A 101,796-nucleotide genomic window follows, 5' to 3' on the forward strand; every position below is an offset into this window, starting at 1 on the left:
GTTTGCGTTTGGCTTTTTCCGGCATATAGTTACCCCTGGGTCTATGAGGCGCAGCCAATGTTAAGTATGGCCTTCGTTCCAGCAACAAAATTTTAATTTTTAACGTCGTTTGCGTAAGTCGTTCGCGAATACGGCTGGACGTAATTTACGTTCACGACGAAAGCATGACGAGTTGCCGACGTCATTTGGAGCATGCGCACTGGGATTCAGTCGCGGCCGGCGCATGCGCAGTTCGTTCGGCGCGGGGACGTGCATCATTTAAATGATACACGCCCCCTACCCGCCGAATTTGAATTCCGCCGGGTAATTTACGCTACGCCGCTGCAACTTTACAGGCAAGTGCTTTGGGAATACAGCACTTGCCTGAAAAACTTGCCGCGGCGTAACGTAAATTAGTTACGTTACGCCAGCAGAAAGATCCGCTGATCTTTCTGAATCTGGCCCTTTCCCTTTACCAGTAGAGGAAGTGTGCTGTTGAAAATACTTTACAATCCCAGGAAATCTTTATTGCAGTACTACCTCAATTTGCATTGAAGTAGTACTGCCACTCGTCTTATTCACAGTGCTAAAAAAGAGAACTACCGTTAGTGTGTGTACCTTGGCCTTCAGAGCTACTCATCTGCTTTGGTAACCACGTCAGACGTTGTACATATTGTCCAGTCTATGAGTGTATGGGCAGTGCATCTGTAACGTATTCACAAAGCTTCACTTTTTTTTACACATTTTGTTATGTTACAGCCTTATTCCAAAATGGATTAAATTCATTATTTTCCTAAAAATTCTACAAACAATACTCCATAATGACAATGTGAAAGCAGTTTGTTTGAAATCTTTGCAAACGTCTAAAAAAAAAAAAAAAAAAGTACAGAAGTATTCACAGCCTTTGTTCAATATTTTGTTGAAGCATCTTTGGCACCAATTACAGCCTCAAGTCTTTTTGAGTATGATGATACAAGCTTGGCACACCTAATTTTGTGCAGTTTCTCTGATTCTTCTTTGCAGGACGTCTCAAGCTCCATCAGGTTGGATGGAGAGCGTCAGTGCACAGCCATTTTTAGATCTCTCCAGAGATGTTCCACCGGGTTCAAATATGAGCTCTGGCTGGCCACTCAAGGATATTCACAGAGTTGTCCCGTAGCCACTCCTTTGTGATGTTGGCTTAGGGTCGTTGTCCTGTTGGAAGATAAACCTTCGCCCCATTTTGAGGTTCAGAGCGCTCTGGAGCAGGTTTTCATCAAGGATGTCTCTGTACATTGATGTATCCATCCTTCCCTCGATCCTGACTAGTCTTTCAGTTCCTGCCTTTTAAAAACATCCCCACGGCATGATGCTACCACCACCATGCTTTACTGTAGGGGTGGTATTCACCAGGTGATGAGCGGTGCCTGGTTTCCTCCAGACATGAAGCTCGCCATTCAGGCCAAAAATTTCAATCTTTGTTTCATCAGACCAGAGAATTTTGCTTCTCATGGTCTGAGAGTCCTTCAGGTGCCTTTTGGCAAACTCCAGGTAGGTTGTCATGTGCCTTTTACTGAGGAGTAGCTTCCGTCTGTCCACTCTACCATACAGGCCTGATTGATGGAGTGCTGCAGAGATGGTGGTTCCTCTGGAAGGTTCTCCTCTCTTCACAGAGAAGCGCTGGATTGACCATCAGGTTCTTGGTCACCAACCTGACTAAGGCCCTTCTCCCCCGATCACTCAGTTTGGCCGGGGCAGCCCGCACTAGGAAGAGTCCTGCTGGTCCCAAACCTCTTCCATTTACAGATGATGAAGGCCACTGTGCTCCTTGGGACCTTTGAAGCTGTCAACATTTTTCTGTATTCTTCCCCAGATCTGTCCCTCCATACAATCCTGTCTCGGATGTCTACAGACAATTCCTTGGACTTCATGGCTTGATTTGTGCTCTGACATACACTGTTAACTGTGGGACCTTCAGACAGGTGTGTGCCTTTCCAAATCATGTCCAATCAACTGAATTTACAACAGGTGGGCTCCAATCAATTTGAAGAAAAATCTCAAGGATGATCATTGGAAACAGGATGCACCTGAGCTCAATTTTGAGTGTCATGGCAAAAGCTGAGAATATTTATGTACATGGGATTTTCTTTTGTTTTTGTTTTTTTTAATAAATTTGCAAAGATTAAAAAAAAACTTCTTTCACATTGTCATTATGAGGTATTGTTTGTAGAATTTTGAGGAAAATAATGAATTGAGCCCTGGTTCACACTGGGCTGCGGGAGTGAAGCCGTGCGATTTCAGCTGAACTTGCACGATTTCACTCCCGCCGACAGTCCCGATTTCGGCCTCGATTTAAGAGACATCTGTGCAGGTTTCTGCACAGATGTCTATGTAAATCGCGGCCCGAAATCGCAAAAAGTAGTACAGGAACTACTTTTTGAAATCGGTGCAGCGCCGCAGATGCGGCGTCGCACCGATTAGGACAGTGTCATTGCCGACAATTGGCGGCAAATGCCGCCGTTTTGAGATCTCAAATCGAAGGAAATCGTACCCAGTGTGAACCTGGGCTGAATCCATTTTGGAATAAGGCTGTAACATAACAAAATGTGGAAAAAGTGAAGCGCTGTGAATACTTTGCAGAGGCACTGTATATTTGTATTGTGTGTTTTGATTACCTTGAGTTACAAAAAAAAGACATGGAAAAGGTTGGATCTCTAGTCTATGTATAGATTTTGGGCCAGATCCACATAGAAATAGATCGGCGCAGCGTATCAGAGATACGCTACGCCGCCGTACCTTACCTGGCGTAATTTCGAATCCTTAAAGATTTCACGCCGTAAGTTACGGCGGCGTAGTGTATCTCTGGTGGCGGAATTCAAATCGGAGATTAGGGGGTGTGTTTCATTTAAATGAAGCGCGTCCCCGCACCGAATGATCTGCGCATGCTCCGTTTCTAAATTTCCCGCCGTGCATTGCGCTAAATGACGTCGCAACAACGTAATTTTTTTAACTTAGACGTGATTCACGGACGACTTACGCAAAAAAAATAAAAAATTTCGACGCGGGAACGACGGCCATACTTAACATGGCAAGTCTAACTATACGCCGCAAAATACCAGCTTTAACTATACGCCGGAAAAAGCCAGCTAGAGACGCCGTAAAAAAATGCGCCGGCCGCTCGTAGGTTCGTGGATGGACGGAAATAGCTAATTTGCATACCCGACGCGGAAAACTACGTGAAGGCTACCCAGCGGACACCAAAGTATTGCATCTTAGATCCGAAAGGCTACGAGGACGTATACCTGTGGGATCTAACCCAGATGCCGTCGTGTCTTGGTTTGAGGATTCAAACCAAAGATACGACGCGGGTAATTTGAAAGTACGCCGGCATATCAGTAGATGTCCTTTATCTACAAAAGATTTCTTCTGTATCTCTAACACTGTGGGAATTGTAACCTATTGTCACCATAGCAAGCTCAATGGGTGTGCGAGGGCACGCCTGGGGAAGGTATGGTGGCTTACTATCTACATAAGAGTACACCTCCTGTTCTATGGATCTGATTGCTCTATAAAATGTTCTGAGAGACATGCGGATATAATACTGTTAATCTATTTTCAAGCATGACGAATTGGTAATATTGACGATTTAGAGATTAATGTTTTTTTTAATTAAAATGTCTTTAACGTTGAAGAACCACCCATGTATTGTTTGATGCTGTGTCAATATGTTTATATAGTGAAAGGGGAGCAGCAGGAATTTTTTTTGCATACAACACACCAACAATTAAATACTACATAATATTTTTATATTTATTTTACTCTATTTCAGAATTATCTATCTATCTATCTATCTATCTATCTATCTATCTATCTATCTATCTATCTATCTATCTATCTATCTATCTATCTATCTATGATAAAATATTGTATATAAATATTTATCCAGTCTTGTATCCAGCCAGCAGTTTAGGGTCCTTTGCACACGTTGTTTTTGTATTTTTTTGCAAATCTTGGCAGCTAATGTTACATACATTTGTGCTCATAAGTTTACATACCCTGGCAGAATTTATGATTTTTTGGCCATTTTTCACAGAATATGAATGATAACACAAAAACATTCCTTTCGCTCATGGTTAGTGTTTGGCTGAAGCCATTTATTATCAATCAACTTTTTACTCTTTTTAAATCATAATGGCAACAGAAACTACCCAAATGACCCTGATCAAAAGTTTACATACCCTGGTGATTTTGGCCTGATAACACGCACACAAGTTGACACAAAGGGGTTTGAGTGGCTATTAAAGGTAACCCTCCTCACCTGTGATCTGTTTGCTTGTAATTATTGTGTGTGTATGTACGGCCAATGGGTTTTTGGACTCCTGACAGACCCGTGCATCTTTCATCCAGTGCTGCACTGACGTTTCTGGATTCTGAGTCATGGGGAAAGCAAAATGATTGTCAAAGGATCTGCGGGAAAAAGTAGTTGAACTGTATAAAATAGGAAAGGGATATAAAAAGATATCCAAGGAATTGAGAATGCCAATCAGCAGTGTTCAAACTGTAATCCAGAAGTGGAAAATGAGGGTTCTGTTGAAACCAAACCACGGTCAGGTAGACAAACTAAAATTTCAGCCACAACTGGCAGGAAAATTGTTCGGCATGCAAAGAAAACCCACTTCAGGGGAAATACAGGACTCTCTGAAAACATGTGGTGTGGCTGTTTCAAGATGCACAATAAGGAGGCACTTGAAGAAAGATGGGCTGTGTGGTCGAGTCACCAGAAGAAAGCCATTACTACGCAAATCCCACAAAGTATCCCGCTTACAATATACAGCACAGAGACGAGCCTCAAACCTTCTGGCATTTGGAGTAATGAGACCAAAAGTGAGCTTTTTGGCCACAACCATAAATGCTACATTTGGAGAGGAGTTAACAAAGCCTATGATGTGAGCCTGAAGGCAGGCTTCTACTGCTTTAGCTAACCCATAGTTTTCAAAGAATCCTTTGTCATGCAATAAAAGTATGTTTATAAAACAAAGACTGTATACAAAAAATATATCAACTGTTAGTTTAAAACATTGGCCATAAAGTATAATACTAAAATAATACTGGCCCAAAACAATTATTGTATCTATTAAAAGGGAATTTTTAAAGACATGGATGAACGAGTTTGGGAGTGGAGGAACTTGACTGGCCTGCACAGAGTCCTGACCTCAACCCGATAGAAAACTATTGGGACTAATTAGAGCAGAGACTGCAAACCAGACCTTCTCGTCCACATCAGTGCCTGACCTCACAAATGCGCTTCTGGAAGAATGGTCAAACCTTCCCATAGACACACTCCTAAACCTTGTGGACAGCCTCCCCAGAAGAGTTGAAACTGTTATAGCTGCAAAGGGTGGGCCAATTCAGTATTGAACCCTATGGACTAAGACTGGGATGCCATTAAATGTCATGTGCGTGTAAAGGCAGGCGTCACAATACGTTTGGTAATATAGTGTATGTCCCCTCCTCACTGACAGTTTTAATGCTTTAAATGCTGCACCTCTGTGAATTGCATGCATTTGAAGGAATGCTGCAGAGTTAAATGCAATTTTTTATTTTTGCTAGCAGGCAATGTCTCTTCTGCAATAATAGAAACGCCGGAGCCGAACAGTGACGTTCGGAAATGGCCAGGAAGGCCAGAGAACATTTCGGCTGACCTTGGCAAACCTAGGAAAGGCTTTTAGAGGTTTGCCGAGGTCAGCCGAACTGTCCTCTGGCCTTTCCGGCCGTTTGCGAGGCTCTCCGGCGCCCCCTGCCTCTGGACGCATGCAGTATTGAAGTCAATGCGGAACAAATTATTTGAGTTTCCATTGACTTCAATGGGGAAACTTGCTTTGATATACGAGTACTTTGGATTACAAGCATTTTCCTGGAACGGATTATGCTCGTAACCCAAGGTTCCACTGTACATCGTTTTAGTAAATCTAACGAAGGTCGCACAGAGGTGTATTGTTGTATTATTGGACTGTGATGTGAATGACCAGCCTTACAAAAATGAAATATCACTTCTAGGCAGGGATTAAAAAAAAAAAAAATAGGTGCAGGAACTCCCCCCTTCTGAGTTGCCCTTCGTTTCTGCTCCCTACCCACCTCTGAGTGTTGTCCCTTGGTTCCATTCCCAGTACCAACCCTTCTAGAGAATACAGAACCATGTATCATCTTATGCTACTAAGTGATTTGCACTGAATTTGTTAATGATAAAATAGATCCCTCAGCAACAATAGACCTCACCCCAGCAACAATAGATCCCCCCAGCAACCATTGGCCCCCCCGCAACAAAATACCATCCCAGCAACAATAAACCCCCAGCAGCCAGCAACAATAGACTCTCCAGGAGCCAGCAACAATAGACCTATCCCTCAAGAGTAGATCCCTCCCAGCAACAATTAACCCCCCCCCCCCCCAGAAAATTAACACCTCCAATCAGCAACAATAAACCTACCCAGCAACAATAGACCTCCATACAAAAATAGATTCCTCAGCAGCCAGCATCAATAGACCCTCCAGTACATCCCAGTACTCCAGCACTCCTTGATATTACATACAATTATTGCTGGAGGTACAGGACCTGCGTTTCCCTGTGTTCCCCCTGAAAAAAAGCCCTGCTTCTAGGTAGGTCAACTTTTTGACAGAACAGCACAGTGCCCCTCTTGTTTTAAGGTTGCTCTTTCTCATTGCGTAAGAAGAATGCAAAAGAAACACTTGTCTATTGAGAAAGGTATAGCATGTCAAAACTCTTATAAACTAAAGCGGTAGTAAACCCTCCGATACTAACATGATACTTACTATATTCATAAAGACAAGGTATTTATAAATCGATTGATCGCTTTTTATATATATATATATATATATATATATATATATATATATATATATATATATATATATATATATATATATATATATATATATATATACAGGGCCATTTGAAGGAATTTGGGGGCCCCAAGCAAAATGGACATGGAGGCCATCCAACCACCCCTCCCCCCACACGCAAAGCCCCCCTCCCTATGTTCTTTTTACTCCCCCCCCCCGGCCCTCCCCTCCCTACCGGGTCCGTATCCCGGCAGGAGATTCAGTTTCCTGTTCCCGGGCGGACGGACAGGAAGTGAGCACTCAGTGTGCACTTCCTGTCAGTCCGGCCGGAGTCTGGACTGACAGGAGGAAGGAAGAGGAGCTCGGCCACGCTACAGCGAAGGGGAAATGAAGACTCGAGGCAGCAGTGCTGCAGGCTCTCTATAGAGCGCTCAGGCGGCTGCAGCATATAGGAAGCTTAGCGCGGCAAAGGCCCTGCTTGGGGCCCCAGGCTAGCTCGGGGCCCCAAGCAATTGCTTGGTTTGCCTGCCTTGTAGCGACGGGCCTGTATATATATATATATATATATATGAATCATTTTTCTTACCGTATATAATCTTGATCTTGTAAAGCGTTATTCAGCCCGTGCCATCTCCACTGTGGTCTTCCGCGTCTGAATCTATTTTTATTTCTGCTGCCGGGTGGGTCCTCCTTGTCTTCGTAGTCCCGCGTAAATGCGCACTACGATCAAAATATTCAAGCCTCTTCTTAAGTCACATGTTAACCATGCTGCTCTTAGGGAGAAATCTTGACGAAGCACCGCGGGATGTCGGGGGTGACATCTACAACAGGAAATGATGCAGCCCCGACATAAACAATGAATTTTTCTGGCAGTCTCGGCTTGCCGGAATTAACGAGTTTACGGCGCATTTGCATTACACGTCTTCACTCTTCAAAATATCGCTAACTAGAAAAGGAAACAGGTATAGAAAAAATGACTACTGGCAATCGGTTTGTAATACAGTAATATGCAAAAAGACATGCAAAGTGAAAATTTTGAGTACACAACCGCTTTAAGTTCCTGAGATGAGAAATTCTATAAAATATAGTTTGGTACATTCCGTTTCAGAACTCTATGACATCTATTGGGAAATAGGGTGTAATATACTGTAACTAAGAGCTGGAGGGAAGGTTTGGCACCACCCTGCTTGGTGGTCTTTATCTGTGTATGTTGGGCCTTCATGGATGAAGCGGGGGGGAAGTGGGGTAGGGGGCATATACCTCAGGCGTTGCATTGAGATGGGTGCTGCCGGGGGGGGGGGGCATCATCCAGGGAAAGGTCCCATCTTTGTCCCATCTACAGCAGAGCCTGCCATGGGGGGCACCATGATCGTGGCCATAGAGAAGAAGAGTGCGGGTATTGGGGGCGGAGACCAGATGTCATTTATCTTCTCCCTTCATTACCCCAGCTCACCTGCATCGCCCCTCCGGCCATCACTAAGGCAGCAGTGGGAGGCCAATAAATGGTGTCATTGATTTGATTGGCAGGAACAAATATCCAAATCTTTCTGTTGAGAAATATTCTGAAAATAAAGAACAAATGTGAGTCTTTTTAAAATTTACTTTAAGATAAACTTGACAATAACAATTTCAAATGTATGGTCACTAAAAATATAGGGGCAGATCCACAGAGAGAGTACGCCGGCGTATCTACTGATACGCCGGCGTACTTTCAAATTTCCTGCGTCGTATCTTTAGTTTGAATCCTCAAACCAAGATACGACGGCATCTGGGTTCGATCCGACAGGCGTACGGCTTCGTATGCCTTTGGATCGTAGATGCAATACTTCGGCGTCCGCTGGGTGGAGTTCTCGTTGTTTTCCGTGTCGGGTATGCAAATTAGCTATTTCCGACGATCCACGAACGTACGCGCGGCCGTCGCATTCTCTTACGTCGTCTGCAGTCGGCTTTTTCCGGCGTATAGTTAAAGCTGGTATTTTGCGGCGTATAGTTAGACTTGCCATGTTAAGTATGGCTGTCGTTCCCGCGTTTAATTTGAATTTTTTTATTCTTTTGCGTAAGTCATCCGTGAATCGGGATGGACGTAACTCACGTCTAAGTTAAAAAAAATTACGTCCTAGCGACGTCATTTAGCGCAATGCACGACGGGAAATTTCGGGACGACGCATGCGCAGTTCATTCGGCGCGGGGACGCGCTTCATTTAAATGAAACACGCCCCCGATTTGAATTCCGCCGCCAGAGATAGACTACGCCGCCGTAACTTACAGCACAAAATGTTCCTGGATTCGAACTAAAGCCAGGTAAGGTACGGCGGCGTAGCGTATCTCTGATACGCTGTGCGGGTGCAGATCTCTGTGGATCTGCCCCATATTATACAGTGGACCCTTAGATTACAAGCATAATCCGTTCCAGAAAAATGCTCGTAATCCAAAGCACTCGCATATCAAAATGAGTTTCCCCATAGAATTCAATGGAAACTAAAATGATTCATTCCACATTGTCTTCTATGGCATGCAATACCACATGTGGCAAGAGGTTCGGCTTGGAAACACTCGGGAACGGAGTATTTCCGATTGTTTCCAAAGTATTTACGAACGGTTCTGATCGGCTCAGGTGCCCCCGCACCTCTGGCCAAATGCGGTACTGCACACAGCAGAGGCTTGAATCCTGCTCGTTTTGCGAGACAACAGTGACAAACCGAGTCAAGAGTTAAAAAAAAATATTGCTCGTATTGTGAAACGCTCGTTAACCGCGTTACTCACAATCTGCAGATGAGACCATTACAAGTCTGATTCAGCACCATGGAGAGAGAATATTACATTCCAGTACAGTCTTTATTTTAGGCTGTGTTTTAAAGTATAACTAAGGGCAAAACTTTTTTTGTTTTAGTTTTGGATAGAGTGGAGATGGATTAGAACCCCTGCCAGTAATTATTGCTGTCCATCCCTCCCCCTCTCTATATGTCCTGTTTACCATTATGATTGAAAGGGAAAGTCAAAGAAAATCCCACATTTTGTGTTGTCCCCAGGAAAGTAATAGATGGGAAATCTTCCAATGAGGACACTAGTTCTGGTGACCTGGGGGGCCCCAAGGAATGCCCTTAATTTCTAGCATTTTACTCTCACTTTGGCCCAGATTCACAAAGGAGATATGACGGAGTATCTCAGATACTCCGTCGTATCTCAGATACTCCGTCGTATCTCAGATACTCCGTCGTATCTCTCAGAGTATCTATGCGACTGATTCATAGAATCAGTTACGCATAGATATCCCTAAGATCCGACAGGTGCAATTGTTTTACACTGTCGGATCTTAGGATGCAGTACCGCGGCCGCCGTTGGGGGGAGTTCACGTCGTAAACCAGCGTCGGGTATGCAAATTATGAGTTGCGGCGATCCACAACGGTTTTTCGCGTTCGCTACGTCGCCGCTAGTCTAGTTTCCCGTCGCAAAGTTAGTTGTCGTTTTGGGTGCCTTAAATTTAGACAGCAAACTTATTGCTGTCTAAAGTATGGCCGTCGTTCCCGCGTCGAAATTTAAAATTTCACGTCGTTTGCGTAAGACGTCCGGGAATACGGAAGTACGCTACTCACATTGCCGATCGCAAAAATGAGCGCAAAGCACGGCGGGAATTTCGAAACGGAGCATGCGCAGTAGGTCCGGCGCGGGAGCGCGCCTAATTTTAATTGTACCCGCCCATTCGATTCGGACCGCCTTGCGCCGGACGTATTTACGATACACTGCCGCAAGTTTCCAGGTAAGTGCTTTGTGGATCGGGCACTAAAACTGAAAACTTGTGGAGGTGTAACGTAAACGGCTTACATTACACAGGCGCAATTGTACCTGAATCTGGCCCTTTGTTTTTGGCTATTGGACAGGAAGTGTAGGGAAATCTCTGCAGTGGGACACAGGTTGCGGAAAGAAAAAATCTGTCCCTCCCGTGGTTCCATACCAGGCACATTTACCCCCCTCCTTTTATTTCTGTTACACAATTTTTCAAATAAATAATTGTTCTTCATAAATTTAGCCCAAGATATATTCTGCTAAATTTCTTTGGTGCAAATAACCCAAATCAGTGTATATTATTTAGTCTGTGTGAAAGTTACACAAGTACACAAACTATGGTATATGTATTTAAAAATTGATCATTCCTGATGTACTGACTCATTTCTTGAGGCCCTAAATGCCAGGACAAGAGGAAATACCCCCAAATGACCCATTTTTGGAAAGTAGACAGACCAATGTATTTAGTAAGAGGCATGGCAGGTTTTTTAAGGTTGTAATTTTTTTAAACATTCTGAAATAAAAAAATATCATTTTTTTTTTTTTTTACATACTGTCACCAATGTTATCATACAAATGGTGTGGCAGTGATCAGTGACACTGACAGGTGACAGTACAAAAAAAGTTATAATTTTTTTTAAAAAACATTTTTTTTCTTTTTTTTATGATTTTTTTTTAACACACTGTTACCAGAGCAATATAATGTTATTATAGTAACATTGTACTACTCTTGGGAAGTGATTTCTTTTATTTTTTTACACATTATGTTTGCTTATAGCAATGTATTACAATTTTTTTTGTTAATTCAGATTTATTCGGATTAACGAATCTGAAATTTGAAAATATGAAAATACGGAAATCTGAAATTCGAAAATCTGAAAATTCAAAAGAACAAAAATCCGAAAACAAGAACGAAAATTTGAAATTCGAAAATCTGGAAACAGGGAGTGAGAAATTCAGACAAAGAAAAAAACATTTAGAAGGGAAATGGAAGGAAAAGGTAAGTGAACCAGCAATGCACTAGCTTAAAAAAACCTATTTAGAAAATAAAAATGTAACCTTTACAACCCCTTTAAAGTGTTACTAAACCCACAACAGTAATATCAGTCTGCATATGCAGTAAAACATGCTTGTTATACTCACTTTGGAACCTAAGGGGTTAATCCTCTGCATTGTGCAAAAATGCTGTTGGATCCTGTCTTCTCTGATCCTCCCCTTCTTTCACTGTCCCCAATCAGTCTCCTGATAAGACAGAACCTTTGGAGTTACTTAGCACATGCTTAGTTTGGTGTGTATTGCAAGAGGGTTTTTTTTCTTTCTTTTTTTTTCTTTTTCTTTAGGAGGTGTTTGGAGACCCTGAAATGTGTAGCCATGCCCTTGTGACTGACATCATCCTGCTTCCAGTCCTGGATATTTGATGTCATCCAACTATTTGGCCAAGTACACACGAGAGGATCGATCCGCGGAAACGGTCCGGAGGTCCGTTTCCGCGGATAAATCCTCTGGCGGATTTTGATCTCATGGTTGTACTAACCATGAGATCAAAATCCCCGCGGAATTCCCTCCGCGGTGACGTGTCGCGCCGTCGCCGCGTCATCATCGCGGCGACGGCGCGACACGTCACCGCGGAGGGAATTTTACACACAGATCCCGGTTCTCTCAGGGAAGAGGAGACTGATCGTGTGTTCATACTAAGTATGAACAACCGATCGCACTCTCTCTCTCTCCTCCTAGTCAGTCTCATCCCCCCCTCACAGTTAGAACACACATTGGGAACAAAGGTAACCCCTTGATCGCCCCCTAGTGTTAACCCCTTCCCTGCCAGTGACATTTATACAGTAATCAGTGCATTTTTATAGCATTGATCGCTCTCCTTACAATTCATACCAGACCTAAGGGCCTAGTAAGGGGGAACCCATGCCGTTTTTTTATTTAAAATTTGGCGTGGAGTTCCCCCTCATGATTAATACCAAACGCCGTGGCTAGAATTGGCGGGAATCCAAGTCGGATCCCCGTCGCTTCTATGACGCGCTCGCTGGAATGTGCTTTTTTTCTATTCTAGCGAGTGTGAGATGTCGGCACCATGTCACGAGAATCAGCGCGATGCCGTCGTGCTAGAAACACATTCTCGGCGACAGGTACTGTAGACACAGAATTTTTCCGGCAGAGGCTCTTCTTGCCGGAATGAACGGGGATCCGGCGCATGCGCGGTACACGTCCCCACTCGTGAATGCAACTGTAACTTTACAAGTAAACAGGAAAGAATAAAAAGGCTAATAGCAATCGGTTTAAAATGATGACATGGACAATTATATTGAAAGTGAAAATTTTGACTATACAACCGCTTTAACCACTACTGTGGATCCAAACACATAGGGATTGTAACTCAAAATTTCTCAGAAGTACATGAAGGTCTAAATCACTGAGGGCCCATTCAAACTGAACTGACAGAATTGTTTTCTGTGTGTCCTTGTAGTGATGTATACCGCAGTAAAATGTCGGTCACCGCATGTAGAGCGAATTGGCCTTCAATGTATTGGCGATCAGCCCTGCAGTGTAAAGTACAAGGAATGTCTCCAAAAAGTTACATATGTTACATGAGTAGTTTTTGCTAACCCCCTGCCTGGCTGACATGCTGATTCTCAGATTTCAACATTTTAGCAAATCACTGACCTGGACCATGTACACAGAAAATGTCATAAGAGAGAAGTCAAACGCTTAAGGACCGAGCCTCTTTCTGAGATTTTTTTGTTTACAAGTTAAAAACATTTTTTTTGCTAGAAAATTACTTAAAACCCCCAAACATTATACCTTTTTTATTTAACACCCTAGTGAATAAAATGGCGGTCGTTGCAATACTTTGTCACACCGTATTTGCGCAGCGGTCTGACAAGCACACATTTTTTTGGAATTTTTTTTTTATTAAAACATTTAAAACAGTAAAGTTAGCACAAATTTTTTTTATATTGTGAAAGATAATGTTACACCGAGTAAATTGATACCCAACATGTCACGCTTCAAAATTGCGCGTGCTCGTGGAATGGCGACAAACGTTTAGCCTTAAAAATCTCCATGGGCGACGTTTAAAAAATTCTACAGGTTGCATGTTTTGAGTTACAGAGTAGGCCTAGGACTAGAATTATTGCTCTCGCTCTACCAATCGTGGCAATACCTCACATGTGTGGTTTCAACACCGTTTTCATACGTGAGCGCTGCTCACTTATGCATTTACTTCTGCACGCAAGCTCAGCGGGACGGGGCGCTTTTAAAAATGTATTTATTTTTTTCTTATTTATTTTACCTTTTATTTTTATTTTTTACACCAAAATTGTGTCACTTTTATTCCTACTACAAGGAATGTAAACATCCGTTGTAATAGAAAAAAAGCATGACAGGAACTCTTAGGCCGCGTACACACGGTCGGACAAAACCGATGAGAATGGACCGAGGTTCAGTTTCATCGGTCCAAACCTACCGTGTGTATAGCCCATCGGTCTGTTGTCCTTCGATCCAAAATTTTAAAACATGCTTTAAAATCGAACCGATGGCCCGCTGCCCGATCGGTCCAAACCGATAGTACAGAAAGCATCGGTTCAAAACCCGCGCATGCTCAGAATCAAGTCGACGCATGCTTGGAAGCATTGAACTTCGTTTTATTCAGCACGTCGTGTGTTTGACGTCACCACGTTCTGACCCGATCGGTTTTTGGAACGATGGTGTGTACGCACATCAGACCATCAGGCCACTTCAGCGGTGAACCGATGGAAATGGCCCGTCGGACCATTCTCATCGGTTTGGAACGACCGTGTGTACGCGGCCTTAGGGCTTTTTCACCCGTTCAGGTCCGCCTGCCAGTTTTTTTGGCGGACCTGAACGGGCGCTCCGTGCTCCACTATGGAGCCGCGGATGTCAGCGGTGGCATGCCTGCTGAAATCCGACCCGCTCAGATCCGCCAAAGTCTGACGGAGGAAAAACCAAATTTTCCATCCGTCTGGCGGAACGGATCGGGTGAACACGGACAGACGGTCCATGTTCATCCGATCCCCCCATAGGGGAGAGCGAAAAAAAGTGTGCGGGGACCGCCCTGTCACCCGCCGGCTCAGCGGGGATCAACGGAGCGATCCCCGCTGAGCAAGCGGAGGTTCACGGGGCGGACCATTACTGATCCGCCCCGTGTGAAAGGGGCCTTAAATATGAGATCTGAGGTCAAAAAGACCTCAAATCTCATATTTACACTAAAATGCAATAAAAATAAAAGGTAAAAATAATTTTTCATATGAAAAAAAAAATGCCCCTTTAAGAGCTATGGGCGGTGGTGACGTTTTGATGCCACTTCTGCCCTGGTATGGAGACGGGTGGGGCCCATCTTCCCCTCACTCGTCTCCATAACCAACCATCAGAAGGACCCGATCGCCTCCGCCGGGGCCCCTCTCCAGCGCTGAAAGCTGAAAAATGGCTTGGGCAGGAAGGGGGTAAAAGTGCCCGGTATTGACGTGGTTAAAGTCATTGGATCAGCATGACTGCCAGGAAAGAAGCATTCTCAGAAGGAAAGGTCTGCAATGGCAATCCACATATTCTTCTCCTTTAAGATGAGGCACCTGCTCCTTCTCTCTCACTGTGCAGGGTAATTATTTTCCTTTACTTTATACAGCAGTCAGCAACGCCTTGGACAGTGATTTCTAATTCATATAATTTGGGTTTATACCTAATCAGTCATGGTTCTCCCACACAAATTAATTAAATTTCACTCTGCTCTGCGAAGAAAAAATTCCTTTGTAATCTGTTTATTGTTATGTAAAGTGGTATAACATATCAGAGTACACACATAGACTGCATCTAATATGTGTCTAGGGCCATGTAAAGGTAACCTGGAATGAATGAAACATGGAGGCTACTATTGTTGACCTCTCTTTCTGGAAATGCTAAATGTCTGGTTATTATGCTGACACTCTTACTTTAACCTCTTGTCGACCGCGCTATAGCAAAAATACTGCTACAGCGTGGTCAAGTTATTCTAGGAGGATGTCCCTGGGACTACCCATCAGTGCCCCTACAGTACCCATCTGTGCCATCAGTGCCACTATAGTACCCACCAGTGCCACTATAGTACCCACCAGTGCCCATCAGTGCCACCTCTGCCACTTCAGTGCCCATCGGTGCCGCTAGTGTCCGTCAGTGCTCCATCAGTGCCGCACCAGTGCCACTACAGTGCTCATCAGTGCCGCCAGTGTCTGTCAGTGCTCTATCAGTGCCACACCAGTGCCACTACCGTGCCCAGTGCCACTACAGTGCTCATCTGTGCCGCCAGTGTCCGTCAGTGCTCTATCAGTGCCACACCAGTGCCACTACCGTGCCCAGTGCCACTACAGTGCTCATCTGTGCCGCCAGTGTCCGTCAGTGCTCCATCAGTGCCACACCAGTGACCAGTGCCACTACAGTGCTCATCGGTTCCACCAGTGCCCATCGGTGCCACCAGTGTCTGTCAGTGCACCATCAATGCCACACCAGTGCCACAACAGCGCCCATCTGTGCCGCCAGTGTCTGTCAGTACTCCATCAATGCCACTAAACATTTATGAAGAAAAATTACTTATTTGCAAAATTTTATAATAGAAATTAAGAAAAATTCATTTTTTTTATAACATTTTAAGTCTTTTTTCATTTATAGCACAAAAAATAAAAAACCCAGAGGTGATCAAATAACACACAAAAAAAGCTTTGTTTGTGGGAAAAAAAAGGACGAAAATTTCATATGGGTACAGTGTTGCATGACTGAGTAATTGTCATTCAAAATGTGAGAGCACCGAAAGCTGAAAATTCGTCTGGTTAGGAAGGGGGTTTAAGTGCCCAGTGGTCAAGAGGTTAATACTTTGGAAAGTTTGAATTTTCCTCCAACTTTCCTTATCTTTTATTTAAGTGAGGGGGTTTGCATAACACTAATGCCGGGTACACACGATCAGGCTTTTGCCCGGCCAAATCACATCGGAATTCCATTGGCGAAAAGTAGAACATGTTCTATATCTAAACTCCGATCGATGGAATTCATCTGAATTTCTTACTTTTTCCATCGGAAATTCCGATGGTGTGTACAAGGAATTAGACAACGAATATTTTCAGGGGGAGAGTGATGGCAGCCCTATATTTGTCTTAGGTATGGTTTACGCCCCTGGAAATAATACTCAGCCCAGTAATATAACATCTAACACAATTATAATTTATTCTTTGAAGAACTAATCTAATGATAAAGGGTCAAAAGGACATTTGCCCCGTGCCCTTCAAAACTGGGGGTCTACCAAGAGATTAGCAAATAATGAATTCTGAATTACATGCCAAAAGACTCTTGTCTTATATAGAAAAAACACAAGGCAACAGCGCTCAGAAAAAAACAAATGACAACAGTCAGTTAGCAAGGGTTAATAATACGAGATACAATGACAGCAGCAATTATAAAATCAATAATTAAAAGTTCATGAATAAAAGTTCAAATAAAAGAATACAATCAGTCCATATATAAGAGCTGTATTCTCAAGGTGAATTCTAATAGGTGACCAAGGGCTGCTCTCCAGGAGTGAAGTCAACTCAGGTATACATGAAAAAAAGAGAAAAACAGGAAAAAAGCGCCTCTAGGTCATCTGGTTTATTTACATAGATGGGAATAAGTATCCAACACTTACATGTAAAATTGTAGAAACAGGGGTGCAAGTGAGGATGTGTGATGTGGAGATGGCTCGTGTCTCAATCCTGTTGATGGACGAGCAGATCAGCTGGAGGGGAGGCAGGAGCTGATGGCTGTGTGGGAGCGGTGCTGGAGCTCAGTGCTCAATCCATTCGAGTTAGCCGGACGGGTGCCGATATGGGCCAACACAGGATAATACAAATTACAGAATAAAGCAGGTGCACGGCTCTCGTTCAGGAGGCGGTGACGTCAGCGGGACGGTGGCCGACAGGGGCCAATGTAACACACAACGCGTTATCTTATGTCTTATATAGAGGTCATTACACCGTTCAGCTAATAAGATCAATATCATTCTAAATATTCCTGATGAATTTGAAAAAATACAAAAAAAATAAAGGTTAACCCTTATCTTGTCTGATATTTATGTTAAGATGGGTATTCCATTTCTTTCTAACACTCCTGCATGTAAGACTCCAGAGCAGGAACCACATTCTGAGGTCCATATAGCTAATTGCTTGTCCAGGAACACAAGGAGGTCCTTTGCTGAGAAGTCTTTAACCACTTCAATACCGGGCACTTATACACCTTTCTACCCAGACCAATTTTCAGCTTTCAGTGCTGTTGCATTTTGAATGACAATTGCGCAGTCATGCTACGCTGTATCCAAACAAAATTTTTATCATTTTGTTCCCACAAATACAGCTTTCTTTTGGTGGTATTTGATCACCTCTGCGATTTTTATTTTCTGCCCAAAAAAATAAAAAAGACTGAAAATTTTGAAAAACAAATGTTTTTTTTTGTTTCTGTTACAAAACGTTGTAAATAAGTACGTTTTCTCCTTCACTGATGGGCACTGATGGGCACCGATGAGGTGGCACTGATGAGGTGGAATTGATGGGCACTGATGATGGGCACTATTATGCAGCACTGATGGGGCACTGATAGACGGCACCGATGGGCACTGATAGGTGGCACTGATATGCAGCACGGATGGGCACTGATAGGCGGCACGGATGGGCACAGATAAGCGGCACGGATGGGCACAGAGAGGCAGCATGGATGGGCACTGATAGGTGGCACGAATGGGCATGGATGGGCAATGATAGGTGGCATAGATGGGCACTGATAGGTGGCATGGATGTACTGTAATATATTGTACTGATGGATGCCAATCAGTGCCAGACAATAATGCCTGCCAATCAGTGATGCCCATTGTGGGCATTGATTGGCATTCATTGTGGGCACTGATTGGCATCCCTGGTAGTCTAGGGTGGCATACCTGGTGGTGGGCATCTCTGGTGGTCTGGTGGCATCCCTGGTGGTCTAGTGTGGGCACCTTCGGGGGGGCTGCACTGATAATCGATCAGCACAGACCCCCCTGTCAGAGGAGCAGCCGATCAGCTCTCCTCTACTCGTGTCTGACAGACGCGAGTGAGGAAAAGCCGATCACCGGCTCTTCTTGTTTACATCGTGATCAGCCGGGATTGGACATGACTGATCACGTGGTAAAGAGTCTCCATCAGAGAATCTTTACCTAGATCAGTGTTGCGGGGTGTCAGACTGACACACCACAACAATGATCACCGCGATGCGCGCCCCCGGGGGCACGCATCGGCTCAATATCCTGAAGATGTCATATGACGTTGGGTCAGGATATTGAAACCACTTTGTCGCCATCATTTTGTAATAGGGCAGGTGGCAAGTGGTTAAAAGTATATTGAAGGCTTAGTCCAGTGTTTCATAACCTTTTTTCAGTCAAGGAATAGGGTTGCCACCTCATCCCTTTAAAACAGAACACATATGAATTACACAGGTTCTGAGGCTAATTTAATGCAGGTAAGGCACCAAATGAGTCTAATTACCACCTTAATTAGCCACAGAACCTGTGTAATTAATATGTGTTCTGTTTTAAAGGGATGAGGTGGCAACCCTATCAAGGAACCCTTTAAAATTATGAACAATTTCAAGGTACCCTTTAAAATTATGAAAAGACTCAAGGCACCCCATTCTAAAATGTTAAAAAAAATATTCTCATAGTTTTACATAATGTGGAAGAATCTACACACTTAGGACACCCAACATTTATTTTTCCACAGCAAATATACTTGTCCACACTAGTAGGCTTAGTCCAGTGTTTCTTAACCTTTTTTCAGTCAAGGAACACTTTAATATTATGGACAATCTCAAGGTAACCTTTAAAATGATGGAAAGTCTCAAGACACCTCATTCTAAAATGTAAAAAAAAAACAATTCTAATAATTTTACATAGGACACCCAATATTTATTCTTCCACAGCAAATACCCTTTTCCACATTAGTACCGACTAGTATTCCATATTTTTTCTTCTCCATCACTCAGCTAATGTGACCCCAGTGTTGATGGGTCAAACAAGGATGCTCTGCAGGCGATCACCACCCTTCTTATTAACACTGATGACATCCATGGTTAGGACACTGGTCACTGGAAGGTTGAGATGGTGCATGGTGTGTAACCAAAAGGCAGGTTTGATCCACATGCCGGCTTGTATACATTTTTGAGCAATTTTTAGGCATTTTGCCAAGGCACCGATGAAGAAACCTAAAAGCACCCTGGTTGAAAAAGGCTCGCTTAGTTCTTAAACCTAAAATAATAAAGAGTATTCGGCGCTGGAAAATAAAATAAATAAATAAATAAAATAACCTAATAAATATGCAAGCCAGCACTAAGGAAAAATTCATAAAAAATTCCCAATGAGCTATATATTATAAACAGTGCAGCGCAACAGTGAAAATAGAACAATAATTAAATAAATAAATATATGATCACAAGCTTAAACGTATGAAATATATATATATATATATATATATATATATATATATATATATATATATATATATATATATATATAATGTGTCTAAGTGAGTAAAAGTCCATATAAATAAATCCAAACGATCCAATCTTAAAGGAATCCAAGATAGTAAGTGAAGAGATGACACCATATAAAATCCACCACCAGTGCAGGATGGCCTCTCACCTCACAGCTTCGACCCTGCTGGGTCACAAAGCATATCTGTAAAGCCAAGGATCAGCTGAAAACCTCCATAGGAAATGAATGATTTAGGATAACACCACGGATCCAAATCCGGTCACTTTCCAGCAATAATACCACCATAAAGTAGGGAAGAAAGAGGAAAATCTAGTGCTCTCTGATAGAACTTCATTTATTAAAACGGAATAAAAATGGTCCACTCACATGTAAAAACACTCAGTAAGCCGAGTGTGAGCTGTAACAGCATGTATGCATAACAGTCAGCATTCTGCAGCGTTCGTAGGTGATGTCCTGCATGGCTCCTTCCCTTTGTACGCGTTACGTCCCCCCTGTACCCATTATCCCACGCTGAAGAAGTCCCGACCACGGCGATCAAGGGGTTAAAAATGTTCCCTTATTGTGTTCTAACTGAAGGGGGGGGTGGGACTGACTTGGGGAAATGACAGATCGCTGTTCATTTCTCCCGGTTCTCACTCTGTAACGAGCGATCGTGGGTGCCTGGGGCACTCGCATCGGCACCAGGGGCGAGCAGAGGCGCGCGCATGACCCTAGTGGCCGCAGTGCAAAATCATGTAATATTACGTGATTTTGCGCAGCCGAGCCAACCTCCTGCCGTAAAACTACGGTGGGCAGTCGGCAAGTGGTTAAATGTAGCCATATTGCTACACTTAGAGGCTCCTCTCTTCTCTTTTATTCTTAGTTGTGATATGACGCTACTCTTATATCAAGACATCGCTTGTATATTAAGGCAAAATTTATTAAAACATTTTGCTCTTCTTGCAAAACGCTCTCAAACCAAGGTTTTACTGTAATTTAATTTCCTGTTTGATATCAGCATACCAGTTTAACCTCATTATTAGGGCACACCTCTGTTTTAGTGAAACATATGAACATTATAGGAGTTTTCTAATTGCAACCGTGACTAATTATTAATACCAGTGATTTTGAGATTAATCTAGTACGTACTTAGTCACATTCTAACATCTTTAACATTAATAAATACACCCAGCTGAATGTGACTAATTACTGCTGGCTATGTCATGACTTGGGTAAGAACCTTCATATCATATAAAATATATTTAAAAGTGAAGACCCACCATTTAATTGTGCACATAGTTATAGGTAGGACCTAAGTTAGGTACCTTCAATGGAAGTAACCACTTGTACACTTTGTATAATGCACAGTAACCTTTATATGAGTCCTTACAAATGCGCTGAACAAGCACCCCCTAAGGAGCCACAAGTAGAATGGGATCCTCCACCCTGCACAGCCAGGCACACCAAATTTTCACAGGCACTCAGAGTCAGAGAACAATCCGTGACTTTATTTTGTTTGTTTTATTGAGGGATATGAACTTGGATAGGGATTGGAAATTATGGGATGCCCATGTCAAACAAACTTCAGTGACAACTTCTCCTATATGCAACTCCTATTCTTCCTTTAGCACTCACTTTCTTTCAGAAACTCAGCTGTCACCTTGTTGCAATTTGGTAGCAAAGGCCCATTACAGACAGGAACTCGCAGCCCCCCTTGAAGATAAGGTGACACAGCTCACACTTTCTCAGCACTACCTCTCTGTGGTCACTGATGCCAGCACCACCTCTTCAGGCACTGCCAACTCACCTGGCTGCAGCTGCCCCCTTCACTAGCCCTCCTGGCTAACTTATCTACAGTCCTCTACACCAGTGGTCTTCTAACTCCGGCCCTGGGGCCAGATGTGGCCCTTTGCCTGCCTTTATCTGGCCCTTGGAGTACTATTCTTCTTACTGTGATGAGACTGCCCATTGGATGCCCAACTGACACCCAACAGCGGGACATAATTTCTCCCCCTGACACCAATAATAGGGCATTATTCCTCCCAATGATACCAACGATGGGACACTATTCCTTCCCCTAATTCCAAATATAGTAAAGTTTATGCACACTGATGCCTGGAAAATTTCCACTACTATGGCCACAGTCCGACCCCCCTAAAGTCTGAAGAACAATAAACTGGCCCTTTGTTTATAAAGTTTGGAGACCCTTGCTCTAGACTGAACACCCACCAGCACACTCGGCTGACTTCTCATGAGAAAACGTACATATTCGCCAGCACACCAAGGATTGTCAAACTACATCCAAAAAAGTTTTAATAGCAAAAAATCACATCACATAGGTGCAACGTTTCAGAGTCGCGCAGGACCCCTTCGTCAGGCCTGTGCGCGACTCCGAAATGTTGCACCTTTGTGATGTAATTTCATGTTATTAAAACTTTTTTAGGCATAGTTTGACGATCCCTGGTGTTCTGGCGAATATGTACATTTGCTTGATGTTTCCAGGTCCCAACTGGTATTCGTTGCAGCACCCACCATTTTTATGAGCCATTTCTACCAGGAACGTGTGCGATAGGAATATTGATCTGACTTCTCAGGAGTTCTCCTGGACATGCTGACCTGCTCCTGCTGTCCTCTGACTTGCTTCCATGCCTCCAGAAAGGGTTTCCTCCATGTATTGTGGGGGATCCTTCCAGCACCCTCCACCCAAGACTAGGGGGCATCCTGCAAGGGCCTCCAACAGCCTCCTTAGCACTCCATCCCCATCTTTCACCTGACACGTCTATTTATGAGGTGAGTCTGCCCCCTGCCAGCCCATTTGCTGAGGATTGGCCATGGTCCTCATAAATATGCACGACATCCCCTCCTTACTCCCATCCTCCAGTTCTGAACATTTTCTATAAAATTTCCATACCAGGGGGAAGTGTCAGAGAGAGCTTCCAGATGAGTCATCCATCCTCCCTGAGTCACTAAACCCTGACCCAAATTCAGCCCAACCCTGGCTCTCAGCCAAGCCAATTTGCCTGCTCTAACAACTAACCTATCTACACTAGCACCCTAGCTAGTGGGTGCTATACAAGTAAAACAGTCTTTGGCACAGAAATATAAATATATGCACAACAATGCAGAATTGTAGAATCCAGAGGATGGCTTCAACTAGAAGGGGTAACGTCAATGAGAATAAAATACCAAAGAGAGAGAGAAAATAACTATATGATTAAGTATACAGTATATACATTTTGTATGAATCATATAGCACATTTGAAATGATTATTTTAACCATAGGGGTGTCCACAAAGGAAACGTACACTAGCTCAGCAGGCAATACATCATATAGTCAAAATCCTCAGGAGGGCAAACATTGTATATTGGTCCTTAATAATCAGACAAGATTAGTAGCTTTATATTACTGTTATTTACATATTAAATGTGACACATTTCCCTGCCTTATCAAATTTGCCCTATGGTTATAACTAGGGCACACAGGTAAAATTACCATGGAAAAAGGTATTACATGGCGATCTGATGCAGGATTTTAGCTGGAAATTTAACACTTGAACAATGTAGTAATGCTTGTGAGTTCATAATGTATAGGTACTGATTGGGAGCTAATTGTAAAATATCAAATCAGTAAAGAGCAGAAAGAGAACTTTTGAAGAAAAATAAATGCTAAAACCACAGTTGCCTAGTGCCTATAATTTCTAAACAAAGAACAATTGAAAATAATTGTATTCGTTGTATTCTAATGTTCTAGCTAAAGACCTTCAAGTTACGCCTCGTATTTTCAACGAGGAACCAGACACATTTTGTAAGGCCGTGGTATATTTCCCAATCCACTGCTTTCTGGAGTGATATCAATGTCCTTTGGGTCCACTAGAGGCTTTGGAGTGAGGTTTTGGAGGATGGTGGTAAAGAAAATGAATAACTCCATTTGGGCCAGACCCTCTCCAAGGCAGATCCGCTTTCCTAGAGGAATGTTTAAAAACCATTGTGAAAAAAAGCTTAAAAAGTACACAATATACATTCTGCATAGCCAAAAACATGTTTCAATTTAAAACAAGACAGCAGATGGTAGCTTCATTGGTTCAGACTAGGGATGAGCCGAACACCCCCCCCCCCCCCCCCCCCCGGTTCGGTTTGCAGCAGAACATGTGAACAGGCGAACACCGTTAAAGTCTATGGGACATGAACATGAAAAATCAAATGTGCTAATTTTAAAGGGTAATATGCAAGTTGTTGTCATAAAAAGTGTTTGGGGACCTGGGTCCTGCCCCAGGGGACCTCTATCAATGCAAAAAAAAAAACATTTTAAAAACTGATGTTTTTTCGGGAGCAGTGATTTTAATAATGCTTAAAGTGAAACAATAAAAGCAAAATATTCCTTTAAATTTCATACCTGGGGGTGTCTATAGTATGCCTGTAAAGTAGCGCATGTTTCCCGTGTTTAGAACTGTCCCTGCACAAAATGACATTTCTAAAGGAAAAAGGGTCATTTAAAACTGATCGCGGCTATGATGAATTGTCGGGTTCCGGCAATACAGATAAAAGTAATTGAAAAAAAAAACATGGGTTTCCCCCTTAGTCCCTTACCAGGCCATTTGGGTCTGAAATACTATAGACACCCCCCAGGTACGAAAATTAAAGGAATATTTCACTTTTATTGTTTCACTTTAAGCATTATTAAAATCACTGCTCCCGAAAAAAATTCTATTTTTAAAAAGTTTTTTTTTTTGCATTGATACATGTCCCCTGGGGCAGGACCTGGGTCCCCAAACACTTTTTATGACAGTAACTTGCATATTAACCTTTAAAATTAGCACTTTTGATTTCTCCCATAGACTTTTAAAGGGTGTTCCGCGGCATTCAAATTTGCCGCCAACACCCTAAATTGTTCGCTGTTCTGTTCGACTCCAACAGATAGCCCATCCCTAGTACAGACTGTGACCAGCCCAAGTTTGGGTCAAACTCATGATAGACCCAAACCCAAAGCTTATTCTTTGTGAGTGAATTATTGAACTGGAATAAATGAAACAGAATGAAACAGATTTAAAATAAAATAAAGTCCATAACATAAATCAAAAGGTCCATAAATTGGTGCATGTGGAAAGCGCACAAATAAATTGGTGCAGTGAAGAGCAGAACGTTTAAAACTGGTGATAGTGATCCCTCCACCACAGGTATATTGGCCTCTCACCTCATATACTCAACCTGCAAACAGGTCACAAACCAGTAAAGCCCACACTCAGGATAGAGATCGCAATTCAGCTTTTGATGAACTCAGATAAACTCCACAACATATGTAAAAAGCAGAGGAAGACAATCTAGTGCTCTCCGTAAGGATTTTTAATGAATAAAAGGTAAGAAAACTGCTTACAATATACAGCACTCAAACTGAGTGCAGGCATACAGGTGTCTAATCATTTCAAACCAAAAAGATGGCCGCGGGTGACGTGGCCCCCTCTATCTACGCCCCCCACATCCTAATTAATGCTCTATGATGCACATGCCGCTACCCCTTTTGATGCATCCGGCCCCTTTAGGAAGCCAGGTGCATGAATTACAGCAGTAGGGGGGTTTATTTTGAAACCCCCGATTAGATCCAGAGGCTCTAATATGCTTCAAAATAAGGTGGGCTCGGGTCGCAGAGCATTGCGCCATGGGACCACCCAGGTGTTACAACGGCAAATAATTATTTGCTGTTGCAACACTGATCCTACTTCCGAATAAATTGGTAAGCGGGTCTGATACCCCTCACCCAATTGGCTGAAAGGACAGGTGATCCTATTGGATGCCTAGGAGGAGGAGACGCACGACGGAAGCAAGGACACAGGAGCCGTGCCCCGATCTCTGCCGATGCCCGATGTGTCCGCCGATGCCCCGACCCCTGCCACTGCCCGATGTGCCTGCCAATGCCTAAACCCCACCACCTAGATGGGGTAAGTGCCGGTAGACTGCCAGACAGCGAGGGGGGGGGGGCTCCCCCAAACAGAAAACCACCAGCTGCCACTGCTTTTAATACGGTCATAACTGCATATTCTTCCAAAAATTGAGTTTGTATGTTGCTGGTTGTTAACCAAGTTATTTATCCTGGTTTGTTCTGCTTCCATAAGCTGCATTAAAACCCAGCTTCCAAAGGTTCGTTGGGCTTTAAAGGGAGACTTAAAAATGATGCTGCACCCACACTGAAAGGGTTATCTGCTTTAGATGTAGAAGATTTACTTATCCGATCCTCTACTCCTCAGTGCTGCTAGAACAGTCTGCGCAACAGCTTCTCCATACTCCAGTTGTCTAAGTTCCAGACATCATCAAGACCAAAGCAGTGTCCATAGCCCTGGATTTGATGATGCATAGGGACAGTCTACCGCAGAGCATTTTACTCTCCCCTAGACCTACCCCTAGAGCAGTTAACACTTGCAGTGCTAACACAGCCCCACCACAAGAAAGAACTTTCATATTTCCCAGAGTTGGGCTTTAAGCTCCAACTTCCTCCTACTATGAGAAAGTAATGATATATTTTGGTAGAAACTAGACAAAATAAGGTCAATATTTTTTGCTACTGTATAGAACAATGGACATTTTCTGTTGTTTAATTTTAATTTGGCAATAAAAAGTCATTAGATACCTGCTGAAAATGCCATGAATGCCTCATTTTTCTTGAAGAGTCCATTTGTATCCAGGAAGTGTGTTGGGTCAAAAGAGTGTGGATTCTTAAACTTTGTAGAGTCATACTGGGATGTGCAAATCAAGGGCATGATGTTGAGACCCTGTAAATAAAACATATAATTTATTACCTTTATTAAGGTAAAAAAAAACTTTCAAAATTGCTCACCCAGCCTAGTCTTGATCCAGAGCTGTGTCTGTCTGCAGGAGCTCGTCTTCCCTCTATCCTTTCTCACAGGAGACACGGCAGCAGTGGGTGCCATTGGCTCCAGCAACTGTTAGTCAACTCTGCATGGAGGGAGAGGGGAGAAGGACTTGCTATGGGGGCACTCATGCGGGATCGAGCTCTCATGAGTGCCCCCATAGCCATTGGCTTGCTATGGGGGCACTCATGCGGGATCGAGCTCTCATGAGTGCCCCCATAGCCATTGGCTTGCTATGGGGGTGCTCCGAGAGGAGGAGCCAAGATTGCCAGCAGGCGAATTACGGGGCTGCTCTGTGAAAACCAATGCACAGAGCAGATAAGTATAACATGTTTGTTATTAAAAATAAAAAATAACCTTTACAGTCTTAAGGTTATTTTTTACTAAACCCACAACAGTAAAATCAGTCTGTATATACAGTAAAGCATGCTTGTTATACTCTCTGTGGAATCTAAGGAGTTAATCCTCCACATTGTGTAAAAAGGCTGTTTGAGCCTGTCGTCTCTGATCCTCCCCTTCTTCCACTGTCATCTATTCATCTGGCGCTAGGACACACTGCACATTCTCAGTTTGGTGTGTATTGCTAGAGAGGTTTTTTTTTTCTTGGAAAGGTGCATGTGATCTGCACAGGGCCAATCAGCACTGTCCAGACAGAGTCAGGGGTCATGCAGCCTCAAAGGGCAGTTAGATGAGAACGAAAACCTCTCCTACAAGCTTTAACCAGTGCTCAGCAGGACACTGACAGAATTCTCATAACTGCTATATACTGCTGATGAGAAAAGGAATTGAGCAATTTATATTTACTAAAATAATTGCATTTCCATGTTCTATGTACTGTGGGAGACCAGATATAGTGAATGTAAGGCTCCTGGGTTTAGTAAAACACTTTGGGCCAGATTCACGTATAGCGGCGTATCTTTTGGCCGGCGTAGCGCACTACGCCGACGTAACATAGTGAGGCAAGGCCAGTATTCACAAAGCACTTGCTCCCTAAGTTACGTCAGCGTAGCGAAAATGGGCCGCCGTAAGCCCGCCTAATTCAAATTAGGCAGGTTGTGGGCGTGCTACATGTAAAATAACCGTGACCCCATGTAAATGAATGGCCGTTGGTACGGCGCATGCTCAGAATCACGTCGCAAATACTCCCTACGATACGACGGCTCAATGCGTACGACGTGAACCTAACTTACGCCCAGCCCCATTCACGCACGACTTACGCAAACAACGTAAAATCTGACGGCAGTTCCGATGTCCATACCTTGCATGGGCTGCGCCACCTAGAGAGGTGTTTTATCTTTACGCCGGCGTATGTCTTACGTAAATGGCGTAGCTTACTGCGACGGGCGTACGTACGTTCGTGAATTGGCGTATCTTGCTCATTTACATTTTCGACGCGTAAATCAACGTAAACGCCCCTAGCGGCCAGCGTAAATATGCAGCCAAGATACGACGGCGTAGGAGACTTACGTCGGTCGTATCTTGGCAACAGTGAGGCGTATCTCATTTTAAGAATGCGCGCAAAGATAGGACGGCGCTCATTCGGACTTACGACGGCATATCCACTGATACGCCGTCGTAAGTCTCTCTGAATCTGGCCCATTGAGTAAGCACACCACATACCAGAATGCATTTACTATTGCATTGCATTTAGCTTACAAGCACTGTTATACAATAGCTAAAAATATCCAGGTATGCCACGTCACATCAAGCATAACACTGAAAATATATTTTCAACATTTTTATGCCACATACAATGATCGGAAATTCCGACAAGAAAACCGTGGATTTTTTTTCAGACGGAATGTTGTCTCAAACTTGTGTTGCATACACACGGTCACACAAAATTCAAGAACGCGGTGACGTACAACACTACAACGGGCCGAGAAAAATTAAGTTCAATGATTCCGAGCATGCGTCGAATTGATTCCGAGCATGCGTGTTTTTTGTGCGTCGGAATTGCATACAGAAGATCGGAATTTCCGACAAGAACTTTTCGTTTCGGAAAAATTGAGAACCAGCTCTCAAATTTTTGCCGTCGGAAATTCCGACAGAAAAAGTCAGATGGAGCCTACACACAGTCGGAATTTCAGACCAAAAGATCACATTGAACTTGAGATGATAGGAAAAAATAAATCATTTACAAAAATGTTGTTAAAAGATTTAAGTAATGGTATACAAGGAAGGGTGAAGGGAACAATGGCAATGTTGAAAAAGAACATGGTATGTGTTCTTGGTCTAGTGAGATGGAAGATTAGGTGTGGTGTGGTATATTTTAGTAGTTGACTGTCACATGGGTGACTCAGACTCTGTGGAAACGGAAAGAAGTTGTTGTACATACTAGGCAATCTTACTGTAAGGTCAGGTATTCATTAGCAATATATATTTATCAGATAGTAAAAAAAAAATTATGGAATCATGATGTTGATTCATTGGCCATCGCCAATGTCTTCCCCCCCAAATAACCTACTTTTTTTTAGATATCGATTGGTATTAACAATATAGAAAATACCATTGCTATATTATGTGTGATGTGAATTTTCGCTTTGTACCAATTGTATAATAGTTCTTATATGCTGAATACAACTTTATAGTAAAAATACACTTGGTATGTGGTGTGCTTACAAAAAAACGTAAAGGTGATCTAACACCTTACACCCTCCCCATTTCTAGACATGTGCATTCGTTTTTATCCAAATGTATTTTCGTCCAAATTTCTGGTATTTTCGTTATCTTTTTAACAAACGAAAACGAACGCGCAGAATCCGAAATCCGAAAGATCCGACATAAAAAATGTTTTGTTTTCGTTGCTACAACAGTTCACTATAGATAGGAGATTTGACATGACGCTGACAATAACAATCTGTGTCTATTGAATCTGCGGTCGAATGTGCCTAACCTATCTCTATTAGTCCAAGATTCTATTAGTCCGTCGAATCTGTCATTGAAGGCTTATGGTGTTTGTCGAAAGTTCTAAGAGATTCGACAAGCAGCTAAACTGTAAGTCCCTGTACACACGATCAGACATGTGCGATGAAAACGGTCCGTGGACCGTTTTCATCGGACATGTCTGCTGGGAGCTTTTGGTCTGATGTGTGTACACACCATCAGACCAAATTCCCCGCGGACAGAAAACGCGGTGACGTGGCGGCGACGTGGCGGCGACGATGACGCGGTGACGTGCGCAAACCAGGAAGTTTAATGCTTCCACGCATGCGTCGAATCACTTTGACGCATGCTTGGGATTTCGGTCCGATGGTTAGGTGTACTAACCATCGGACATGTCCGACGGACAGGTTTCCACCGTACAAGCTAAGAAACTTTTGTCCGCTGGAAACCTGTCCGCTAGGCCGGAAAACTGTCCGCTAGGCCCTACACACGGTCGGACATGTCCGCGGAAACTGGTCCGCGGACCAGTTTCAGCGGACATGTTCGGTCGTGTGTACAAGGCCTAAGACTCCGCAATCGTACATTTCCGGTCAAATGCTTGGCCCATAGGTTATAGAAGAATTCTAATATTGGTTGACTAGTAATAATAATTCATAAATATAATTATTACTCGTGTCATACAACATTAGAATTCTTCTATAGCTTGTAGGCGGAAACATTCAACCGGAAATGTACGATTGCGTCGTCGTACAGTTTAGCTGCTCCGTCGAATCTTCTTAGAACATTCGACAGGCACCATAAGCCTTCAATTGACAGATTCAACCTTAATTAATTCGGATTTTTGGACAAATGCATTTTTTAACGAAACAAAATAAATAAAAATGAATTTCGGGAGTAACTAAATAAATACATTTTTCGGATGAAAATGAAATTCCGAAACAAAATATTTCAGTGTGCACATGTCTACCCATTACTCCCTGGTCCCAGAAGTACTTACCTCCATTGATCCTGACTGAGCTGTCAGGGCTTTCACAGCCGGTCCAGGGATCTGAACTTTGCTCTTCTCTCTCTTCTCTGCGTAGTACTTCTTGGATGTACCAGATTGATTCTGATCTGGTCTGTCCCGGAAGCCCTGCACTGAAAAGAGGATCAGCTCAGGATCACCGGAGGAAAGTACAGCGAGGGCCAGGGGGTATGGGAAGGGTGCATGGTGTTAGTTCACCTTTAAATTTTTTATGCAAACGTGAACCAACCCTTTAAACTTTCTATCAAAAGTAGTGCAGATAATAGTGGTATGCGGACGTTTATTACAAATCCTTTGTGTTAAAGTCTAATTTTCCCATAACCTAACTTCCTAAGCTTCCCATGGTAATATGCCTAAATATACTGTACAATTTCCTATGCACACTCTAAATTGTTATTATTGAATGTTTAGTACCTACCTTTTCTTGTTATTTTTATAGCATTATATTACTTACTACTGAGTTACTGGTGTGTTTTTCTCTGTCCCTTGTTGGTCCCCATCTGTCCCTTTGTACTATTTTTCCTTTTGTTATGTATTTAGTGGAATATGAATTGCCAGCATTAAGTTCTCACTTTCTCTTAAGTTCCTGAACACCAATCTTCTTTTAGGATAAGTTATATGATACATACTATACCCTAACACCTAGTAGAATCAGATTTCTTCTTATATAATTATTATGAGGATCTTGTGAGCAAACCACAGTGGTGTCAAATTGAAAACTGGAATTAGTTTAGCACCTGTAAGGTTATTCAGTCTTGGGGCCGGATTCACACTAGTGCGGTGCGAATTTCAGCTCTGTTATCTTTTCAGAGAGATAAGAGAACTGTTCAGCAGATCATCTCCGTTTTAGCTGCGAATTTGGAGACCTGGGAGAGGGGAGGGGGATGGGGGAAGTGTATTGAGCTGAATGAGACAAATCCTGAAGAGAAATGAACACATGTGCGAATAGGGTGACCACATTTCCAAACTGCCATTCAGGGACACACACACTCTCTCACCTTCCCCAAAAAAAGATGAGGGTGGGGAATGTAGTCTCGGGGTTGATGGGGAATTTGGCGGCGGGTCATTTGTCAGGTGAATGTGCCACTTGCCACCAGATACAGTGCTGCTGTCACTCCCTCTGCATGAGCCACGTGCATTGAAGGAAAGGAGTGGAGTCACTATCTGGAGAGTGAAGATCACACCAGTCCATGCTGCTTGCCACTTGGTGCCGGAGAAGGAGGAGGTGCCGAGGTGGGTGGGGACAGCAGCCCTGCACTAGGCACAGGCCTCACTCCCGGTCTCACTGTCTGAGAGTAAATTGTCACTGGTTGCAAGACGCCAGGCAGTGCCGGCCCTAGCAACCAGTTTCAGAAATGTAGTTACTAGTTAGTAGGGGGTGGTTGTGTCATCTATTTCATTCCGGGACACTGTATTGTCCCGGAATGAAGGTGCCCGGGACCCGGGACAGACATGTCAATTGCGGGACAGTCCCGGGCAATCCGGGACACGTGGGCACCCTATGTGCGAATCAGATGCATGCCCATAGAAGATAATGGACCTGAATTTGCACCTGAGCCCCACCGCAATGCCTAGAAAACGCACACGTTTTTTCGGCAATGCGCAGTGCGAATGCATCGCACATATGTGAACAAGCCTCATTGAAATCAATGTATTTTATAATGTTATGCGAATTGGATGCGTTTTAAGCCGCAACCAATTCGCATAGGTGTGAACCAGGCCTTAGAGTTCTATACTGCTATTAAATGAAGCGCTTGCTTAGCAGTAGTCCCTTATAAATTTGCAGAATCAAACGCTACTTTTGTCATGGTGTGGCCAGCTAATGACTAGCTGATGGCCCCCAAATGGGAGCCATTTGGTTTCTGCCCCTTTGTGGTAAACAGTATTTGGAACGGACTCTATTCTCTGAATGTCAAATCATCAAGTGCTTTGCATTGTTAATAGTCAAGGCTAGGTCCACCTTTTTTCAGAATAAATTCACATATGTTTAAAAAAAAAGTGCTTTTGTTATTTTTTGCAACGAACCAGCAAAGCATTGCAACCATGATCAGTGGATGGCAGATGCAATGCCAGGCTCCAGAATACTCTTCCTCCAGCTCTATGTCTGTATGGGGCAATGGAATTTAAAGGGGTTGTAAAGGTACCATTTCCCCCCCTAAATAGCTTCCTTTACCTTAGTGCAGTCCTCCTTCACTTACCTCATCCTTCCATTTTGCTTTTAAATGTCCTTATTTCTTCTGAGAAATCCTCACTTCCTGTTCTTCTGTCTGTAACTCCACACAGTAATGCGAGGCTTTCTCCCTGGTGTGGAGTGTCATGCTCACCCCCTCCCTTGGACTACAGGAGAGTCAGGACACTCTCTACGTTGCAGATAGAAAAAGTAGCTGTGTGTTAGTGGGCGTCCTGACTCTCCTGTAGTTCAAGGGAGGGGGCGAGCACGACACTCCACACCAGGGAGAAAGCAAGACAGGTATATTTTCACCCACTTCTGGGCATAGACTCCCCCCCTCTGTCTTCTGGGAAACACACTGGTCCCAGGAGAGAGCGGGGACCAGTGAGAGTGCGCCACACTACTCGCGCATGCGCAGTAGGGAACGGGGCAGTGAAGCCGCAATGCTTAACTTTCTGGTTCCCTCACCGAGGATGGCGGCGGGGGCAGCCGAGAGATGAGCGATTGCTCGGCCTTGGCTGCCGACATCGTGGGCGCACTGGACAGGTAAGTATTTGTAGCTGCTGGCTTTTAAAAAAAAAAAAATTTGGGTGGACCTCCGCTTTAAGGCAGTTCTGAAGGGGGTCTAACCCGGTACTATGGTACACCTATTAAAGTGGCCGGTTAATGAATACTTTCCCTTTTAAAAGTTGTTTATCCAAAACCTTGCAGCTCACTGCTGACAGAGAGATTTATATAGTAATCTCACAAACCTGCCATATGCATTTAATGCATTTTAATTGAAACCATGTGAAAGGTTTTTATCTGACAGGTGGAAAAATCGCATTACAAGTGTTCATGACAGCGCAGGGTGTGCTTGTAAACAATATATGAAGTACAGACTGTTCTAATCCTTACAGGGAAGTTTGTATGCCAAAGGTTTCTCATGATTTGGCACGAGATGCAAACGTGAGTACTTTTAAGTTGTTAAAAGTTTGCACAGTAATGTCCCAATGTCAGTATGGGAAATATGTGCAAACAAATCACAATTATCCACTTCAGCCCCAGAAGGATTTTTCTCTTTCCTGACCAGGCATTTTTTTGCAATAAAGCACTGCGTCGCTTTAACTGACAATTGCGTAGTCGTGTGACACTGTACTCAAACAAAATGTACGTCCTTTTTTTCCCACAAATAGAGCTTTCTTTTGGTGGTGTTTGATCACCTCTGCGGTTTTAATTTTTTGCGCTATAAACAAAAAAAAGCGACAATTTTGAAAAATAACACAATATTTTGTACTTTTTGCTATAATAAATATCCCGATTAAAAAAAAAGCAAAAAAAACAAATTTCTTCATCAGTGTAGGCCGATACGTATTTTTCTACATATTTTTGGTAAAAAAAAAAAAACGCAATAAGTGTATATTGATCGGTTTGCGCAAAATTTATAGCGTCTACAAAATAGGGGATTGATTTATGGCATTTTTATATATTTTTTTACTAGTAATGGCGGCGATCTGCGATTTTTATCGGAACTGAGATATTGCGGAGGACAAATTGAACACTTTTTTGGGACCATTGACATTTATACAGCGATCAGTGCTATAAATAGCCACTGATTACTGTATAAATGTCACTGGCAGGGAAGGTGTTAACACTAGGAGGAGGAGAGAGATTGTTGTCCCTACTTGATAGGAACACACGATCTGACAATAACAATCTGTGTCTATTGAACCTGTGGTCGAATGTGCCTAACCTTAACTCTATTAGTCCAAGATTATTCGACATAGAGAGAAAAGATTTGACATTATATAGACAGTGTTGGGGTAGACCATTCGACATGAAAGACGAAGATTCTACGAAGTAGTGAAAAACATACAAACGTCGAATCTGTCATTGAAGGCTTATGGTGTCTGTCGAAAGCTCTAAGAAGATTCGACAAGCAGCTAAACTGTACGACGCCGCAATCCTACATTTCCAGTCAAATGCTCGGCCCATAGGCTATAGAAGAATTCTAATGTTGGTTGACTAGTAATAATAATTCATAAATATAATTATTACTAGTGTCATACAACATTAGAATTCTACTATAGCTTGTAGGCGGAACATTCAACCGGAAATGTATTGCGGCGTCGTACAGTTTAGCTGCTCTGTCGAATCTTCTTAGAACATTCAACAGACACCATAAGCCTTCAATTGACACATTCAACCTTAATTCAGATTTTCGGACGAATGTATTTTTTAACAAAACAAAATAAATAAAAATGAATTTCAGGAGTAAATAAATGTATTTATTTTTCGGATGAAAACGAAATTCCGAAACAAAATATTTCAGTGTGCACATGTCTAGCCATTACTCCCTGGTCCCAGAAGTACTTACCTTCATTGATCCTGAGCTGTCAGGGCTTTCACAGCCGGTCCAGGGATCTGAACTTTGCTCTTCTCTCTCTTGCATTAGGGTGTGCACCCCCAAAGCTCAAACACGCATGCGCAGTAGAGCAGTGGACAGTGTCAGTAGGGATGAGATTGGTGTCAATAGTTTTTTCATTTTTATTATTTTATTTTGTTGTAATTTAAAAAAAAAAAATGATAATATTATTATTTTTTTTATTATTTTTTATAATTGGTTAGGAGCCCCATTGAGGGGCTTTGGTGAAATAGAAGAGAAAGGGACTGAGGACATAGATTCCCCAGTCCTTTTCTCTGTAGCCTTACCTGCCACAGGGGGGTAGGGGTGTTCGGCAGGGGAAATCTGAATCGCACAGGGTGATTAGAGTGTGCCCAGTCACACCCAGCACACCCTGTGCGCACACCTATGCTAATTAACCTGTATGGAAAAGGAAGAGATGTTGGCAGGAAGTATGGAGAGGGAACAAAGGACTTGAACACATTCATGTGCTGAACACAAATGTAATAGTTTTTTTTAGGACTCCAAAAAGCAAGGAGCAGTCTAGAGAGATGACCCCATCACCAAGAACAGCCAAATTAAGTAACTGTTTAGTGTATACCTATTGCATACATTGTCCATGCTCATTAGCTATGGAGGGTAGATAGCTTGTGCATGTGTATATTGTATGCATATGTTGTAATACTTTATATGTCTTGTTGTCAGGGAAATGGCCGTGGAAGTACTGGCAATCTTGCCAGTAGAAGAAATGGCCAAAGGCTGTGTCAGGGAAATGGCTGTGGAAGTACTGGCAATCTTGCCAGTAGAAGAAATGGCCGCCAGAGGCACATCATGTGACAGGTGGATCCCCCTGCTGGCCTATAAAAGGCTGCCACTGTCTGACCCAAATTGCTGGATTGTCGTCAGCTTCCTGTGTTCCTGTGTCTGTTTACCTTGTGACTCCTGGCTTGACCTCTACTTTTGGCTTGACCTGTGATCCCGATTATCTTCTCGCTCTGACCTTGGCTTGGCTGACTATTCTTCGATCCACTGCCCACTGTTTATGACCTGGCTTGCTCCTGTGAGGGGAGCGCTGCACTTAGCCGCAAGGGGCGCACTCTCTGCTACTCGGCCTCACATCAGAGACTTGACACTTGTATTGTTTTCCTAAAATTGTACATAGTTTGTAGGTACTTCATTTTTGCTTGGTAAAGCAAAGCACATTAAAGTGGTTGTAAACTCTGTACTACCACTTTTGCCTAAATGTGGATACCGTGAGTATCTCATAAACTTGCACCATTTAGAAGATATTCACTGTATTTGCATGTGCTGACGTTATCGGCACATGCACACTGAAGAAATGGTTCACTCATGACATTTCTTCAGTTGCTGTGCCGTGATCAGCGTCATCGTGGCTCCAGCCAATCACAGGGCCGTAGCCCGAAAACCCCGGAAATAACTCATGGAGACATGTAGCAGGTCACAGATGCATACTGGCTCATTATGCCTTTGCCTTGCCGATTGCTTTATTTTTTTTTTTGAGTGACAGTTTGCAACTACTTCAATACACTACAGAGGTTTTAATGCTTCCTTGCTTTTACTGCAAAGTAACCCTAAAAGACAAAGCAAGACAAAGCAAAACAACAAATACCTCAGGCAGGTCGTAGCCACGGAATGTGATGTCCCGGGTGACAGTATGAGGAACACTCATGGGCACTATGTCTGCATATCTCTGGATTTCATAAATTACTGCTTCAGTGTAGGGCATCTTGCTGCGATCATCTATGCATGGACCTCTATCTCGACCAATCACACGGTCTATTTCCTCTTGAACTTTCTCTGATGAGAAAATTGATTGCTGAAATTATAAACCATTCTTTGGAAATGTATCCCACGTGAGTATTGGAATAAAAGTCAGAGCATCTCTATAATATCTTCCACATAGGACAGGCCAGACAAGTGGCTAAATGACTTGACAGGGTTTGTGCGCACATTCCTGTAAACTGACCAAGGTTAACTGAGCATATGCTGGACAAAACCAAAAGTGTTAATTCTCCGTTACAGAACTAACAGTGTACAGTCCCCCTGGTCACTGCTGTACTTACCTCAAGGGATGAAGTCCAGGGATTTGAAATTCACGCTCTTCCTCCTCTTCTTTGTGCAGCGCTTCCGGGACGTGCCAGAGTGATTGTAATTGTTCAGCACCTGCTCAGTGAACCGCTCTCGACCATCCTGGAAGGGCTGCACAGAGAAGAGGAAGAAGAGCTGGGATTTCAGATCCTCAGACCGTTGGAGCAGCTTGGGCACTGACAGGGCAGCTTTCCTGGAGGTACGTACATAGAGTGACCACATTTCCAAACTACCATTCAGGGACACCCTCCCTTCCCAAAAATCAACATGTGCTATAACGAATCACAGCACAGTGATTGGACACAAGAGGCGGGATTTATAATTTCTCCAATCACAAGCAGGGGCGGGATTGTTCTCCTCCAGGCATTCCCGGCCAGGACAAGTACTGTCAGTGAGTAAGGCGGTGATGTGGCAGCCTTTTTTGGAGGCATCAGATTGGCCCGAGGCGGGAGGGGGGGGGGTGGCTGTGTCAGTTTCATTCCAGGACACTGTATTGTCCTGGAATGAATGTGCCCGGGACAGACCTGCAAAATGTGGGACTGTCCCGGGCAATCCGGGACACGTGGTCACCCTATACGTACAGCACCTAGTACAGCCCCTAAGAGGGGCTATGATATTGCTTGTTCAGACTGCCATTCCCATATGTTCTTGCAGATATCCAGCTACCAGTGGGAGACTGTTCCAGGAAGATGACAAAGCAGACACTCTGTGTAGTGTAATGGTATCAGCCAAGTGATCAGACCAGCGGTGATATGCAATTTCTACTTTACTAAACAATGAAGGTCAACAAAACAGTGCATGGGGAAACAGGAACAAAATAAATGAGAACACTTTTACAAATAGCCACTAGATGGCAGTAGAGTTCCTGAGTTCAGAAAATAAGATAATGTGGGTTATTTACGAAAGGCAACTCCACTTTGCACTACTTGGAAGTGCAGTTGCTTTAAATCTGAGGGGTAGATCTGAAATGAGGGGAAGCTCTGCTGATTTCATTATCCAATCATGTGCAAAGTAGTATTTGCCTTTAGTAAATAACCCCCAATGTCTCACATGTCCACCTTATGAGGGAAGGTTCTGGAAAGCTCATGGTTTGGTGCATCGACAGGTGGCACAGGCTTCACACTGGCACTGCTGTTGTCTTCGGTCAGGAGGTTCTGGTGGATGAAGATAGGGCCACTCTACTGCATGGACAGCTTCTCCACATGGACCTTAGCAAAGTCCTCTCCAGTGACTGGGGTTAGATAGATAGATGCATGCTCTTGTGCTCACTGCTGGTGGCCCACACAGACTTAATGGGGGAGAACCCAACACCTGGTGACAGCTCACTTGCCCAATTAATGCTGTCCCATCAGGCAGGGTTTCTCTGAGCACAGGAAGCAGGGAGGAGCCGGAATTTGTATCCCCTGGGAGTGACCAAGAGCTCAGGGGATGCTGGGAACCCAGAAGATTGTGGGAGTTTGGATTAAAGGGATTGCACTTGACTGTGTATAAAGGGGCACTCTGCCACATCTGTAATGATAAACCTTCTTCCCCTCCTCAACAAGTATGTATGATGGATGACTGTACGAATGATGCAGTATCCTACTGTTTTTAGAATCCTTAGTCAAGATGGCTGACCAAATCTTGAGGGACTTCAGAACCCAATAGGATTGCAGACCTCCCAGTGATGGCTGGCTGGAGCCCATAGCAGGAGGCAATTAGTCTTAAAAATAGGCTCCTACCAGCCTGAAGAAATGGCACAGTGCCATCTTCAGGCTGGAGGATATACTGAAGCCTCCACCTGCCTACAAGTTTAAATCAGATAAATACCTTTTAAATGCATAAAACAAAAGGTGTCCAAAGTCTTAGTTTGTTATTTAAAAAAAAAACAGTCATAGCCAAAGTAGAAAAAGCCTGTCTCCTACCAGAAAACTGCAGAGAAGGATTATTTCTCTCTTAATAGAAGCAGCCGTTGCTTTGCAGAGGTCTGGCACGCCCACTGCTAAGTTAGACAGACCCATAGAACTTCAAACAGCAAAGATCATGCTCCCTACTCATTCGAATGACAACTTAGCAGGGGTGTGTGTCATACCTGGTCAAAGAGCCCACTGCTTTTACACAGACTGATGGTCATTCTCTGCAGCATGCCTCTTTTAGTCATGCTGTGGCTGCCTTCCAGAGAATTTTTCTGCCACCATGGGCATATTTTAAAGTCCTATACCAGATTCATAAAAGTAGTTTCATAAATTCCAAATACCACCATATTGGTGATGAGAAAAGTGTAGGTACCTAAGACCTTATTAGTGTTGGAGTAATTGTACCCCAGACAAAATTCTGAGACCTTTTGCAACACATTCATATATGCCTTACCGACACTTACATGAATCTTTACAAAATTGCTCTATTTGTTGCACGGACAGTAGGTAGATTTCCAAAGAATGTCTATGACAAGCTATGAATTCCAGGGCTTTTGTTTTGATACACCTTCAAAGTATTTAGCTAATTAGTTTTGATGCATCTGCATTGTATTTAGTTAATTCAAACTAAAAGTTCAGTTGGGTTTAAAAATAAATGTATTTACACCTGCCTTGCTTCATTGCAAGAACTATTTGCATCTGTCTAAAGCCTTATACACACAATCGGACTTCCATCGGCCGTGAACTTGTTCTGCACACACGGTAGGACTTTTTCAGCCAACTTTCACCAAATCACATGTTTTTTCAGCTCTTTACCGCCACCCTGTGTGCAACTTCTGCTATTGTTGTCTGATCTTTAGCATGGGTTCGGAGCATGCGTGTTTGTACTTTGGACTTTAGTCCGATGGACTTGTGTACACACGATCGGATTAGCCGTCGTAGGAGATTTGTTGACGGAAAGTTTGTCTGTTTGCACAGCGAACATTTTTCCAATTAAAAAAAACAAAAAGTTTGTCCGATGGAGCGTACACATGGTCGGATTGTCTGATCAAACAGGTTCATCGGACATTTGTTGTCAAAAAGTCTGATCGTGTGTATCGGCCTTTAGACTACAAAAAGAGCAATTTGTAATGTTTGTTTGGATACTACCAGGGCTCAAGTGCTGCGGGAATGCGTGGTAACGGAGTCCCTGCACTTTTTTCACAGCAGGAACTCAGTTCCCTTTGCAGGACTAGAGCAGCCGAGAGAAGCCGAGCCGCCCGAGCCAATCCTTCACTAAGCGGCGATGCCCAGCTCGAGTCACTGTCAGGAGCAGGCGAACCATAGTAATCCTTTATGTTACTAGCCGCTTCCTGTATATGGATTCATCGGGTAGTGTGCGGGTATTCCGTCACTTCCTCGATGCCGCAATGTCTCCTGGGAGCTTTTGTCATTTTTCCCAGGAGGCATTGCGTAGGTCTGCCGCGAGTTATCGCGGGATTTAGAAAGAACTTGCTTCTTTCTAAATCCCGCGATGGGGGGAGTGGGGAAGTGGATCTTGGGTGGGAGTTCCCACACTTTTTTCCACAGGACTTGACCCCTGGATACTACAATTACAGTACAATTACCTCTCACTTCTGGGTGCTTCAGCATGATCAGAAAACCATATCTCAAGGTAGACCCCACTGTTTCTGTACCAGCAAAGAACACATTCACTGTAGTTTTCAACATTGTCTCATAGTTGAAATGACTATTTGGGTTTTTCTTTTCCTAAAGAAAAAAAAAAAAAAGAATAACTAGACCAAAAAAAGTATAACTGTAGGCATTTTTTAAAGTTTTCAAATATAGAAGAGTTAAAACTCCTGTGAGTTTTTGGTGCCGTCTATAGTGTGTAGAAATGAGCTCAGGCCCGTTTGGATGCTCCTCCAAACTCTCAAGACTGAGCCCAAAAGGAAGCTGCCACCTGTAATAGACAAATCGTCTTTATTTGAGACATTCCCTGCCCCACAGTCCCTTGTATATGTGTGGGGTGGGGAATACCCCAGCCACAGATTTGGGCTACAGCTTCCTGGAGGGCTCAGCCACATAGGTCCAGAAGAGTATTCAACCACGCCCAAGTTCATCACTAATAGTATGTGCCTTTGGGTAGACTTATTCTCGCCTCCTGTTTTAAATACACAACAGGAAGTCAGAAGGAATATCTCCAAAGTAAGTGGACATAACCTAGTGTAAGGTGACCAGATTTTTAAAATGAAATCCGGGGACATTTTTTTTTTTTACTAGTAATGGCAGCAATCAGCGACTCTCTGACTGTCGCAGCCCGCCTCACAACCTCTCAAGTCCCTTCTCCCCGCGGACCCCGGCTACTACTGGATGGGGTGCGGAGGAAGATCACTTTGCCAGGGAAGGCAAGGAGATAAGCAGGCAGGCGGCTGGCCGGGACTTGAACCAAGGCAGAAGAACTGAATGGGCATGCACCCAAAACTGAAGAAATATTCCCTCCGCTCCAACCAGCACATGATCATCAGAAAGGGGCACAGATAATGGAAACAAAATACACCCCCTAAGTTAGTAGGTGCGCTGACTGTAGGGGTGCAACGGATAAAAAGGAGTCACGGATCGGATCATTTTCGGATCAGTAAAAAAAAAAAAAAAAACACAAGACAAACAAAAGTTTTGTCTTTTTACATTTTTATTAATATTTTTTTTTTTACTACCAATAGCGGCGATCAGTGATTTTTTTCATGACCGTGACATTATGGCGGACACATCGGACAATTTTGACACATTTTTGGGACCATTACAGTGGGAAAAATGGCAATTACAGTGTTACTGTTTTACTAGTGTGGGGGCAATATTAAAAGTCATAGCCAACATTGCCCCCACACTAGTAAACAGTAACACTGTGTGTATAGCCATTTTCCCCCTGTAATAGCCATTAGCCAACTCACTGTACTGATGTACTCGGTCCGTCTCACTGTACTCAGGTTGCATGCAGAGTCAGCGCGCTCTTGTAGAATAGAAAAGATCCACGAGCAGAGGGAGGGGTGATGACGTCAGCACGCACTGCCGCCGAGTGTACCAAGATGGCCGACCGCTCCGGAGCTAGGCCGAAGCCGCGGTCTTTCCTAAGGCCGCGGTGCGTTCCGCGGATCGCATACTGTGCCGATCCGAACAGGTTGACCCGTTCGGATCGCGGATCGGGCACGATCCGTTGCACCCCTAACTGACTGTCTTTGAAATTGCCCCAGCCCCTGTTCAAATCCAATCCGGGGACAAAACTGGGGACAGACTTGGTTCGGGGACAGTATCCTCAATCCAGGGACTGTCCCCTGAAATCGGGGATGTCTGGTCACCCTAACCTAGTGTCCCCATTGGATGACTTCCCTTAACCACTTGTTTCGGTCACAAGGACAAACAAAGAGGATGAATGTCTACAGTGGGGATACAGACAACAATAAATACCTTCCCCACGCTAAACTACAAAATTACGTTTTGTCTTCAGATATACTTAGAGCATAGTAAGCATCTTGTTTAAATTGAAATATTAATCACATGTCAGGACATGTTGATCCAGGGAATATCCGATTGCCTCTCAGGGGATCAGGAAGGATTTTTGTTCCCCTGCTGTAGCCAATTGGTTCATGCTGTGCTGGGGATTTTGCCTTCCAACTGTGGGTAAAGGACTGTGTATATAAAATTGACATTCAGCAAGAACATTGTATTGTAAACCAAACTAAAAGGTCTAAATACACACCTGTTCAATCTTTATGAGAAAGCAGTCTACAAAATCACGTAGATTGTTTGGGTCCAGCGTCTCCTTGTTCATCCGAAGTCTCTTGGCCACAAAGGCTCCAAGCTTTACATAGTTTTTGTAAATCTTTTTGTGTGGGCCTGGAATATACCCCATGATTTTTGGAAACACGAAAAGTAGCTATAAGAAGAATGTAAGGATGAATGAGAAGGGGCATAAAAAAACGCATATTTCTTTATCAAGGAACTGTTAATATGTCACATGGGAATGCTTTTCATAACAGTGATTTAGAGAAAGACGTTGGTGCTGCACCTATCACCCAATCAGATAAAATTTATGTCATGGTAGAAAAAGACAGCTATCAGTTTATTGGATGAAACTGTCACTCCGTGTACAAACAAGCATTCCCTAAGCATTTCAAAAGCTTAGTTAAAAACTAGCGGTTTTTAGCTGCCTGGACTGTTTTTGCTTTTTTTTTTTGCACAGATGCTTAAAAAAAAATTTTTGGCCTGAAGATTACATAAACTCCCCAAAACATTATATATTTTCTGAAAGCAGACACCCTAGAGAATAAAATAGTGGTAGTTCAATTTTTTATGTCACACGATATTACCGAAAAGGTATAGGAAATTCAAAATTTGGGTAAAAAGTACACTAAACTTGTGTGTTTTTAAAAATATAAGAGATGAGGTTGCACCAAGTAAATAGATACCCAACATGTCAAACCTTAAATGTGTGTGTGCCTGTGGAATGGCGTCATTCTTTAGTACCCTATATTTTCCATAGGCAACACTTTAAAAGCCCTCTATAGGTCATTAGTTTAGTGTTACGGAGAAGATCTGGTGCTAGAAATAATACTCTCACTGCGGAGTACAATATCAAACACGTGTATTGCAATCAGTGTTTTAATGCATATGTGAGTATATGTGGGGGTCGGGGGCATCACGGGGGGGGGGGGGGGGCGACTTATGTGCTTGGGTGTAACTTTAATTTTTTACAATTAAAATAAATTAATTACTTAAAGGAGTTGTAAAGGAAAACAATTTTTTGCTGAAATGACTGTTTACAGGGCATAGAGACATAATAGTTAACTGATTCCTTTTAAAAATGATTAAAAATAGATAAAAATCAATCATATAATGTACCTACAGTTTCAGTTTCGTTTTTGCATGCTGTTTCCTGCTCTGTGATGTACAGAGACACAGAGCCAATACAGGGCAGTGATGGTTTGTAAAACAAAACTGATTGGTGTTGAGGGGTTTTAGACACACAGTAATCACACCTCCTTGATTAGTGACCACAGAGAGAAAGCTCCAATGACTTTTTTCATCAGGAAACAGACAACCAGGAAGTGTTCAGAACAGAGAAGGATTAGCGCAAAAACGAACAATGAGGACATGAAACCAGGACTGCAGTAAGGTAAAGGAAGCTATTCAGCTAAAAAAATGTTTTCCTTTAGTGACCCTTTAACTGATGATTTTTTGGAGACAGGTTCTCTTTTAATGAGACACCAAGGATCTCAAAGACTGGATATCTCCCCTGTACTCCACTGAATGTAATGCACAGTATAATGTGAACGGGGCTGTGTGAAAGCAATCGGATGGCAGCCACCGGGAATGTGTGTAAAGCTTTATTCTCCAAGTGCTGAATTAAGATCTTAAAATCTATGAAAAGCACTATTCAGTATGAATGGAGGATGGGCAGATAAATGAAACAATCGGGCCACTCCAGGCAATATCCTTGCGCAGAGGAAGTAAGCATAACATATTTTTTTAGGCTAGGAAAAAAAAGGAGCCTTTAGTATTACTTTAAAGCAGAGTTTCACCCAAAAGTGGAACTTCCGCTCATCGCATTCCTCCCCCCTCTGGTGCCACAATTGGCACCTTTCGGGGGGGGGGGGGAGGGGAGGGGAGAGGATACCAGGTATCCTTTCCCACTTCCGGGAGCCCGGGCCACACCCCTTGACGTTAGCGCAGGGCTCCCTTCTCCTCCCTCCCCCGGCCGCTGGGCCAGTAGGAGAGACCGCCGCCGGGTCTCTCCGACACCAGGCCAGCATGCGCAGTAGGGTTCCCAGCGTGAAGCCGAAAAGCTGCGGGTGCTGACATCGCTGGACTCCAGGACAGGTAAGTGTCCATTTATTAAATACCAGCAGCTGCAGTATGTGTAGCTGCTGGTTTAAAAAAAAAATAAAAATTGGGGGCGGAACACTGCTTTAAGTTCTTCAAAACATTTTCTCAATGCTACATGACTGTTTTGTAAATGCTTACTGAAAGTGATGCTCATTAGATTGTTACCAAGCTTATGGCAGTTTGTTTAATATCACATTTTATTATACATTTTATACATCATCCTATCAAACCCTCACCTGTCCCCATGTGGAGCTCATAAGGTGCCAACTGTTGTTTATCAAGTAAAGCAAATTCATAAATTCTTCATCTCTGTAGTCAAATCGGTCTCCAAACACTAGAGAACAGATTATGTTAGAGCCTGCCGAGCTGAATCCAAAAGTAGGGTCAAGGGGCTTACCTGAAAAATAAATATATGAAACTGGTTCAGAGTATGTAAACCCAACATTCCATATTCCTGATATGTGCCTGCTGTACCATGTACTTGTATGAAAAAGTATCCTGTTCTCTTTGTATTGCTTCCTTTGTATGAAATCCCTGTTGTTCCTGCCAATCACTCAGCTTTCCTGTTAAAGGCTGACCACACTAAGCAGGGGAACACACTGTGATCAGTTCTCTAGCTGTGGTAGAATCTCAACCTGCTCTTCTTCAATGATCAGACTTGTCCTGACACGCCATCACTGCACAGCCATTCACTGGGAACCTCAGCATGCTTGCTCCATGTCTTTATGGACCTTGCTTTGTGCACTGGTGCGCAGTCATGTTGGAACAGGTAGAGGCCATCCCCAAACTGTTCCCATAAAGTTGGGAACATGAAATTATACAAAATGTCTTGGTATGCTGATGCCTTAAAGTTCCCTTCACTGGAACTAAGGGGCCCAACCCCTGAAAAACAACCCCACACCATAATCCCCCCCCTCCACCAAATGATTTTGAGGGGTGGCCAAATACTTTTGGCAATATAGTGTGGATGAGCGAGTTTAGGGTGGAGGAATTTGACTGGCCTGCACAGAGTCCTGACCTTAACCAGATAGAACACCTTTGGGATGAATTAGAGAGAAGCCAGGTCTTATTGTCCAACATCAGTGCCTGACCTCTCAAATGCGCTTCTGGAAGAATGGTCAAACATTCCCATAGATACACTCATAAATCTTGTAGACAGCCTTCACAGAAGAGTTGAAGCTGTTATAGCTGCAAAGGGAGAGCCAACTCAATATTGAACCCTACGGACAAAGACTGGGATGCCATTAAAGTTCATGTGTGTGTGTAAAGGTAGGCGTCATAAATACTTTTGGCACTATAATATAAATGTCAGAGGTAGCTTGGACTGAGACTGCTCTCATAGGGTCTGAAAGTACTGGCACTTCACTGTCCTCAGCAGTGTCCTAGACTGTGAGCTTTGAGAACAGTGCCCTCCTGTACCATGCAGTGTTCTTGAGATTGCACTGGGTGCCAATAGCTGTGCAGTGGTGCAGGATAACCAGATGCCAAAAACTTGCCTCATGGTCCCCAGCTGTGAGACCTTGAACTGTTCAATATTTCTAGTTGCTTAATGAGAAGATTGTCCTCTCTCAGCCAATTGCTAACCTTTTTGGAATAACCTATGCCCTAACCCCCACCCCCGTTGCAAGTTCTATAAATCACAGAAAGACAACCCCTAATTTATTGGTGCCAGAGTGAATGGACTGCTGCTTGGGTAGATGGTGGCCTCTGTACTGTTTGGGGGAGAATCAGCTAAAGTCAGAAATCTTCTTCGGGCCTTCGTGGGGGTGGCTATGCCTGTTCAAATGCATTTTTCTCCAAATTTTACAGCCAGTAAAGCGTAATTAAAAGCTGTCCATCTATATATAAAGTTCCAGTTTCTGCATATTTTCTTTCTGGAAGAACATACTGTAGTGGTAAATGCCATTGCCTGCTTTACCTTCACTTTTTCGGAACTCTGCTATTAGATACTGGGCCTCCTCTTTCACCCTTTCCTCCAGGCTCCTCTTCCCCATTCCAAAATTCTTCAAAGTATGGATAGCAAAGCGTCGAAGCTGCCTCCATCTTTCTCCTGTCCCGTACACAATCCCTGAAGACAGAAATCACCAGCTATTAACATTACCGATGTAGATTTTTGCTTTAGAAAAGGAGAAACTTTATTTTACATTTATACATGTTTGTAATTTATAATAATATATTTTAAGAGAAACCATTATTGTTTTTGGTCATTTAAATGTAAACTGTTTACTTTATATAACATTTCTATATTTTATAAAGTTTATCTAAAAATTTATTTTTAAAAGAAACACTTATTTCAGGTTGCACAGTGACTGACCTAAGCTGGTCATATACTGCCCATAGGCATTGTTTTAAAAGTCTTTACATGTTATTATTTTAGAGTTAACCATGAATGATGGTGGCTTCCCAGCCACTTCCACTTGAAAGCCCATTGCCAACTGAACAAATTCAAGTCCTGGGCACTATAGCAGTGCTTTAGCAATGTGTTTAAAAACCTGGTCACTGGAAACAGTGGTTATAGACAATTGATTCAAATGAAACATTAAAAATGCAAAGTTCCTTTAAATAATGTCCCTATTGCATCTGTACTACAGTATAGTAAAACTAACATCTACAAAGAAAAAAAAATGACAGCTACCATCTGCCGGTAAATGACAGCTACCATCTGCTTTCTTTGCAAACAAAGCTTCCAGGGATTCCCTTCATCTATACCAGACCCTTATCTTAGATCAAGGTCTGGTATAATTGTTAATAGGGGACTTCATGCAAGTAAAAATAATGTTGTGGGGTTCCCCCTAAAATTACATTACAGATCCTTATCCTTTAATGAGGATCTGGTATTGATGTCAAAGGGAGACCCCATACAAGATTAGAAAGAAGATGTGGGACCCCCCAAACTTTACATTCGACTCTTTGCTTCTGGTATGGATTTTAGGGGGGGCATGCAAAAAAACAAGAAAAAAAATATAAGGTCCATACACAAAAATCCCTACCAGACCCTTATTCAAGCATGAAGGTCCCATTCCCTGAAAATGTGAGAACCAGCTCTCAAACATTTGTTGTCGGAAATTCTGACAACAAATCCGATGGAGCATACACACGGTTGGAATATCCAACCAAAAGCTCACATCGAACATTTGTTGTCGGAAATTCTGACCATGTGTACGCGGAATTAGATTCAAACTTTGAGCTGGCATGTGGCAAGTATGAAGACATATTTTATATACAGTATTGATGTTGGCTGAAAAATTTGTAAAGTTTTTGAAGGCAAGCATACATATACTGATAGCAATTTGATCCCTGATCCAATCTCAGGGCTAACCCATCCTGCCGTCTGATTCAAATTCATAAGGTGAGATATATAGATCAGACAAGGAAACTACATCTGCTCACCTTTTAGCTTGGTCCCAACAGGAAGGAGAAACCCTCCTCACTTTAGTTTTATTTACCATATGAAATCACAAAGCATACATTGATTGGTTCACATAATACAGATACACCCACTCTATCCTCATAGGTCAGTTCATATAGGGGTCTTTCCTATTCCATACTCTTCTCACAAGTACTTTCCATGCTCTTCTTGCAAATCCACGTGTCATAAAAAGTTCTCTCAGTAAGCAGACAAGGGGGGAGGGGTGACTTCCTCTTACAACCAAGTCCATAATTGTTCTTTGGAATGAGGAATTTAGGAGGGAGGGGGGACACGTAGTGAGTGAGGGGGATGGAGCTGCTTTTTTATTTTAATAGCTCTCTCTGTATGTCCATCCAAGTTGAAATATACTTTAAAAACGTATCTGACAAAACTTATCAAGGAAAATAATCAGTATTGATCATTCTCATACATACATATGCATATATAAAAATAAATATAAAAAAACAACAATATAGAAACAATATGAAAATATAAAAGACATTAAAACATTTTAGTGGTTCTAATAAAAGAATAAGCTCAACTTATCAAATAGAAATTTTATCTAGATCTATCACAATACTAAGGAAAGTTTTGGTGCATTTTCAAGGCATTGTCTTTAATTACTGGTTCACTTACCATTTCCCTTGCTGTACTGTTGGACTGCTGGAAAGTCTCCCCTCCCACTGAATTCTTCAGCATGGTCTATTAGAGCTTCCTTTAAAATCTCATATCCGCACATCACCACAGTGGGGCGAGAACCAAGATAAAAAGTGTACATGGGTCCATACGTTTTGCTAAGCTTTTAAAAATGAATATAGAAATGTAGTTAGATTTATAAACTGTTTATTGACTACTATTTTTTACAAATTAGTAGTACTGAAAGCCATGTCCTGTATGAGAACCATATACAGTTTTACATAGTTAGTCAGGTTGAGAAAAGACACAAGTCCATCTAGTTCAGCCAATAAAAGGAGAAAGACAGCCCTATACCCACAGTTGATCCAGAGGAAGGCGAAAAATCCAAACAAAGCATGATCCAAATTGCTCCAGCAGGGTAAAAAAATCCTTCCTGATCCCCCGAGAGGCAATCAGATATTCCCTGGATAAACTTTACCTGTAAGTGTTAGTATCCAGTTATATTGGGCCAAATTCTCAAAAGAGATACGCAGACTTAACTGCTGTTCAGCCTGCGTATCCCTGTGCCTAACTTTGGAAACGATTCTCAAAAGGCTTTTTCCAAAGTTAGGCAGAAAATCTGACATGTGTAAGACACTTACACGGTCAGATTTTAGGATGCAGTACCGCATCCGCCACTGGGGGCATTTCTCATTGAAATGCAGCTTTGCGTATGCAAATGAGGACTTAAGCAGATTTTCAAAGCATTTCAGCACTTTGATTTCTGCCTAAGTTCCGAATTTGCCGGCGCAAAACTAGGGCTGGTTTTATAATGTGGAAAGTTAGCCAAACCTTGTAAAGGCCCATTCCAGCGACGGCATTTGGTATGCATTCCTGAGGGAGAACTCCACGGCAATTTTTAAATTCAAAACCGGCATGGGTTCCCCCCCAGGAGCATACCAGGCCCTTAGGTCTGGTATGGGTTGTAAGGAGACCCCCCCACGCCGAAAAATCGACGTAGGGGGTCCCCCTACAATCCATACCAGACCCGTATCCAAAGCACGCTACCCGGCCGGTCAGGAATGGGAGTGGGGACGAGCGAGCGCCCCCCCCCTCCTGAGCCGTGCCAGGCCGCATGCCCTCAACATGGGGGGGTTGGGTGCTCTGGGGCAGGGGGGCGCACTGCGGGCCCCCCCACCCCAGAGCACCCTGTCCCCATGTCGATGAGGACAGGACCTCTTCCCGACAACCCTTGCCATTGGTTGTCGGGGTCTGCGGGCGGGGGCTTATCGGAATCTGGGAGTCCCCTTTAATAAGGGGGCCCCCAGATACCGGCCCCCCACCCTAAGTGAATGGATATGGGGTACATCGTACCCCTATCCATTCACCTGGAGGCAAAAAGTAAAATTTAGTAAACACACAACACAAGGCTTTTTAAAATAATTTATTATTCTGCTCCGGATGCCCCCCCTGTCTTCGTTATTAGCTCAATTAGCAGGGGGGGCTTCTTCTTCCACTCTCCGGGGGTCTTCCGCTCTCCGGGGGTCTTCTCCGCTCTCCGGGGGGGCTTCTCCGGACTCCGGGGGGCTTCTTCCATCTTCTCCCCTCTTCCGCTGTTGACTCGGCGAACCCCGGTTCTTCTGCAGCTCTCCGGTGCCTTCTTCTTCAGCGCTGGCTGCCTGCTATGTTTGTGTGTTAGCTCGATTTCAAACAGGCAGCCGGCGCGGTCTTCTGTGACGTCAGGGTCTTCTGGTCTTCTCCCCTCTTCCGATGTTGACTCGTCGCCTGTTGTCGCTGTAATGATGGAAGCGCGCCTTGCATCACATTTATATAGGCATCACCGTCCCATCATGCTCCGGCAGGTACCCACGTGGTGGGTGCACGTGGGTAGGCACCCACCACGTGGGTACCTACCGGAGCATGATGGGACGGTGATGCCTATATAAATGTGATGCAAGGCGCGCTTCCATCATTACAGCGACAACAGGCGACGAGTCAACATCGGAAGAACAGAAGACAAGACCCTGACGTCACAGAAGACCGCGCCGGCTGCCTGTTTGAAATCGAGCTAACACACAAACATAGCAGGCAGCCAGCGATGAAGAAGAAGGCACCGGACATCTGCAGAAGAACCGGGGTTCGCCGAGTCAACAGCGGAAGAGGGGAGAAGATGGAAGAAGCCCCCCGGAGTCCGGAGAAGCCCCCCCCGGAGAGCGGAGAAGACCCCCGGAGAGCGGAAGACCCCCGGAGAGCGGAAGACCCCCGGAGAGTGGAAGAAGAAGCCCCCCTGCTAATTGAGCTAATAACGAAGACAGGGGGGGCATCCGGAGCAGAATAATAAATTATTTTAAAAAGCCTTGTGTTGTGTGTTTACTAAATTTTACTTTTTGCCTCCAGGTGAATGGATAGGGGTACGATGTACCCCATATCCATTCACTTAGGGTGGGGGGCCGGTATCTGGGGGCCCCCTTATTAAAGGGGACTCCCAGATTCCGATAAGCCCCCGCCCGCAGACCCCGACAACCAATGGCAAGGGTTGTCAGGAAGAGGTCCTGTCCTCATCGACATGGGGACAGGGTGCTCTGGGGTGGGGGGGCCCGCAGTGCGCCCCCCTGCCCCAGAGCACCCAACCCCCCCATGTTGAGGGCATGCGGCCTGGCACGGCTCAGGAGGGGGGGGGCGCTCGCTCGTCCCCACTCCCATTCCTAACCGGCCGGGTAGCGTGCTTTGGATACGGGTCTGGTATGGATTGTAGGGGGACCCCCTATGTCAATTTTTCGGCGTGGGGGGGTCTCCTTACAACCCATACCAGACCTAAGGGCCTGGTATGCTCCTGGGGGGGGAACCCATGCCGTTTTTTTCTTTGAAAATTGGCATGGAGTTCTCCCTCTCAGGAATGCATGCTGAGCGACGCTGACATTTTGTTTTAAATTATTTGTTTTCCCAGCGCGTCTTTTTTTTTCACCCGTCGCAACTTTAGTGTCCCGTCGAAATTCTCAAAGCCGACCGGCGTTAATTACGTTCGCGCGCTGCACGTCGGGAAAATTACGTCACACGCATGCGCAGTACGGCCGGCGCGGGAGCGCGCCTCATTTAAATTTTAAACGCCCCCAGGAGAGGAGGACCGCCTTACGACGGCGGCACTTAAGTTACACAGCGTGTAATTTCTACCTAAGTGCTTTGACGATCAGGCACTTAGGTAGAAATTTTAAGTCAGTGTAACTTAACTGCTGAAATTTAAGTTACGCAGACTTTTTGAGAATTTGGCCCATTATGTTCATTTAGAAAATAATCCAAGCGTTTTTTTTAGAGCAAGCTACTGAGCTGGCCAGAACCAGCTCTTGAGGAAGTCTATTCCACATTTCCACAGTTCTTTCTGTGAAGAAAACTTTCTGTATTTGGAGATTAAATCTCCTTTCGTCTAGACGTAAAGAGTGCCCCCTTGTCTTCTGTGATGACCTTAAAGTGAATAACTCAACACCAAGTTCACTATATGGCCCACTTATGTATTTGTACATGTTGATCCTATCCCCCCTTATTCTCTTCTCAAGAGAGAAAAAATTCAGTTCCTCCAATCTTTCCTCATAGCTACAGTAAGCTCCTCTTTGCCTCTTTATTTATTCCAGATGGGGTCTTATTAATGCTTTGTACAGGGGCAAAATTATATCTCTCTTTCTGGAGTCCATACCTCTCTTAACAACAAGAAAGGACTTTGCTCACATTGGTTACTAAAGCTTGGCATTGCATGCCATTATTAAGATTATGATCTACCAAAACACCCAGATCCTTCTCCACCATTGATCCCCCCAGTTGTACTCCCTCTAGTATGTATGATGCATTGATTCTCTTACCCCGAGTGCATAACTTTACATTTATCTACATTAAACCTCATTTGCCACATAGTTGCCCAATTAAACAGAGCATTGAGGTTGGCTTGTAAATTGGAGACATTTTCCACTGTATAGCTTGGTGTCATCTGCAAATACTAAAATTGAACTTTTAATTCCAGACCCAATATCATTTATAAACATATTAAAAAGTAAGGGTCCTAACAGTGAACCCTGAGGTACACAACTGATAACCTCAGACCCTTCAGAGTAAGAATGATTAACCACTACTCTCTGAATTTGGTCTTTTAGACAGTTTTCTATCCATTTACAGACCTGTAGACTTTACCTTACACATGAGCCGTGTGTGCGGAACTGTATCGAACGCTTTTGCAAAATCCAAGTTTACCACATCCACAGCCACTCCTTTGTCTAAGGTTTTACTTACCTCTTCATAAAAATAAATCAGATTTGTTTGACAACTTCTGACTTTCACGGATCCATACTTTCTGTTATTGTTACTGTTGTTGCTTAAAATTTTTTTTTCCAGCAAGAACTCATCTATGTGGTCTTTTATTAAACTCCCCAGTATCTCCCCAACTATAGAAGTTAAACTAACAGGTCCATAGTTACTTGGTAAAGACTTTGGTCCCTTTTTAAATATAGGCACCACATTCACCCTACGCCAATCCAGTGGTACCATTCCAGTTATTAGCGAGTCCCTTTGAAATAACAGATCTCAATTCTTTTAAGATCCGTGGGTGTACCATCTGGTCCATGTGCTTTATTTCACATTCATATTTCTGAACCATGTTACTTTTGAGCCATTGTGGATAATTTGGGGCTGTGTCAATATTACCCCGTTATGGACATAAGCTTCCCCATGCTCCTTTGTAAACACAAAGCTGAAATATATATGTAGCGCTACCCCCGAAGGAGCCGCTGTTTGATTTGGGATCGGCCTATTAAGTTACCCTGGCGTTCTCTAGGGGTGCAATTGTAGAGACAAACAGTGAGCGAAGGTCCAGACAGTGAATAAAGGGTTTTTCCAATGCTTTATTTTCCAGGCCAACACGGCCAACATGAACATCAATTGGGAAGGACAAAGTTGATGAATAGAGAGAGAGAGGAAGAACCTTGCAGTATCAGGCCTGGATATTAAATAGAGCAGTCAGTACTGCTCTGCGTAGTACCAATTTGTAACTCGTCGCCACTCCAACTGAGTGGGTAAAGTGCCCCCAGACAGACCTCTCTTTACAGGCCTGGCAGCCGAGACGCCACTTAGGCCCCGTACACACGTCCGAGAAACTCGACGGGCAAAACACATCGTTTTGCTCGTCAAGTTCCTTGTGAAGCCACCGAGGATCTCGGCGAGCCAAGTTTCCTCATTGACTAACGAGGAAATAGAGAACATGTTCTCTATTTGGCCCGACGAGATCCTTGTCGGTTTCCTCGGCCAAAAGTGTACAGACGACCGGGTTTCTCGGCAGAATACAGCTCTGATCGAGTTTCTGGCTGAATTCTGCCGAGAAACTCGGTCGTGTGTACGGGGCCTTAAGATTTCTGGGAGGAACAGGCCTCTCTCACAGACCCGGCTCGGGCCTCTGCCTCAGGCCAATTACAGTAACTGAGCTAGATAGATAGATGGAGCGAATCCTCCCAGTAGATTTCTGCAGCGGTCACCAGATGAAAGCAAACATACCTGTCAGTACTCTGGTCACCGGATCCCCAATTGGTTTGTTCAGGCTCTGTTGGACGACCTGCCTCCGGGTCCCCCTCAAACCGACTCCCCAATTGAATGGCACCCAGCCTGGGACCCTTTCAGTGGAATCGGGAACCCAGCAAGTCGCTGGGGTCCCCTGGTACCTCCGGGTGAGGTCCCAAGTAGTCTGCAATCATGGCCAGGTGGGCCACGCCGGCGGGGTCCATGGATGCGCGCACCCTGAAGGTGGATGCTGCACCTGGAATGGGGACCCCGCAAAGATTTTAGAGGTAAAAACACCTCTGATTGGCTGCTGGAGAAACTTACTCTGCCAGAATCCCTCTGGCGCCAACTGCTGGCCAGGGATGATATTGCATCCCTGGACCACAGACTGACCCAGTGGACATTTATGGAATGACAGAAGTCCCAAAATTTGACCAAATAGTGAATGGGAGCAAGGTAACTCTCCCATTCCCCACTAACTTTAGCGTAGTGCCCATACTGAAAGTAAGGGGGCGCTACATATATTTAATACATTTGCCTTCTCTTTGTCCCCAGAGACCCACTCTATATTATTTTGTAAAAGGCCTTCATGCTCAGACCTGACCTTTTTAAGATTTGTGAATTTTATTTTGGTGTTTGTCCCGAATATTTTGTTTGTATTTGAATTCTAGGATAAAACGAACTAATCTTAAAACTGCTCCCTCCCCTATCTTAACACCTATTGTAACTACTCTGTGGAAAAAAATACCTGTATACTTACCTATTTTCAGGCCGCTCGGCCTGTCCAGTCACGTGATCTCCCCTGTGTCAGCCAGCACCGACTGCAGGGGAGAGCACTCAACAATAGCTTGAATGCCTGAGAGTGGTGAAGTAACCTATAGACTCTAATGTGGGCCATCCCTTGTTGGTGCTCCCTCCATTCCCCTGAAGTCACCCCTGGCTGGCACACGGTAGCTGGATCACATGACCGGACAGGAGCGGGATCAAAATAGGTAAGTATTTACATTTTTTTTTTGCACAGCTGCAGGTAAATGCATACGATTCAACAGTGTTTATAAATACTGGGGTTAATTTACTACTAAAGGTAAATAGGCCGTTTTCTTTGCAAGGAAATTTTTCCTAGAGCTTAGTGACTGAGATGGACCAATCATGTGCAAGCAAAAATGCTGTCCCCCCCTCCTTGCATGTGATTGGATATTAATTACGAAAACTAAATTTCTTCACACTCATTAAAGGGGTTGTAAAGACAAAAATATTTTCCTCTTAAATTAAAGTCTGACAGTAGCTGATAAAGTAAAAAGTAATGTTTTGCATTATAACTAGTTTGATACCTGTTGAAATCGAGCTGTTTTATTCACCTCCGTCACTCCTGAATCATTATTCTCACTGACTTCCTGGTTTGCGGTGCGCATTCATTCTTGCTACATCACGGCCTAATGGGAACTACAGTTCCCATTAGGCTTAGCCTCCATGCCTGTGAGGGATAAGAGAGCATCTTCACGCAGGGCTGTAGTCATAGGGAGGGGGTGAGCACATTCTGCTTTCCACCATGCAAAACGGCTCAGGTGCTGGTGGAAAGCAAGAAGAGGAGAGACAGGAAATGGCATTTTCAAACCTGGATTACTGTATTTTGGAGGTCAAAAGGAAAAACGAGGTAAGTGATATTTAAATGCTCTAGCTTACAGCAATCAATTGATCAAATAAAAAACGAACCTTTAGTGTTCCTTTAAGCTCTGGGGAAAACTACACACATCTTATGTATTTTTTAAGTTTGTTGAACGTTTGTAGTATGTGCAGTGTCTACAGCTACTTATTAACCATTTGTCGACCATATAACCTACAGTAGATATAAGGTGGCAAGGCGGCTTTGCTGCCCCAGATCACGTACCTTGTATATAATCTGACACTTCAGGGTAGTGATTAATGCATTGATGCACTGTGATTAAACACAGATGTCGATCACAGGGTGCAGGCCAATGGATTACCACCGGCACCTGCTGATCGCCATGAATTTACACAGGACGCAAATGTCGGTTAAAGTAACTCTGTATCGCAAAAAATGGTCTGGTCATGAAGGGGGGGTAAATATTCCAGAGGTTAAGTGGTTAAAGTAGAGCCAAGGGCAATGGCTGTAATCAACTGCATTATGGCATAGCAACCAATCAGACTTCATCTTTTCCACATTTAATTACAAAAAGCATGGATCTGATCTGAAAAGTACCATAACCCTCTTCTTCAGTGGGCGGCCCTTTTTCAGATAAAAGTGGTCTCTGCAGCGGATTCACAGCAAGATCACTTTTATCAGCGGGAGAGGCCCCCCCCCGCCGCTCTCCAATGCCCTTTGCCGCTTACCAGCGGAGGTGATCACGTCATACCCCTGGCTTGGCATGGATACTAGTGAGGGGAAGATGGCCCCCACCCATCTCCATATCATTGCAGGGCGGAAGCGACGTCAAAACGTCACTTCTGCCCATAGCTCTTAAAGGGACATCTTGTTTTTCAAATTACATAAAAAAAATTTTTTATTGCATTTTAGTGTAAATATGAGAGCTGAGGTCTTTTTGTTTAACTTAGCTTGTTTAACCACTTCATGCAAAACAACATACCCATACGTCGGTACTTTGACGCTAAATACCAGTACCAGTAAATACTAAGTACCATAACCCCGGTATTTTCAGGAATGCTGTGCGTTTCTCTTTAGGATAAAAGTGGTCTCCACTGTGGATTCGCCACAAGATCATTTTTATCGGGAGAGGTAATCACCCCCCTCCCGCCACGATCCGGTCATCTCCGCCGATTACCTGACCCGCCGGTAGCGGCGGAGACGATCGCGTCCTCTCTTGTGGATGCCTGGCTGCTGACTATATGGAAGATGGCCCCCACTCGGTTTCATAGCATGGGAGGGCGGAAGCGACGTCAAAAGTCATTTCTTCCCATTTTGTTTTTCAAATTACATTAAAAAAAATATATATATATATATATATATATATATATATATATATATATATATTGCATTTTAGTGTAAATATGAGAGTTCAGGTATTTTTGTTTAACTTACCTTGTTTAACCACTTCATGCAAAACGACATACCCATACGTTGGTACTTTGACGTTAAATACCAGGGTTATACCAGCAGATAGCTGCCATAACCCTGGTATTTTCAGGAATGCTGTGCGTTTCTCTTTAGGATAAAGGTGGTCACCATGGCGGATTCACGACGAGATCACTTTTATCGGCAGCGAAAGAGGTGCCCACCCCCCTCCCGCCGCGATCTGGTCATCTCCGCCGCTTACCTGACCTGCCAGTAGCAGCGGAGATGGTCGCGTCCTCTCTTGTGGATGCCTGGCTGCTGACTATGGGGAAGATGGTCCCCACTCGGCTCCATAGCATGGGAGGGCGGAAGCGACATCAAAAGTCACTTCTGCCCATAGGTCTTAAAGAAAAAAAATGTAATTCTTTTTTTTCAAGTAACATTTCAATGTTTAAAGGGATATTTTGTAGACACTGGAGCCCTCCATGTGGTATTATGGAAGGTTATTCTCTCCCGCACTTCCTAATAAACTAGTTAGATACTTGTCGCCCATAAGTGGTAGCTTTCCACAAATGGAATAGACACCATCCCTGCTTTCCATAATACAGTTCATAAAGCGTTATAGTCTCAGGCAGAAAGAATGTACCAATTTACCCCAAATAATCTAAGCTTTCATTTACATTTTAGGGAGCCAGCCTACCGTAGACTACATTTAACATACATCTCAAATTCTAGAATTAAAGTGGTTCTAAAACCTTCTCTATCCAGCAGCCCCATTAATACTTACTTGAGCCCCATCGCGATCTAGCGATGGATTTTTTCGTCAGATATCCGATGAAGCTGACTTTCATCAGTCTTGCCTACACACCATCAGTCAAAAATCTGACCGTGCCAAAACGCGGTGACGTAAAACACTACAACGAGCCGAAAAAAATGAAGTTTAATGCTTCCGAGCATGCGTCGACTTGATTCTGAGCATGTGTGGATTTTTATCTGATGGAGTTCCACACAGACGATCGGATTTTTCTATCGGTTTTTTATCCATAGGAAAAATGTAAAACATGTTCTATTTTTTAACACCGATGGAAAAAAGATCGATGGTGCCCACACATGATCGGTTTGTCCGATGAAAACGGTCTGTTTTCATCGGACAAACCGTTCGTGTGTACACGGCTTTATGGTCGGATGACACAAAAATGTTATTATTTGGCCTCAACACCAATCTATATGTCTGGCGGAAATCCATTACAGCTTACCATCCAAATACCACCATTCCTCCAGTAAAGCATGGAGGTGGTTTTATCCTGCTATGGGGGGTTTCTCTGCAGCAGGGACTCAAATACTTGTCAGGCAATAAAAAAATGGATGGGGCAAAAAATGGATGGGGCAACTGCCAGAAAGTTGTCAATGGGAAGAAGGTCTACCTTCCAACATGACATTGACCGAGAGCACACAGCAAAAATGACCACAAAGTGGTTGAAGGAGAAAAAGGCGAATGTCCTTGCATGGCATAGTCAGAGCCCAGACTTAACCACTTGCCGCCCGCCAATGACAAATTGACGTCGGCAAAGTGGTTGTAGAATCCTGACTGGACGTCATATGACGTCCTCAGGATTCTGAGCCGCTGTGCGCCCCCCGGGGGCGCGCATCGCGGCGATCGTTGTTGCAGGGTGTCAGTCTGACACCCCGCAACACCGATCAAGGTAAAGAGTCTCTCACGGAGACTCTTTACCACGTGATCAGCCGTGTCCAATCACGGCTGATCACGATGTAAACAGGAAAAGCCGGTAATCGGCTTTTCCTCACTCGTGTCTGTCAGACGCGAGTAGAGGAGAGCCGATCGGCTGCTCCTGTGACAGGGGGGGGGTTTGTGCTGATCGATTATCAGTACAGCCCCCCCAAGGATGCCCACTGGACCACCAGGAATGCCCACTGGACCACCAGGGATGACCACTAGACCACCAGGGATTAAAAAAAAAAAAAAATATGCCACCCCACCATAGACCACCAGGGATGAGGAGGACACAAAAAATGGATGCCAATCAGTGCCGCAATGCATGCCAATCAGTGCCCACAATGGGCATCACTGATTGGCAGGCATTGTTTGGCACTGATTGGCATCCATTAGTACAACACATACGATAGTGCCCATCTATGCCCATCCGTGCCACCTATCCGTGCCCAGCCGTGCCGCCTATCTGTGCCCATCTGTGCCACCTATCCGTGCCGCCTATCCAAGCCCATCCATGCCATCAGTGCCGCCTTATCAGTGCCTGTCAGTGCAGTACCATCAGTGCCCATCAGTGAAGGAGAAAACGTACTTATTTACAATGTTTTATAACAGAAACAAAAAAAACTATTTTTTTCTACATTTTCGGTCATTTTTTAAAAAAAAATAAAAAAAATATCCCAGAGATGATCAAATACCACCAAAAGAAAGCTCTATTTGTGGGTACAAAATGATAAAAATTTAGTTTGGGTACAGTGTAGCATGACCGCGCAATTGTCATTCAAAGTGCAACAGCGCTGAAAGCTAAAAATTGGTCTGGGCGGGAAGGTGTATAAGTGTCCTGTATGGAAGTGGTTAAACCCCCATTGAAAATCTGTGGAATGACTTGAAGACTGCAGTCCACAAATGGTAACCATCAAATTTAACTGAACTTGAGCAGTTCTGCCAAGAAGAGGGGGCAAATGTTGCAAAGTCTAGATGGCAAAAGTTAGTAGAGACAAATCCCAACAGACTAAAGGCTGTAATTAAAACAAAAGGTGGTTCAACAAAATACTAACATAAGGTGGGTGATTGTTTTTCAAATTCATTGATTCTGTTTTTTAATTTTTACATGTTTGTGTTAGATCTTTCACTTGGATGTTATAGGTTGCATTAGTAAATACAGCTGGATACAACAAAAATGGTGCCTGTCTTCATTTCAGGCTGCAAAGCAACAACGTGATTATTTTAAAGAAGGGGTGATCCCCCCTTTTCTATACCCACTGTACATCGAAACACTGATATAAGACCAGCTCACCTCAACCAGAGACTTGATGAGATCATTCATCTTGACTTGGTGCATGTTTCCTATAAAGGGAAGTGGCATGGGACCAGGGGGTAGCCTTCCTCTGACTTTCCATCTTGAACGAAATAGAATACTGGTTATGAGGAAAATGAGAATGAGACAGAGAACTCCACTAAGATCCATGATGATGGCCCAGAGCTGAGAAATACAGCAAGTCTGGATGAACAGATGAAAAGAACTCTATGTACTCTAATTCCAGGAAAATGTAATGACTGTTATGCAACCTAGCCCTTTCAACACTGGTGTTCAGAAAACATTGTTTACAATTACAGGTGCCACTGTGTCACCACACTTGGTGCAATGCCACTGGTGTACAGAGTGTAGACAACTAGTATAGGACTCCATATTACCTTAGGTGACCCTTACCTGAGAGGACATGCTGTGTTTGCTACATTTATTGTAGCATTGTCTTCTGGTGAGTGTCCACTTCATGAGGTAGTGGTGTTTGAAGATATATGCTCATACACTGAAGGATCTGGCAGCAGTCTCGGTTGGTGGGTGGAAGATTCACAATTTATAATTGCGTGATTAAAAGGACTTGTATGCATTTTCTATGTATACTGACACTGAGGCACTTGTATTTCACATGACATTTTGATTATTAAGTACTTTCTATGGTGCACTTTATGTGAATACTGAAATGCAGGGCCGCCATCAGGGGGGTACAGGTATTACACCTATTACACCTATAAGGGGCCTGATGGTCCCCAGGGGCCCGGCTTGTCCCCCCTCCAATTTTCTTTTCTTTTTTTGCATTACACCTGTAAGGGGCCCGATGGTCCCCAGGGCCCCTTACAAGCCCGGCTGGCCCCCCTCCCGTTTTTTTTCTTTGCATTACACATGCCCAGGTGGACCCCATTCCGTTTATTTTTTATTTTTTTGCATTACACCTGTAAGGGGCCCAATGGTCCCCAGGGCCCCTTACAGGTCTGGCCACCCCCTTCCCCTTTTTGTTTTTTGCCTTATCTCGCGTCAGGAGAGAAGAGATTACACTTGTTTTTTTTGCGTCAGCACCCCCCCCAGTTCTCTGCTCCAGGGGTGCCCTGCCTAAAGCTGTGTAAGGGGCCCCACAATTTGTGATGGCTGCCCTGCTGAAATGTAGCAACTTTATGCACTTCATATGAATATTGTTACTGTATGCGGTAATCTTAGGCACTTTACTTGACCTGGCGCCAGGGCCGATCCTAGGCAGGGTGCACAGGATGCTGCAGAGGTGGGGGCGCCGAAGTGCCAGAGTTCTTCCCTCCCTCCTTCTCTCCTTGTTTGTGTCCATCCAGAACTAGTGTTCTGAGCATAGGTGTGTGTCTGTCCAGAACTGATGTGTGAGCATAGGGCAGCCCGTCCAGCCTGGCAGTGCTCGCGGGAGGGGCCACTCCTCTTCCTGACATGAGAGTTCTAGTTTTCAGTGACTGCTGTGTACTGATGTGCAGGAATGAATTCCTCATACTGGGAGTCTTGGATCCCACAATGTTTCCACCAACTCAAGTTGGAATGCCACCCCCTCCCATGTCTATCTCGGGCTGCACAGAGAGAGAACCGAGGTGAGTCACAGTGTTCAGTGTGCTGGGGGATGGCATTCCCAGCTTTGCTTTACACGTGCTCTGGGCTGCCCCTGCTCTAGATGTTTATTGCATGATAGATTGCATAGGATACACAGCCCCTGCCCATTCTTGCGCCTAGTCCATCTACAGATGTGATGTATAATGAAATGTACCAAGAGCCCTTTCCCACTGTGCTGGGTCATCGGCTGTAAAGTGCCGCTAGTTTTAGGTCCAGTTAGCCAGTGTATCACAGTCCTTCTACAGATGGAAGCATCACCAAGGGGAAGAGTGTGAGAAGATAGCTTGGTAAGCCCTCTAAGGAAAAAAACACTCCACCACGTGCTGTAAGGTAGAAGGCTTACCAGATCATTCTGACCCCAGTTAAGGTGGTCAAAACAAGCTAGATGCAAGTGCAGGAACACCAGTAGACTTGACATACGTGGGTTGGAGTTCTGACCAAGGACATGGCATTTGAGGTGTCTACTGGTGTTCCTACACATGCATTGAGCTTGTTTTGACCACCTTAACCAGGTTTAGAACGATCTGGTAAGCCTTCTACCTTACAACACATGGTGGAGTGTGTTTTACTTTGAGGGCTTTTCAAGCTATCTTCTCACACTCTTCCACTGGGTGATGCTTTCATCTGTAGAAGAACTGTGATACACTGGCTAACTGGACCTTTTTCTACTTTCCCTAATGACTTTTATATGAACCTTATTTTTTGCTAGTGACCATCTTTTCACCACAGAGCAGACTAATTATGCAGATATTTGTGACTTAAAGTGATAGTAAACACACACACTGTTTAGTTCACATTGGGGTTGATTTACTAAGGTAAATCCACTTTACACTACAAAGTGAAAGTGCACTTGGAAGTGCAGTTGCTGTAGATCTGAGGGGGACATGTAAGGAAAATAAAAAACATTTTTGCATGTACGTGATTGGATGATAGCAATCGGCAGAGCTTCCCCCCATTTCAGATCTTCCCCTCAGATCTACAATGACTGCACTTCCAAGTACACTTGCAATTAACTTGTAGTGCAAAGTGGATTTGAATTTAGTAAATCAACCCAATTGTCCCATATATTCCTGTATGTGAATGATGGCACTGTAATTATTTTAATAATTATGTAGCGCCCTGTGTTAAAATTTTAATTATCTGAGCAGTAGTTGGCTCAGAAGGATTGTGTCTAAATTGTAGCTCTGTCTCAGTTCAGCTGGTTGCATGATTTTCCTCCTGACAAAGGGTATCGCTGTCACCACTGGTCAGGGTTGGAAAGGCAACAGGCTGGATGCATTGGGTACCTCTTTTCCTAGAAGCAGCCCAGAGGTCGTGGTGAACCCGCTGTGCATTCTGGGAGAGGGTACTTAAGGGGCAGACACCATTTTGTGGGGTTCGTCTTCCAATCTTCGCCTGAGGGCCCTCCTGGCCTCAGGAATGTGTTGGCAGTTTCCGCCTTGGGGCCACATTGGCCTGAGGCCTCGCAACTGAGATGTAGGCCCAGGAGTTACTGGGGCCTACTGATCCAGGGATGATCCTGTGTCGCCTTACCTGATGGAAGGGATCGAGTAATTGAGGACGCAATTGGAGGATATATCCGGATCAAAGTTTACCTCACAGTGCTGCTGGAATGGCTGAGAGATCCTGGCACTGAGAGCTGTGTTCTTTTACTTCAGAAGCTAACCCTGTGAGGGGTTGACCAAGTCTGTGGCAGAGACTATTGAGCGAATCCTAAGTTCACCTAGTCTGTGACAGAGACTAATGAACAAATTCTACTATCAAGTCTGTGGCAGAGACTTTATTTTGATCAAGCTTCGCACCAGCTGCTGGGACAGTGAGAGTGGGCCTATCCAGTGGTTGTGGAGTCCAGCGTGGAGACAGCTGTCCCTCTGGACCTCAGAGAATATCCGTGATCTGCAAGTAAGATACCTGAGTCCTCCCCATCCCTCTATCCCTCTGTTGGAAAGTTTATTCAATAAAACCCTTGAGAGAGACTTTGTGTTGGTGCAGACATTTCTTCTTCAAGGAGACACAAGGAACAGTAAGGTAACGGCAGGCCCAAATCTAAACCAGCAGCTCCTCCGGGGGTAGTGCTACAATAATAAAAAAAATATCAAAGTGCCTTTTTCTTATTGATATACAGCTTTTACATGACCCAGCTCTTTCCCTGCCTGTCTGCAGGGAAACATAAGCAGGAGGAGTCTCTAGTCCTCTGCTGCTGGTCACAAGTTAAAAAAGAAAAACAGCCTTTGCAATACAGAGTAAAAATAAATAATTATAATCAATAAACTGTTTTTTTATTGTCATACAAATATACATTTGAAATCAAATCTTTATTATTTTTTGGCAATAACATGGTGTGGGTGAATTTCTGCCAGTCACAGTTTGAGTAACACCGCTCCAGTCTGTGTCTTAGAATAAGAGGGAGGTGAAGCCTCCAACAATCTACATTTAATATCTTACCCCACTGTGTTTAGCTGGTTAGTGGACATGGAGGAGGAGGGAGGGAGTTGGCTGTCATTTACCACTGTGTGTACACCCACATGTGTGACTCTATAGTCACATCAGTGTTGCCAACTATCAGTGTTTTTATTGGCAGCCAGTTACAAACAGGCACTTTTCTCCTGCCAGTAAATGCCAGTGACAAGAAACGGTTGCCAGTAAAAAATATGGCTGTGACACCCGGCTTGGAACTATGCATGTGCTGTTCCGGGCTGGAGCCAGCCAAGGCCATACAAGTGCCTGCTACAGTGTGTTCAGGGGATTAGTCTGGCACAGACTGTGGCTGGGCGTGTCGTGATGTCATGGTGAAAGGGAGCGAAGTGGAGCGGCCGGAGCCACGTGTGCGGGTCTGCGGGACAGGAGCAAGCTGGGAGTGGGACTGTCAGTGCTGTTTGGACTGGAGTGGACTAAAAGGATCACCTGGCATGGAGAGAGACTGTGACTCAGGAAGGGAGGAGTCGTGTCGGTGAGGTGTCATCATTATCTGTGCTGCTGCACACTGCTCTCAGTATTACTGTGAGAATCAGTTTTATGTGTGTGTGTATGTCCATTCTAATTTTCTTGCCCTCCTGAGTCCTGTCCCTTACCTACATACTATATTGATAAAAAAAATAAAAGAAATTAGTTTTTTCCCTTAATATCCACCTTAATATCTACCATAAATCACCTTGTTAATGGCATTTTGTATTTGTTTGTGGCCTAAATACTGAAATTTGCAAAAACTGTCATTTTGTAACTTTTGGAAATGCCAGTAAAAAACGTGGCTGTGCCAGTCAATTTTGGGTGTCGTGTCAGTAAATTTTAGTCTGGCAGGTTAGCAACACTGAGTCACATGGGCTGCTCAGATGTGATAGGGAGGAAATGCTCAGCATAGAAACTCACTTAAAACTCAGCATGTGCAGAGTTGCCACCACAGCTGCAAAATCCTTAGCTGAATTGGGCTGACTACTCACTTTTGTACTCACATGTACTCTGAGTTATTTTGAGGGGACAGCAAATTTACACTGTTATACAAGCTATACACTCACTAATTTACATTGTAGCAACGTGTAATTTCTTTAGTGTTGTCACATGAAAAGATAGAATAAAATATTTACAAAAATGCGAGGGGTTTTACAAAAATGTGAGATACTGTGTGTATATATGCCACTTTATGTTGTTTTCACTCTATTAGGGAGTATTTCCTTTTTGAGCCCCCAAAATAACAAGTACAATATAAAGTTCCATAGTCCTTTTAATTAGCGTGGGATGAAACACAGTTCGTAGGGATGTGGGATGTTTCCGAAGCCACTCATTTGTGGTGTAAGGTCTAGGTCTTGTGGGTCTACTGGGGATCTCAAGGTGAAGTTCTGTAAAATTGTAGCAAAAAATAAGAAGAGCTCCATTTTTGCAAGACCTTCCCCCAGACAGATCCGCTTCCCTGTAAAGTGAAAGAGAATTATAAATGGCTAAATGACAACTACTCATGATATTTAGTGCAGGTGTAGTAAAACACGGAACACCATGGAAAATGCAGTAATCTGTACCAAGCAATCGGAAAACATTCGTTATTTACCAAGTGCACTGCATGAATAGAAGCAAATTAGTTGGATTAGGTCCCTTCCAAATGGACAGTCTGATGAAGCCTGCCCATTGGATTTTCAGGTTGAAAACTTTATTTATGTCTGCAGGCAATCACATTTGTATTGATTTACATCTGATTGCCTTTGAGTACTAGCAGGGATGGACTGGCCATTGGGACTACAGGGAGTTTCCCGGTGGGCCGATGGCTTAGTGGGCCGGCTTCAGTGACAGCGGACCGCCACCCCCCTCCGTTCCTCTGTCTCTCCCTTCCCGCAGCGCTCACCTCCTCTCCCTCCCCACAGTGCTCACCTGGGGGGGGGGGGCAGAGAAGCAGGGGGAGGACCAGAGGAGCAGGGGGGATGACAGAGGAGCATGGGGGGGACCAGAAGGAGCACCGGGGAGGGGACAGACAGCTGGCTCAACAGCTATGGCCTGGGAGTACCTCACTTCTGTCTAATCTTGTCCCATGGGAGGGGGGGGCACCAAACTGATTCTTTGCCCGGGTGAAATAATGTCTAGCTTCCCCACTGGTACTGCCTATAAAAGTACCAGTCCCAGCCGTTTTACTCTAATAAAGTAGAACGGCTAGTGGCTAGTGAAGGGGGAGAGGGGGCTTGGGTGGCTGGGGAAGTTGTCCAGCCACCATAGGAGAGACCTGTCAAAGTGGGCCAGTTTGAATGAAGTCCATGCAGGGCCAAATTTATGTCCCAGTCCAGCCCTGAGTACTAGTCCAAAAACAAAAAAAAAATGGAAAAGGTCTGCATCTGCATTCCCCCCCCCCCCAAACGTAAACATGACTCATTGGAGGTAATCTGATATAAATGTGTAGGTAGGTGTAGTTAGCTACTTTGCCACTAGGTGGCTCTGTACCAGAGTAGTGTCTCGTTGCAATAAGTAGTTATCAGGTGCTAGGCCCCTTTTAGGCAGCCCCCTCCTACAGTGATGTCAGGGGTGAGGCAGCACCCATATATATGTCAGGGAAGAAGAGGCACAGTCAGTCTTGGGTCATGGGAGCTGAACATCCCACACCTATGAAGATGTAGCCACTAGACATAGGCCCTGAACAAGGTAGGAGGTCAGTGGAGTAGACCTGTACTCAGGAGGAGCTGGCTGTAGTTTTTTTGTCTCTTAGGGGCTAGAACAGATTGCAAAAGACCTTTTAGGCCAGGTCGGAGATCCCTGTGTGGGGCTGCTTCCCTGGCGGGTTCCCAGAAGAGATGTACCTAGCAAGGAGGTGAATTCAGAATGCACAGTCCAGTGAGTACTTATGACCCTGGGTGAAGGAGAGACTGTAAAGCCGTGTACACATGATCGTTTTGTCCGATGAAAACAGACCGATGGAGTGTTTTCATCGGTAAAACCGATCGTGTGTGGGCCCCATCGTTTTTTTTCCATTGGTGAAAAAAAATAGAACATGTTTTAAATTTTTCCTATGGATTAAAAACTGATAGAAAAATCAGATCGTTTGTGCGAAATGCTCAGAATCAAGTTGACTTAATTTTTTTTCGGCTTGTCGTAGTGTTGTACGTCACCGCGTTTTGGCACGGTCTAATTTTTGACTGATGGTGTGTAGGCAAGACTGATGAAAGTCGGGAAGAAGAAGAAGAAGAAGAAGAAGAAGAAGAAGAAGAAGAAGAAGAAGAAGAAGAAGAAGAAGAAGAAATTAAAAAAAAAATTGACAGCGACGCGGGAAAGAAGGGTCTACTTTTACATGGTGTACTAAGTTTACACTTTGTAAAAGCAGCCCTAATTTTGCAACGGCAAACTAACACTTACGGAAAAAAACGAAGGGAAAAAGCTTCGTGGATCTCCGTAAGTGCTAATTTGCATACCCGACGCGGAATTTCGACGAGAAATGCCCCCAGCGGCGGCCGAGGTACTGCATCCTAAGATCCGACAGTGTAAAACTATTACACCTGCCGGATCTTAGGAATATCTATGCGTAACTGATTCTATGAATCAGCCGCATAGATAGAAACAGGGATACAACGGCGTATCAGTAGATACGCCTGCGTATCCCTTTTGTGGATCTGGCCCATAGTACAGAAGATGATCAGAGACTGCCAACATACTACAGGAGATGGTCACAGACTGCATATATAATACAGGAGATGGTCAGAGACTGCAGACATAGTACAGAAAATGGTCAGAGACTGCAGACATACTACAGGAGATGGTCAGAGACTGCATATATAATACAGGAGATGGTCAGAGACTTCAGCCATAGTACAGGAGATGGTCAGAGACTGAAGATGTAATACAGGATATGGTTAGAGACTGCAGACATACTACAGGAGATGCTCAGAGACTGCAGACATACTACAGGAGATGCTCAGAGACTGCAGACATACTATAGGAGATGCTCAGAGACTGTAGATATAATACAGGAGATGGTCAGAGACTGCCGCTATGGTCTCCGGCTGCTTCACTCTCCTCCTCTGACAGGAGGAGGTTGGACTTGGGCAAGAAACACAGCGGCGGCGGCGGCGGCACAGTCTCTCCTCTTCTGATCCGCTCCTGTCAGTTACCGGCTGAGAGAGCTGCCTCTGGACACAGACAAGAAGAGGAGGAGGAGGTGAAGGGGGAGCACTCTGGTGCTTCAGCGCCCCACCTCTGTGGCGCCTGGGTGCGCTGCAACCCGTGCAACTGCCCAGGATCGGCCCTGACCTATATAGTGATGCATACCTGAAGAGAATGGCATGTATCCATCGTTTCTACGGAACTTCCCATTTTCATCCAAGAAATGTCCAGGATTAAACTCTTTGGGGTATTTAAACTGCTTGGGGTCTTGGAGAACAGAGCTGAGCATGGTATATACAGTGGTGTCCTAGAAAAGAAGAATCATTATAATATACATTAAATAAGGTCAGTTGCTGCCTCAACGTTTGTTCTGAAGATTGAGAACTATTGTTTATAATCACACCCATATTCATACTACAGGATTGCTATTGATTAATGTGTATGCATACCTCATACTGGATACCATACTGGTTTGTTCTTGTTTTGTTCATTTTGTGGGATTTAGGCTAGGCCAGTATGTATCTCATTTAAATTTTTTCGGGATCATAATGTTTTATGTCAAGAAATTTTGTGTCCATAAAATAATAAACTTAAAGCGGAACTTCACCCTAAAAGTGAAGGGGGGGGGAACAGGTGCCTCGTTTTGGCATGTACCTGATCCCACTAGGCAGTCAGAGCAGAAGTTCTTACCCCTCTCTCCCCACCTGCAACCTTCTGGGACATGTTATAGGTCCCGGGAGGCTGCAGGACCATTTATACAGCACAGTACGCCTCAAGCATGCACAGTGAGAAGCCAGCTGTAAACCCAAATGGAGTCACAGTAGGCTCCCCTTAGTAAACATGCTAGCACCGGTATCCCAAAGACCAGTGAAGAACCCACCTGGGTGAAGACAGTATTTGCAGCTAGTGACTTAACCACTTCACATCCCACCTATAATAATATGACGGCCACAAGGTGGCTCTGCCATCCTGGGTGGCCGTCATATGACGTCCTCGGGCCTCCCGGCCGCTAGGGGGTGCGCGGCCACCACGTCACTTGGGTGCTGATGCGTGTGCCTGTCACCTCCCCCAGTCAGTCCCCTCCCCCCGCAATATCGCAATATCGCAATCTTGACAAAAATCGCAGATAACCGCCATTACTAGTAAAAAAAATAAAACTTTTGTGCAAACCAATCACTATACGCTTATTTTACCAAAAATATGTAGAAGAATACATATCGGCCGAAAAAAATATGTTTTTTGTAAAAACAAATATAGATATTTATTATAGCAAAAAGTAAAAAATATTGTGTTTTTTTCTAAATTGTTTAATTTGTTTATAGCGCAAAAAATGTAAACCGCAGAGATGATCAAATACTACCAAAAGAAAGCTCTATTTGTGGGATGTTAATTTTGTTTGGGAGCCACGTCGCATGGCCGCGCAATTGTCATTCAAAGTGTGACAGTGCTGAAAACTGAAAATTGGCCTGCGCAGAAAGGGGGTGAAAATGCGGGTATTGAAGTGGTTAAAAAAAAAAATTGGAACACTTTTTTTTTTTGAGCAGTAAAGATGATCTTTAACCTGCCTGGCGGTATCCCCGAGCGTGACTCGGGGTGTTTTTTTCATGCTGGGATCGGTATCCCCAAGTCACGCTCGGGGTAGCTGTGCAGAGTGTGCAGCGGCGCGGCTTACCTTCGCAGCATCCACAGACAAAGTTACTCACCTTGTCCCTGGATCCAGCGATGCCGCCACGCTGTGTGAGCGAGCGGGACCTCGCTCGATTCACAGTGACCCCGTGTGCCGCCGATCTCCGTTCCCTGCGACGTTACGACGCATGGGGGCGGAGAACGGCACCAAATTCAAAAAAGTAAACAAACACATTACATACAGTATATTGTAATCTTATAGATTACAGTACTGTATATAAAAAATACACACCCCCTTGTCCCTAGTGATCTGTCCAGTGCCCTACATGTTCTTTTATATAATAAAAACTGTTCTTTCTGCCTGAAAACGGTAGATTGTCCAAAAGTGTCCCTTTATGTAAAAAATGGTTTTAGAGCAGCTAGAAAACAGCGATAATAAATTATAATCACTTGCAGAATTGGGCGATAGCGATTTGTGGGGAAATTCGTCATAAAAAAATAAAAGTAATGACAGCGACAATTCTGCAACTGAGCAAATTTCAGTGATTTTGATTACATTATTGAATAATTTTTATTATAATTATATTATTATTTGTTATAATTATTTATAATTATTTATTATATTATAATTTATAATTTTGTTTTTAAAAAAAAATCGTACCCGGGATGCCTACAAGACTCTTGGCCATACTGATTTTTGTGGGCTTGCAGTGACTGTATGCACAGTTGAAAATAAAGACATCTCTTTTAAAGAAAATTTTGGAGTGCGGCTGTCCAGCTTTTGTTCTTTTGTTTTTTTGCTATTACCGCATTGCCAGCACCCTGGTGGTTCAACAACCCCTGATCATCACGAGGCTCACCTGGAGCGGTGAGAATTCTGTCTGTGTGCCTACAAGACTCTTGTTTGGTCAGATTTAAGTGAGTTATTCCTAAAAATTACAGGCCAACAGTATAAAACGCCAAATTTCCTTGCAAAATAATTGTACCGCTTTTGGTACGTAATTCCAGACAGAATCATACCGCCAGGGAGGTTAATAAAACAATTATTTTATACAAAGAGATCATAATAGTACTAAAAGTTCCTCTAGGCTTTTAGAAATGTAGATATAAGTAATGACTGTATTGTCACCAGTATGCATTTATTTGCATTTCACAACAGGTAGACAAACTTGATCTTGGCTCTAAGCCCCATTTTAAATAAAGCCAAATGTGAGCTCAGTTAGTACATATGAGTTTGTTTATTTATAAAGGATAAAGAGCAAAAAGCAGTAACCAATAGAGACCATTCACAATCAACTTTTATTGATGTATCTTCAGTATAGTGAAATCTAACTGGTTGTTATGAATTACTGTACTTTGCATATTATCCTTGCTTATTCTCTGCCTAATTAAACTAGCCAAAAACCTAAGAAAACACATGTTGTTTCACCTTTGGAATGATGAAATCTCTGAAGTGCACGTCACGAATCACTTTGTGTGGGACTCCCATTGGGATGAGGTCAATGAATCTCTGAATCTCATGGATCACAGCATCCATATATGGCATACGAGACCGATCTTCAATACAAGGAGCCCGGTTCCGTCCAATGACATGGTCTATCTCTTTATGAATGCGTTCTGCAAAGATAAAAGCCAATGGCAAATGATATAAAGCTAAATTATTGTTAATTTTGATGGGTCGATTTGTGCCACTGACACTTCTGAAATCATTTTGAAATTTTGGTTAAAAAATGAATAAATTTGTTTCAATAAATAATTGTTTGGAAAAAAAAGAAATTCATATTTATTTGACAATTTTTTTTTAGTTTCATGTGTTTTTCTGTTTGCCATTTAAATTAATTAAGAACGCCACAAACCTTCAACATCTGCATGTTTGAGCAGAATCAACAGTCCGTAACGCAATGTTGTGCTGACGGTTTCTGTACCAGCACCAAACAAATCAAATGTGCTATTCACAATTCCTTCCATGTGAAATTCAGTTTGTGGCACATCTTTTTCCTAAAGAATTAAGAAGGAAACTTAGATTAAAAATGACAGAGAAGGTAAGAACTGGGCAAATTCCTGAATTCACGTGTCTTTATTAACCACTACAGCTCTTGCACAAGTATACCCTAGAGAAATGTTAAAATTTCAACTATGGACCTATTTATGCAGCAACTAGAAACAAATGCTACTAGAAACAAATATCCACCATATCACCCTGCTGTCATACCTTCATCTATCACCTCAGAGACAATGAACAGTCATTTGCGTTGTTTTGTTCCAAACAGTTGATTTGGCCACACCTAATGTTTTGATATCTCTCTGATGGTTTTTTTTTTTTTTTTGGATCTCAGGCCCCGTACACACGACCAGTTTCCTCGGCAGAATTTAGCTTCCGACCGAGTTTCTGGCTGAATTCTGCCGAGGAAACTGGTCGTGTGTACACTTTCGGCCGAGGAAGCCGACGAGGAGCTCGGCGAGGAAATAGAGAACATGTTCTCTATTTCCTCGTTGTTCTATGGGAGCTCTCGTCCCGCCGAGCTCCTCGGCGGCTTCAGGACTGAACTGGCCGAGGAACTCGATGTGTTTGGCACGTCGAGTTCCTCGGCCGTGTGTACGAGGCTTCATATTGAGAGTTGACAGCAACAGATTCCAAATGCAAATAGCACACTTGAAATGAACTCTGGCCCTTTTATCTGCTCCTTGTAAATGGGATAATGAGGGAATAACACACACCTGGCCATGGAAAAGCTGAGCAGCCAATTGTCCCATTACTTTTGGTCGCTTAAAAATTGGTAGGCACATTTACAAACTGTTGTAATTCCTAAATTTTTCACCTGATTTGGATGTAAATACCCTCAAATTAAAGCTGAAAGTCTGCAGTTAACGCACATCTTGTTTGTTTCATTTCAAATCCATTGTGGTGGTGTATAGAGCCAAAATTATTAGAATTGTGTCAATGTCCCAATATTTATGGACCTGACTGTACATATAACATTTACAGTCTTTTCCCCTGCATAACACCATGCAGGCTATTTCTCCTTCTTTGCATCAACACCATGTAGACTGTTGCTCCCAGGGCTTCTCTCCTCCTGCACAAAACTTCCACTGTAAAACTAGATCCTGTCCAATCATCTTCACTATGACAAGAGGACCACTCGGAATAATCCCAGATTGCTGGCTGTATTTGTTTGTACTTGGTGGTAGTTGACTGTATAATTACTAGGCCAGAGGCCTGCAGTACCCCTCCCTGGAAGCCTAGTAAGTTAACAGCTTGTACTGGTTGATAGACTACTGATCTCAGCTAGCCTGACTTGCAAATCCTGCGCCCTCAGGCGGCATCAACTTGACACACTTCCCCACAGTCTCTCCTCTGTTCTGGGACTCCTCATCAATGACTGTGTAAAGATGAGGACTTCATCCATGACCATGTATGGACGAAGTTCCCTCCCAGACTTCCTGGCATGCCTCAGCACCCAGCAGTCCACTGTGGTACACTCACCGACCTTTTCCTGCCACAAGTCCATGATGGAGAACTTTATTTGGACATATACATTCCAACAGCCTCCAGCCCCTCTGATCCAGGAATTCCTCATCAATGGCCGTGTACTGATGAGGACTTCACTGATGACTGTGTAAAGGTGAAGTTCCCTCACAGCTCTCTCTGGCTCCTCTGCTAGGCCTCACCCCCCCCCCAGATGGCCCCTGCCACTGTCTAGTATTCCATTCTCCATTTTACCCGGCCGAACAACTCCCCAGTGGCATGTTACCTCAGCTTATAGAGGAGGCCTGCCCTCTACCAATACCAAGTGGGGATTGGTCAGGGCTCCCACATGAGCTGCCTGCCACTCCAGTCCCAGGCCCTGCCTCCTCCTCTAGAACAATCTCCCTAGAAACAGGGAAGGTGCCTCAGAATTAGAGCACAGGTGGCCACATATACTGAAAAAAAGGGGATGCCATCCAGGACCCTGGGGACCACCGGGCACCTTTCAGTCGTTCCCCCCTGATGGTGGCCCTGATCAGGGCAAACAGGCTAAAAACTAAACTATCTCTTAGTTGCCAGACAAACTTTCACCTTATTGTAGGTTGTATATTATTAACATTCTCTACGTGAAAGCAGAGTTTGGGAATATCATTTTAGATTGTCCATTTTTACATGTAATGGTAGTTACTTTTTCAGGTCCTGGGTACCAAATTTTTTTTTTTTTGGGGACTCCAATCTGCCATCTTTGTACTAGCAAAAGAATAAATTTCCCAATAAAACTCAATAAATTGCCTTACCTGCTCCATCTTTAAGAGGAAACAATCAATAAAGTCTCTGGGAGAAGCTGGATCCAGGGTTTCTTTATGCATTTTCACCCTTTCTGCAATAAAACTCTGAATGCCATCAATAGCTTTAAACATTTTGTGATGGGGTCCTGGAATCTTTCCAACCACTTTGGGAAACACGTTGTACATCTAAGAGATATTTTAAGAGTAAGACCAAGAGAAAAAAAAAATGGGGCGTAAATCACATTTGTGTATGCACCAAAATTAATGTGCAGAAACAAGGATTGAAATGTGTGCACTAAATTAATAAACCAATAAGCGTGTCTGAGAGGCATTGGCTAGCGTGACAATTCCTAAAAGTGCCACACTGGGGTTGATTTACTAAAGGTAAATAGAATGTACACTTTGTAAGTGCAGTTGCGCCAGAGCTTAGTAAATGAGGAGGAGCTCTGCTGACCTGCATCATCCAATTATGTACAAGTAAAAATTCATTTTTTTATATTCCTTGCATGTGATTGTAAAGTTAAGCTTTACCTCATTTGCTAAGCTCTGTAGCAACTGCACTTGCAAAGTACACAGTCTATTTGCCTTTAGGATAAGGTGACCAGATTTTTTAAATGAAATTCGGGGACATTTCTGATTGACAAATGGTAAACTATTTTACTGTATACACATTTTCCTAAAATTATATCAGTGGTGAAGCGAGGATTGTCAGCGCCCGGGACAAGGCAAGAAATTTGCGCCCACTGACCCGCAAACTTTTAGCACTCCCTGAGTCCCTTCCACTCAGGGACGGACTGACCATTCGGGCCTTTGGGCACTGCCCGAGGGCCCCATACGACTAGGGGGCCCCATCAGGGTTGCTAGCTTTAGTAAAACCAGGGACAGTATGTAAAAATCTGTGTTTTTAAAAAAAAATCACAAGATTATAGCTGCCCCGCCTCTCCGGTACCTTTTCAGTGTGTGTATGTGTATTCTGTGTGTATGTATACTGTGTGTGTATATTGTGTGTCTGTGTATGTATACTGTATGTGTGTATACTGTGTGGCCCCATAATATATTGCCTGGGGGCCCCATAATCTCCTATTGCTCGGGGGGCCCATAATCTCCTATTGCCCGGGGGCCCCATGAGTTGTCAGTCCGCCCCTGCTTCCACTAGTACAGTAGTACTGAACAACATGATTCCTGAACTGACCTACCTGACCACTGCACTAACCTACCTGATTCCTACACTGACTTACCTGATTCCTACACTGACCTACCTGATTCCTACACTGACCTAATTGATTCCTATACTAACCACTACACTGACCTACCTGATTTCTGTACTGACCTACTTGATTCCTACAATGACCACTACACTGACCTACCTGATTCTTATACTGACCACACACTGGCCTACCTGATACTTACACTGACCTACCTGATTCCTATACTGACCTACTTGATTTCTACTCGGACCACTATACTGACCTACCTGATTCCTATACCGACCTACCTGATTCCTACACTAACCACTACACTGACCTACTGCATTGCTACACTGCCCTCCACACTAACATACCTGATTCCTACACTGACCACTACAAACCTGGGAAGTCTAGTTACCCTACTGGGGGAGGCATTCTGCACATGGCCGGGGCACAGTAATAATTTTGCACCCCCCCCTTAAATGTTGCACCTGGGGCAAGAGTACCGGCTGCCCCCCTCCCCATGTCACTCCTATCCGGGGACAAATCCAGGGACAGACTGGCTCCGGGGACAGTGTCCAGGAGGCCTAGACGAACCATCCGGGATCCGGTCACTACGCCGCATGACAGGTATGCTTAAGCACACAAAAATCTGAATTGACTGGGAGGATTCACTCATACTGTTCTCACATACCTCAAATTGATAAAAAGCCTGTATCCGAGGCTCTGAGTCAGGCCGGTGCTACAGGCCTGTTCCTCCCAGTGATCTTTAAGTGGCGCTCCGGCTGCCAGGCATGTGCTAGTCGCCTGTCCGGGGGCACTTTACCCACCCTGATCGGGGTGGCGAAGAATCGAGTTACATTATTGCTAAGAGCAGGCTTGCTCTTCTTTTTCATTTGCAAGGCCAGATACTAAAGTTTCTCTACGCTCATCAACCTTTCTCTATTGTGTGCCATGTTGATGTTGGCCGTGTTGGGGCCTTGGAATAAAGCATTGAAAACTAATTTTGTGTCTGGACACTTGCTCTTCATCTACACTCACGGAAGTCACCCCTAAACCAAGCCAAGAAGGTAACTCATTAAGCCGATCCCAAACTAACTAGCGGCTCCTTCGAGGGTAGCGCTACATATATATTTTCGTCCACAGATAAAACCTAGATTGCAATGTGATTTTTTGCAAAAACAATTGCTTTGTGGCACATTTTGTCTCACAAAAAATGCATTTTGCCCCAAGAGTTATTTGATTAGCATTACTACTTTGCACCCAAAAACCTTTTTGTGCCGTATTTTAAACTTCTATTCTGGGTTTATATTCCTATGCACCAAATAACCAATATATTTTATTTACATGTACAAATAGGTGTACTTTTCCACATGTGCCAATCTTTGTTAGTAACCCCCCCCCCCCCCAATATGAATTGGGGGTTATTTACAAAAGGCAAATCCACTTTGCACTACAAGTGCACTGCAAGTACACTTGAAAGTGCACTTTCAAGTGCAGTCGTGTAGATTTGAGGGGGACATGAAAGGAAAATAAAAAACAAAATTGTTGCTTGCACATGATTGGATGATAAAAAAAGCAGAGCTTCTCCTAATTTCAGAGCTCCCCCTCAGATCTACAGCGATCTACAGCAACTGCACTTGCAAGTGCACTTGCAGTGCACTTGTAGTGCAAAGTGGATTTGCCTTTCATAAATAACCCCCATAATCTGATTAATGTAAACATTCACTTTTTCGATTGTTCCAAAGCTCTCTCCTTACCTGTCCCCAAACAGAGCTAAAACCTTTAAAAATTTCATGTAAAAGGGCCAAAAGCTGGAGAAACATTTTGTCTTCATACTCAAACCGGCTCCCAAACACCACTGAGCAGATGACGTTTGAAACTGCCTTGGCAAAATAGAAAGTCGGATCCACAGACTGACCTATAAGAGGGACATAGTAAAGACTTAAAAAATAATTTCAATTATGTTACTGTATACGACTTTATGGGGTTACTCCCATTAAAGCTGATATTTCAGTTTCTGGTAGATGGCCAATAGTTAAAACCTATATAAAACCAAAAACAAAAATTAATATATTGCAGCTTATCAGTCCTTACATTATATGTGGTGGCTGCATTAGTTTCATTTTCCCATTTAAAAAAATAAATAAAAATTGCCTGGTGATCCTGCAAGTAACACGCTTCCTGTCCTAGGGTGACAGTGCTTAATCACTGTACTGTATCTATAGAGAAACAACATTTCCATCCTTAGCTGTTCTCCTGATTTGCACTACAAACACCTTCCCTTCTCTTCAGCTCCATTACATAGGCCAAAACGGTGGTGTAGTCCACAAAAGTCCACTGCAAAGTCAGATGAGGCTAAAGCTAGGCACAAGAAACAATACAAAAAAAAAAAAAAAAAAAAAATTACATGGGGGGATTTACTAAAATTAGAGCACTTAGAATCTGGTTCATGTGTGCATGGCAGCCAATCATCTTCTAACTTCATCTTGTTCAATTAGACTTTGGAAATAACTTTGCATTCTCCAGTTTTAGTAGTAACCCCCCCGCCCCCCCAGGGCCGGATTCCAGACAAGGCCAACAAGGCCAGGCCTTGGGGCGGCAGTGGGTGCAGGGGCGTCACTGTGGCTGAGAGGAGAGGACACTTTCACTTTCATTTCGGGAGTTCCCCCCTGTCATGCGGATGGTGAGAGGAGAGAAAACAGAGGGAAGAGGAGGTGAGATGGTTCTTGGCAGCAGCAACCCCCCTCCCGGTTCTCAATGTCATTTTGTCATTTTTGACAGCAGCACCCCCCAATGCTCAATGTCATTTTTGGCAGCAACACCCCCCAGGTTCTCAGTGTCATTTTCGACAGTACCAATCCCAGTCCCCCACCCCCCCTCTGCTTCTCAATGCATCTCAGTATCCTGCCGAAAAAGTCCCCCGGCGTATAATGTCCCCCCTGTACTGCGTAGATGAGGGCGGCATTGAAGGACCCGGCCTTGGGGCGGCAAAGGGAGTAAATCCGGGCCTGCCCCCCCCCCCCCACCTTCATGATAGTCTACCTTAAAGACACCCCCCTCCCCAACTGACCACTTTATATTCACCTCTCCAGTACTTTCCTTTTTCTTTATCTGCCACCACAAAATTGCCTGAAAAAAACAGCTGGGGGGGCGCCGAAGAGGGGAGTATAAAATGGTTGGGGAATGGGCTGTACACTGCGTGCCCTAAATTCTTCAATGGTCACCAAAGTGTTGAATCCACACTACATCTGCATCATTAAAAAATGCAGCTTGCAGTGCGTAGCCTGTGATATCCTACAGAGTAAGCTCTGTGTAACGCTGAAGAGATCATTCGGTGATTGAAGCTGGCCACATGACATTGACAGCTAACCGGACCAGACTCTCTACCTGACTAAACTCTTCTCTTTTATTTACATGCATGGGGCTACACTTGCTTCGGAGTCATAAAGCAAGAAAAGCTCTAAACACAGGGTTTGTAAAAAGAAAATAGAAAAATAACACTATTAACATTCGGGATGTTTTCTTTTTTTGGCCATACAACGTTTTTAAAACTGGACCACTATGTTTTTGACTTACTTTTGGTTTTGCTAAATTCTTCTGTTAGGAAATAGGCCTCTTCCTTGATTCTCTCTTCAATGCTCTTTTTACCCATTCCAAAATTTCTGAGGGTCATCAGAGAAAATCGCCGTAGCTGTTTCCATCGCTCTCCGTTACTGGCGACCACTCCTGAAAATGATATATGGAACCAATGAGACACAACTGTTTACATGTTTCCTTTTGACTGGCAACCTACTACAGAATATGGGAACCACATACTGCTTTACTAAGAAGAATTTCAGCAAGTTCTCATAATATTAATTTGTCTGTCCGACTATGCCTAAATTTCCCTTTTTTCACTGGGCAGGCATGCCAAACCAAACAGAACCAAGGAAAGTAGAAGGCAAGGGCCTAAATAAAGCCAACATGAATGCAGCTATGTACAGCTAAACTCTAGACACACAACTAATACACAGATGAGATACATACCAGACCCAGTGGCGACTGGTGGTCATTTTTTTGGGGGGCAGCAAACAGTGTACCCACAGCCACCCCACGGTCGAGCAGGTCACCAACGCCACCCCCCGGTCTGGCCGGTCAGGTCATCGGCACAACACAACACAGTCGGTCGGTCAGATGGTTACGAGCCCGGCACTTACCCAATCTATGGCGCAAGCAGCGCTTCCCTCCGGGCGACTGGTGGTGGCTTTCCCTTGGTCTCCTCCTCAGCATCACAGTGGCTTCCGCCGTGTGTCTCCTGCCATGTGTCTCCTCCCTCCTCCTCCTAGGCCATTTCAGCCATTTCAGCCATTCGGGAAACGGGTCTCAGACCCGCTTCTTGATTTGCAGAGAGGAGAACTAGGAAGACAATAGCGAATATTAATTTGCTATTGTCACACAACTGTCTCCTCCCCACCTCTCCCTGTGAATACTGATGAGTAAACCAGGCAAAGTTCACTTTGCTGGATGTTTGCCAAACAGAGGAAAAAATATTTCATCTCCAAATATGGAAAGGTTTCTTCACAGTAAGAGCTGTGAAAATGTGGAATAGACTCCCTCCAGAGGTGGTTCTAGCAAGCTTAGTAGGTTTCTTTAAAAAAGGCCTGGATTCTTTCCCAAATTTACATAATATAACTGGGTACTGACATTTATAGGTAAAGTTGATCCAGGAAAAATCCGATTGCCTCTCGGGAGATCGGGAAATAATTTTTTCTCTGCTGTAGAAAATTATATCATGCTTTGCTGGGGTTTTTCACCTTCCTCTGAATCAACTGTGGGTATATGATTGTGTATATGGGATTGTTTTTTTTTTTGGTTGAAATAGATGGACTTGTAACTATGTAAATATGTATAATTTTTGTCTGTCTTTTTTCGAGGTCAATTTGCAAGCTTTTAGTATCAAAAGGGCATGGGTAGCTGGGCACCAACATGGGGACATATACCATTCAGCAGGAATAGGGTATTTTAAAGTGGCTTGAAGGGCAACATTAAAAATACACACATCCTTTAAATAACATGCTTGGGGTCGATGCCTTAAAGCTTAACTCCAGGAATACTGTGACTTTAGCTGGTCCAATGAACTACATTGTATTTTCTTCACTAATTAATGCAGTGGTTGTCCACAAAATCAAGTTGGGCTAAAAGCTTCTCAGCCATTCACTGGTAGCCTTGTGTTTTTGTGGATGAATACATGGCGTCCTCTGATTGGCTGAGATGGAGAGGCGGGAGGGTGACATTTTGATCCCCACCTCAGCCAATTAATAGAAGCCTTGTATTCATTCATAAAAGGCAAAGCTTCCTAGTAATTGGCTGAGCAATGCTCAGCCCATCTCGATTTTTTTCCTGGGAATGGGATGGGAAGTCCACATATCACTGCTGAAACAAGGATATGTATACTGTATGTAGCTGATGATACATACAACGTATATAGCACTGCCAGCTGCTGTATGTGCTAGTGAAGGAAATTGTTTGTTTGGACCAGCTTGATACAACCAAACTATTTAAAGTTGCAGAATTCCTGAAGTTGGGCTTTAAACATGCCCATGGAGTGGTACACCAGCAGGATGTACTAGTGCAAAAGTGTGAAAAAAAAACATGCTAGACCCTTATCTGGGCATGCAGCCTGGCTGGCCATGAAAGGAATTTTGCAGCAAAAATGCACCCCAACTCCTGAACCGTACCAGGCTACATGCCTTCAAGAACATTGGTAAAATGCCATGGCTTTATCCCCACATCACTGGCCTGGTGGATCATGTAGTGGTCTGTGGGCCGGAGTCATCATAAACAGGAAGCCCCCCTTGACTCCCAGATATTCCCCCTTTTTAAAAATAACCAATGATTATACCAATGCCGTGGACTTATTTTGACATGGGTGACAACACTGATCCCATGTAGTAAAATGACTGAATTGTTGCAGACCTGTTAAGGGCTTCTTGCACCAGAAATTTTGACTGACAGGGTAGGGCTGTCTACATCACCCTGTGAAATTATCCCTGGAAGTGATGCAGGGTGTCTTTTTCCATCCCTCCTCCCTGCTCAGGAGACCAGAAGAGAGAGCTATGGACCCTGTGATGATATCATAAGAGCTATACAGAGGATTTGCAGCATCCTTAGACAAGGTAAGTAAAAAAAAAATCAAAGGTGCATTAAAAAGTGCAGGGGGAGTCCAAAAAATGGCCATAGATGAATAGATGGACTTTAGGCACGAAGAAGTATCTCTCATAAACCATAACTAAGTCATTCAACAGTAAATGTGTTCAAACATGCTTGAGACAAACATAGAACTAAAATCAGAAAGTAAAAAAATAAATAAAAAATAAATAAAAAAACTTGATAGACCATTTGCTCTTCTATACCACTTACATTCTGAGACTGGTAAAGAGGGAACAAGAGGGCTGCATGTGGTATGTTGAAATGGAATCCCTAGTCTTTGAGCTGCAAGTAGGCAGGCTTGAGAAAAAGACGGATAAACACAGGAGGTATTGAGGATCTTTTAGGTGCAAAGTAGTGTTGCAAATAATATCAAATATAGAATTAAAAAATTATTTAATTTTTATTTTGAAAAACAAAATAAAAATTGTTAAAAATAATAACAATTTAAAAATATTAAAACTTTTTTATTTTGTTTTTCAAAATAAAAAATAAATAATTTTTAAATACTATATTTGATAATATTTGCAACACTGCTTTGCACCTAAAATATCCCCAATGTTTATCTACCTGATCCAGGGATGTGGTGCTAAAATTAAGTTAGTGGGTACCCGATCAAACACTTTTGAGAAAAAGACGTTGCGGTCTCAAAATGCTTAGCCATGCCACCTCCACGCCCCCTGGCATCTGACATCATCGGCCAAGTTCCCAAGCTGTCAGTTTGGCTCTTGAGCTTGTATACATTCTGACACTAGTATTCCTGCTTCCATCTACATCAGACCACCACTACATTGCCCGTGTTGCATGAATGATGGCTTTTTGTAGATGTGATATGCACGTTTTAACCTACTCCATGTGATTTGTAATTTGCTCTTTAATAATAAATGATCCTATTTTCTGCACTTAGATGCACCCTCTTGTGTCTCATTACCTGTCTGAAGAAGGAACTGTGAAAAGGACAGTTACACAATTTAAGCTGGTTCTTACCATGACCTCCTGAACTTATCCTGTCCAGTAGAGGCATGTGTCCCCGAGCACCAAAATCATCTGCATTATCGATGAGGGCCTCCTTGACTACGTCATAGCTGCAGAGCACTACAACTGTCTCCATGCCCATATGAATGGTATATACTGGACCATACTTCTCACTCAGCTGCAGGACAAACAAGATAGTAAGTGCACATTTTTTTATTTTTTTAATTTTAGGGCATGTTAGTGTTCTAAAATTTTAAAAGGTGCTTCCCAGTACAACATATTCCATATAATTGCCCAATTACACAACAAAGCCACACTGGTAGCCTTTATTACTTTGAAAACTCACAAACCGTGACTGTATTTGACATCTTTTTTCCAGGAACAGTCCCATATTTTTCATAATTTTCCTTTGTCTTAGAAATGTAAACATGATTTTTTGCAACTGAAGTTTTTGGTAAAAAACTTTACTTAAGATCCACTGGTTGTGTTTACAACTGTCATAACAATAGACAGCTACCCTACTCCCCAATACTTACCTTTTTAGGTTTCTTTACCTGTTTCCTTTATTTCCCTTTAATCTCTTAGTCACATCCAAGGGTGTACTCTACCTAAGAAAGATACTTTAATTGGCTGCTGAGGCAGAGGAAACCAATCAGAACCTTTGCTGCACAACGTTCCGATCCTTTGCCAGCAGAAATAAAAAAACATTTAATTGTGTATAGATGTGGATCTTATGTGCTACCACTACCGCTTATGTAAAAAATGTGAATACAGCCACTAAAAAATCAGTAAAAAGAATAAGGATATCGGGGAACTGGAGAAAGTGCAGAGAAGGGCAACCAAACTGATAAGAGGCATGGAGGAGCTCAGCTGTGAGGAAAGATTAGAGGAACTGAATCTATTCACTCTTGAGAAGAGGAGAATAAGGGGGGATATGATAAACATGTTCAAATATATAAGGGGTCCGTATAGTGAACTTGGTGTTGAGTTATTTACTTTACAGTCAACACTGAGGACAAGGGGCACTCTTTACATCTAGAGGAAAAGAGATTTCATCTGCAAATACAAAAAGGTTTCTTCACAGTAAGAGCTGTGAAAATGTGGAATAGACTCCCTGAAGAGGTGGTTCTGGCCAGCTCAGTAGATTGCTTTAAAGCGGGAGTTCACCCAAAATTTTTTTTTTAACATTAGATTGAGGCTAATTAAGGGGAGCAGAAACGGGTATTTTTTTTTAAATCAATGCCGTACTTACTGTTTTAGAGATAGATGTTCTCCCACCGCTTCCGGGTATGATCTTCGGGACTGGGCGTTCCTATTTGATTGACAGCCTTCCGACGGTCGCATACAGCGTGTCACCAGTTGCCGAAAGAAGCCGAACGTCGGTGCGGCTCTATACGGCGCCTGCGCACCGACGTTCGGCTACTTTCGGAAACTCGTGACGCGCTGTATGCGACGGTCGGAAGGCTGTCAATCAAATAGGAACGCCCAGTCCCGCAGCCCATACCCGGAAGCAGCCGGAGAACATCTATCTCTAAAACGGTAAGTACGGCATTGATTTTAAAAAAAAAATACCCGTTTCTGCTCCCCTTAATTAGCCTCAATCTAATGTTAAAAATTGAATTTTTGGGTGAACCTCCACTTTAAGAAAAGCCTGAATACTTTCCTAAATTTACAGAATATAACTGGATACTAACATTTATAGGTAAAGTTGATCCAGGGAAAATCCGATTGCCTCTCGGGGGATCAGGAAGGAATTTTTTTCCCTGCTGTGGCAAATTGGAGTAGGGTCTACTGTTTTTTTTTTTTGCCTTCCTCTGGATAAACTGTGGGTATAGAATTGGATATATGGGATAGTACAATATTTTTTTTTTATGATTGAACTAGATGGACATATGTCTTGTTTCAACCTGACTAACTATGCAACTACTATGTAACTATGTAACCCTTCCTGACCAGGCCAATTTTCAGCTGTCAGCGCTGTCATACTTTGGAACAGAGAATCTTTGGATCGGCAGCATACTTTGAATGACAATTGCGCAATCATGCTACACTGTACCCAAATGAATCAGTTTTTTTTTTCACACAAATAGAGATTTCTTTTGGTGGTATTTAATCACTGCTGATTCTTTTATTTTTTGCTAAACAAAAAAAAAAAAGACCGACATTTTTGAAAAACAAACAAACATTTTTTTTTGATATCTTGTTATAAGATTTTGCAAACAGGTAATTTCTTTCCTTCAATGATGGGCACTGATGAGGTAGCACTGATGGGCACTGACAGGCTGCACTGATGGGCACTGATGAGGTGGCACTGGTAGGTGGCACTGATGGGCAATGATGAGGTGGCACTGGTGGGCACTGATCAGGAAGCACTGATGAGGCTGCACTGATGGGTGGCACTGATGGGTGGCACTTATGGCCACTGATAGGTGGCACTGATGGGCACTGATATGCGGGACTGTGAGGTGGCACTGATGGGCACTGATAGGTAGCACTGGTGGGCACTGATCAGGAAGCAATGATGAGGCTGCACTGATGGGTGGCACTGATGGGCACTGATAGGCAGCATGGAGAGGTGACACTGATAGGTGGCACTGATGGGCACTGATAGGCAGCATTGATGGGCACTGATAGATGGCACTGATGGGCACTGATCAAGAGGCACTGATGATGAGGCACTGATTGGAAGCACTGATGGGCACTGATTAGCAGTACTGATGGGCACTGATGAGCACTGATTAGCAGCACTGGTGGGCACTTAGGGGACTGATGTCCCTCTAACAGAAGTCGGTTAAAGGCTTTCTTCTTTTGTATTCTCTGACAGTGTGAAGGGAAAAAAGCCGGTAATCTGCTTCTGTTTAATTCCGTGATTGACTGACAGCCGATTGGCTGACAGCTGATCACGCAGTAAAGGGCCTGCTGTGACTGGCCCTTTACCCTGCTCTGTGATTTGTTGAGTCCCAAGGACTCGGCAATCACAGAGCACGCCCTCCCAGAATTTTAAGTCTGCGCTGTAGCCGTCTTTCAGTTATAGCGGGGGCATCAAGTGGAAAAAATAGGGGGGAATATTCTCATCTCCCTTCATAATTCTTCCCTTTCCTTCCCACACCATATTCCCTTGCCCTGCTCCTTTACCCCTCCCTCTCTCATTTTTATTCATTTAGGCCCATTATGGGCAGTCTATATCAGTGAATATACCCATCCTAAATTACTATAGGTGTTTATCTTGTGTGATTTTAAAAGTTCTTTATACCCATTGGCCCATTAAAAAGTGATCTCTCACCAAAAAATACACCTATGCTTTCATACAGTACTATTTGTTCTAAGTAGATGATTCCATTCAAGGCTCTCCACTGCTGTTACTATGCCACAGTTTCCACTACTCTCCGCAGACTATCACAGCAAAGTAATAAAACAAGACAAAGAAAAGCCTTCCATAGTGTAAACCAACTCTCTTTTATTAAAATAAAAATGCACTCACATTTACTGTAAAACACCCACAATAGGGTGTAAAAGCATTGAACTCAAGAGCTGTGTAATCGGCTAGAATCTCACCACACGTTCTGGTCTTGGCTGCAACCAGAAGTGATGTCACTACGCTCTACCTGATACGTTGCATCACTGACACATGACTTCCTCAGGCCCTGTTTCATTGGTCCAAACCGACCGTGTGTCCAAAATGTTAAAACATGCTTCAAAACCGAACCGATGGACTGCTGCCTGATCGGTCCAAACCGATGGTTAGTACAGAAAAGCATCGGTTCAAAACCTGCGCATGCTCAGAATCAAGTCGACACATGCTTGGAAGCATTGAACTTCGTTTTATTCAGCACGTCGTGTGTTTGACGTCACCGCATTCTGACCCAATCGGTTTTTGGAACGATGGTGTGTACGCACATCAGACCATCAGGCCACTTCAGCGGTGAACCGATGGAAATGGCCCGTCGGACCATTCTCATCGGTTTGGAACGACCATGTGTACGCGGCCCCCGAGATCCCTGAATTTACACAATGTAAGGCTTATCTTTGTGTTTTTCATTACATTGTTGGGATACTTTGTGGAAAAGAGTGGGAAGGGGGGATGAGCATGCACCCCCCTCCTGAACCATACCAGGCCGCATGCCCTCAACGTGAGGAGGGTGCTTTGGGGTCCCCGACCAAGGCACCTTGTTCCCATGTTGATAGGGACAAGAGCCTCTTCCCAACATCCCTTGCTTGGTGGTTGTCGGGGTCTGTGGGTGGGGGGCTTATCAGAATCTGGAAGCCCCCTCTTATGTGAATGTGTATGGGGTAGTGTAGTGTAGTTGATTTCATGTAATATTCTAATTTCCTGAGATTGTGGATTTGGGGTTTTCATGAGCTGTAAGCCATAATCATCACAATTATGACAAATCACGGCTTGAACTATCTTGCTTTGCATGTAATGAGTCTATCTCATATATTAGTTTCACCTTTTAAGCTGCATTAGTGAAATAAATAAACTTTTGCACGATATTCACATTTTTTCACCTGTAATGATTTGTACTCATGCAGATTGCTGTAATCGTCAGCTCCTTCTCCAGACCTCTGTGTATGCTCCGAAACGCGTTACCACCCACCACCTTCACCTGATGTCACATAGGCCAGGTGCGTTCCAGCTTGGTTACAGAACCCGGGCCGCCTCAACACATCTTCAGCTCCTCGCCAATCCACGTCACCAGGGACTCTCTCTCCCCCAGACAGACGAGGATTATAGCGATCCGCAGGAGGACAAATCATTATATGCCTATGACCTTTTACTGTCTTGCAAGTGTTTTTTAATCCCATTGTGCCTGTAATAAATCTTTTAACCACTGTACTTAGAGGCACTTTTCTCTTTCCTTTATAGAGGATTAAAGTAAGTGCCACATTGTTTATATTTAAAAAAAATAAAAATTAATAACCACTTAAGGACCGCCTCCTGTAAATATACGTCAGCAGAATGGCACGGCTGGGCAGATGTACGTACCGGTACGTCCTGTACATCTACCGAGCCGTGGGTCGCGGGCGCGCACCTGCGACCCGGTCCGAAGCTCCGGAACTGGGACCGCGGGACCCACGGACCCGATCGCCGCTGGGGTCCCGCGATCGGTCCCCGGAGCTGAAGAACGGGGAGAGCCGCGTGTAAACACGGTTTCCCCGTGCTTCACTGTGGCGGCTGCATCGATCGTGTCATCCCCTTTGTAGGGAGACTCGATCGATGACTTCACTCCTACAGCCACACCCCCCTACAGTTGTAAACACACACTAGGTGAAACATAACTCCTTCAGCGCCCCCTGTGGTTAACTCCCAAACTGCAACTGTCATTTCCACAATAAACAATGCATTTTTAAATGCATTTTTTGCTGTGAAAATGACAATGGTCCCAAAAATGTGTCAAAATTGTCCGAAGTGTCCGCCATAATGTCGCAGTCACGAAAAAAATCGCTGATCGCAGACATTAGTAGTAAAAAAAAAATAATGAATAAAAATGCAATAAAACTATCCCCTATTTTGTAAACGCTATAAATTTGGCGCAAACCAACCGATAAACGCTTATTGCATTTTTTTTTTACCAAAAATATGTTGAAGAATATGTATCGCCCTAAACTGAGGATTTTTATTTTTTATATATATATTTTTGGGGGATATTTATTATAGCAAAAAGTAAAAAATATTGAATTTTTTTCAAAATTGTCGCTCTATTTTTGTTTATAGCGCAAAAAAAAAAAATCGCAGAGGTGATCAAATACCACCAAAGGACGGCTCTATTTGTGGGAAAAAAAGGACGCCAATTTTGTTTGGGAGCCACGTCGCACGACCGTGCAATTGTCAGTTAAAGCGTCGCAGTGCCGAATCGCAAAAAGGGGCCTGGTCCTTTACCTGCATTTTGGTCCGGGGCTTAAGTGGTTAAAAAAAAAATTCAGCTGCCCCTGAACTATATTAGTTTCACCTTTTAAGCTGCATTAGTGAAATAAATAAACTTTTGCACGATATTCACATTTTTTCACCTGTAATGATTTGTACTCATGCAGATTGCTGTAATCGTCAGCTCCTTCTCCAGACCTCTGTGTATGCTCCGAAACGCGTTACCACCCACCACCTTCACCTGATGTCACATAGGCCAGGTGCGTTCCAGCTTGGTTACAGAACCCGGGCCGCCTCAACACATCTTCAGCTCCTCGCCAATCCACGTCACCAGGGACTCTCTCTCCCCCAGACAGACGAGGATTATAGCGATCCGCAGGAGGACAAATCATTATATGCCTATGACCTTTTACTGTCTTGCAAGTGTTTTTTAATCCCATTGTGCCTGTAATAAATCTTTTAACCACTGTACTTAGAGGCACTTTTCTCTTTCCTTTATAGAGGATTAAAGTAAGTGCCACATTGTTTATATTTAAAAAAAATAAAAATTAATAACCACTTAAGGACCGCCTCCTGTAAATATACGTCAGCAGAATGGCACGGCTGGGCAGATGTACGTACCGGTACGTCCTGTACATCTACCGAGCCGTGGGTCGCGGGCGCGCACCTGCGACCCGGTCCGAAGCTCCGGAACTGGGACCGCGGGACCCACGGACCCGATCGCCGCTGGGGTCCCGCGATCGGTCCCCGGAGCTGAAGAACGGGGAGAGCCGCGTGTAAACACGGTTTCCCCGTGCTTCACTGTGGCGGCTGCATCGATCGTGTCATCCCCTTTGTAGGGAGACTCGATCGATGACTTCACTCCTACAGCCACACCCCCCTACAGTTGTAAACACACACTAGGTGAAACATAACTCCTTCAGCGCCCCCTGTGGTTAACTCCCAAACTGCAACTGTCATTTCCACAATAAACAATGCATTTTTAAATGCATTTTTTGCTGTGAAAATGACAATGGTCCCAAAAATGTGTCAAAATTGTCCGAAGTGTCCGCCATAATGTCGCAGTCACGAAAAAAATCGCTGATCGCAGACATTAGTAGTAAAAAAAAAATAATGAATAAAAATGCAATAAAACTATCCCCTATTTTGTAAACGCTATAAATTTGGCGCAAACCAACCGATAAACGCTTATTGCATTTTTTTTTTACCAAAAATATGTTGAAGAATATGTATCGCCCTAAACTGAGGATTTTTATTTTTTATATATATATTTTTGGGGGATATTTATTATAGCAAAAAGTAAAAAATATTGAATTTTTTTCAAAATTGTCGCTCTATTTTTGTTTATAGCGCAAAAAAAAAAAATCGCAGAGGTGATCAAATACCACCAAAGGACGGCTCTATTTGTGGGAAAAAAAGGACGCCAATTTTGTTTGGGAGCCACGTCGCACGACCGTGCAATTGTCAGTTAAAGCGTCGCAGTGCCGAATCGCAAAAAGGGGCCTGGTCCTTTACCTGCATTTTGGTCCGGGGCTTAAGTGGTTAAAAAAAAAATTCAGCTGCCCCTGAACTCTCCTCTATGTTATCTTATCAGTAAATGTACACAGGGTGGTTTATACTTGTTTCTAGGCAGTTGAGCTTAGAAGCATTTTTTGGAAAGCAAAAAATGCATTCAGGACGGATTTTCAGAGGCATTTGAAACGCCAAACGCTTGTAACAGCTTGTAAAATGTGTGTAAATGTGGAAATCTGCTTTTTTGGCGTTTTAAATTTTTGACTATTTGAAAAAAAAATGTGGCTGAACGTGGCATGTAAACTTGGCAAAACAGAAGTTTTTTAAACGTTGGTTACTATCTGCCAAGCTGAACCGTTCAGGAGAGGCTGTAAAATGTCCTGTTCTATCCAAAATATAAAACAGGTTTTACACACTTTAACCACTTCAGCCACGGAAGATTTTTCCCCTTAATGACCAGGCCATTTTTTGCGATACGGCACTGTGTCGATTTAACTAACAAATTGCGCGGTCGTGCAACCCCCACAAATAGAGCTTTCTTTTGGTGGTATTTGATCACCTCTGCGGTTTTTATTTTTTGTGCTATAAACAAAAAAAGAGCGACAATTTTGAAAAAAAAATATATATATATATATATATATATATATATATATATACTTTTTGCTATAATAAATATCCCCCCCAAAAATGTAAAAAAAAGTCTTCATTAGTTTTGGCCAATATATATTATTCTACATATTTTTGGTAAAATAAATTGCAATAAGCGTATATTGATTGGTTTGCGCAAAAGTTATAGCGTCTACAAAATAGGGAATAGTTTTATAGCATTTTATTTATTTATTATTTTTTTTTTTACTAGTGATAGCGGCATTCTGCGATTTTTAGCAGGACTGCGACATTGTGGGGAACAGATTGGACACTTTTGACGCATTTTTGGGACCATTGACATTCATACAGCGATCAGTGATATAAATGCACTGATTACTGTGTAAATGTAACTGGTAGGGAAGAGGTTAACTAGGGGGCAATCAAGGGGTTAAATGTGTTCCCTCATGTGTGTTTCTAACTGTGGGGGGATGGGACTGATTAGAGGAGGGAACAGATCGCTGTTTCTAATCAGTAGGAACAGACGATCTGTCTCTCCTCTCCTGTCAGAACGGGAATTTGTGTGTTTACATACACCAATCCCCGTTCTGGCTCTCGTGCCCGTGATCGTGGGCAGCCGGCGGACATCGTGCATTGGGTCCCCGCTATTTCCCTTAAAGGTGCCGATGTACACCAACGGCGATTTGTGGGAACAAGCCGACCTGCCGCAGTATAATGACAGCGGCTGGTCGGCTAGTGGTTAAAGCTTAACTTTGGATACAAAAATTATAATTAAAATGTATTAAAAGCTATAAAGGATATTAAATACTTTTGTGTGCTCCAAATCCCCTTGAAAACACTTATAATAGATTGTAGAAATAGCAGTTACATTATTACTGTGCTGCACAAAGCCAACACCAAGAGTACATCTGTGGGAGGGGCCCAGCAGGACCACCCACTACAAGCTGCCTGCAGAAAACTACTGGAGGGGGTGAAGACCAGACCTGTCACCCTGCAAGGAGAGAGAGTAGCAGTGACAGATCTTTATTACAGAAAACTCCTGTTGGAGGCAAAGGGCCAGATTCAGGTACAATTCCAGCGGCGTAACGTATTGCATTTACGTTACACCGCCACAAGTTTTATGGGCAAGTGCTTGATTCACAAAGCACTTGCCTGTAAACTTGCGGCGGCGTAGCGTAAAGCCCTCCGGCGCAAGCCCGCCTAATTCAAATGGGGTGTGGATCATTTAAATTAGGCGCGTTCCCGCGCCGAACGTACTGCGCATGCTCCGTTTTTAAATTTCCCGCCGTGCTTTGCGTGAAATGACGTCGCACCGACGTGATTTTTTGAACGTCGACGTGAGTTACGTCCTTTCCTATTCACGGACGACTTACGCGAAAAAAAAAAAAATTAAAATTCAATGCGGGAACGACGGCCATACTTTAACATGGCAAGTCTAAAGATAGACCAAGAAATAGCAGCTTTAACTATACGCCGGGAAAAGCCGACTAGCGTCGACGTAAGAGAATGCGACGGCCGCGCATACCTTTGTGAATCGCCGTAAACAGCTAATTCGCATACCCAACGCGGAAAATGACGCAAACTCCACCCAGCGGGCGCCAAAGTATTACACCTACGATCCGAAGGCGTACGAAGCCGTACGCCTGTCGGATCGAAGCCAAAAGCCGTCGTATCTTGGTTTGAGGATTCAAACTAAAGATACGACGCTGCAAATTTGAAAATACGTCGGAGTATCAGTAGATACTCCGGCGTACTTCTTCTGTGAATCTGGCCCATAGTGCCTGAGTTGTTTAATGCTGAATTATTGCATAAATCTGGAAGAAATTCCCAAAGCACACTGAGAGTAAAGGAAGAATACTCAAGCCTCTTGTATTTAGGCAACATTTATTTAGCCCCAGTTTTTGTTTTACATTTTAAAAATTGTATATGATTTTCAGCAGAAATGTTGACTGATCATAATTAGCTACAGAAAGCCAACAGAGGGAACACTAGGGTGTCTACTTATAAAATATTAATTGCACGAATGCCACAAGCATTCACCCAACCTACACAAATGTTCCATGAATTTCTCTAATAGATCATTTTCTATGATCATCTGCTCCATGGTGTATCATAAATTCGGTTATTTTTAATGAAATATCTCAATAAAAAAAAGATGCATTTTCAGCCACTAGATGGAGCTGACAATCATAGGAAATAATTATATTAGTGAAAATACAGAAAAAAAGTTTGCGCAGGTTGGGTGAATACTTGTGACATTTGTCCAACAAATCTTTTATAAATAGACCTCTAGGCAAAGGTTGTGTTTTTAAAAACATTTGGTGACATTCAAAACCAATAGGACATATTTAGGAAATACTCCCTTTAATTATTTAATTAAAAGTAAAAATGAGGCCACTGCAACATGTTATTTTGTGACTCAACAAACTGTAGGTTGACAACATTATTTATATAAACCAGCCTTTCTCAATCTTATTACCCCAGTAGCAACCTTGAAATAATTCTCAGGAGATTAATCCAGCAGGGGGCATTGTGAACATTCCCCTTATGATAGTGGTCAGTGGGAAAAATCCCCCCCCCCTCCTCCCATACAATTGTTGACTGCATGTCACCCTTACAAACAGCTTAAAAGATTCTAAATGCCATACTGTGGACTCTGCTAAGGCGTGAGGGACTTGGAACTATATCAGGACCATCTAATGGAAGTTCAACCAGCTCAGTTCAAAGAACCCCTTGCAGCCTCTTGTGGAACCCTCGGGTTTCACGGAGCCCTGGTTGAGAATGGCTGATAAAAACGAATGCTTTCTTCCTGATAAGCTTGTTACTGATCCCTTTAATCAGCCTTGGACAAACATACCTTTTTGAGTGACTTGAAGACCTCTTTTCCGTTTAGCTGCAGAATGTTCCCGATAATGGGCAATGGGGTGGGCCCTGGTGGCAGCCTACCTTTGTTTTGATGTTTCCTGGCACGTGTGATACTTAAGATCAGCAAAATCAAACAGACGATTAATAACAGCGTGGTTGTACTAAAGATCTCCATGTCGGCACTATGCTCTGCTTCAATTGAAGTAATCATATTTCAGTCTGCTACAGTCCTATTTATAAAGGAAACACCTTGGGAGGGTTGAAATTGGCACATTCAATGGGTTACTTAAGAGACATCTGTTTGTTTGCATTGCCGATATTTCTTTGTCTACTTAAATCTGCCATCCAAATGGGTATACGTAATTTTGACTGCCAAAAGGGTGACTCATTTACTTACAACTAATAGGATTAAAGAAAATGAACTTATAGAATATTACATTGCAGTTGGATGACTGCCAAGACTTTTACTTGCTTTGTGGACTGGCTTATGTTTTAAGACCTTTTGAGGGATACTCCAGTCAAGCGTGAAATTCCTAAATGTTTAACTATTTAAAGGGTAACTCCACTTTCCTGGGGAAAAATAGCATATACAATTCCTACATTTTGTAATTCAATACTATTCAGATTCACTCTTCCCACAATAAACAACTTTTTCTTCAGAGCAGAAACAGGTAGGAATCTGCAACAAAGTTTGGTAAAGTCCTTGCAATGTACATAGATCATTCAGAGGGGATTCTTTTTTTTTTCAATAAAAGTGCATTTTTTTACGTACTGTCACCAGTGCAGTACAGCATCATCATATATTTTTTAACTTTTTTTTATAGACTTGAGTACATTTTATTATTGCAGCGGTAATTACATATGGTATAAAAATGGCAAATATAGCTTGAATGTATCTTTAGTACAACTATCACCAGTAGAACAGCTCTCCAGGCTTATGAAATCTGGACAGTCACAATCAAAGCTCCAAGCTCCAGTGATATCGGCAGGTTTAAAAATGTTTTCTCTTTTTATTATATAGATATTTTTTTAGTTCTAGCTGTCATGAATGGCTTTCATTCATGACAGCTTGATTACTGTTGTGATCTGTGATTGGCTACAGCTAATCACATGATATAGGCTACAGAATCACATTACTAACCAAAACAGTCACAAATCAAAGTCATTCATGACTGTTTTGTTTATATTGTAATTATGTGATCGCTTAGACCAATCATAACTATCACTTGATATACTGGTTGCTCACAGCTCAATAGGGTGCAGCAGTCACAGGTTTACGCTGCTGCATGGCCCAGAGGGTGTGCCAGTGTGCATGCGCTCAGCGATGCACCAGCATGTCGCTGAGCCTGCAGCTGCCACCCGCTCACAGTACATTTCCTCTGTGTAGATTGGCAAGTGGTTAAAGGGACTTATCAAAACAGTTTCTGTCTTTTTGTACACTAAATTTTAAGAGTTTCTTTTGCAAGTGAGTGACTCTTTCTCATTTGCATCAGGGGTTGTATTTGGGATTCCCTTATTGTAGAGGGGGCTTCCAGATTCTGATAAGCCCTTACTGCCCGCAGACCCCCACAACTACTGGGTCAAGGTTGTGGGGAAGAGGTCATTGTCCTCATCAACATGACAACAAGGTAGCCCCATGTTGAGGGTATGTGGCCTGGTATGGTTCAGTGGGGGGCACAAGCTTTTCCCTTTCTTTTTGGGGAGTATACATGCTTTTTTTTTATTTGTTTTTGCATAGGGTTCCCCTTTAAAACCCATAGCAGACCCTGAATGAGTATAAGAATCTAATATGTATTTTCAGTGGGAACCCCCTGCCAATTTTTTGTGCGTGGGGATCTATGTGAGAGTCTTATCCAGAATAAGAGTCTGGTATAAATGAATGGAATTGTTTACAAACAGAAAGAAGCATTTGAGCGCTGTCAATTTGCTAGCAATTTAAAGTGGTTGTAAATCTCAGATATGAAATATTAACAAAGCATATCTTTATGTCAGAATGTTTGTACTGAAATAATAAAACAGTATTGTATTTATGAAATTATGCAAATCTTGGTTTTTGGAGATTTACCTTTTTCCATAAATACCAACAAGAAATTCAAGTTTGTTTATCCGTTCTATTTTGAAGGCAAGTGACACAAATGATATGCTTAAAAATATATATTTATTAACTAAAAATACAGTGCAAATTAATATCAGGTATATTTCGTAATAATACAAATAAATGGATATACTTCTAAATATCAAAGATCAATGATGATACAAATGATATTCACATTTTTACTCAAGCTCTTATTACAATATACCACATTTCAATACTTGAATGATAACTGGGTACATTTTAGACTTGGTAACTAGTGAATAGCTTTCCATGACTTCACAGACTTGTGTAAACAATTGTTTACCTTAATACGGTGTGATTCCTTCTAACTTAAACTTTAAACATGCACAGACAAAATGTCATATTGTGCTCAGTAGCTTGATAATTGGATCAAGACTTATTTTAAATTTAGAATGAACCTATTTTTAAATACATATCATGACAAAACCATTGTACAAATATGTACAGTATGTCTCTTAATATTTGGAATATAATTATTTCATACTGCAGTTAAAAATAATACAGCTCCAATTTGCTCTGCCATATATTTAAACGGTTTTAGTAATGTATATGCAAAAACAATTCAATTACCAAAAAGGTACACATGAAAAGATTAAAACTTTACCAGGACTTAAGAATTCTGTCATTTTGAGAAGCTTCAAGTTAGGTGATGAGTCCCAAAAGGGACTTCTTTCAACATTCCTACATCTCTACGTTATCGCCTCCTCCTCTCGTCTTACAAGACTCCTCCGAGATCTCCCTTTAGCCTAGCATCTCCTCGCTTCCAGAATTTAGAGACTAGAATTTAGAATCCCCCTTCTGCTACGGGTAGATACTTTTATCATATTCAAAAAGTGGGTGTGTGTCTCACTACTATGTAATTGATGTAATTTGACAATGTGTTTTATATGTTACCATGAAAACAAAGTCTAGCGGCCATCTTGAATTCTTACTATTTTTAACCTCTAGAGGCAGTGTTGTATAAGAAATTACTTCTAATGTTGTTTTCATGACCATGTGAACTCGGCTTAGTAAAATACCGTTAATTGTCTAATGGTTGACAATCATGTGTCAATTTCCCTAGCCATCCTGGCGTCCCCTGGAAATATATGGGTTGAGAAGTTCTACCCCACAAAATTTAGCTCAGACTTGTGAATGCCATGAAAATTAAGTCTTGATTCTACGATAAGCATAACAGTTATTCATGAACATTTGCACTAATAGAATACCATGTTTGCAACCTTTTTCATAATGATATATATGCATTAATGAGTTTTTAAATATTACTCACAGTCCCATCATGCTCCGGTACCTACCCACGTGGGTAGGTACCATGTGGGTAGGTACCGGAGCATGATGGGACTGTGAGGCCTATATAAGTCGGATGCAAACCGCGCACCTGTCATTGCAGCGAGAAGAGGCATCGGGTCAACATTGGAAGAAGGGAGAAGAAGAGAAGAGAAGAAGAAGACGTCACAGAACAGCGGGCTGGCCGCCTGCTAGTAATTGAGCTAACACACGAAGATAGCGGCAGCCAGCCCTGAAGGAGAAAGCACTGGACAGCGGGAGAAGAACCGGGGTGCGTCGAGTCAACAGCGGAGAGCGGCGAAGATAGAAGAAGACCCCCCGGAGAGCGGAGAAGACCCCCGGAGAGCGGAGAAGACCCCCGGAGAGCGGAGGAGACCCCCCGGAGAGCGGAGGAGACCCCCCGGAGAGCAGAAGACCCCCCGGAGAGCGGAAGAAGAAGCCCCCCCTGGTAAAAGAGCTAAAGAAGACAGGGGGGCCCCCGGAGCAGACTAATAAATTATTTTAAAAACCCTGTGTCGTGTGTTTATGAACTTTAACACTTTGCCTCCAGGTGAATGGGTAGGGGTACGATGTACCCCATATCCATTCACTTAGGGTGGGGGGCCGGTATCTGGGGGCCCCCTTATTTGAGGGGGCTCCCAGATTCCGATAAGCCCCCCGCCCGCAGACCTCGACAACCAACGGCCAGGGTTGTCGGGAAGAGGCCCTGTCCTTATCAACATGGGGACAGGGTGCTCTGGGGTGGGGGGGGCCCCGCAGTGCGCCCCCCTGCCCCAGAGCACCCAACCCCCCATGTTGAGGGCATGCGGCCTAGTACGGCTCAGGAGGGGGGGCGCTCGCTCGTCCCCACTCCTTTCCTGGCCGGCCGGGTAGCGTGCTTTGGATACGGGTCTGGTATGGATTGTAGGGGGACCCCCTACGTCGGTTTTTCGGCGTAGGGGGGGTCTCCTTACAACCCATACCAGACCTAAGGGCCTGGTATGCTCCTGGGGGGAACCCATGTTGTTTTTTTTATTTAAAAATTGGCGTGGAGTTCTCCCTCTCAGGAATGCATACCAAATGCCGCAGCTAGAATTGGCAGGAATCCAAGTCGGATCCCCATCGCTTCTATGACGCGCTCGCTGGAATGTGCTTTGTCTATTCCAGCGAGTGCGAGATGTCGGCACCATGTCGCTGAGAATCAGCGCGATGCTGTCGTGCTAGAAACACATTCTCGGCAACATATACTGTATTAAGCGTCATGGCGGTCCTTATGAAATTCCAGAAAAATGTAAGCAAACGTAACCTATGATGAAGGCATTTTTAGAGAAAAGTGTTTTTGATAGCAAAATTTCAGAAAGTAAATAAAAAAGTTTGAATTGTGCAGGGCTTGTTATCTTGCTGTTTAACAATGGAAAGTTCTTTGAATGATAAGATTGAGGAAGTTGTTCCGTCTCTTGTCAAACATAGGTGATATTAATATGAAAAACAGAGCTGACCAAAATCATAATAAGAAAAAGACCTGCATACCGTTTTCTCAGTTAAAACAGAAATATGACCACCTGAAGATTGATGAAGTATGATAAGATGAAAATAGAATATTACACATTATTAGAACAGTTGAAGGGTCCAGATCTGTTTTTGAATGAAAATGACGCTTCTCTAGCAGTGGGGGTGAATTAGCTTCAAACTGTAAATAGTACTTTGTTTTAACTTCAAACAATGTTTAAGGACTTTACTAATGAGTTTTGTCTGAGAGTTTTTGTCTTTCAGATATTCCCAGAGATTATCGTTTGCATGTGAATAGCAGAAGCACAAAAGTTGGCTAATGGGGAGAAATGCTGAAAAGACAATATATCACGGAATTCATGGACACTCTATATTCATCAAGCAATGGACCCTTTTTTTGAACATTCAAATTTTTTATTTATTTTTTCTCTTTTTTCAATGGACTTCCCCAATGCCCTATTTTTTTATTTTCTCCCCTTCCCTGATAGATTTTTTCTTTTTTATTATGTTTTATTTCTTGAACTTCCTCTTAAAACCAGAGTGAAGCATTTAAACCTAAAATAATTTTATAACATCTGTACATATGACATACTGCATATTGATATCAATATATTTGACATCTGAGGTGATGCTGCATAATGGCTTGGCATAACATAAATTATAGTAGGTTAGAGGGGTGAGTGAAATTCATTAGTCTAGTCATGATTTGAAACATTGTTGAATCAGTTGTTTATAATATGCTGAAGGCTATGACATACATGGATGAAAAAGACCTTTCTACCTTTCATGGGAAAAAATACTGGCAAGAATTTCCACTGCCGCCTTGTCTGGACAGAAGATCTGATAAACACTGATGTCAAGCTGATTCTATTTGAACCATCGCGTGGGGGTATATATATGATGGTATACCATTCTGGTGGAATTATGGACTGAATGATACAAGCAACGGCTCTATTAAGGGTAATGAGGGGTAAGCCTACAGCAAATTACGAAAGCAAATTGTTGCTGGCAATCAACAAATTCAGGTTCTTGACAGGTGAAGCTCATGAATGTCAAGTGCAAGGAAATAGTTTGCAGCACAGAGTTTTTACTGCCGTATCCAAACCTTTTTGACCTTGAAAGTGACTGCTGATAAATTGATGGTTCTTCTTACTATAAATATGGAAGTAGAATTTCAGGATTTGCTGGTGGTTGTGTAAAAGCATCTTTAAAAATGAAAACTTTGAGCCTGGAGATGAGAGAATCCTGGACTTATGTGGATTGGACCTCCCAAAACCTACCAAGCTTTACTTTCAGTGAGATGGTGAGAGATGTGATGAAGTCAGAATGGACGGTGACATCAGCTCGTTTTTTGCACAATATTCAAGATCTTGATGTGATTTACTCAAGAAAGAGCAAGCTTTGAAATAAAGCCTAACAGCTCTACGGGCCACAGATGTTTACTGAATCCTTTTCCAGTCATGGTCTAAAGTTATACTGTATTATCTAATAACTGTTTCATAGGGATATTTTAGAGGTTGGTGAAGAGAGATGTAACCAGTCTCAACTTCATATTTTATATGAGCCACTGTAAAGCATACAGTACCTCAAACCATAATGATGTTTGTTGCTTGATTTATGGATCAGTTCTAGTAGTTAGAACCGATCCAAGTGGGGGTATATGTTGTAATATTAATATATATGTGTAGGTATTTAATATATTGTGTTATATGTATGGCACAATATATATGTGTTACATACAGGCATTCAATATTACACATCAAAGGGTGTTTGCTGACCAAAGGGGTTAGTGGCCAAACAAGATTTACTACACATATCAAAGGGACAGCTGAAGACCCTTAGATGTGTTAATCTTGTGCAAGACTACCTAGGTGTGTGAGGTGTGGCCTGCCTCAAATGGTACATTGTTTACATACATAAGGAAGTATTTATTGATGGTAATTAGACTTGAGGGGGTATTCATTCATGGGAAACATTTGGTTGACCTGGCAGAACATCCCTCCCCCTCCAGTGTGAGACCAGTATTTGAGACATTCAAGCTGGCATTCAGTCAGTCTTATCACTCTGTATGAATATGAAGGCACAGGTCTAGAATTGATCTAGGAAAAGATGGGACTCTGAATTATATACTCTGTTTGATTTGTATCTGTGGAATTTGGACTTTGTTCTGTGTTGGAAGCCAAATAAAATGCACTCTCTGGAGAACTTGGGTATTTCTGTGGGACATAACTTATAGTTATCATACTAATACCTAAATATCAATTATCTATTAGATCACTACAAATACACTACACTACACAATACACTACCCACTGAGCACTACACACCACACCAAATGAACCTACCTGATTTCTATACTGACCACTACACTATCCACTGACCACTAAACACCACACCAAACTAACATACCTGATTCCTATATTGACCACTACACACTGACCACACTACATTAAAAAAAAAATATTATAATCCATTCGTCCGGTGCCCCACATGTAGATTAGGGGCCAGACATATGGATTGGGGGGCTGGTGCCCCTGTGCCCCTTATGAACGGGCTGCCACTGCCTTTTACCCATCAATACAGTGTGTTTAGAAATGGCAGTGCACCTTAGTTGTGGTCATGTGCACTACAAATCCAGTAGTCCATAGTCCATTATCCAACCATATTCCTACATACAGTGGAGCCATGGAGCCATGGAGAACACCCTCTAACAGGAAGTCAACAGT

The 101,796-nt window shown here is 43.3% G+C and overlaps 2 protein-coding genes across 3 annotated transcripts; both read right to left on the reverse strand.

Moving 5' to 3' along the window:
- Positions 1–23,314: 23,314 nt before the first annotated feature.
- LOC120913318 (cytochrome P450 2F2-like) lies at positions 23,315–61,194 on the reverse strand. Its single transcript, XM_040323186.1, has 9 exons — positions 60,925–61,194; positions 49,357–49,519; positions 47,230–47,379; positions 45,548–45,708; positions 43,186–43,362; positions 41,057–41,198; positions 37,076–37,263; positions 26,742–26,883; positions 23,315–24,085 (listed from the first exon to the last, which is right to left on the reverse strand). Exons 1-9 carry the CDS (start codon positions 61,093–61,095, stop codon positions 23,904–23,906), a joined length of 1,476 nt encoding a protein of 491 aa, XP_040179120.1. The 5' UTR covers positions 61,096–61,194; the 3' UTR covers positions 23,315–23,903.
- Positions 61,195–66,141: 4,947 nt separating this feature from the next.
- On the reverse strand, positions 66,142–94,439 carry LOC120913319 (cytochrome P450 2G1-like). Of its 2 annotated transcripts, none has more exons than XM_040323188.1 (9): positions 94,261–94,439; positions 83,343–83,508; positions 79,746–79,895; positions 77,927–78,087; positions 74,989–75,165; positions 72,582–72,723; positions 72,155–72,342; positions 69,265–69,406; positions 66,142–66,436 (listed from the first exon to the last, which is right to left on the reverse strand). In XM_040323188.1, exons 2-9 carry the CDS (start codon positions 83,470–83,472, stop codon positions 66,255–66,257), a joined length of 1,272 nt encoding a protein of 423 aa, XP_040179122.1. In that variant the 5' UTR covers positions 83,473–83,508; positions 94,261–94,439; the 3' UTR covers positions 66,142–66,254. The 2 variants fall into 2 exon arrangements, with proteins under 2 accessions (XP_040179122.1, XP_040179121.1); XM_040323187.1 differs by having other exon boundaries at positions 66,143–66,436; positions 94,172–94,437.
- Between the last annotated feature and the right edge of the window lie 7,357 nt (positions 94,440–101,796).

The sequence above is a fragment of the Rana temporaria genome, chromosome 9 (assembly GCF_905171775.1).
Source record: "Rana temporaria chromosome 9, aRanTem1.1, whole genome shotgun sequence".
NCBI classification, from domain to species: domain Eukaryota; kingdom Metazoa; phylum Chordata; class Amphibia; order Anura; family Ranidae; genus Rana; species Rana temporaria.

Bases quoted from the DNA above. Each gene is read 5' to 3' on its own strand.
- LOC120913318 (XM_040323186.1), bottom strand. From the start codon at position 61,095: ATGGATCTTAGTGGAGTTCTCTGTCTCATTCTCATTTTCCTCATAACC. The intron at 26,884-37,075 runs GTATTTGTTGTT...TTTTATTTACAG, and splicing joins GTGGCTACGACCTGCCTGAG to GGTCTCAACATCATGCCCTT. The intron at 24,086-26,741 runs GTATCTAATGAC...ACATTCCTCTAG, and splicing joins ATTCATGGCATTTTCAGCAG to GAAAGCGGATCTGCCTTGGA.
- LOC120913319 (XM_040323187.1), bottom strand. From the start codon at position 94,390: ATGATTACTTCAATTGAAGCAGAGCATAGTGCCGACATGGAGATCTTT. The intron at 83,509-94,171 runs GTATGTTTGTCC...TTTGTCCTGCAG, and splicing joins TCTTCAAGTCACTCAAAAAG to CTGAGTGAGAAGTATGGTCC. The intron at 66,437-69,264 runs GTATGCATCACT...TTCACTTTACAG, and splicing joins ATACATGCCATTCTCTTCAG to GGAAGCGGATCTGTCTGGGG.